The sequence below is a fragment of the Ceratotherium simum genome, chromosome 12 (genome assembly GCF_057802395.1).
Source record: "Ceratotherium simum simum isolate JZ-2026a chromosome 12, ASM5780239v1, whole genome shotgun sequence".
In the NCBI taxonomy this organism is placed as follows: Eukaryota; Metazoa; Chordata; class Mammalia; order Perissodactyla; family Rhinocerotidae; genus Ceratotherium; species Ceratotherium simum.
Genome location: NC_141911.1, coordinates 11,454,991 through 11,599,169, shown reverse-complemented (window position 1 = coordinate 11,599,169; position 144,179 = coordinate 11,454,991). Strand labels below are relative to the sequence as shown.

At 46.0% G+C, this 144,179-nt stretch overlaps 1 protein-coding gene across 4 annotated transcripts; it reads right to left on the bottom strand.

Moving 5' to 3' along the window:
• Positions 1-52,771: 52,771 nt before the first annotated feature.
• On the bottom strand, positions 52,772-128,720 carry BLK (BLK proto-oncogene, Src family tyrosine kinase). 4 transcript variants are annotated; one of them, XM_087437397.1, is made up of 13 exons: positions 128,561-128,720; positions 73,001-73,358; positions 70,656-70,707; positions 68,708-68,801; positions 67,584-67,682; positions 66,309-66,412; positions 61,889-62,035; positions 61,272-61,424; positions 59,823-60,002; positions 58,595-58,671; positions 55,601-55,751; positions 54,219-54,350; positions 52,772-53,472 (listed from the first exon to the last, which is right to left on the bottom strand). In XM_087437397.1, the coding sequence occupies exons 2-13, from the start codon at positions 73,148-73,150 to the stop codon at positions 53,267-53,269; spliced, it is 1,545 nt and encodes a 514-aa protein (XP_087293523.1). In that variant the 5' UTR covers positions 73,151-73,358; positions 128,561-128,720; the 3' UTR covers positions 52,772-53,266. The 4 variants fall into 4 exon arrangements, with proteins under 4 accessions (XP_087293523.1, XP_087293525.1, XP_087293522.1 ...); XM_087437399.1 differs by having other exon boundaries at positions 73,001-73,151; XM_087437396.1 differs by lacking the exon at positions 128,561-128,720 and adding an exon at positions 77,378-77,504.
• Positions 128,721-144,179: the final 15,459 nt, after the last annotated feature.

Below are 144,179 nucleotides of genomic sequence, written 5' to 3'. Positions count from 1 at the left end.
GAGAACAAGGGGGTACTGGGCTAGTCACAGGAGTGTGGGGGTCCAGACTGGCAGTGGTCTCAGCAGGGAAGCCCCCTCTCTTGAAATAGCACCAAGAGTCTTACTTTGAGGGAAGCAAAGCACCCAGGGACCAGGAGGAGTGACCAGAGCCTTGCACATATGTGTTGGGGGTGCATATCAGCTTTCCAAACCAGCAAGAGCTTTCTCTGTGGGCTTGAATGGGCCCAGGGGCTGACCAGGTGGGGATGCTGACCGTGGGTGCACTTTCAGGCATCGAAGAGACTCTGACAGTCCCCTTGTCTTATCCACTTTCTCTCTCCAAATAAGTCAAGTAAAAAAAAAAAAAAAACCACCCCCCCGCAAAAAACAAAAACAAAAACAAAACAACATAGTTTCAAATGTGCAAAATAAAGCAATAGATTTACATACTGTAAAGGGATTCTATTCTCTGAGATCTAAGAAAGATTATAAACTCTCCAATTACATCTTGTTCTCTATTTGTGCTGTTTTCCTGCAAAACTGAACGCCACCAGCCAGGTTAATTCAACACGTTTCAACTCAAAAGCCAAAGATTGGCCACTGACAGCTTCTTGTCTCAATTGAATTAAGTTCCTGAGACCTAATCCTTCTTATCACTAGTATCGGCACTTTTGTTCCTGTTTTCCATTTAGTTGATGACATAATGAAGAAAATATGCTAATATAAGACAAATAATTGTATTACTATGCACCGCTAAACAGACAAAGATGGCGACATGGCCAAAAGCAATCTGTTTGTAGCCGGGCAGCACCATCGTGAGAAAGTTCAAAAAGTTCTTTCAAGAAATGCCACACAAAGGTTCGAGATAGGCACAAAAAGGGGAGTTCCTGAGTGTCTAGGTATGAAAGCATAGGATATATTAGAGTTAAATATATAAAATTGAGGACCACCTAGCTTTAATTTACAAATTTATTTATGTAAAAATTTTCTTCTATTTCTTTTTGTGTGTGTGTGGCTTAAACAGTATAAATTCATTTCTTACAGGCTGGGAAGTCCAAGGTCAAGGTGCCAGCCAATTCAATTCCTGGTGAGAGCTCCCTTATGGCCGGCTGCCTTCTTGCTGTGTCCTCACAGGACAGAGGGAGAGCTCTATTTCTTTACTTAAAAAAATATGAGTAGAATATCCAAGGCTCTCCTCTGTGCAATTTGTGCAATTCATACTAAATGTCTTTATCCTATTGTAATCCAGGGGAAAGAGAAACAGAAGAAGGGATAGAAAGTGATATACAGAGAGATGGAAGGCGGAAAGGAGACCAGGTTACCATCAGCCAAGTGCTCTGTGGTGAAGGTGGAGGTCGAGGTCGTGGACGGGGCTCACCCTGACCCAGCACTGCTCCCGCCTCCCACGAGGTCTAGGGCAAATCATTTCTCACTGAGTGTATCTTCCCTCTCCGCCAAAGGACGGGGTTCCATGAGATCTCCAGCATAATCCTAGGGCTTGGCTGCGGTATGTGCTAAATAAAGTGTGTTTCCTGGTGGAACCTGAACTGGGGAGGCCCCTGACTCAGGGGCATCTGGCAGAGTGAAGGGCGGGGCTGAGGCATGGCCCCGACCATGAGGATAAGGGGAAGGTGACAAACTGAACTAACAGACCCACTCGAGAGCCTTCCCCTGCCTCGACTCCAGAATGCAGGAGCCTCCTGTAGGTGCCTGAGACAGGAGGTGGGGACACCGACTAGCCCAAGTCAATGACCAAGTTTTCTCCTTAGTCACCATGGTGAAGCCCCACAGGGCAGATGCCCCTCGTGCACACAGAACTTCCAGTTAGCCCTTTAGTGACACAGCCAAGAGGTCACCACTCGTTTGAGGAAAGTCTCCAACATCAAAGAGAGACCAAGACAAATAGATAAAAGGAAACCGAAGGTAACAAACAATGTGAGGAGCAGAAGAAAACTTTAAAAAAATTATAATATATTTTGGATGATGAGATGTTGCCTTAATGAAATAAGATTAGAAGTTATGAAAAAACAATCAGAAACAAGAATGATCTCTTGAAAATTAAAATATAGCAGGAAATAAAAGGATTTTATAGGAGAGTGTGAAGTGTTACCCAACTTTACCCAATAAAGTTGGGTAAATCTCTCCAAAAGTAGAACAAAACGATAAAGAAATAGAAAATAAGAGATAAAAGGCAAGACCTTTAGACTATCAATTTAGCATGTCTAACATCCAATTAATAGAAGTTCTAGAAAGAGGGAAGAGAAAAGATGGGAAAGGGTAGAAATTAGTCAAGAAATAATACATGAATTTTTCCCAGAATTAAAGGAGGTGAGTTTTCAGATTGACAGCCTATTGACTGATTGTCCAGAACAACGAATGAAAAGACACGTTAAGAAATATCACCATGAAATGTTTCAACAACAGGTAGAGAGAGAAGTTCCTTAGAGCTCCCAATGAAAAAACAAGACAAGTTTCCATACAAAGACTGCGGAATAGGGATGGTGTCTTGAGAAGTCTGACAGCTTCTATAAATTAGAAGACAAAGGAGCAATCCTTTTAAAATACTAAGAAAAAATAGTTTTTAACCTAGAATTCAATACCTTACCAAATAAAAAATGTATCCTTTTTGAGGAAGGTACTGAAGGAGGTGCTCCAGCAAGATAAAGCAGTAAATCAAGAAAGAGAGGACACAGGATCTAGGAGACAGGGTTATAGCAATATTTTTACTGTCAGAATAATCACTGATTATTATTTTACTCAAATATTATAATTATATTGGAAGGATGAGAGAGGAAAAAAGTACAAAGGGGAGCAATGTTAAGTTGCTAAGTTCTCATTTGCCATGTGAAGAAGCCATTAGATAATACCTAAAACGGATAATTAAAGACACAGCAGCATAAGCATATTATTCAGAAATAGAGAGGCAAATATCAGAAGCAGCACTAAGAGCTGACGGTGATTATCGCCTCTGGGGAGCAGAACCGGCCGGGGACTAGGATGGGAAGAGGGAAGGGGAGGCGGCCGCAGGAAACCAGTTTTGTTGTTGCTGTTAAACATTCTTTTATCACTAACTGATTTACAATGTAAAAACTCTGTGCACATATTACTTTGATAAAATTTTTTAAAAATTCTGAGACTCGATGAATCAAGTACACCTGTGAGCAATGAGCAGTCAAGCAACACAGCCCGAACCTCTTGGAGAGGTGTGGGCCGCCTTCCATTTCTGCCTAAGCCTCGGGTTTTTCTTGTAGCTGCAGGCCCGAGGCTTGGGAACAGTAGGTTCCACTTTTGCAGTGTCGCAGCCGTCTAGGAGCCTGAGGCAGGGCGAGGGAAACATTTTACCCCGCGCACTCGGCAGGGACAGAGGCGGGCTGCCTCTATTTGCCAGGCCCACTCGCTGCCGAGATCCCAGAGCACCCTCCGCGTCCTGGAGCCAGCGCCTGCCCTCGGAGCGCTCCCCGCGCCCCCTCCCTTGCCTCCCCTCCCCCCGCGGCGCCCTCCCCCGGCCCGCCCCTCCCCCGGCCGCGGCCTGTGGCCGCTGGAATCCCTGTCGCCCCGGGACTCAGCTGACAGCGGACAGACAATGGCATTTCCCATCAGCCTGGGTATCAGGAGCCGGCCTTATCCAGCGGTGTTTTTCTATTAGTCTAACACCCCATTGTCCACCCCTTATCGCTGAAATGTTGATGTCATGCCTGGCTTGCAAGTGGTTTCTGCATCTCGGCGCTCGGACAGCTTCGCTTTAATTGGGGGGGGGGGGAGGGGTGGAGGAGCCCCTTTATCAGAATTCTCACGAGAATTCACCCCTTTCCTCCTTCCAGTGGGGCGCCGAGGGCGCCACGGTGGGGTGGGTTCCCAGGCGCAATTCCTGGCCTTTCTCTCTGTCCCTGGGTCTCGACCCCGCCGGCCTCCGTCAGAGCTGAAATGCCGAGGAGGGTGGTGAGGACGCTGTGGGCCGCTTTTGTCCCTCCGGGCTTTGGGCTCTGGGCTTTTGGAGACCTGTGGTGTCCCTCTGGTGGCTCTGGGTCGGGAGGGGCCACGGCTCTTCCTTCTCTGAGTCTCCTGCAGCCCCTAAAGGCCCCACCAGTGCCTGTTGTTAGTGGGAGCTCGATAAATGGCTGCGGGATTCAACCAAAGGGCAGCCAGCTGGGAAGGTCCGGTCTGAGAGCACGTGGAAAACTCAAGACCGTCTTCATCTCTACCACATCTCCCCGACCCCCAACAATGCCACCCTGCCAGCTGTGCCAACTCCTCCGGAGAGTTTTAAAGATATGGTCTGTTCTCTCCCCTCCACGCCCGGTCCTTCTCAGATACTGTTTGTTCACAGTGGAGATCTGAGCACAGGAGACTGCGTGGGTGCCTGAGTGTGTGTTTGTGTGTGTGTGTGTGTGTTAGGGGGCACGGTTCTTGTAAAGCCCCTCAGAGAATCTCGTTGAGAGAGAAAGTGGTGCGCTCTGGGATGGGATGGGCCGCTCTGCAGTTTGCTTGGGTGAATTACTTACCCTTTCCTGGACTCAGCTTCCTCATCCCTTAAACAGGTACTGCAAGGTAGCTTCTGGAGGGATTGTCCTGAGGCTGGAATTGAAATAACTGAGGTGCTTAGCAGGATGCCTGGCCCCCAGTGTGCACTCAGTAAAGGGTGGCTGTTCTTAGGATAGCTATTTGTGGGCTTGGGCACAAAGCCTGGTTTGGGGAACTGGTGAGCAGGGCAGAGGAGAGGTGCTAGTGGGGGTCGAGGTCATTCTCCTGGGCCCCTCCTTGGAGAGCTGGGGCAGAGGAGGAGGTGGGCCCCTGTGGGCTAGGCCAGCCTGTGTTGGGCTACCAGAGGCGAAATGAGCCCATCGGGCCTCAAGTTCTTTCCTCAACTTTAAAAAGAAAATAAATGAATACTGTAAGCACGTGGAGACTTCTGTTCTCTATGGAGTCAAATTTGTATGTAATGGGTCTGTTTTGAAGTGCTCCTGAGGAAATTTAATTTGGAACACGGTTGGCTAGCTCCACTTGAAGGTAGTTTTTACCTGTGCAAAGTGGCCTCAACATGTTTTTTTTCTTTCTTTTTTCTTTGGTGAGGAAGATTAGCTCTGAGCTAACATCAGTTTCCAATCCTCCTCTTTTTGCTAAGGACGATTGGCCTTGGGCTAACATCCATGCCCATCTTCCTCTATTTTGTATGTGGGATGCCTGCCGCAGCATGGCTTGATAAGCAGTGCATAGGTGCATGCCCAGGATCCGAACCTGTGACCCCGGACTGGCCCAGTTGTGTAGTGGTTAAGTTCGCGTGGTCAACACGTTAATCTAACTTAACAAACACACGAACCCTGAAGGTCGGTAGTGCTCTCTGCAAGGCGAGTGGTTCAAGGCCTGCCTGATGACACACAGAAGGTAGTGGAGCTGTTGGGCCACTGAGAGTCCAGCCTCCTCACTAAGCTTCACAGAGGAGCCTCTTAACACAGCTGTTGAGACACTTTTCATCCATCCACCCCTTCCGCAGAGCTCCAGATGCTTCAGCTGATAACAAACCCAGTCCCTGAGGGTTAGGGGTCCATGTGGGAACAGCAGACCCTGTGAGGCACACTAGGAAGGACTGTCTGTACCTATGTCATACTGAGGAAGCTGGGCTCACACAGAGCTGGAAAGTCAACCAGGGTCTTTAGAGTCCACATCAGGCCTTTTTCCATGACATCAAGTGACAGCAGATAAAGCACTTGGCTTTGTCTCTTAAACACACATTCCTGGGACGAAAAGAGGCTTAGAAAACAGGGGCAGGGTCTGTCTACTTTGTCATTGTGTTCACTGGGCAATCCTCATTCATCGGGGGCTTGCCACCTTCTCATGTGCACTGCCATCCTTGCAGATCTTGGCCCAGAGACCAGGACTGAGGGCATCAGAAGTCCACGATAGGGGTGCACTTCCTTGGCCCCAATTCCAGACCACACGAGATCCACCTTCTCCTTCCTCATAGGACTCTTTTTTGGAAGTTTCAATAGCTGAAGACTGAGAGGGAGAAGGAGGCAGGAATCACGTGCCATGTGGATAGGAGATGGTTTTTTCAAGGGCAGCCTTAAGCAAAGTAAATCCTATTACCCTGAGGTATTTGAGGGGCTCCTATAGGGCTCAAATCTCTCCTCCACAGAGTGGGGAAAATTCCACCAATGAACCTTCCATCTGTCCCATTTTAAGGTGCAAATATTTCCAGGTGGGCCAACACACAAAGTCATGAACACCTTAGTGTGAATGAGTAACTCACATGCTCTCTTCTGAGAGTGCTACGAGCTGACTTTTTAGTGAGGGGAGAAGGGACCAGTAAGAAGAGGAAAGGGGATAGAAACAGAAGACGAACCATCTATTGACAGTTTCTCCAGACCTGTCACTTTTTTTCTTTTTTTGTGTGTGTGTGTGGGATGGGATATTCTTTCCTTTCAAGTTTCCTGCTTGGAACACGTGTTCCTTCAGTTCCCTTAGTAGAAGCAGCGTTTCCTGGGTGTCCGTTTGCTCAACCCCATGCACTTATGCTCCTTAAGCTTGGATGATTTTCAGGAAGTTAGAGGGTCTAGCTGGGTTTCTTGGAAAATTCTTACATACATTGAAGTGCCTCCTCCCTTCCCAGATAAACAGTTTAGTTTAGAGTTATCAGAGCTTTACAAATACTGCGTTAGCATACAATGCCCAGTTCATCTCTTTAAGCCAGACCCCTTTCTCCTTTCTCCCTTCTGCCTCTGCCTCTGTCCTTCACCTGTCACCTTTCTCTCCTCTCTCCCTCATGATCTGCAAGTTTGCATGTGAAATAGTGACTCACTCAAGAAGTCTGTGGCCTAGATGGGGAAATGTTACATTCTTCCTTGATCACACACCCACTCCCCAATTTTTATCTTTCATAGAACCTTCAATAGCACTTATGTGCTTTGTAATGATCATTTCTTCGTTTCTTGTCTCCACCTCTACATCCCTAGCAACAGAGCACAGGTCATTCTTGCTCCCACTGTGTCCCCACGTCTCAGCACGGGGCTGACACACAGAAGGTGCTCAGTAAATACGGGCTGAATGAATGAATGAGCTGCTGAAGAGTGGGGTGCTGTGCAAAGCCCAGTGACTCTGGGGAGGATGGACTGTGTCCTGAGTTCCTAAGGTTTTGTAGAGGAGCAGTGACAGTGTTTGAATTCAAGCAGGGAGGCCACTCTGGACCGAGGAAACATGGGTTTGCGAAGGCAAGGCGGCTGCTCAGTTTCTTTCCCACATCTCCTCCTCCTAGATCAGGAGCCAGAAGAGATGTGGGAGATCGTTAGGAACAGAGCAGGAAGCTGAAGTTCAGGAGAGAAAATGGTTTTCCAGGGTCATACACCGGGAGAGGGGCAGCGCCCAGTGGGACTGTGCCTGACTTCCACTCTGTGCTGTCTCTCGGGCGCGTAGCTGAGGCCTCGCTCAGCACCCAGCCTGGCTCCGTGGGGAAGCAGTGGGGAGAGTGTCACACTCCATGATGAGCAAGTCAGAAAGCCCACACGTCTGCACAACACCTGGGCCCTGGATGGACAGGCAGCACCCTCCTGTTTCTCAGGAGGGGACGTAGAGGGGGTAATGGTGTGTGCAGAGCCGTAAGCACCTCATGATGAAGATGACAGGACGCAGGCCTCCCGGTTCACTTCAGACACCCCAAGCCAGAGGAGGCCTGGGTACCAGGGGGCTACTGTCCAAGCTTTAGCCAAAGGGGGATAGAGCAGAGATCCCCTACCCCCAGGCCTGCCCTGGAGATGGGGGTCATAGAGAGAAACTGGACCATCCCCAAAGCTACTTTCAGGGAAAGAGAGGAAAAGGCCCTTTAACTGAGTGCCCACTTTGTACCAGACACTTAACCTGCAGCAGCTGGATTCTCTTAGCAAGCACCCATGGAGGAAGCCAGATTTCTAATAACCCACCTCCAGAGCTCCCATTTTTACTGCTGAGGAAAGGACACTTAGGATGGTTAGGGACTTGCTGGAGAAAGTGGGACTTGCCCTGGGCCTGAGCTCAGCGTCTGCTCCCCAGACAAAGGCCCCGCCAGTTTGGCAGCGTCGAGTCAGTCCGTCTTCGAGTCTCAGCGAGGCCTTCCCTTCTCCCCTCCCTGCTGGCACGTCCTCCGTGCTTCCTCACCATCTTCCTCGTGCTTCCTCATCCCTCCGCGCTCCTCCCTGGCTCCGCGGGTCTGCTGCCTGTGGCCGGCCTCCCCTTTATCTTGTCTCCCCGTTTCCACTGCTATCAGCCACTATCTGGCGCAATCCCACCCTGGCAAGGCAGGGCAGGAAGCTGGCCTGTGACTCTCCTCTCTTTACTCTCCATCCTCTTCCTTCTCCAGAGACAAAAGCAAAAACAGCCTGTTAACAGATCTGCCGTTTCCCTTGGCTCCGTGACTCCCATTTCCCACTCTCATTTTTTCACAGGCTCTGCTTCTCCACCTCAGGCTGTCCTCAGGAGCTGCTGCTGAGGCCCGATGGCCCAGGGCTGTCACTTCCTCCAGCTTGTCTGCCAGGAGGCCGGAGCTCACAGCCAATGCTGTCCCCTCCACAAAGCCTCCGGCTCCCTCTTATCCTCTCTGAGATCAGCCTGGCCTGAAATGGTCGTCTGGCTGTCTGCGCCAAGGATGGGGCGGGACAGTGCTCTGGCCTTCCTCATTAACGGGGTGGCTGTGGCTCTGATTATAGCGATGGGAGGGTTTTTTTGGTCAAAGAGCATCATGCATCCATTTATTATGTCACCATTCACTCAGACATTTACTGTGTGCTTCCTACGCTGCTGCTGGAGACCCAGAGATGAGCAAAACACGACCTCTGTCCTCAATAGCGTGTAATTTGTGGGGAGTCAGGAGGTCGCTGGACTGAGTTAAAGTGTTCTGTCTAAGGCGTGGTAGAAATTGCTAAGTGCAACAAGAGGGGTGAAGGCCGAGTGCTCTGAGAGTTTGGAGGAGGGAGAGATGGATGCTACAAGGAGAGCTGCGTTCATCGGTGCTTTCTCGGGGCCAGGCACTCTGCTAAGCACTTGCATAGTGGCCTTATTTCGTTCTCGTGACAAACTCATGGGGCAGGTGTGATTTTCATCCCCAATTCACAGACAAAAAGACTGAGGCTTAGGAAAGTTAAGTAGTGGCTAGTGAGTCCAACACCCACGTTCATAGCTAGAGCCCCATTTTCCTTGAAGGCCCCGTTCAAATGCCACCTTCAGATCATCTTCATCCCCGCCTCTCATGGCCCTTGGTCTATAGAGCCTGCCGGGTGGGAGAGGGAGCACTGGAGAAATCTCTGGATCCAGATACTTAATTACTTTGAGTCTCAATTTTTCTCATCTGCAAAAGGAGATGATAACAGTACCCATCTCCTAGGTTTGTTGAGGGTTTAAAGGAACAGTGCATATAGTATGCTTAGCACCACAACTGGCACAGAGTATGTACTCAATACACATTAGCCATGACTATTTTTGTCATTATTATTGCTACGAAAGGAAAGTTATCAAGGGGAGGTGCTTTGTAGGAGAGTGGTTTAGGAAGCGGATTGTCAGGGTTGATATAAATTTTGTATCTGTTTTCCAAGGACCGTGCAGCTATAGCCCTGGGCATTGCCATCTCAGGCTGAGAGGATCTGGAACTGGGCACAGCCTCGGAGTTTGTGTTCCCATTTTTCTCTCAAGTTTACCGAAGTCTCCCCAGTGCTCAAACAACCTGTTAATTTCAAAGTCATCGGGGTCCTTAAGAAGCCTGAGTCCCTTCTCTTGTGATTATTGAGCTTCATTTTTTCTTTTTTTTATTGTGGTAAAATATAGATAACATAAAATTTACCATTTTAATCATTTTTAAGTGTACAGTTCCATGGCATTAAGTACATTCACATTGTTGTGCGACCATCACCATTATTCATCTCCAGAACTTTTGCATCATCACAAACTGCAACTCTACCCATTAAACACTAACTCCCCAGTCCCCCTCCCCCAGCTCCTGGCAACCACCATTCTGTTTTCTGTCTCTATAAATTTGACAACTCTAGGGACCTCATATAAGTGGAATCATACAATATTTGTCCTTTTTTGACTGGCCTATTTTGTTTAGCATAATGTCCTCAGGTTCATCCATGTTGTAGCATGTGCCAGAATTTCCTTCCTTTTTAAGGCTGGATAATATTCCATTGTATGTATATGCCACATTTTGTTTATCCATTCATCTGTCAGTGGACATGTGGATTGTTTCCACCTTTCTGCTTTTGTGAACAATGCTGCTGTGAACATGGTCTACAAATATCTGTTCGAATCTCTGCTGTCAATTCTTTTGTGCTTGTACCTAGAAGAAGTGGAATTGCTGGGTCAAATGGTAATTTCATGTTTAATTTTTCGAGGAACTACCATACTGTTTTCCACAGCGGCTGCACCATTTTACATTCTACTAGCAACACACAAGAGTTTCAATTTCTCCACATCCTCTCCTACCACCTCAGGAAGCAGTTGATTCTTTATGGGGGCGGGGGGCGGTGTGCAAATCTGGTTGTTGGAAAGCTCTTTTTATCCCAAGTTCAAGTCCTCTTGTACCCTTTCCGGCTGGCCTGGCCTTGCCCTGGGAATTAGCCAGTCTGCGTGTGCTCCTTCTTCCCCGGGGTGTCCCTTCAGCAGCCCGGAGCAGCCACTGCCCAAGAGGTCAGTACACTGACACACGCCCTGTGCACGCCTGTGGGCTCCTGCCCTGCCCTGCAGGACACCAACCATGGGGTTTCCTGGCTGATTGCTCATGAGGCACCTCCTGCCCCTGAGTGGGCACAGACGCCAACAGACTAGGGGGACGCCACTCCCTTTCTCGAGGAGGGTGAGTTATTGGAGGGAACGCTGGCTCCCTGAGGAGTTAAATCATCCCTTGACTCAGACAAGAGCCCTTTGCCCCATGGGAGAGCATTACTCATCCCGGCACCCGCGGGACCAGGCTCTATGTCAGGGGAAAGTGCGGCTCCCATTCCCCTCTCTCAGAAACTCATAAATCATCCCTATTAGAATTTCAGCTCTTCAGATAGACATGGAACAGCTGGCAAAGCCGGGTCTCCTGAGTGCTTCAACAGTTTGTTCTGGGGAGTGTGAGGGGCTGCTTCAGAGAATCAGGGGACCCCAGACACCAGGAGCCTGCTTGGACTTCCCTCAAAGCGAGCCAACTCTCCCACTGCTGGTCCATGTGAGACGGAAGGACTTCAGGTCCGGTGTCCCCCAGGACTTGAATGGAGGGGGAACATTGAGAGCCCAAGTGTGGGCTGTGGCCACCATATTCTATTTCACCCTGCCCCTCGGCCAGCACTTGGCCAGGCCCAGGCTCAATATTTCTTGGACAAATGTTGTTGCAAAACTCTGCCCTTAAGTAAAGTGGTTCTCTCTGTTCCTCACCTTCCTCATCTGTAAAATGGACAATGAGACTGGACAATCTCTATGACTCCTTCCAGCTGTAACATTCTCTGACACTAACAATCCAAGAGCTCCACGTGGATTGGCCACAAGTCAAAATCAGCCAGTGCGGAGGTTTGTGTGGCTGTTTCAATTGGAGCCGTGGATTGGATTGACCAAGCTGGAACGTATAAACCATGAAGATAGCACCAGGTCCATGAACAATCGCTTTAAAGAATCAACCTGATATGTTTTCTTAGAAACGCACAGCTGGATTCACAGACAGATGAGCACCTTTTCCTGACAGTGCGAGGGAATGTTGTGCCTGTTTGGTGTGCCTATTTAGAGGCTCCTGAATTCCTGACATGAGCTGTAGCTTAGTGTTGATGCCATTGCTAGCTAGAAGATTGAAAACAATACCGCCCCCAGCACATCCCATGGATGTGTGGGGCAAGTTAGCTAGGTGGTTATAGCGGGGTATTTAGGAGCCCCAGATTATAGTCTTGAACATGGCTGTAGGCTGATCTCACCACAAATTCTGGTTGACTCATCCCCAAATGTGAGCTGTGGGCCCCTACATTTCCTAAGGGATTGAAATAGCACAAATCCATTCCTACCACTGGGTAAATAAGGTCTACCAATGGGTCTAGGAGCGTGAGCTGATGGAGAGGAAGAGTACTGGATTAGGAACCAGAATACGTGAGTGCTCAGCCCAGCAGTGCCATGAATCAGCGGGTGACTTGGCAAACAAGGTGGACAGAGAAGGTGTTCTTCTCTGCTGAGCCTCCCTCCATGAGGTATCACCCACCCCATCATATGCTTAGCCAATCATTGAACTGTGTCTCCTGATACAGTGATTGGTACACGAGGCAAATAGGACCATTTGCATCCTTTCCTGGGATTTGTATAGGCTATTGGGAGACAGAAGTTCTTATTGGGATTGCTAACCTGACGATAGAATTCTAGAGCTGTCGTTAATCCCCTTTCCGCTCTGTATGAAGAAAGTGTGCCAGCTGTAGGAGGCAGTGAGGCCAACACTCCAAAGAACGAGAGCTAAGAGACAGTGGAAGAGAGAGAGTGAGCAAGCTCTGATAACTTCCTTTGAGTCTCAGGATCCACGAGTGTCTGATGTCCCAAACATTTCACTTTGATTTAACCTGGTCTGAGCTGGGTTTTGATCACTTGTAACTACAGGAGTTGCAATACCAAAGGCCACTTCACCTCTAGGGCCTCCTCACTCTTTTTTTTTTTTTTTTTTGTAAGGAAGATTAGCCCTGAGCTAACATCTGTTGCCAATTCTCCTCTTTTTGCTGAGAAAGACTGGCCCTGGGCTAACATCCGTGCCCATCTTCCTCTACTTTATATGGGTTGCTGCCACAGTATGCAATGTGTTGGTCTGCTCCCGAGAACTAAACCTGCGAACCCTGGGCTGCCGAAGCGGAGCATGCACTTACCCGCTACACGACCGGGCCAGCCCCTCTCATCACTCATTTTATTCATTAAAATAAAGATATTGAAATGGGTGATCGCTAAAGCTCTCCCAGCTCTGTGATTCCACTTTTGCCTATGAGAAGTGAGAAAACATGGTCCAGCTGACTTAGAAACTTTACAATAATCAAAAAATAAAAAATTTTAAAAATAAAAAATAAAATAAGTAATAATTAAAAAAAAGAAAGCTTACAACAAAACCTAAAAGCCAGACTTTTTTTCCCCTGAAAATCTTGATATTCACTCCTCTGTGAAGAAGGATAAGGAGTTAACAATTGCTGAGTGTTTACTATCAGCCGGGAACTGTAGACGTGATTTCTCATTGACCTTTCACAATAGCTCTTTGAGGTAGGTGATAGCCCTCCATTTCACAGATGAGGAAACTGAGGCTCAGAGAGGTTAGGTAACTTCCCCAAGGCCACAGAGTTAGTGAGAGCCAGAGACAGGGTTTGAATCCAGATCTGTCTGATTCTGGCGTGCTGGCTTCTGTTCCCCATAGGGGACAAGGTTTTTAGTCACAAATAATCCCACCAGCATTTTTATGTTGGTAAGAAGTGGGCGCCCCACTGCGCTGGCCTGATGCTGGGGGCAGAAAGTTGGCCAGGCTGTCTGTCACTGAGTTCCCATTCAGCCGTTCTCCAAGGCTGTGCAGCTGTTGCTTTCCACACATGCTGTGTTTATTGATGTATGAAGCAATTCCTAAGCAACTGAGTCCTTCTTCCACTGGCTTTTGGAAATCCTGTTCCAATCTCTTGGCTGTCTGTTTCTAGCATGTCTTAAGATTCTGCCTGGACTCGAGCTTCAAACTTGGGTGGGATGTGGCAGAGGATGAAAACTCTGGGGAGAAGGGCAATGCCACCTCTGAGAGGTGTGCACTAGGCCTCCGGAGTGACCTTAAGCAGGGCAGGGAATGGCCTCAATCTTAAGGACAGTGATCATTCATGGAACCTCTGCTGCATACCAGGTACTTTGTGTAGCTTGACTAATCCTTACAATCATTCTGAGAGATGTTATTGCCCCCACTTTACAGGTGGAAAAATAGAGGCTCAAAGAAGCAAACTAACTTACTCTGCTGCTAAATGGTTCCAAAGTCCATGCTCATCCTGGCACACCACAGGTGCACTGGCATGGCCTGGAGATGCCTGGGGATTCCTGCATAGGTGAAGATCACCCCTGGCCCAAGGCACAGCCAGAGTCCAACAGCTGGAGCAGGCAAGCCAGGCCAGGGGTGGGGTCTGCAGCTTTGGTGGTGGGAGATCTGGAACACAGCCAAGGCCTCTCCTTTGATCACTGATCTCTCTTGTGCTTCATCATGACTTTAACAACTGTCGGTCATGTCAGCACACCTTAAACATGCTGGAAAAGCCACTACTTTTGGGAAATGTGTTCAGCAAGTAGTAGCCCTTCTCTTCCTCACAACCAAAGTGGTACAAAGCATGACTGTACAAGGTCCTTGAAATCTCAGAGCTCCCTCTGAGAGGTGGATCCAACCCTACCTCTGAGAAGTTGACCCTTGGGATGTGGAGGCTGAAAGACTAGTCATCTGATGCCCCTCGGCAGAGCCTCCTGTGGAGCTATCCAAGGTCCTGCAAGTGCTTTGACCTGTGCTCTGTGTAACCAACTGACCCTCCATCTTTCTACCTGTGTCCTTGGCCTTCTGGCCTCTCCTGACATTGGACCTCACCAAATCTTGCTTGTCTGACTTACAGTATCATCCCCTTTCACTTACTTTCGAGGTCCTGCTGACCTGAGCTCACTTGACCTGGTCCGTATTGGCCTTGAGTCCCAGCCTCCAAGCGGGTCCAGGGCTCACCCTTAACTACAATTATCCCTGCTGACCAACAGATGAGCTAACTGTCCAGCACTGCATGCCATTCTGTCCCCCAACTCCTCCCATAGCCACCTGTTTTTTTGGGTGGTTATTCCTTGGAATCTGGTCGACTTCCAAGTGACACCCAATTTATTTGATTTTGTCCATTCTTCTTTCTTGGCCCCATAACCAGCCATTTATGAAATGTTTCCTGGGGTTAGAGCAGTGGGGGTATTCTTATTCGATAAGGCCCATGACTTGAGGAGGCCTGTGGCTCTGTCCCATCATGTGGTCACATCTACTCTATGTATCTTGATAGAGCAAACTGATTTTTCTTTAAAGAGAATTGACTAGAAAATGAGCTTCCATTGAAAGGTGCCACCTTGCTTTCTCACGAGAACCAGAGATCCTGTGTTCTAGTTTTGGCATTGTGCCTGACCAGTTGTGTGAGCTTGGGCAAGTCATTTAAGCCATACACTCCTTCATACCTTCTTGTCATCCATTTGTTTTCTCACCAAATATTTATTGACCGTGTATCACGCATCATGCAGTAGGCTAGGTGCTGGGGATGCTACAAAGTGAAAGCTACAGTTTCTATCTTCAAGGCACTCACAGTCTAATCCGGGAGACAAATATGTATATGGTTAACATAAGACTAATGTGGTAAATTATTACAACGATAGGAATGAAGTGCCAAGGATGCACAGAGGCCAGATCTGCCCTTGCTGTTCCCTCTGCTTGGAAGGCTTTTCCCCCCAGACACTTGTATGATTCACATCCTCACTTCTGCAGTTCTTAGTTAATGTCATGTTATCAGAGAGGCCTTCCCTGACCATCCTATTTGAAATAGGAACTCCACCCCTAGCCTGGCACCTTCCTGTATCTCTCTTCTGCTTTATTTTTCTCCATAGCATTTATCATCCCCGGGAAGGGTTCTCTCATCTGTGAAGTGGAGGACTGAGCTAATGACCCCTGTAGTGGATTGAATGACGGCCCCAAAAAAGATATGTCCATGCCCTAGCCTCTGGAACCTGTGAATGTGACCTTATTTGGAAAAATGATCTTTGCAGATGTACTTAACTTAAGGATTGTGAGATGAGGTCATCCTAGATTACCTGAGTGGACCCAAAAGCTAATGACAAGTGTCCTTACAAAAGACAGAAGAAGAGAAGACATGGACACACAGAGGAGAAAGCCACGTGAACACAGAGGCAGAGACTGCAGTGATGCAGACACAAGCCGAGAGACACCTGGAGCCACCAGAAGCTGGAAGAGGCTACGAAGGATTCTCTCCTAGAGTCTTCAGAGGGAGCATGGCCCTGCAGACACCTTGATGTCAGACTTCTGGCCTCCGTAACTGTAAGAGAATAAGTTCCTGTTGTTTTAAGCCACCAGGTTTGTGATCATTTGTGATGAGAGCCACAGCACATGAATGCAATCTCTATATTGTCTCTATGGTCACCTTCAGGCCAAATGGGCTGAAACCTAAATAAGAGTTAGGGCTGGGAACGCCATCCAACAATGCTAACGTTTCCATTGATTCATCAGCTGTGTTCAGGGAGGTAGACACAACTTGGGAATGACATTGGTTGCTGTCCGTCACCCTGCATACGCCACACTGGGCATAGCAAGGAGTGGTCTCTTGCTGTTCCCAGGATGAAGAGAAAGATGCATGGTCATCTAGCCCCAATGGGGACACGAACACCCATCAGCCTTGCCCACAAAATAAAAAAAGGGATGTGTTTTAATTACACCATGGTTTATAATAGAAAAACAAATGAGAAAGAACCCAAATCCTGTAAGCAGATAGTTATATAAACCATATTGCATCCTTACTTTAGAAACCATCTGTAAAAGTGTCTGTTCTATTTCTAGTATATGAGAACAGCATATTAGCATATCTAGTATATTAGTATAGTATATTAGAAATATACTCTATTTCTAAATGTATCTGTGTAAGCATGCAAATCCACTGACAAAGGCCTCTAAGGACACGTGCTTAGCTGATGGCATTGGTTACGCTTCGGGACAGGGATTGAGCAACGTTCAAGGGGATTTTTCACTTCATCTACTTATTTGCATCTTTTTACAAAGACTTGAGCCATTAAAAAATTTCTTTTATTTAAGTAAAAAAAGATGAGAAGACAAGAGCTCAGCTGAGAGGGTGGAGTTGTGATCACTTGTGGCCTTGTAGCTGCTGGCAGTGAGGTGGGAGGTGGGATTTACTGTTCTCTGACGCTCCAGGCTCATAAATGTTGCTTCTACTATGAATTTGTCTGTTTGGTTCCTCGTCATTCTGACGGGGCCTTGATGTGAAACTAGAACCTAGTGTTCCAGGCGGAGAGGGCTGTCCTGGCAAACCAGGGGGAGCTTCCCCTTTATCGCCACTCTTGCAGGCAACGCAGGGAGCCGATCCCTGCAGCAGCCGGGAGGCAGGGCCTGCAGTGATGTTCCTCCACACTGTTTACGAGGAACAGCCAGTAATAGCCCCACCCCAGCCCACCCCACCTCCAAGGCCACCCAGATTCAGAGGGGAAGCAGCTCATCCCACCCTGCGGTGTTGGATGTGGACCCGCGGACTACAGCGGAGGTCCTCAGAGAGAATGGATGCTACTGGGCATGCGTTGTCTTTGTCCCCCTCCCCCACCCTGTGGATTTCCAGGGTTCAGGAAGGGAGGCAGCCCTTCACCTCTCCAAGAGACAGGGGGCTGAGGGCTTGGGTGGTCCCAAGAGCACAGGACACCTAGGACCAGGGAAGAGTATTGAGAAGGGAAAAAGGACTCAAGCTGTCACATGGGGGGAGAATTCTCAAATTGTATGTTTACTAATATCAATTAGTTATCATTTTTTGTGCAAAGGATAAAATGAACTGAGACTATAACAAGTCCAGGCTCTTTTGGGCTCCTTCAGTGAACGGATAAGTCTCATTTGTAACCAATGTATGTTGTTGATAAGCCAAATGATACAATGCTGAAAAATATCATGTTTCTCAGAAAATCCTCCAAGTTTTCCCCCACTTCCTACTTCTGTGCATTCGTAATTTTCCCAGCAAATGCAGCATCTTCAGAATGAAAGAATCAGGCCGGATTGTCATAGCCAAGAGGAGCCTAAGGAGACAGATGACTAAATGTAGTGTGGTATCTTGGATGGGATCCTGGAACAGAAAAAGGACATTATGTAAAAACTAAGGAAATTTGAATGAACTATGGACTTCAGGTAATAATAATGTACCAGTCTTGGTTCTGTAATTGTACCAAGTGTATCATATTAATGTCAGGTGTTAACAATAGAGGAAACAGCGGGGGGGGGGGAGGTATATGGGAGCTCTCTGTACTCTCTTTGCAACTTTTCTGCAAATCCAAATCTATTCTAAAATTTTAACTTATTTTTTTATTTAAAAACATCAGGCGTGGCCTGGTTTGATTGATGCCCACGCCAAATAAAGGTACAGGCAGTGGTGGGGTGAGTAGAATTCAAAACTGAGGAGATTTTGATGAGTTTATCTGAAGTAAGATTTGTGAGTGCTTTGCCATAAACATTCTCTCCCCATTGTCGCAGTTGAGCCTCACATCAACTATGCGAGAGATTATTGTTTCCACTTTACAGATGGAGAAACCAAGCTCAGAGAGGTCACGTGGTTTCCCACCACCCGCCCCACCCGTAATCTGGATGATTTCCTGAGCTTATCATGTCTCTTTGTGTATCACTGCCTTTGCCAAGCACGCTCTCCCTCTTCTTCTTTGCCTGGTAAATTGTCCAGTCTTTTCCGTCTTTTTAAAAGTTCCTCAGATTTCACCTCCTCTGAGATGTCTTCCTTGACATTCCCACATAATTAACCATCCCATACTTAAGGTTCCTTCTCTCCTAGGACTTCTCTGGCCCCACATTGGACCGTGAGCAACTCAAGGGCCAGGACTGTGTCTTTTTCGTCTTTGGATCCACAGCCTGGCCTGGCGCCTGGCACACAGTGGCTGGGGGATCTCTATCTCTTGAATTGACTTAAAGCTAATGTGAAACTGATATTAGTTTGCTCAGGCTGCCATAACAAAATACTATGGACTGAGCAGCTTAAATAATAGGAAAATTTGCTCACAGTTCTGGAGGCTACAAGTCTGAGATCAAGGTGGCAACAGGGTTGGTTTCTCCTGAGGCCTCTCTCCTTGGTTTGTAGACGGCCATCTTCTCCCTGTGCCCTCACATGGCCTTCCCTCTGTGTGTGTCTGTGTCCTAATCTCCTCTTCTTATAAGGACACCAGTAATATTGGATTAGTGCCCATCAAAATGACCTCATTTTAACTTAGTTACCTCTTTAAAGACCCTATCTCCAAACACAGTTGCATTCTGAGGTACTAGGGGTTAAGATTTCAATATAGGAATTTGTAGGGGACACAGTTCAGCCCATAACAAAGTCAGGGCAGGCTGTGGGTTTGGAGGGTGGTGAGGAACAACTCTAAGCATCCACCATTGAAAAGATGCTGTTGAAATGTGGGCAAAGGCCTGAACATTTCTAGGATGGGGTCACCAGGGCGTTTCTACTATTCCAGGACAGGGATGTAAGAGGGACTTGTGTTTGGAAAACGATGAGGTCAGAAGAAGAAGGAGCTACGGAAGAGCCTGGTTTTTATTTGTCACTACTAACGACTGCTTTAACCAGAGGAGGGATCCTGAAAGCCTGCGGTCAGTGCTGTGCCTTCTGGCCTTGACCCCCGCTATCTATGGCTGTGCTCATGGTCTCCCTCTCTTGCTTCTCTTTCTCTTTCACTGTTACTTTCGCCTGGTCCAGCCCACACAGAGTGCAACATCTTCAAGGCCTTGTGTTCAGGGGCAGGGGGAGGCCCCCGAATGGAATTTCAGACTAAACTTACACAGGCAAGCTACCTTCTCAAGGGCACGGAGATGTCTCAGCAGCAGCTGCAGATGCCTGGAAAGAGCCAGAAAATTCTAGTTGCTTGTTGTGCATTGAAGAGAATGGTCTTGACAAACAGTGCAGTCTGGGGGAAGGGCCGGAGAGCCCCATTCTCAGGGAATAGGGAATTGTGCCCTTCCCTGAGGGCACGATTGTCTAGGACCCTAGGAATGCACAAGGACATTTGCAGGACCAGGGGCAGCTGGCAACATTTTATAACTGCTGGTTTTGTGCCATCAACATTGCTACTTTGGGAATAAGGGTTTGTTTTGTCAGGCTGTGGCTATTTATCGAGCATGTGGCAAATACCATCTGCATGGTGCTTATTAGTCTATAAAGTTGACATCTCTCCATTTGATCTGCACAGTAAAGAGTGAGACAGATTTGACTGTCCATATCCCCATCTTGCAGGTGAAGAAACTGAGGCTCAGCAAGGTGGAATGACTTGTGCAGGATTGTTAAGCTGTTAGGTGGTAGAGTTTGCATCTGGAAACAAGCCCTCTGGCTTCTGGCTTCTGTGACTGTGCTCTTTGCTCGCATGAACTCATTTGATCCCCTCAACAACCCTGACAGGAGGGTCTGGTGCTTTTCATTTCTCAGGTGAAGGTGATGGTTGGGGGTTACATGAGTGCCCAAGATCACACAGCCAGTTGGTGGCAGAGTTGACTTCAATCAACTCTCCTGCCTTCTGATCTCGGGTACTTTTTCCTGCATCACACTACCATACCCGGGACAGGTGGGACCCAGCAGGTTTGGGACCAAGCTCTGCCCTCAGTGGGCTTACAGTGTGGCTGCCGGAGATGAATGGTGGCTGGAAGGTTGGGGCGTGCAGGAGGGAGTAGACACATTGGTTCGGGGACTGGGTTGTCCATCTCTGTCTAGGTGCCACGTCTCCTCGATGAACCAGGGACTGTGCTGGCAGCTGCTCTTGGGCCCACAAATGTAGGAGCATCTTGCCTTTCACCAACACTTTCCACTGGAGGTGACCATTCCAGGGAGGAGCCACGAGGTCATGGAAAAAGAACTTGGGCTCAGGAGTCAGATAGATCTGAGTTCAAATGCCGATGCTGCTATGGACGAGCTGCGTGACTTTGTGCATGTTAGTTAATTTCTCTGAGCCTCAGTTGTTCCACTTTTAAGATGAAGGCCATGATGCCTACTTTGTAGGACTGCTTTGGGGATGAAAATGAGATGAGGTGTATCAATTATCTGGCACTGTACCTGAAGGGTAGTAGATGCTTAGTAAATGGCAGCTAATATGATGATGATTAGCATTGTAGGGCTGAGCGCCTGATGTACAGTCCTGAGAAAATGTGTTGGCACCTGTGGCTCAGAACAAGATCTTGGGGTGATTTGTGTACCTCTCTGCACACCCATCCTTACTTGCCCACCGAGGGCAAAGGCTGTGCAAGCATTACAGTTACTAGCTCTGGAATCATGGGCAAGTTACATCACTTCTCTGTCTCCTTTTCCTCGTGTGCAAGATGGGAATAATGAAAGTGCCCTCCTCACAGGGTTGTGAGAATCAAGTGAGGCCATGTATGTAAAGATTTGACACAGAGCAAGCTTCCAATATACATACAGGCAATCATTGTCGTCATTATTATTTCATGTGCCAGCTCTCCAGTCTGTGCCTGGAGATCCATGTGGAAAGGTTTGGGGGGCTGGGTCTCGGTTCAGCAGGGAGAGCGCCATAACTGATCAGTGATGGGTGCTAAACATGGATTAGGAGCATAAAATCCATGAGTTTTCCCCTCCTGAAGTAGATGACCTCTAGGATCCTATTCATTTGAAGTGTGATTCTTTCCCACTTTGGGTCTCAGTTGTCTTCTCTATCGATGAGGGAGTTGGGCTGGCTGGTCTCTGAATTCCTTTTTAGCTCCATCATTCTCGGACCGCAGTGACTCTGTGTTTTGGCTGAGCCGAACATTACCCAGAATGCTCCTCTCCAGAAAGTTGGCTGCAGCCAGGGACAGGAAGGAAGTCAGCTCCGGCCTGGCCCCCCGCCTCCCGGGGTCCTCTGGGAAGCAGCCCCACAGCAGCGGGTCTGATTGTCAGCAGAGCGCCCTTCCAGCCTGCACACGCAAGCCTTGGGGTGAGCCTTGCCTCCGGCCCGGGGTCCCAGCCTGGTGGGGAGAAGTGGGTCCAGCATCTCTGCTGTGCCTTCCACCTCAGGAGCGGAGAGTCTGGTGGAACTCTGTTGGTCTCGGGGCGGGTTGTTGAGTCTACTGGAGTGTCCATGAAACAGGGCGCTCAGAGCTGTTCAGACCCAGGGAGCGATGGACCTTGACCGTCAAAAGGGCCTGTGAACAGCCTTCGTCATCTTCCCAGAGGAGAACACTGCGGACAATGAAGCATGGTCTGGAGAGAATGGACATCTGCTGAGCCTTCACCATGTCAGCACTGTGCAGTTTCTCAGAATACAAAGTGGAAGAAGACAACGAGTCTACTGTCTAAGAGACAGACAAGTTGCTTATCTTTTAGATTTTTTGAATGTCTATTTCCTCCAACTTGATTGTAAGCCACGAGAGAGCAAGGATTTCCTTCATCCTGTTCACCAACGTATTCCTCAGAACTGGCAGTGTGCCTCACACGTGGCAGACACTAAAAAATATTCATTAACAAAATGGAACAATTACAATACTACAGAGTAAGAATGGACATGTGATCAAGGTGTTAGGAGAGTGGTAGAGAAGGTAAAAGCTAGAAAAGTGACAATTGGACTGGGTTTTGAAGGATGAATAGGAGTTCACCAGGGAGTGAAGGTAACAAAGGGGTTTCTTTTTTCTCTTCAGTGAGATTCCAGGATAAACTTGCTATGGTTGATGGGAGGTGAAGGTGTGAGCTATAGAGAAATGAGAGTAAATGTCTTGAGGTTGCCACAACAGGGAAGGGAATTGACGAACATTAGTAGCATGCCCTGTATGTGCCCAGTACTGTGCCAGGCACTTAGTGAACGATATCTTATTCATTCCTTCTAACTGCCCCGTGAGATAGGCATTTGACAAATGTGAGTGCAGGCTCAGAGGGCTTCGGTGACTTGCTCTGGGTCCCAGAGCTCGTTGGGGCTGGAGGCTGGATAGACCCAGGGCTCTCCACCTCCAGATCTCCTGTTCTTTCCTGGGCAGGCTGGCCCTCCTTCAAGGCAGGGGACCTGATAGTGTTAACCATGGAGTAGATGAATGAAATGCCCCTCCAGAAATCGAGCCTTCTGGCCCCAAGGCCAGAGCTTAAAAATAAGCTCCAAGGCCTTTTTTTTTTTTTTTTGGTAAGGAAGATTGGCTCTGAGCTAACATCTGTTGCCAATACTCCTCTTTTTGCTGAGGAAGATTAGCCCTGGGCTAACATCCGTGCCCATCTTCCTCTATTTTATATGTGGAATGCCATCACAGCATGGTTTGATAAGCAGTGCTTACGTCCGCGCCAGGGATTCAAACCTGTGAACCCAGGGCCTCTGAAGTAGAACGCATGAACTTAACCACTACGCCACCGGTCCTGCCCCAAGGCTTTTTAATTGAAAAAAAATCTTTGAGCCTGTGGCCTTTCTGCTTCACTCTCTCCCAGTCCACTCCTGTGGCTCCACTATCCTCCCACCAGCCCAAGGTCTCAGGGACATCAGAAGCTCCAAGAGGAGACCTGAGAAGCTCCATCCATCAAGAACTTGAAAGGCCCCAGGGCAGGTTTGGGGGGTGGGAGAGAGGATGGGGGAGCCTAGTTGTTCCAGAAGGGAATCACAGCCTGGAGGTCCCTAGCCCCATTTCCCTGGAGGGGAGGGCCTAAATGTGGGGGTGGAAAGGGAGAGAGGGGCAGAGGAGGAGGGAAGATAAGCCCGCAGTCATTTGTCTTTTTAATTGGCTCAGATGCTCGGAGGAGAGCTGAGAGCTGCGTTGTTATCCCAGCTCTGGGGCTGGACTGGGTCCAGGCACTAGGCCTCGAGCTGGCGCAGTGTGGGGCTGCAAAGGGAGGCCCGATCTGCCCTTCACCCGGGAGACAGACAGGGTGGGAGGCAGCAACACGTGGTCAGAGGCGGCTTTTGCTTCTCCGGCATTTCAGACATTTAAAACAGTAACTTAGTGACTGAAATAGTCGTATTTTAAAGAATCTGTGGCATCTGAAGGCCCCTCCTAATTCATTCCTCTGCCTGTGGACGGAGCCTGTCAACCAGCTAGGCCCAAAGGTGTCTACAGGGAGAGAGAGTTTTGGAGTTGTTTGTCCGGAACTTAGAACTTTCCTTTCAGAACAATATAGACACTGTTAAGGTACCCGGGATAGTAATAGTATTCCCCCAGATTTGCCAGCTGATTTACTATCAGCAATGCCCTGTTACATTTCTTATCCTGTTTGGGTCTCTGAAACAATCTAGTGAGAAAGGCAGGACAGGTACCTTTCCCGTGTCACAGACAAGGAAACTGCAGCTCTGAGAGGGGAGGCGACATGTGTGAGGACACCCCGCATCGCAGCTGGGACTCACATCCAGGTCTTCTAATTACGCATCCCTGAGCTGGCTCCACAGGGCTGTCCACCCCGCAGAGGAGCTGGCTGCCTGATGTGGTGTGGTGGTCCCCAACAATGGTTGTGGGCACAGCTTCTGGGGGACAGATGGCTCAGTTCAATTTCCCACTTGGAGCCATTGTGGTGGGAGGAAGGATGCTCCCAATGCAGGGAGGGAAGGGGGTTCCTAGGGGCATGATTGGTCCAGAGAGAGAATGATGAGGGCAGGGAGGGGAGGGGGAAGAGGGGTGGTCCTAGTTAGTACTGGGGTATTCAGGCAGCCAAGAGAGCTGATTCAGCCAGGCCTGAGTAGATGTTTGTGGGCAGGGTCCTCGGGAAGCTGAAGGTGGCCTGTAATACCTGGTCCTCCAAGATCTTCCTTCAAGGAGACTCTGCCCCATCTCGGACTAAAACGTAGATCCATTGCCTCAATATGTTTAGACCCCAAGTGCCCAATTTAAATCTCTGAACCCAAAGCAAAAGAAGACACTTTTACTTTGTTTCCTTGAAGCTCCAGGCCCTCGTGAGGTGGGAGCTCAGCTTCAGAATCCTCCAAGTGGTGAGCGGGCAGCTTCTGGCCGGCTGGGAGGCCCGGCCTTTGTCCTCTGGTCCCAGGCTCGATTTGCCTGCCCTCACCCGAGCTGCTCCCTCTCCCTGGAGTTCCCCGAAGTTCCTCCTGCAAGCACAGCTCAAATGCCACCACCTGGATCGTGGCTTAACCTTTCGAAACTTCTCCTGACTTCTGAAGTTCCCTGACTAGTCAGCTGGCTTCCCACTCCTGCACCTGACCCTCCAGAGTCCCCAGGGAAAGGGGGGGCAGACGCCATCTCAGGAGGAGAGAGGATATGACCTGGGGGAGTGGCCTGGTCAAGCAGAGAGGAAGCAAATGCCCTCTGCTTCCAGGCTCCTGGAGGACTGAAGAAGGGAGAGAAGTGGGAGGAGGCGGGTGGTGAGAGTATGTGTCCCAGCCTCTTCTCACCGAGGCGACTCCGCTCCGGCTCCGGGAGGGGATGGCAAGTTAGGCGGGTTGAGTGGAATAGAGAAGTCATGAGGGTCTTTGCTCTGCCTCCCTGTGGTGCTGTGGGAGGGACCGCCTCTCGGGGTGACCCAGGATCCAGCGCAGGAAGCTACATCAGAGAAAAGCCAGCAGTGGGGATGGTTAGCTGGAGGGAGGCTCTGGGTTGGTTCTGTGTGGTATGGAAAGCCCCAGGGGTGGGGGGGCGGTTAGGGTTATTTGGGAGTCCTGCTGGGTGAGTCTGCCAGGGAGGTGGCCCAGCTGAGGCTGAGAGTGAAGTGACTCACAGGGTGGGGCACCTTGGCCAGACTGAACGGGAGTCAGACTCCTGGCCAGGGCTGAGGTGGGGCCACACCAGGTCCCCACCGAGCCCAAGAACTGACCTTAAGTTCGTCAGCCCCGGGCCAGCACAGGGGTTGGACCAGACTCGCTTGATCTCACCGTCATGGTCCCCAATCCAGGGCCAGAGCTGATTAGCGCAGAGCAATGTGGAGACAGAGGGCCTGGAGAATTCCAGCCCCCACTGCAGGTCCGAGGGCCCAGTGCTCTCTCCCAGACACAAGATACTTCCCCTTGCCTGTCCACGCTCCTCTCCTGTCCACCTGGCCCGCCCCAGGAGCTGACCTGCGTGGATGTGGCAGGGGGGCCTCCCGTGCCTTCAGGCTTCTGGCTGGCTTTGGTCTACGAGGGAGAGTTGCCCATGTCAGGAAAGTCGTTTGAGATAAATACTTGTGGAAGGGTGCGAGTGGGTGCTGAAGGGACTGCATTTCAGTCTGGGTTAAGTCCTGTTTGCCCTCAGATCCGTGCCTTTGCTCCCTCTGGACAGGCCCACCCCAGTTCCGGTTTCCTCTGGATCTTTCTGGTTCCTGGACTTCAGGAACACGGCCTCCTCCCCGTCCCCCTGGCCCCAGGGTGGCGTCTTCCTGCCGCTGCTCATCTCCAGGGGCCTCACTGACCTTTCTCCTCTTCTCAGCAATTCCGTTGTCTGAATAACCAATTCCTCAGTTTAAAATCCCGCTGCTGCAAATCTCAGAGCGGATTTCTTGTTGATGCACTTCCCGAGGGCAGTAAAATGCACCCCATTTTACAGATGACATTAACCAAAACTGAGGAGTTGAGTGGCTTGATCAAGGTTACACAACCAGTTGTGGAGAAGTTGGGATTTGACCCTGGATATGGTTGAGTCTGCAGCCCAAGTCCTTTTAGTACAACTGCTGGCAACAGTGTCACCATGACCACCTCATGCTCCAGTGGTTTACAAAGCACTTTGATATAGGCTGTTCCATTTGCTCCTCATCGACTCTTTAGGAGAGAGACTGGGCAGGGGTTAGCATTGTCACGCTCTACCCAGGAGGAGACTGAGGCTCAGAGATGCGGAGTGACCTTCCCTAGACAAGTGATTGTGCTAAGAAGATCAAACTCTACTTCCGGTACTGCATAGAAACACTCCATGCCTTCACTTTTTCCTGTCTTGCTTCCCGGAATGCTATCCCTGCCAGGTTCCAATCTCCAAATATACCTATCTTTTTTTTTTTTAATTATGGGAAAATATGTATAACATAAAATTTACCATTTTGACTTTTTTTGAATATACAATACAGTGGCATTAAGTACATTCTCAATGTTGTGCAACCATCACCACCAGCCATCCACAGAACTTTCCCATCATCCCAAACTGAAACTCTGCATCCATTAAACACTAACTCCCCCTCCCCTTCCCCCAGCTCCTGGCAACCTCCGTTCCACTTTCCGTCTCTATGAGGTTGACTGCTCTAGGGGCCTCATATAAATGGAATCATAAGGTATTTGTCCTTTTGTGACTGGCTTATTTCACTTAGCATAATGTCATCAGGGTTCATCTATGTTGTAGCATGTGTCAGAATTTCCTTCCTTTTAAGACTGAATCATATTCCATTGTATGGATAGACCACCTTTTGTTCATCCATTCATTTGTCCATAGTAACTTAGGTTGTTTTCACCTTTCTGAATCTACCTGCCTTTTAAGACCCAACTCAGATGTCACCTCCCCCATGAAACTGCACCGCACACAGTTGCTGAAGACATCCAGGAATGGAGGGTGAGCGTCACCTGGGAATCCACTTTGGGGAGGCAGCCCCTCTCTCATGCCAGCGTTCCCAGGTGGTTTAAACAGGATAGAGAGCAAAGGTCTGCATGTTTCCCTAAGCCTGTCCCAAACTGGGGCTTGGTGTTGTATTCCTGGTGCTGAAAGTCACTTGATGGAAATAACTGAATAAATCAGACCGAAAGGGTGGCCTTTTCTCCCAAGAAGGAAATGTCTGTGTCAAGTTCAAATCAGGTACCATACTGGGCTGGAAGCCACTGGAGGGCGGGCTGGGCCTCCTGCCCCCAGCTGGGGCCTCAGCTCAACCCGCAGACCTGAGGGAGTGAGGATGGCTGAGCTCAACTCTCCTGGCAGCTCCTGGTGGCTCAGGGTGGAGAATTGTAAAGCTGCTTTACTCTTCAGAGGGCGTCCATAATCCGTTACCTTAGATCCTCTCTATCCACTCCGGAAGGAGGTGGCAGGGGTTGGGGTCCTGAGAATGAGGCACCAACACAGGAAAGAAATGAAAGAAGGTGACAAGGAAAGGAGGAGAGGCAGGCACGGAGGCGAAAGCATCTGGAAGAGTCGGACGCTTTCTGAAGTTTTGGAGAAGCACGGTTCTAGATGCTTAAGAATTTTTTGTTTATTCTTTAAAAAAGAATTAAAAGAAATCACTTTTGGATTTAGATTACACATCACCGACCGCCTCTCGGTGCTGAGACTTCTGAGCTTCCCTTCTTCTCATGTCCCATGGTGAATGGAAGGAAATGGAGAACCACAGTGCTGGGGGCTGGAGGACCAGAGTCCCCAGGGAGGGGTGCACAGTCTGAGCACCGCACAAGAGCAATGCTGCAATTTTCCAGCAGGTGGCGGTAACGTGTCTTGGGGAAAGACAGCTTTTTCTAATTCACACAAAGGCCCCGTATGGGTTAGTGAGAGGCCTGGGATGGGGTGAAGTGCATGACTTAACATTACCTAATTTTCCTTTGCCATTGGACCGATGTGGACTATGACCCGCTGGTGGGTTAGAGACGACTCCACACAGGATCAGGAGAGGGAGGTTACAGCCGTTCTACTCTGGCCCACAGACAAGGAGTAGGATCAAGGAGTAGATGCAATGGGAAAACAAATTTTAATCCACACAGGAAGAGCTTTACAATAATCAAAGGTGTCAAAGATTTATGATAGTGAGATGCCCATCACCAGAAGTATTCAAGGTTGGGCAGATGATTCTTTCTGAGTGATATTGTAGAAGGTCCTCAAACACCAGATGAGGTTGGGTTAGATGGCCTTTCAGGATCTCTTCCAACCCAGAGAGCCTGTACAGTTATTTTACTACAAGGAAAATGATGACAAGGTCTTGAGCTCATTGAAGGAAGGAGTATGCCTTATTTGTCAATGACTCCTGTCCCTAGAACATGTAGGCTCGTATGAGAAACCCGTCAGTGGATAGAGTAGCCTTTGTCAATAATTGGGGGTCAGACACCGGAGGTCAGAGGTGGTGTTTGCTCAGTTGAGTAACTTATCAGGCCCTCTCTCACCTGTCTGATGGTTAATGAGGCCCCTTCCCACCTTCCTGCTGGTTATCTCCCCAGTATCTCTGCTGGTTACCCCATCTACCTTGCCATCTTGAAACTTTGGGCGTACATTCAAAAAGCCCCCACCTCCCAACACTGGTGCTCAGCCTCCACTGGACATCTATGGGAAGGGCAATGGTCCCCAAACTCTCTTTTGCTCTTCCTTTCTCTCTCAGGAGATGGAGCGAGGCAGGAGTGACATTGAGGCTTTGTAACAGTCTGGAGAGCTGGCCTAAGTCCCGCCGAGGACTCCAAGCGTCCTAAAAATACCAGTCCCCACCCCAGTGTCCTGCGCCAGCCCCCAGTCCAGAAATCCCTGACAGTAACCATATGGCAGCACCAAGTCCGTCAAAGCACCCTTGGCGAGTGTCAGCCGCAGTTGCTTATAATCTTCAGGGAGGTAAGGCGGTGCCAGAAGTGACCGGTTTCTTTATCCACATCACCCAGATATAAACAATATTGGGGATCATGACAGGGAGAGCCTGCTAGGCCCGTCTCCCTAAGCCATTTCTCCCTGAGTGAAGTTACTCTCAAGCTCAGGGCCCTAATGGCTCCCGGATTGCAGCTTATTACTCTTATCTGCTGGAGGCGAAAGTACCTCGGCGAGAGACATTTTTGGTGCCCTGTTCTGGATGTCTCGGTAATCCTCTCATTTATGTACGCAGACAAGGAGATCAAAGCCCCCCTGGGATGCATAAAACATGTCAGGGCTGGGAGTGGTACATCCATTACAGCTGACAAATGCTTTGTCCAGCTCATGGGCAGCCAGATAGCCACCCTGTGGGACAGGGGAGCTGCGAGGAGTGAGGCAGAGGAGGCAGCCTGGGTGCAGGGATGGGAGAGGGACCCGGAAAGGCAGGGGCTGAGGAGAACCAGAGCCGGGCCATGTCAGGGTGAATGTGGGGGCCAGGTCCCCCACCCTCCATCGGCACCCCCCAATCTTTGATATGGACAATTGATGTTTGCCCAGTCTTATCAAAAGTGCTGTGCAGAAAAGCAGGTTCAAGATGCCCCTCCAAGAACCCCGAGGCCTTTCCATGCGGACATTCCAGAATCAACAGGCATGGAATAGGAATGGGGAATCCTGAGAGAAGGGAGGGTAGAGAAAAGAAATAAAAGAGAAAAAAGCAAGAAAAGAAACTTAGTGCCATCAATATTCTCTTTTAAAATTCTCGACACTGGGGCCAGCCCCGGTGGCCTAGCGATTAAGTTCAGTGCGCCCCATTTTGTCAGCCCAGGGTTCGGTTCCCAGGCATGGACCTACACTGCTTTGATAGCAGCCACACTGTGCTGGTGGTCCACGTACTAAAAATAGAGGAAGATTGGAATGAATGTTAGCTCAGGGCGAATCTTTCTCTGCAAAAAAACTAATAATAACAATAATAATAATCGTGAGACTGTAGAGTTCACCTGTAACCCGGCCTGTCACCATCGGGGTTGCCGTTGTAGTCCAGTTCTTCCATTACAGGGCAAGAGTGTGCTCTCTGGAGTCCTGCCGAGGGGGAAAAGCCTTCTGGAAGTTTCCGCTGAAGTGAAAGCCGTCAGTTTCTCTCGGCTTTCTGGGGGGTCTCTCTACAAATGGGTGAGCAAAGTATCCACGTGGGGGCTTGAAACTCTCCTGGCCTGTGGGAGAAAGGCCACCGTTCATCTGCAAATAAGGAGAGGTCTTAGGTGAGAAAGTGTGTGTATGTATGTGTATGTGTGAGACAAAGACAGAGACAGAGACAGACAGGGACAGAGAGGAAGAGATCGGCACCCAGGTGTCCATACTTGCTCCTGTTCTCCCAGGACCAGTAGCCCAGAGGACATCGTTTGTAGGTTTAGGAGCCCACAATTCAAGCTGCTGGGCTGTACCGGGGCCTGCAAATATTATTTTGGTTCCATAACTTGTGTGCATTCCACGGGAGCCTCGTGTAACTGCACGGTCTCTGTTGGCTAACAAGACCTGGCTTCTTGGGGCCGGCCCCGTGGCTTAGCGGTTAAGTGCGCGCGCTCCGCTGTTGGCAGCCCGGGTTCGGATCCCGGGCGTGCACCGATGCACCGCTTCTCTGACCATGCTGTGGCCGCGTCCCACATACAGCAACTAGAAGGATGTGCAGCTATGACACGCAACTATCTACTGGGGCTTTGGGGGAGAAAAATAAATAAATAAATAAAATTAAAAATAAATAAATAAACAAAAGACCTGGCTTCATGCTGGAAGTCTCACTTGGAAGTGCGAGCGCGTGGAGACCCAGCTGTGGAATTGTCAGGTAGACCTGGCCTCTAGTTCTGAGAGGTGTTCTGCCCGGGCTATGAAGACGGCACAGGTGCTGAGAGGATAACTGGTTCTCACTATTGCTCTAGCTTTGCTCCTCTGCCCCTGGGTTCCTCTGTCCAGTGCAGGGCTCGTGGTTAGAAAGAGAAGTTCAATCAGTGAGTCCTCTGTCTTTTTCACGTGAAGCTGCGGGGATCTGCTGTCGCCCTTATACCTCCATCCTCCTCTGTAGACCTTGTCTCAACCTTAAAGCTAAACAAGTGGAGGCACAGGCAGCCCCTATCTGTGGATGGTTCACTCAGAGATAGTAACACACTTCCCTGTGGAAACACTGTAATACTTCCAATCCTCTAAAAGCCCCAAGTCTATGAATCTATTGTCTAAAATACCATATATTTGCAACAAAAAGTAAATGCTGTCGCAAACTTATAATTTAATAAACAAAATCACAAATTTGATAAAGCAATCATTTTCCTTCCCCGAATGCTAGTTCTTGGGGAGAGACAGGTTTGAGCAGAAGGTAGAGAGATAGCTGGAGACTTTTGCATTCTTCGGTGGGGGCGCTCCTGAGCGCCACTGAGTGCTGTACTGTGGAGACTGATGACATCGTTCTGTTTTTTAAAATTGCACTTAGCTTCCAACGTAACAGATTTTTCTCTCCTTAATACAGGTCCTTTGCTCTCTCTCATCAATTATGATTGGGGTCATTTAAGAAAGTCTCCCGCTATCCCAAAACAAAATGCAGAAAAGAACAAGAGAAAGAGAAGCAGGAAGGAGAGAGTTTTCTTCTGAGATAACCGGGTAAGAGCTAAGGGAGAGATGCAGGGGTTAAGACAGGACGTGTGTATATGGGAGCATATGTCTGATCCAGAGTGAACTGAGTTTTAGACAGAGAACCGCAGAACATTGTAAAGAGGTGAAGGCAGAGTGTATGTAATTCCTTCAAAAGAGAAATGGGAGATGGCCAGCCTGGAGATCTGGATCTCCCAGGTTTTTTTTGGGGGGGCGGGGGGGAGATGGTCCCAGAGCTAACATTTGTGCCAGTCTTCCTCTACTTTGTGTGTGGGATGCTGCCACAGCATGGCTTGAGGTGCGGTGTGTAGATCTGTGCCTGGGAGTCAAACCCACAAACTGGGCTGCTGACGTGGAGTGCATGATCTTAACCACTACACCACCAGGCCAGACCCACGGGTCTCCCAGTTTTTACTGCCTGCCGCCAGACGGCAGCAGTAGACCAGAACAGTTTTGTTGCTCTCTGGAGTGAGTCTCTAGGTGGGTGAGACCTTGTCAGGACCTGCGTGGTTTCCAGCTTTCACGAAGCTCCTCCATCTGACAGCTGAGACCACTTAATCGCCACCCTCACTCCCAGGTCTGAAACCAATCTTGATCTTAGTCGCCAGAGTTTTAAGGAGCTCTGGTTTTCATGCTTACCCTATGATCTTATCCCTGTATCACCAAAACTTTTGATTTTTGTCCTTGACACCAAGTTCTCACTTGTATCCCAATTCCCACTACCCCCTTTTACCTTTTACCCACTACTAACTCTTTTAAAAAATGCTTCCCTAGATTACTCTTGCTTCTCAGTCTCCTCTCTCCTGCCTGTCCCCAGGATTGGAGCCTTGTCACCCAGTCTCATGCCAGAGGCCTCATCCCTGGTGCAGAACTTCTTGATCATCACTGCTGACTCTGTAGAGAATGACATCCACCCTGGGATTTCCCACAGTTCGATTCTCTGATAAAAACTGCTTGCTTGGATGCTGCCTTTGCCCAAGATGGTAGGTGCTGTCTGAAGTCTCTTCCATCTCCTGTGCTGGGGTTGTCTCTTCAGCACCTGCTCTTTCTGACCTGTCCCTGTGCTATTGCAGTTAAATCTCTTGTGCCGGCAATATCTTGAGGTATGACAATTGCACACTTAGAACCTCCCTTGGTGCCACATTGTCTTTAGGATGAGGTCCACACTCCTTAAGATGGTAGATTCCATGATCTTTCCCCATCTTCTTCTCCCATCTCCCCTCTCCCCATTCCTTTGTGCACATCCTTTTCTTCTAGTCACAGAGAAACCTCTTTCCATCCCCTGTGTAGGCTCTTTTTGCTCATGTTTCTGAGTCCCTCATAAGCTTTTCCTTCTTTCTAGAACATCCTTCTCCCAAGATGAGCCCGGCTAGTTCCTCTACTTGATTTCAAAGCTCAGCTCAAGCAGCACGTCTAATGCGAAGCCCTCCCCGATGGCCTAACCTGAGGTAGGTGCCCTCTCCTGTGTGTCTCTAGCGCCCTATGCTTTCCTCTGTTCCAACTCCCATTCAATCATTTTGTGGAATCACACAAGCCCTCCTAAGCCGATTGCCCACAGCGTCCCCACACCGTGTGAGTTTCTGGTGGACAGGGACTGCGTCTCATGCATTTCTGTATTCCTTGTGCCTAGGCAACGCAGCCTTTACGAGTGAACATCAACTGTTTAATGAATCATGGGGTGAGTCAAAGGTATTTAATGATATACTTAAGCCTTTTCCTAAATGAATTGTGAGAAATTCTATTTCCACGGAATGACGGATATCAGTGGAAAAATCTAGAGAAATTTCTAGAGAAATGCTAGATTAAGCAAGGTAAAATAGATTTTTTTATTCAATCTTTTTCACATCTTTTAATATGCTAATATGTGTTACTATCCCAATGAGTCTGTGATTACATAGGGCTCTGGGGAACATCCTTTGAGAAACTTTGATAGAATTCCTTCATCAATTCTCACGAGGCACACTAACTGGAAAACAGCAGTGTGACCACTCTTGTGGGAATAAGTCATCACGGCCATAGTGACATATATTCTGCTTATATGTTTAATTAACCATGCATCCACTATACTTACTGTCCTCTTATGTGAATAATACTAGTTATTCATAATCTTTAAGATCTGTGGAAAACTGAATGAACTTCAAATGAGGCAACAGAATGTTGGGAGATAAGGTCACTTCATCATTTCTTTATATTTTCAACCAAGCCATTCCCTTAGTCAAGGACCCTCTTCCTTCTCGTTACCAGATTGAATTCATTTGCCTAATTTGTGAGTTTTGACATTATTTGGTCATATTTGGTGGCATAATTATTTCTCTGGGTTTTCATTGAGACTCAGCAATCACTAATTGACTGCCCTTCACCTCTTAGAAACACACTTGTCAGAGAGAGGCTTCGAAATGGCGGCTCCCACAGCCTGGGCTCCTTGGAGCCGTCCTCCTTTTGACTCACAGACTCTGAGAATTCCAAGACTTGGCAAGGGGACTTCCTGAGGGCATATAATCCATCTCTAGCCCCAGTAGAGGACTCATTAATCCTCATAACATTCTGTCTGGGCTGACAGTATGTAAGAGGTGGCTGAGTCCTATTCTTACCCACCTCCCCCCTGCCTCAGCCCCTTGTGGCATCCCCCACCTGCCTCTCAGAGCTCCCTCTCTCATTTCTCAGGGGAAAAGAATTGGGTGAGCGGGTGTGGGAGGTTTAAATCAGAGCAGAAAAGATGTGGAAGAATGTCCCATCAATCACAGAGCATTAAAAACAAGACCCAGGAGGATCAGAGAGACCTCTTCTTTGGCAGCCTTTAATAATATAGACATCGATTTCCTGGAACATTTATTCCTAGGGAAGATTGAAGGTCCCTTCCACATGGGGCATCACAACTGAGCTGGTTGACCTCCGCTCTCTGACAAGGACGGGGAAGGGAAGATGGTGGGTGGAGTGGGAAGTAGGAATAAGGACGAGCAGCGTTTCTACTATGGAAACTACATTCCACTACATTCATTCATTTGCCAAATATCTGCTGAGTGCCTGCCATGTCTGGACACTGCTTAAGGCCCAGGGGATATAGCAGTGAGCAATGTGGCCAGCTCTCTCCAAACATCTGTAGGGTTGTCCCAAATTCTGAAACGAAGATACCTTGTTTAGCAAATAATTTTTAGGGCTACTATTTGCCAAGTTAGGTACGAACTTTAATTTTCTTTCATTTTTTTATTGTGGTAAAATATACATAATAAAACATTTACCATCTTAACCATTGTTAAGTGTACAGTGCAGTGGCATTAAGTACATTCACATTGTTGTGCAACCATCACCACCATCCATCTCCAGAACTTTTCATCTCCTCAAACTGAAACTCTGTACCCTTTAAACACTAATTTCCCATTCCCCCTCGCCCCAGCCCCTGGAAACCCCTATTCTACTTTCTGTCTCTGTGAATTTGGCTACTATATGTGGACTCATACAGTATTTGTCCTTTTGTGACTGGATTATTTCACTTAGCATAATGTCCTCAAGGTTCATCTATGCTGTAGCATGTGTTAGAATTTCCTTCCTTTTTCAGGCTGAACAATATCACATTGTATGGATAGACCACATTTTGTTTATCTGTTCTTCCATTGATGAACACTTGTGTTGTTTCCACCTTTTGGCTATTGTGAGCAGTGCTGCTGTGAATCTGGGTACAGCTGACTTTAATTTTACTTTAATAGTGTAGGCATGCACCGTTTCCAGGAGGAGAGGGAGAGGAGGCAGCATCCCCAAATCACACCCGGCAAAGGTGCCTGATTACATAAGTGTCTGTTGGCTGCAGCCTTACTCCAGCAGATCTGAGAGGCAGGAAATAGAAAGTAAGAGACTCCACGGCAGATCCTGAACTCAACTCACATGGATCTCACAAGTTCAGGGGAAGAGGCAACCTAAGGAAGGAAATGTGAAGCAGAACATGAAATAACCTTGGGGCTCTCCACCTCCCCTGACAGTGGATGAGGCTGGATGAGCAGATAAAGGATGTGAGCCGACGAGCCGGTGTTAGACTTCCCTTAGAGACCACTCTGTGAGTGGACAGACAGGCTGCTGGAATGGAAACGACGGGTCTCACCTGGTTCCAGAATTCTTACAAACTACAGTCTGCAAACCTGCTAGACTCACGGTATGAATACTGGAAACACAGTCCTGCTTGTTGGTTGGGGATTTTCCAGGCCCTTGTTTTCCCATCCTAGTGTCTTTTGCCACCTCTTCTTTGCTGCTTCCTCTAAGACATGTGCAGAGGAAAAGAAATGAGAGAAAATGTAAATCTTTTAACAGAGATTCTCACGAACAGTCCTGACAAAGGAGAGCAGATCAAAATCAAAGGGTTTTAAGCATCTGAAGATTTCAATTTATTAATCAATCACTACGACACTATTTCCTGACTATCCAACCCTCACAAACAGGTGGAGGCTGGGGCAACGGGCCTGGGATCCTGGGTCTGGTCCAGAAAAGTTCGAGGTTGGGGGGCCAGGGCCAAGGCCATGGGAAGAACACTGGGAAAGCAGATGAGGTGATGGGAGAGATGAGAAGACAAAGCCTGGAGAAAGTCCTTGAGCAGAGGATCCAGAACAGAGATGGCCAGAGGAAGGCCGGCACAAGGAACTAAAAGTTTGTTCGTTTGACAATTGTTTGCTGAGCACTTACTGTATGCCAAGCCCTGTTCTAGGCCAGGGCCACAGCAGGGAATGAAACCCACTGCTCTCGTGGAGCTCACATGCAGGCGCTTTGCAAATGTTTAGAAAACGTGTGGCGATTTCTCGGAGTCAATATGGGTTCCCTCAGACCTAATGGGTCAGAATCTTTCCCTTCCTCTCTCTCTCTTTTTCTTCTCTTTCCTGTATTAATTAATTTATCAACTAATTGAGTATGGGATTGCTAAGTAGGAGAGCAGGGGGACGTTGTAGACGTGATGTCCCCCTTAATGTCACTGACTTCGTGAGGGAATTGGAGGGAGAGGCTAGGAATCCAGGCGGCGTTGTCCTTGGGGGCGGGGCGCTCTCCTAGGGGCTGTGCGTTGAGCCTCTTTGTGGCCGCCATGACTCTGATCTGGGTCAGCTGGGGCAGGGCTGATACCAGAGCTCAGGCGCTGGCAGGATTGTCCAGAAGGAAACCGGAGCGGCCCTCCCGCAAAAGACTGCTCACTGTTTGCGGTGAGAGACTTACACAAAATGGCTTGAAAAGGAAACAGGGCAGTATTTTACAGGGGGCAGAAAGGAATGGCTCAGATTTTTAGAATTACAAGAAGTTGGAAGATGTGCACAGAATAGAGGCTTAATCCACAGGACTAAGGAGGTGGGGAAAGTATTTAGAAAAAGCAGTGGAAAGAAAGGCAAGAATTTTGGTGTCAGAAAGACCCAAGTTGTGGTCCAATCACTGCTGATTCTTTGGCTAATTAGTCCTCAGTTTTCTCATGTATAAAATGGGACTAAGAATAGGCCCCATTTGGTAATTATGTAGTAGGCAGAATTCAGTAGTAGGATCAACCTGGCAGGCGCTGCCCACAGGAAGACTGAAGAGGGAAGTCGGGCATCTGGACCATGGGGACAACAGGAGGAGGAGTAACCAGCCGAGCGTGTGGAGGGCCTGGCACGCAGTAAGCGGTCCCCACACATCATTGATTAGTATTGAGTTAGGACTTGCATGGTGGAGCATGGCCTCAACTCCCGGGCTGCACGGTCTGGATGCCCGGACGGGCTGCCTTACCCCTTCTGTGGACTGGGAAGGGAGAAGGCAGGGGGGTCAGGCCGAGTGAGTCTGACCCCGGGCTAAGCTGGAGAAACACCTGGCTACTTGAGCCCCTGAAAACAATGCAAATAACTAGTAAGAACTTTGACTTTATGAAGCTGTTTCTCACTCCTCATCTCATTTATGTGAGATTGGCGGGGAAGACACTGCTATGAGCCCCACGTTGGGACCCGGACTCTGAGGCTCAGGGGGGTTGAGGGCCTGCTGCAAGTCCACGCAGCTCATGAGTGGAGATCTGCCCCGAGCCAGTGAACTGCGAGTCCCGCAGCCTTTATGAAGTAGAGAATTGTGAGTAGGCTGCCCAGCTCTGCAGGGGCCTTTCAGCTTCAAAGATCTGTAATTCCATCAAGACGTTCTCTTCACTGACAGGTGCCACAGACCAGACTGCCTCTGCGGCCTGTCCCAGAGACCTTAGCATCTTGGGAAATGACTTTTGGAGAGGGCAGAAGCATAATGGGAAGGTGCTGACCGGTACTGAGTGCTTCTGGTGCCCAGGCACTGCGCTGGGCACAATCCAATGCTCACAACAATTCTGGGCTAATTAGAGAGGAGGTATTATCATCCATTTGCAGAAGAGGAGACTGAGGTTCACAGTGGTCCCATGGAATTCAAAGGAGTATATGGGGGAATACCAGGAGTAAGTAAACCAGAGGGGCAGTATTTTGGGAAAGGAGGCCTCAGAGAACATCCATTAACCCACCATATGCACAAGGTGCATTGGGCACACCTGTGAGGCACTGCGTCCTTGGGTCAGGCCCTCCTATGCTGGGGTGCTGCCATCCTTGGCCAGGAGCCCCTACCTGCAGGCCTGTGGCTCCCAGCAGAGGGCGAGGTGCTTCCCGGCTCATCCAGATTTGCTGCGGATGCTGTCATGTCCTTCTCAGCCGTGTCCATCTCAGTGTTTACACCATCGTCTCTGAGATGAGAGCCTTGAGCCTCCAACACGGCCCCCCATCAGCAGGGAGCGAGGAGAGATCACGGATGCCTGACCAGCTGCTGGCCCCAGACTGACCCCCGTGACCCCACAGTTATCACAGGGAGACAGTCCTGCGGTGGGCCCAGGACCACCAACGATGCAGCCAAGACGAGGGCGGGGGTGGAGCAAAGAGGAAACTGGGGGAGGGTCCCTCAGGCCCCTGGACCAGTCCTGGCTCCACACGGGTGCTTAATAAATGCCCAGTGCTTGGATGGACAATAATCCAAACACTGGCTAACATCAACTGAGCACTTTACAAACATTACTCCACTTATCCTCACAACAGCCCTTGAGAGAGGGACTGTTATAGCAGACTCCTGTAGCAGAGGAAACTGAGGCACGCAGCAGAGAGAGGGCAAATACCTTACCTGGGGTCACTCCCCACCTGGGAGGTGACAGCACTGGGATTGTGATCAGGTGTGTCAGTTTCCAGAGCCCTCCAGAGCCCTCGCCTCACTCTACTGCCCCGGACAGAAGCCCACTCGAATTCCTGCCAAGCCTTTCCACCAGCATCTGGGGTCAGGAATCCTTGTGGGATGTAAGGAACTCAGAGAGACCCGGGAGGAGAGAACTGAGTGCTCTCAGTGTCAGTGGGTAGATTGCCCAGCACTGTTCCCACACCAGCCCCATCCGAAGGGAACACCGCCATCGACCCACAGCATGTGAGCATCAGGGCTTGGCCAGCCACGGGGGAAGGAGCTTGTCCAAGACCATGTGTCACCTCCCCTGGGTGGGGTGGAGGCAGTGTGGTTGTAGTATCTCTGGGTCTCAGCCATTGTTCCATAAGGCTGATCACAGTTGCAATGAAACTCAAGGGACAAATCATAGAATCCTTGAGCCAGAGAGGGGTATTTCCTCCAGCCCCCTGTCTCCACCCATTGTATTTTTAAAGATTTTTCCAAATACAATTAGGTTGAACCGTATGAAATTGCTAATATTCAATTATTTTTGACCAACAAAAATGGCGGTTTCATATGGTCCAACCTAACACTTGAGAGGGTCACAATGACCCAGTAGAATTTGCTGGAGAGCCCCTGGGTGGAACTCTGAGATCATACTTGACTCTAAGTCCTCTCTCACTCAGCTGACTGTTCCTGGCACAGTGTTCTCCAGGGCCATTTGTGTTGTGAGAAGCTGGGTGCCAGTCCTGCCAACCTCACCAACTACGGAATAGTTTAAAGGGTACTGGACTGGAAATCTAAAGCCACGGGACTTTGGGCAATTCATCCACCTTTCTTGAGCCTCAGTTTCTTCATCTGCGTCTTCTCACAGGGTTTTTATACCATTCAACAAAATGGTCCATGGGAAGTACCTAGCTCCAGGCCAGGCACTCAATTGGTGCTCATTAAGTGTGTGTTGGGTGAATCTGAGTCACCAAGAACAGTGTTTGGTTCAGAAAGGGTCTCCATAAAGATGCATGCCACAGAATGGACTCATGGGCATCAACCACCCCCACCCCAGCTCTAGTGCTGGGGTACACCCTGCAGGAGCTGAAGTCATTGCTGGCTACCATTTGTGTCCGCTTTGGCCTGTCTCTATCCATCTCCTTTGCCTGCTCCACCTCTTCTACCCGCCCTCCTGGGTGTGGTTTGCTAGAGGCCTCACAAATATGTTTGAGCCTGCTGGTGGGGGCTCCGGGTTATGGAGATTGCTGCCCTGAGCTCTAGTTGTATCCCTTTAAGACACACCCTCACAATCCACGCACCTCTCCCTGTAGACCGCCTTTTATAACATCCCCACACCACAGCACACACCCCATCCTTCCATGACATACCCACCCCATGGTACAAGCACCCCCACAACACACCCATCCCTCCATGACACCCCACTCCCCCATAGCCCACTCATCCCCATGACACACCCACTGCTCTTTGATTTTTTTTTTCTGGACCCCTGGGGAGGAGTCCCCAGCACTTTCAACTACCCTGGGAAAGGATCCAGGCAGAATGGAGCAGAGTCACCACAGGCCTCTGGGAGAACTAAGAAGTTGGTGACATTTCCCCAAATCAGCTCCTCTAAGTCTTGATCATCATCCCCAAGAGCTGCAGGATGTTGGACGAGGCTTTCAAGTGCCGGCCCTGCTCTCGGTATTCTCAATTACCCGAGGAGATGGAACTACTACAGTTTTCATGAGAGTAAACTGAGGCACAGGGAAATTACGTAATTTCCCAGAAACCACACAGAGGTCGGGCCCAGGCAAAAGAGATCAGGGGAACTCTGAGCCCCTCCAGCTCTGACAGTCTAAGGGTCCTTCCTATGCTGAGGCCCGAAAGAGCTTCCTCCACTCACAAATGGCATGAGGACCTGGGAGGGAGCTGTGGCTTCATAACCAAGAAGGGATGGAGCTAGAACAGGTGCCGAGTCTCTGAAGCTCCAGGTGGCTTCTCCAGAGACCACGGATTCCTGCTGCCTAAACTCAGGAAGGGATTTTGTCCAGAACTTTCCAAAGCTCCCCCAATCCCAGGCTCCCTCACACTTCTCTGAGGTGCCGTACAACAGGATCCTCCTCCCGTTCAGCCATGCCAACCCTTGTGAGTGGGGTAGAGGTGAGCCTGACTCACAGAAGCTCTGTGTTGGAACGTTGGAGGTTTCAAAAGTAAGGCTGTCCTGATACCTCCAGGGATATAATGTTACTCGAGGTTGGTGGATGGAATTACCAGCGAATTGCTTTCAAAGAGTAGAAGATTCATGGTGGGCACATTCTGTAGGTTTCTGGAGGTTCTTGGAAGCCTTGGCAAGTCGTCTGCCCCACCAGGGTCAAGTATTTCCTCTGCAGTCTTACTTACACTGGTTTTGCAAATCCTAGTTCCTCAAGAAGGGTGCCAAGGAGACTTCACCCGGGCTAGTCAGGATTATAGATAGAGTTGGAAGAAACCTAAAAGATCCTCTAACCTTTCCTCTTAATTTTACAAATGAGGAACCTGAGGCTCAGAGATTGACACAAATGGTGATGATGATGATGATGATGATGATGATACCCCAGTTCCTGACATCCACTTGCTTGACATCCAAGGACACGACTTATGTCGACACCTCCTTTACTCCCACAGGTATTTTTGCTATACCAATTTTACAGATGAGAAAAGTGAGGCTGGCAAGTGGCACAGCTGAGGTTGAGAGAGGCCTGCTGTACCATGAAGCCCTGCCAGGTCTTTGATCCCATGAAGTACACTTTCCACCCCACCCATTCCCTCAAAAAGCCAGGAGACACAAATTCTCAATTAGCAGGGCTCAAGTTTAATGACATTTATGTGAGCCACCCCCAGTGGAGAAGGTCCCTCACCCAGTGCCAAGGATAAGGCAGCAGAATGAGTCACTGCTGGGGTGAGGGGCACCTCGGAGACCTAGGGATGGAGCTGATGAGGTCCTCTGGGACCTCCTGCTTTCCATGGGCCGAAGTCCATGCAGTGGGCCAGGTCCAAATCCTAGTTCTACCCCATATTTGCTAGTGACCTTGGTCACTTAATATCTCTGAGTGCTTCCTTATCAGTGAAGTGGGCACTCCAGTACGTACCTGTTAGGATGGTATAAAGATTAAGAAGAAAAAAAGCAGGCCCACTACCTAGCACAGTGGCTGGCCCATAGTAGGCATGCAATGAATGCTTGGTGCCATCACTGTTATGACAGAAAGAGAGGGCCGTCTGAAGAATGTCACAGGATGTCACAGTAGTGGAGGGAGGAGATGCTGGTGGTCGGAAGTTATCCCCCCACCCCCACTCCATTAGCATGCTGGCCTGGGCTGAGGGGAGGGGGCTAGGTCACCGTTGACCAGCGTCAGCACCCACGGCTTGTGATGTGCGGTCCCCCCACCTCCCACCGGCCTCCCTCGGTGCAGGGATGATAAGACTGGTGATGGCACATTAAAGGCGTGGTGCAGGGCTGGGAGGCTGCTGATAACCTGGTGAGGGGTGCTATCGGAGAGGAAATGGGCTGGAACGGGGGGTGGTGAATGAGGCCCGCGTCAGGAGGGCGCTTAGAGCCCCAGGGCGGGACCCAACCCCGGGGGTCACGTCATCCATTCTCTGCCACCAGGCACAATTGCACCAAGCAATCCATCACTGACCCCTGCCTGGCTTGTTTTCCCTCCAAATGCATTAATGCATTCTCATTCTAAAAGATCCGAGCCATGTGGAGGGACAGCAAAAAAGGTGAGCGCCCTCCCTTATCCGCTTTTGCCCATTAGCCGCCTGCCCCCACCCCCAGAGGTCATGCAGGCTCTCTTTGGTGGGTATCATTCTGGTCCCTTTGCTGCACACTTACGTACATTTGAGTGTGTGTGTGTACATGTGTGTGTGTGTGTGTAGATTCATGCCATATGTGTTTCCCTGCACCTTCTCCCTGCTTGACATGTTTCCATGTCAGTACCTGTGGAAGTGCCTCATCCACTTTGAGGACAGAATAGTAGTCCATAAGACAAATGTGCCGCAATTTGCTTATATCTTCCCCATCGTTGTACCTTTAAGTTGTTTTCAATGTTTGCTGTTTGCTATGACAAACATGTTGCCGTGAAAGGTATTGTGCATATATCTTTGAGAACACGGGCATGTTTTAGTATAGGATAATTTTCTAGAAGTGCAATTGCTCCATCACTGATTATATGCATCCCAGATTTTGAGTGGTACTGCCAAAAATACTCCCCCAAAAAGGCTTTATCAAATTACACCACATCAACACTTGATGAGGGTAACCATTTTCCCACATCGTCACCAATATTTTCGAGTATTAGCAGTATTGCCATTTTGCCATTCTGATGACAAAAAATACCGTGATGCTATTTGATGTGCATTTTCCCATTGACTGCTGTGGGTGGGCGCCTTTCCCCATGTTTATTAGCTGTTCGAGTTCTGTTTCTGTGCAGTGCCCACATCTGATCATTTCTCTATTTGACTTCAGGGCATTTAGGGACAGGAAGGACTCCTAAGCTTTCTTTGCAGGAGTCCTTTGCCGTACAGGTGCCGCAAATATTTTCTCCCCGTCTGACACTTCCTCTTAACTTGTTCACGTGTCCTTCATGAGGTTCTCCTCTGCGGGATGAGCAGCTATCCTATCCTATGCTTCTGGATGTTTAACTCACATTTCTCCCAGGAAATCTGGTAAAAATATTGCCGGTTACTCTTTCATTGAATGCCTGTCGTGTGCCAGGCTTTCTGCAGGGGACTGGAGAGGCATCGTCTCGTCCACTCCAGGCAAGGCCTCTAGTTAGTGGATGTACTTGGCGAGTGAGGAATCAGGCTGGAGGAGTTGGCTGACTTGCAGGCCACTTGGCCAAGCAGTTCTTGAGCCCCCAGAGCCTTGGCCACTGTGCTCTTTACTTCCCAGTCTCAGCCCCCTTTTCCCAGGTGGCTCAAACCATCCTTGCCTAAGCCCTAATTGAGCGTGCTGCTTTGGGTTAATATGTTACTATCTATGGGATGTGGGCAAAGAGCAAAATAGTGACTTGTCCCCATCCATTCATGTTTGTGACAAATATCCATTGAGCACTTTCTATGTTCCAGGCCCTGTGCCAGCAGCTGAGGAGATGGTGGGAAAAAGACACAGCCCAGCTCAACAGAGGGGACAGTCTGGCCAAACCACTCCTTGCTTTGCTTTATCATTTTCTCACTCACTTAATAAATATCTGTGGATCACCCGGGATTCAGGAGGCATTGCACATTTCTCTTAATTTCAGGTGTGGTGCAAGGGGGTGGGTGGGCCTACTGTTTAATGCTAGGGGCTAGAAATGAGTAAGATGATGTCGCCAGACATCCCATGGGAGCCCTCGAGGTAAGAAAGAAACAACACAATCAAGGAATAATGCTAACAACGAAAAGCTTGCATGATTCTGTGATTCAGCCTCCTCCCGGGTGCCCTGTTTTGGTTGGTTATGTGTGCAGGCATGCCCGCCCATGCACGCACATGTGCACACTTGTACACACACGCCCCAACCCTCTCATCCGGCCTCCAGGGTGGAGAAGACGTATTCTATTTGCTCTTTGGAGAGCAGAGGGCACACAGCCCAGCCCCTGTCTGTGCAAAGCCACATTCTGGTGGTTCATGGGAAAAGGCCATTCAGTCCAGAGCAATGAGCAGGAGGCTAATTTTAACCAAGTACCCCAGAGTGACCTTGGCACAGAAGGAAAGGCTCCAGCAGAGACACCCCCAGACGGTACCCTAGCCCTTCCAGAAGACATCAGGCAGAGATTAGGGGACCCCCTTGCCCTCCTGCCTTCCCTTCCTCCCAGGCAATGCTGTCAGCCCACAGGCAGCAGTGCCCTTCACCTCATCAGTCCTCAGTAATCTGACTTCAGACCCCTTGGGACTGGCTCCCATCAGCCCCTGTCAGCCTCTGCTGCCTGCGGAGACCTGGAGGCCCAGGGGCAAAGCTGCTAATTGGAAATGGAGTCAGCTAGGGTGGGGTGGACAGGCCGGGCTCCCACACTGACTCCCAGGGGCCCCCAGAAGGTGCTGTCTGTGTGCCCGGGACCTCGACGGGGAGAAGGGACTGTGCGTGCATTGACCTCCTACTGTACGCACAACCCTGTACCCGAAGCTTTATGTACATTAATTCAGTGCATCCCTGGCTTCCCTTTGAGGTAGGTATGCTCAAGTCCATTTTAAAGGTGATGAAGCGGAGGCTCAGAGAGGTTAAATAATTTGCCAGAGATTCCACAGCCAGTAAGAGGCAGAGCCAAGAGGTGAAGTGAACACGATCTGATTCCTCCAAAGCCTGTTCTTCCACAACACAATCTGCACCTGGCAAGGGAGAGGCCAGAGGGCCGTGGGCAAAATCCCCCAGGAGTTTTGGGGCAGCTCCAGCTCCGCCTCCAGCTTGCCATGTGGCCGGGAGCCTCAAAGCCTTAGCTCCCCGCTCTCCCAGGGAACTCTCCCGGAGGAGGCTCTGCACGGAGGCCCACCTGGGCTTACGTGCCCGCTGTGTGAGCTCGGCAGATGACCTCGCCTCTCAGAGCCTCGGTTTTCTCATCTACAAAATGGGACTAGTAATGGAATCGACTGAGGGTTGCCGTGAGGGCCAAATGAGGTTGAGCGTGTGCAGTGTAAGCACAGCACACGGCACGTAATCCTTGATTGTGAGTGATGGTGATGTGAGTGACCCTCCTACGCGCGAGGACGCATTTAAGGGCTCTCTGGGAGTAGGTTCTTGTCTTACTCATCGCTGTTTCCTTTCAGGGTCAAGTGAGGACCTGAGAAGTCACAAAGTCCCTACAGGTGCCAGTTAGACATCTTCCCTGTGCCCCCACCATTCTGCCCACAAATTGTAACTGTTCCCCATCATCTCCTGGTCATTCCCCGATGGCTATTTTTAGGTCTTCGGCTGATGTCAGGCGGAGTTGTTACTCTGTGATTCATCAACAGCGCTCCTGACCTCACCCCCGGGGACTCTGGCCACCTCACCCCTCTAGGGACTGCTGTTACTGCCTCACGTACGAGGATCCCTGACGCCTGGCCGCCCCCATCAGCGCCAGATGTTTCTCTTCCTTGCTTCTTTTCCACCAGGCATTCACAACCCTTCCTGTCATCTTCTCGGAACGGTTTGCTTAACCTTATTAAAAGGATTGCCCCACGAGGGCCACTCAGCAGGCCCTGTGTGGGTTGTGTCCACCCTGTTCCTCACTTCTCAGGAGCATTTTTAATCTCACTGCCATTTGCTGGGTCCCTGAAGTGCTGGGCGCAGAGCCAGGAGCCAAGCATTCTCGTCCCGGCCCTTCCCCTCTCTAGTGATGTGATGGTGAGTGACTCGCTCAGCGGGGCTGCCTGCCTCCTGTCCAGAACGAAGAGAAATGAAGTGGCCGCACATCTGAGAGGCTGCTGGGGGGACCACCTGAGGCAACACAAAGCGAGGGAAACCCCTTTGTAAACTGTCGAATGCTGTGCCCTTGTGTGGCCCCATTCTTATGAGTAACTGTTTTCAAGGCTCTACACTCTGTTCTGTTAAATAAATAGCTATTCTGGCGTAGTGAAGGAATGGGGTTTTCCATGGAACCAACTATCTGATTTGGAGAGTTCTCAAATATAAGGATTTCTATTTTCAGAAAAATCTGGAGTAAGCCAACATCTGCCTACCAGGAAGCCCAGGTGAGTTGGAGTGGACAGAGGAAGGACCTAGCCAAGTGCCTGAGGGCTGGGCCCTTGTGTGTAGACCCTGTGCAGCTATGAGTCCTTATCTAGGCCTCGGTTTCCCATTTGTGAGAGGGAGAGGGTGGAGAGAGCATTGGACTAGATGGCTGATTTTCAAAACAATTTTAAAACCACACTCTGTTAAAATAACACTTGTGAGGCAGCTGAACCTGTGAAATTGATGAGAGAGAGGCTGCTGGGTTTGAAGTGGGTGGGGCCTTCTCCCCTCCCCCCCATCCCACTGTGACTTCCTGCTCCTGAGACGCCACCGGAGATCCCCAAGACTCCGAGGAGCACAGTTTGAAACATCTGGATTGGATTCTCTCTGGAAGAGTGGTTAAGAACGGTGAGTCCTCACTCCACCATTTACCAGCTGTGTGGCCCCTGTCTCCCTCTCTGTGCCCCAGTCTCCTCATCTGTAAAATGAGGATCACGGGACTACCTCTCTGGGTGGTTGCTGGCACTTGATACTCACTAAATGTTGACTGATGGTGCAGGTCCTATTCAGCTCTCTAAGATTCTAAACATGGTATCAGGGTTGGCTCTTTAATCCAGAAGAAATTACAAGCTTAGCTTGGCTGTGGGGTGCTGACAGCCTACGTCAAAGGCCCAGGTGACTATTGCTTTCTCTGATCTGCCTATGGGTCATGGTGGCTGCTCCCTTCTGCCCTCTCTCTTTGTCACCTCTGTGGCTGAGTGCCCCAAACTGGACACCGTTCTTTCCTGTGATGACTGAGATGCTGTGTGTCAAGCAAATCTTTGTGAGCATTTTAAGACTGAGGTCCAAGCATGTGCCCACCAGGACACACACCCACCTGGGGATGTCTTTTGAGATCCTGGGCAAGTTCCAGGAGACACTGAGCAGTGCCGGGGCAGGCTTACTCGGGGGAAACTGAAAGGCTTTTCCCCCAGACTAGAGTTCTGCCCTCGCCCCAGGGACCTCCATCCAGCTGGGACCTCTCAGCCAGGCCCGTGAAGCCCCCCTCACCCCCAGTGCCCAGTGGGAAACGGAGGAACTTCAGAGGCATCCTTCTGAAGAGGCTTGTCATGAACACGTACAGAAAAAAACCCTGGAAACTTAGAATCACCTGAGGGTATTTCAAAGAGGGCTGAGGTCCTGTGGGGCCCAAAGTTGAAAAAATTGGGGTTATTACTATTAAAATTACACTATCCACCTCACACTCATCAGGATGGTTACTATCGAAAACACAGGAGATATCAGGTGTTGGTGAGGATGTGGAGGAATTGGAACCCTTGTGCACTGTTGGTGGGAACACAAAATAGTGCAGTTGCTATGGAAAACAGTATGGCGGTTCCTTAAAAAATTAAAAATATAACTACTATATGGTTCAGCAATGGGTCTTGAAGAGATATTTGTACATCCATGTTCACAGCAGCATTATTCACAATAGCCAAAAGATGGAAACAACCCAAATGTCCATTGACAGATGAATGGGTAAACAAAACGTGATATATACAATAAATAATGAAATATTATTCAGCCTTAAAAAGGAAGGAAATTCTGACACATGCTACAACATGGATGAACCTTGAAAGTGTTATGCTAAGTGAAATAAGCCAGTCACAAAAGGATAAACAGTATATGATTCCACTTATATGAGGTCCCTAGAGTAGTCAGATTCATAGAGACAGAAAGGAGAATGGTGGTTGCCCTGGAGGCAGAGGGCACTGGGGAATTGTCTAATGGGGACAGAGTTTCAGTTTGGGAAAATGAAAAAGTTCTGGAGATGGATGGTGGTGATGGTTGTACAACAACGTGAATGTGCTTGATGCTACTGAACAGTACGCTTAAAAAGTGCCTAAGATAGTAAATTTTATGTTACGTGTATTTTACCACAATTAAAAAAAAAAATAACAACATGAAGCCTGGGGAAATCTGAGTACTCCTTCTAAAGTACCTAAAGGATCATGTGGCAAAACCTTTTATAAAATAAATCACTAAGGACAGTTTTGCCTTTGTGTAAATCTGGATTTTTCTATGTGAGTTTGCTTAAAGCTAGTCAGTGGTATTCCAGCTTAGCTCTGATCGCCCTTATTTGTAGATGGGAAGTTTATTCACACCAAGTGTTCTTGTTTTTGAAACAAGAATACACTGACGCCTACCATGTGCCTAGCACTGGGCAGGTATAGTGGAAGATATAGGAGAAGAAATAATTGTTACGTTTAGGTGTTACTATCTGTTACGGGTTGAATTGTGTCTCCCCCAAATTCTTCTGTTTTTGACGAGGAAATTGAGGCTCAGAGGACTTGAGTTACTTACCCAAGGTCACACAGCTGGAAAGTGCTGGGGAAACCTGGGTCCTCGACTTCAAACCCCACGTGCTCTTTTCAAGGTTCTGCCCCGAGGGAGGGTGGGAGGAGTATGAAGGCAGATAAAGAAAACTCACAGCCACGAACAGAGAACAAACGCCAAGGGGACAACTAGAAGCCCAAGCAGGAGAGAGCATAGAGGACAGGGGAACCCCGGTTAAGGGCACTGGGGCTGTGGACCACCATCTTCGAAGGCCTTTCTTTGGGGGCTGTAATAACAGTAATAAGAGCTGACACTTCTGAGCATTCACCATGACAGGCACTGTGAGAAACGCCTCACATGTACTCTTTCATCTAAACCTTGAAATGAGCCTATAATATAGGTGTCATTAGTATGCCCATTTGACAGATGAAGAAACTGAGGCTCAGAGAAGTCACACTTCAGGGCAGAGGAAGTGCTTAAATTTGAACCCAGGTCTATCTGACTCCAAAGATCTTGCTGTTACTCATTTTACAATAACACTGCAAATGTGTCCTGTCTCTGGGGAGGGAGAGTGAAGGGACGGCACAATCTCCATCACAGGCAAGAAGGCGACTGGGGTCCAAGGCTGGGTGCAGCCTCACCAGAGCTCTGGGTGAGGGAGCAGCAATCATATGCTCCAGGCCTGGACCCCCTTCCCAGTATCCTCACACGTGCAGATTCGTTGGGAGAATACGGCCTCCACAGCCCTGAATAATCTCCCCTCCCAATCGGAAGACAAAGACCCAGAGCAGGAAATGCTGCTTTTGCCTGTTGGTACTCTCTCTCTCTCCCCCTGTCTCTGTTTCTCTCTGTCTCTGTATATCTGTCTGTCTCTCTCTCTTGCTGTATCTCTCTCTCTCCACACCCTCGCACACTTCACTTTCTGGCTGGGAATGGAAAGCTCTCGTCCCTTATAAACTTGTTTCCTAACAGAAAAGCACCAGGACACTGCGGCTCAGTTCCCGGCACCGCTAAAGCAAGTGCGCCTCCTAGTGGAGAAAAGCCTCACTGGTCCCTCAAGGTTCGTCTCCAGCCTCACCTTCCCCAGGAAACCTCCAGGGGGAACCCGAGGTGGAGGAGGGAATGCTCCTGCCTCGCCTGACAATGTTCCTCCGAGAATGCCCAGTCTTGTGGGTTTCTTTTTAGTTTCCCCAGTTGTGACTTGCGTATTAAAACTGAGAAGAGCTACAGGCGTGAGCTGGTCCTGCAATTCCAGGACCTGGGCATCAGACTACCCCCCCCCCCCAGGTGACTTGCAGCCATGCCTCCTGGGAAGGGTACTGCCGAACCCCACACAGCCTCGCCCAGCGGCTCCCAGTTCCGGCTGGGGACATTTAAAATGTACTGACGGCCAGGACGCCTGCAATCCTGGCACTGGTATTTTAAATGTGCCCTCCCCCTATGTCGTCCTCCCTCTTCCATCCCGCCATGATTCGAACGTGCATCCAGGATTGAGAGCCGTGGATTTAAGCTGGAAATCACTTAGGGTGCTTAGAAAAGATGAAGTTTCCAGACCTTGTCTTAGACCCGCTGGATCAGAATCTCAGAGGGAGAGGTCTAGAAACTTGTGTTTTAAAACAAGGAACTTAGGTGATTTTCATGAATAGTGAGGTTGTCAGAGCACTGGGTGACCCCTTCGTCTTTAGGGGAAGTCAGTGGGGTCCAGGGAGGTGATGAGCCAGCCCAGGCCTTGCAGATCATGGACAGCCAGGGCCCAAGTCCTGGAAACCACATCAGATCAGAGGGGCCGTGGGAGGTGGGAAGTGGTGCCCAGGCCCAGGGGTCAGGGTGTTAAGCTGGAAGGAGAGACCTATTCTTCACCCTACTGATGCGAACTCCCTCCCCAGCCCTACCTCCAGAGGCACCCTTAGGTCCTCTCAGGGCCCTTCTCTGTGGGCCCCATGGGCTCAGGTCTGTCTCTGCCCGGTGCGCCACTCTGGCAGGGGTTGCCAGCTTAGTGCTCACCCCTGATTCTGGGCCAGGCAGCTCCACTTCCCAGAGATTTCTTTCTTCCAGCACCTGGACTGACAGGAGACCTGAGGAGAATGGGGGGACTGGGTGGAGGCACTAAGGCCCTGGGGCTAGGGTTGGGGGAGGCCGAGCTACATTTTTTTCCCGAGAGACTCAGCGGTCACCTCCCCCAAAGAGCCCTGGTTCCTGGGGGAGGTCAGAGGCAATTCTCTGGAGCCTTCACTGTGCCGAGGACGGGGTTCCCTGCCCCAGGGGCCCTCCACCCCCTGCATGCTGGACCACGGGGTGAGGGGGAGATCTGTCCAAGCCCCAATCTGACCACATCACCCCCACCCCGCCCCAGGCTCCACCTGGGAACTGCCCAGCGAGTCTGCCAGACCTCCGCCTGCAGACACCCCCTGCTCCTGAGAGGGCTCTGCTCCCTCACACAGCACTTATGGCGAGAGGCTGGGGGCAAGGAGCCAGCTCAGATCCCGGGTCCAGTACCAGCCAGCTAAGAGCCTCTGGGCAAGCCTGGTGGTATGGAATCTTCGGGTTCTTTTTTTTTTTTTTTTTTTTGTGGAAAAGAGCGTAGGCGTAATAATAAAGGGAATGGCTCCCTCCCTCCCTCCCATGGCTGTCTGAGAGCCTGTAGTACTGAATGTACTCTGGAAATAGCAAGTGCTGTACAGACCTGTGTCCTTCTCTGCTGGTCACCTCTGTTCCCCTGCAGAGGCTGCCCCTCTGTGAGGTCTCCCAGCCCAGCACCTCGCCCCCTTTGCTGCCACAGTCCAGCAGCTCTGCTTGGGTCCACACCCCCATCCCGATACTTATGAGCAGCGTGACCTTGGGAACACCACACAAGCTCTCTGTGCCTTGGTTTCTTCCTCTGTGCATGGGGTGGTAATATTCTGACCTCCTGGGGTTGTCACAGGATCAGAGGAGTCAAAACATGGCAAGTTGGTGGCCAGAGGTTCAGAGAGAGAGAAGGAGGGATGACGAGGTGGAGCACAGGGGACTTTTAGGGCACTGAAGCTACTCTGTATGACACTGTAATGGTGGAGACATGTCATTACACATTTGTCCAAACCCATAGGATGTACAACACAAAGAGCGAATCCCACTGTAAACTATGGACTTCAGTTAACAGCAATGTGTCAATACTGGCTCATCAATTGTAACAAATGTCCACACTATTGCAAGATGTTAATAACAGGGGATATTGGGGGGCAGGGGTGAGGGGTAAATGGGGATTCTCTGTACCTTCTGCTTATTTTTCTGTAAACCAAACTGCTCAAAAATTTAAAATCTATTATAAACAAAACAAAAAACATGACAAATGGGGAGCCTCCGTGAACAGTGGGGAGCCTCGAATGTTCCTTGGTGTTACCATGCCATCGTCATCCGCTCATTATTCATGTGCCTGGTCCCCGGGACTCGGAGCCCAGGGCGCTTGTCCACCTCGCCTGTGCGCGCACCCAGCAAGCGCCGTTCCCGCGGTCAGTTCCGGCGCTTTGCTGAGCAGACGGTACCCGATCACCAGAGTCAGATCCGGGGAGGCCAAGGATTTCTGAGGTGAGGGCGCCACCTGCTGGTCCTGCTCGAGCCTCCCCTAAAGGGCAGCGACAGTGGGGTCTGCGCGGTTGTCCTGGGGTTGGGGGCTCAGTTTCCATCCGAAACCCAGTACCATCCGCGAGTCCCCAGAAGCGCCTCTCCGGCAGCCAGGTACGTCAGGTGTGCGATGTCCAGGCTTGTCACCAGTAACGACACGGAAAAGGTCAGAGCTCGTGACTTTATTACGGAAAAGTCCCAAAGTGCTGGAGCGCAGTCTGGGTCAGGGCCCCGCCCAGAGCCGAAGCGCGTGGACGCTTCTCCGAGCGGACGGTTTGGAGGACCCAGTCCTGCTGCGGGGGTCGCGGACGGGGGCCGCACCGGGGCGCGGTCCGCGCAGGTGGGCGCAGCGGGCCTCCCGGTCACCTGCGGCTGACCTCTCGCTTTTGGTGCCAGCACAGGGGAGCCTTAAGAGTATCTCTTATTCTGAACACTCTGCACATCTTAACGGGGGTTAACTAGTGTAATCCTCATGAGCAACATACGAGGTAAGTACTATGATGTTTCTTCGCCATTGTACACATGAGGAAGCGCAGGCACAGAAAGGCTAAGGAACTCGCCCAAGGGCACACAGTAGAGAGGGGTGGGACTGCGATTGGATCGGCTCCGGAGTCCGTGCTGTGACCCACCGGCCAGGCCGCCTCTACCCCTACTTTCATCTGAGAAACGGGCGTCCCAATCCCTCCCTGCCTCTGCAGCCCGTGTGGGGCTGGAACAACAGCCGCGAGGTGCACGCGCCTCGTGGGTTCCGCGGTCGGGCCGCAGGTGGGAGGCGTCCCCGGGCCGGAGCGCGCCCCCCAGCGGGCTAGGGCTGCGGCTCGTACTGGCGCTCGGTGGCCGTGTAGAAGTCCTCGAGCACCGACTGCAGGAACTCGAAGGTGGGCCGCTCGTCGGGCCGGCTGCGCCAGCACTCGGCGATGACGCCGCGGTACAGCTCGGGCGGGCACGAGTCGGGCCGCGGCATGCGGTAGCCGCGCTCCAGGCTGCGCACGACCTCGGGGTTGCTCATCCCTGGGGCGGAGGGGACGCAGAGCGCGGCTGAGGGGCCAGGGCCTTGAGGCACGGACCACGGCTCCTCCCTTGCGGGTCCCCTGACCGCCCGCCCGCTGGCGCCACCGTCAAACATCCCTCTACTTCCTTTTCACTGCTTGGCGATCGGCTGGAAATGAGGCTGCAGATTTCCGCCTTAGCGCGGGGCAGTTCCTCCGGGGATGGGGCCCTATCTCGCCTACCTGGGACTGCCCGGCACACGGCGAAGCCCATCCCTCACCGGGCAGTGCTCCGTGAAAAGGCACCAGCTCCCTAGGAGAGATCCCTCAGGGGCAGACTGCTCAGCTGCCGGAGCCCTTGACGCGGGGCTGGGGATGGGGCCAGAGGGGGATTTTACCATCACATGGGCTTTCCGGAATACACCCAAGGTGTAAGGCCAAGAGAGGGACAGCCTGTCCTCAGCAGAGAACAAATCAGTTGGGAGTAAACTTGAGTTCAGACCTGGACCTTTACTTAATTCCAGGTTTGGGGGCTCACTGACCTCTGCTGGATGAAGGGGACACAACCCTGCTGCCAAGAGCAATGCTGAGGAAAGGGGCAGAAACCCCGCCCCCAGAGTGGCATGCCTGGCTCTCTGTCCTTACCGTGGGGACTGCATTCTGACATGTCTGTGGGCAGCCCGGGCACCAAGGATGGGTATTCTGCCATCACAGCTGTCTCAGGACAGCAGGGAGCCCCGCATGTCACTGTAGGACGAAGCCGCCTACCTGGGTAGGGTACGCGCCCGTAAGTGACGATTTCCATCAGGAGGATTCCGAAGGACCACACGTCCGCTTTGATGGTGAACACCCCAAAATGGATGGCCTCCGGGGCAGTCCACTTGATGGGGAACTTGGCACCTGAGAGAAGAGCCGCAAGCAGCTTTGTGAGGCCATGACTGACCGCCCCGGCACCCCCACTCCCTGCTCTTCCTGCTCCCCCTGTGCCCCCGCCCTCCCTTGCAGAGCTTGGCATGCTGTACATGACAGAGATGCGTCCAGGGAGTCACTACGACCCACCAGGACACATGGCCAGGCATGCGCAGACTCTGGGGGTCCGCAGCACGGAAGGACAGTATGGACAGATACCACCCTGTCACCCTCTTTGGGGCTTTGCTGTGGGCCTGCGTGGGCAACCAGCATGTGTTTCCATCTGGGGTGGAAGGGTCCTTTGCCACCTCACAGGGGCCTGCTTTAATAACAGGAGCCCACAGCTTGGGCAGTCACTCTAACTGGTCCCTGCTTCAGTTAACCCTTTCCTGCAGAAAGGAAATGATGACGCATGACTTATGTACCTGCTAGGGTCACAGTGAGGAAGGAATTCAAATCCTGCTGCCCCGTAGAAGCCCTGAGGATGGCTGCAGCCCTGGCCGGCATTCAGAGGGACCGACAGCTCAGCTCTTGATTACCTCCCACCTTGCCCTGCTACCTTGGTCTCCCAGCCAGCCTGACGTTCCCTCAGGGAACGAGCCACATGGATCCTTCTCCTGTATCAATGGATTAATGTGCTCAGCTAATATCGCTTGCTAGCTTTCTCGATAAATGTATATGACCACTTCCACTTCTCTTGTGAAGAGGATTTGCACCTCAGTCATACTAACAAAGTAAAGTATAGTGCTTGTGGAAACCCTAATTCAGGTAGAAGGTTGTGTTGCTCATGCTTTAGAGCAATGTTTTCCAGGGTTTGTTCTGTGAAACTCTAAGTCTGTGGGAGGCTAATAGAAGATAACTGGAAAAATTATTTGGGGCTCAGATTAGTGTGGAGACCCCAGGTGAAGCAAATGTACACTTTTCTTTACTGCAGGACTTCTCAGTGCCTTTAGATACTGGTGTGCATTGGGAATCTCCAAGGGGGGCTGGATGGACTAGGCAGGATCTCCACACCTACTTCATCACAGAGCCATTCCTCCTGAGGCACTAGTGCTCTGCGGAGCACATTTAGGGAAATGCTGATCGAGCTGGGGGTAAGGCAGAATTGTGGAAACCGCACAGCTCTCCAATCTCTTCACACAGGGCTCTCCTCTGTTGTGACAAAGGGAAGTCCAAGGGGGTTTGGGGAGTTGGGGAAGGTAAGGCCCAAGGTCTCCCTTGTGGCTGGGGGCTCTGCTCACCCTCTTGGGCAGTGTACTCATTGTCGATGATCCGGGCCAAGCCAAAGTCTGCGATCTTGCAGCACAACGTCTCAGACACCAGGATGTTGGCTGCCCTCAGGTCGCGGTGGATTGAATTCATTCGCTCGATGTACGCCATTCCTTCGGCAATCTGAGGGAACAGGCCACACAGTGAAGGACAGAGTGGACACCTCCATGAAAGGGTCCAGCCCACCCAGTGTCCCCTGCACAGACCCTGTGGGGGAGAGGAAGGACCCTGCCCACTCTCGCCACCAGCCTGTGAACCCAGCCTCATCCTCCCACAGCCTGTGAGGGGAAGGGACGCTTGGGCATTGGGTTTTGTTTCTTGTGGTAGATGCACAGGGGCTGGTGGTGGTGCTGGAGGAGCAGGTTCTTGGGTGGAGCAGAGAGAGGCTTCAACTGCTCCTCAGCTGAAAGCCATAACCCCATAATGTCCTCTACAAGCCCAGAAAGGCGGAGACACGGTCATCAGAGCCGGGGGCTACCTGTACCCCTCAGCCACCTCCGCTCTCCTCCCAGTGTTCCAGAGGAGGAAGACAGCAAATGAAGGCAGGAGAAAAGGAAGTCTCTTGAGAGGGAAGGAAAGGCTTTCATCTCCTTGGCAAGTTGGAAGCCTGTTCCTGGAGCAGGGAGCCCTGGATTTACATCGCTGACCCCCGGCACGTTGCTTAAGCTCCCTGAGGGGTCACTGTCCTGACCAGGAGCAGGAGGGAAGGGGTCTCCAGGACATGGAGTTGAGGGGGGCATTAGATGAGACATGTGGCTGAGGGCCTAACCTAGCAGCGCCCCGTGGAGGGCACTCAGGGAACGTGCGCAGAATCCCCATGGAACAGAGCCGGTAGAAGAAGATGGGACTTCGTTTCTGTCCCTAGTCACCAGCAGTGGGCCAGCAATAGCTGTTTTGGCTGCTCTTGTGCCTTTTAGCTGAGGAAACTAACCCAGGCTTTCTTTACTGCACTCCCAATTGATGGATGAAGAAACTGAGGCCGAGAATAGAAAGCCAATTTACCTCCTCAGACCTGCTATGGCAAGAAGCCGGCACTGGAATCGATCCCACTTCTGCTTACGTTTCCATTTGCACTGGCGAATTCATGAATCCATTCACTTATTCCTTCATTTATTTATTCCTTCGCTAAACCATTCCATCAATATACATTTATTGGTCTGGTACTGTGAGGACCATACAGCTGAATACTAAATATCTTACATCTAGACAGCATTTAGCTGTACTCATCAGTTAAGAAATATATATTAAGCAGGACTAGAAATACAGGGAAAAAAGAAAAAGGTTGAGTAGGACCCAGATCTGCTTTCCAGGAGAAGACCCTGCCATGCACACTACTAACGAGAACACACGAGCCGAGTGCTCGCGAGCACTTTCCCGTCCAGTGGAAACTTAACAGAAATGACATTTGTCTTGGGTCAGGGAGGTTGGTTAAGATTCTGCCAGGAGAGAGGAGAGTCAAAGGCAGAGGGGACAGCTGGGGCGAAGGCTCCTAGGTGTGCAGGACATTGGGGAGCTGCTGTGTGGCTGCAAAGTAGGGCACATGGGGCTGTGGTTGGAGGGGAGCTTTGCACTTCATCCTGTAGAGCAGGAAAAGGGGCGCCCAGAAGGGCGTTAAGAGTGTCTGTGTGTGTGTGTGTGTGTGCACGCGCACGCCCATGTGAGCATGGCGAGCTGTTAGCATGACCAGAATGTGGTCTAGAAGCTGTTCACCTGGGAGGTTCTGATTTGCTGGTTTCCTAATCCTCAGATTCTTGACCACACCTAGATATAAACTCAGGTGGTTTTTCACATCCTTTGCTCCTGGGTGACCCAAGATTTCCCAAGAGATTGAATAAGAGAGTGAGAGAAGGAAAAGAAAGAAAGCGAAAAAAGGAGCAGGCAGGCTTATCACTGTTATGTGGTTTGAAACCGGTGACAGCGTTAATTTTCCAAGACCTTCTCACCAGCCTGCTCAAACCCATCCGTGCTCACCTCAGTGGAAAAAAGGCGTCAGTGACCTGAGTTCCTGTACTGATACTAATAGCAGATAAGGCCAGAGGAGGTGGGGAGGGGGCGGCGAGGGTGGGGGAGGTTTCCTCTCTGTCGGCGGATGTATGTGTGTGTTCATGTGTCTCGCAGGCTGACCACAGACCAGAGCTTTTCTGCTGAGAGTTCCAGTTTTAACAGACACACACTTGGGGCCACCAGATGTGTTTTCCTGCCAGTTAGAACCCTCAGCTAAAATCCCTGGGGAGGAAAGACGCCTCCTCTCCATTTTGCTCTTCTCCTCAAGAAGTTTGAGTCGTGAGTCACCCGCTACAGAAGGCATTTGTGGGCACCATCTCAGGAAGAAATGAGGTCACAACAAGACACTGGCCTACCATGTTAAATGGAATTTGAGTGAACTCTCTGGGTTTCCCAGCCCATCCTGTCTCCCTCACTTCCTTTGTAGTAGAACCCACCTCATGCCATCATGGCTTGGCCCAGAATAAAGACTACATTTCCCAGGCTCCCTTGCAGCTAGGTGTGGCCAGGTGACAGGAAGGTGGGGGGTGGATGTAAGAGCAAGTGTAGTGGGTGACTTCAGGGACGAGTCTCTAAAGGGAGGAAGGTGGGCTTTTGTCTCCCCTTGCTTCTTTCTGTTGGCTGAGAGGAGGACACAACGGTAAAGCATGAGGAGCCATCTTGGGCAATAAGATGACATGCTTAGATACCCACCCGGCAGGTGGAATAAACCTGGGTCCCTGTGACCTCCAGGGGCAGACCCACCTACCCTCCCCAGAATGCCCACCTCTGGATGTTTACACATTGAAGCCATTACTACTTTGGGTTTTCTGTTCTTCACAGCCCAGCCTAAATCTAACGGATACAACCTCTAAATAGTTGACTTTGTTAAGCTGCAGGGCATGGAGGAGAGGGCCTGGGGGCCTGGGCCTGTAGGAGGGCATTGGTACTCTCAGGCCCCGTGCACTTGGTAGCTCACAAACCTGGGCCGACATGTCAATCAGTCTCGGGAGGGACAATCTGCTACCTTCATCTGTCTTCAAGAAATCCAGCAAGCATCCTAAGGAAAGAAAAGTTGCAACTGCACTTGTGCGAAGTGACCCAGCCCTGGCTGCTCCCCACTTGGGGGCAAGAAGGAGGTGGCACTTTCTTGTGCACAGAGAAGAACTCCACCCCCAGCTGCAGAGCGCCTCCTGCTTTCAGAAATTCCCATCTCACTCCTCATAGCACCCAAGGAGGCAGCTGATGTGCTCCCGGCTGCTCAGAGGAAGTAGATTTCCGTCAGGGTCAGTGTCACACAGCCAGGGACCCAGGAGCAAGACCTGTTCCTCTAAGTTGAGTGCTGGTCCCAGCACGACATTCCAAATTGTCTTCTTGCCCCCTTCACCCTTTGTTGACAGAGATTCTGCCTCTGAGGACCAAGAGTGCAAGAAAGTACCAGAATGGAGAAACCCGTCCACTGGGGTTTGTGCAGGGGACAAATGCAGCTCATTCGTGGCATCTAAGAGCTGGGAGGGATGCTCACCTGACGTGCGGCTAAGAGGTGAGCAGGGGAGCCACTGTACCCTCCGCTCAAGGTGGGGCCCACTTCATAACGATTTTTAAGGGACTAAATTAACTGGCAACATTAGGATCCTACAGGAAGCAGGGTCACAGGAGGAGTGAGAAGGAGGTCAAAGGCTGAGGCCCAACCCCAGGCCCACTGCCCCACAAGAGCTTGGCCACACCGTGGACCTCCGAGGCCATCCTGCCCAACCTCTCTTTTCATCCCTGTTGTAAATATTCATACGGTTGCAAAAGGTCCTATGGCCAGTGAGTGGGAGAACTGGGACTGGAACCCGTCCCTGGACGCCCAGCCCACTGCTCTTTCGACTTTGTAAAGCTCTGTCCTCCCCAGTGGCCATCAAACAGTGCCAGACACAGAGGATACACTCCAAAAATGTTGAAGTGGTCCCGAACTGAGGACACAGCTATACAGGAACCATTTACCCGTCTTGTTTCTCACCATCCTTCCCTCCTGCCCCCCATGCACATGGAACACACCAGATCTGCAGGACGCCGACTAATGGATCCAGCCCATGGCTCAGTGACCCCCTGCCAGGCAAACCCACGGAAGCAGATCGGCTTCAGCCTGCCCGGCCCCCTAAACCTGGAGCCCTGCCCCCACCCCTCCCTTTCCGTCTGAGGGACCAGCCCAGTGCAGGGCACCACCTCTGGCCATGTACTCGGTCACGATGTAGATGGGCTCCTTGGTGACCACAGCGTACAGACGGACCAGCCTCTCATGCTGCAGAGTTTTCATCAGGTTGGCCTCGCCCAGGAAGGCCTCCGGAGACATGGTTCCCTCCTTCAAGGTCTTGATGGCCACCTTCACGTTGTTTTTGTAATAACCTGAGCCCGGGGTTGGGGGGAGAAAGTGAAGAAGCCACTGAGAAGACCCAGAGGTTGTGGGAGGTGATCCTTTAACCACAATCTATGTAAGCTTCCAGGAGCCATCCCTGTCCTACAGGCGGGCCCAGGAAGTGGCCCCGGGCTGGAATGTACAGCTCCTGGGGGGATGGACATGCTGGCTTATCTTGCAGGATGATGGCCCATCTCAGCCTCCCTGCTGGACTGGAGCCTCAGGCAGCTGATGAACTCAACCCACCTTGGGGGGGGGGGCATTTCACCTCCTTGCCCCTACACCTGGGGTCTGGGTTGCATTCTTTTGTCCTTCCTGTAGCCTGCCTCCCATCCCTACATGAGTCTCTCCTGCCACATGGTAGCTTCATTGTGGAAACAAACATCACAGCCCATGGTAAAATTGTAGAGGGGGTAGAGGTGCTTGGGGGCCTCCTTCCTCCCTTGCCGTGCCCTGTGGTGTTCCTCTCCCACTCCTTATGGTACCTGCACCTCCACACTCTCCCCTCCCTCCATTAGGTCCCCCATCCATACTGAAAAGTAAAAGACAAGCAGTAACTCAGACTCTCCCTTCTCAGGGGAGCTGAGCAGGGACCCAGGCGGAGCTCCTGCCAGAGATGCCTCAGGCATCAGCCCTGGGCACTGGAGGATTCAGGAGGCAGCAGGATCCTACCATGAAATCATGCCCCAGAAACATGGACCATTCCAGGGATAAAACAAAGCACCATCTTTTATATTCTGATGGTGCCATGGTAAGCAGGGGAGTAGTCATCAGCTGCGATTGAAAGGCGAGGACACAGGGAAGTTAAGTGACTTGGCCAGAGTCACACAGCTGCAACTGGTGGCCTTGGTCTATTATCAGACTCCTGGAGCTCCTGGGTCACCGCTCACCATGTTTAACATACTGTTTCCATCTGGTGAGCCAAAGCTAAGAGGAGTTAGCAAGATGCTCAAGATCACACACGAGTCAGCAGCAAGGCCAGCACGGGGCAGTGAGGAACGAAGGAGAGAACCGACTAAAGGTTGGGAGAGCTGGATTCTGTTCCTTTCCATCACCAGGATGTCATAACAACTGAGGGCAAGTCACTTCAATGTTCTGTGCCTCCATTACCTCGTCTGTAAAATGGGGATCATAGCCTCTGTCCCTTCTTCCTCACAAGCCTTTATGGGGAAGCTTGATGCACTGTGCAAATCCCCAGCCTTCTGCGCTTCAGGACTCAGGGCAGGGAGAGAGGGGCTCCGGGCATGCCACATACTTACCCATCCAGACGTCACCAAACTGCCCAGACCCAAGTTTCCTGACCAGCTTGAGAGACTGCCGGGGGATTTCCCATTCATCCTGGGCCCAGGGGTTCTGAGCAGCCAGGCTCACGCAGGGCTGGGTCAGCCTCTGGCATAAACCATCCCCTTTCTCTGCATTAGGGAAGAAGCGATGGGGCTGGAGGTTATCAGAGCAGCTATAGTCGCATCTCTCCCTTGGGAGCTGTAACATTCCCAGCTGTGTCCCCCTCCCTTTCTTGCCAGGCCCACTCCCACCCCCAAGTGTACATGTGTGAGTGTGCACACACACTACACACACACACTCAGCTCTTTGCATTTGTTTTGCATAAAACAAGTCATGCTATCGTTGACCTGCTCTCTCTAAGACTGAAAATACTTGTTACTCTCCAAGTGGTTGCATGCTGAGCCAGTGGAGGGGATTAGGGACACAGACTTTGAATCATTACGTTGATGGTTGTCAACTCCTTAGGTCCAGCCTTGGGACAATCCCCCAAGATGGCAGCAATGGTTCATGCAACCTTGAAATCTTCATCATAGAGAGATACAAGGGCTCCTCTGGCACAAGTCCCCGCCCCCATTAAACACCCCCCTCTTACTAGAATAGTGCTGCACCAACGCCTGGAGAGTGGGGAAGGTGATTCGGGGGGAGATGTAATAGCCTCCTTCATCCAGGGAGCGGATCTTATAGTGTTTGATCACCTCCCCCTGGGTGGTCACATCCTTCACAGACAGGGAGAAGGCACCTAGAGTGTTAATAAAGACACATGCAGAAGAAGTGAGGCATAAAGAGGGAAAATCAGGATTGGGATTTGGGCTTCATTTCAATGCCTTGGAAAAAACTTCCCCAAAGTCTGCTCTCCATTTTGACCGCTTCTGTCATGTTACCTTCTCCTCCATCTCAACCTCACCCCTTCTGGAAGCCTTCCTTATCAGCTCCATCTGGCTCTGTCCTTGATGTTCCTCCCAAATCTCCCAAAGCTCAGCCAGGGAATCACAGAACTCTGGAGCAGCCTGGACGTTCTCTTAGCAATTGCGCTGTGCTCCCACTTGGAAACCTGGTCACTCTATTCATTCATTCTGGCAGAAAAGACTGACCCTATCCCCACGATCAAGAGCAAATCCCAAACCTCAAGCACTCAGGTCCCTGGAGGAAAACATGATGAGACATTTCCCAGGGGTTCTGTTCAAATTCATCTATGTTAATATTTGTCTGCAGACAAGGGGTAGCAGTTGCTAAGGGTTAAGAGCAATTTAGGAGACAAGAGTTTCCAGCTGAGAAACTTCTTTCTATAAACTTGATGTTTTTTTATAAAATGCCTCTGTCCAGCTCTCTGGGTACCATGCCCCACTCGTTATTTGGAATATGAGGAGGCTGAAGCCCGGAATGGAGACGTCGCTTGCCCCACGTGACTCTGCTGGTTAGCGGCAGGCCTGGGGGCTCCTGGGGCCTCCCTGAGGGCGTGCCTACCGCGAGCAGTACCACGCTCCCCCGCCAGGTGTCAGGCTCGGATACCTCTTTTTTCGGGTGTGGACACTTGATTTTCCGCTGTGCTGTTTGTCTTCAGGCATCTTTCCTCTCCTGTCAGAGCCTCACCCCATCTCAAACCCCTTCTCTCCTCCCATCTCACTTAGCCATTGCGCCTCTCTCATTACCCACTTGCAAAAGGATGGCGAGAGGCCGTGCGCCCAGCTGGCGCGCCTTCCGCTGCCACAGTCCACCCCACGCCCCCCGGCCCCAGCTGCAAACAGTCCCCCCTGCCTCGCCCCGCGTAGCTGCAACTGTGTGCCCCGGTATCTAAGGAACCGGAGAGTGGCTCTAGGGAATTCATTCATCCTCGCACCACTGTAGTGAGGAATAAGGCTTTTCACCCCATTTCTTCGCCCCTCGCTCTTTGTAGGGTGCCTAGCGATAAGCCAAGGAGACCTCTCTCTCCTTCACGCAGTGCTGCTGCGGAAGCTCGAGATTTAGGGTCCCTCACTTGCCTGGGCTCAATCCAGGGCCTATCGTTGATATCTTTTTACAATTTGGTATTCTTCTTAAAGGGGACCTGCAGATCCTATCAGCTTCGGGTTCACAAAACCTGGATCTCCTACCCTGCTGGACACGCAGGGCGGGGCTCCCAGAGACTGAGATTTCCTAACACCGGAAGGACTAGGAAACTAGTCCGTCCTCACACAGATACCCATAAACTGAGGCTTAGAGGCTAAGGGACGTCCTGGAGGCCACACGGGCTAAGCTGGCTCCCCCTGCTTGAGGGCAGCTTTCCTTCCCTGTCTGGGGAGGACAGGCCCTGTCTGGAAGCCACAGCCTCCAGATGCAGACAGAGGGGTCTGGCTCTGGAGTTGGGAGGAGCATGTAAGCAGGTGTGTGTGCACGTGTATACAGATGTGTGAGGGCTGATGATGCTTGGACCGCCCTGCAGCCCCAGCTCTGTCTGGCCAGTTCCCAGCTTGGCTAGCTTCCCAGGGTGGGCAAGGACAGGAGGAGACACCCCCGCCCTTAGAGAACCCCTTTCTCTTCCACACTGAGGACTGGGGTCCCTTTCCCTCCAGAGGGCATCTTAGCAGTAGGCAATGATTAAAACATCATTTCCAGAGTGAAATGACATGATATCTGGGATTTGCATCAAAATGATAGGATGAGTGGGGATGGATGTATATGAAACAAGATTGGCTGAGTTGATCATTGTTGAAGCCGGGTGTTGGGTACAAGGGGTTCCACTATACTATTCTCTCTACTTCAGTATGTACTTGAAATGTTCTACAACAACAACACAAAACATTTATGTCATCAGTGATTCCCATATTGTTTCTTGGACACAGGTAATCTGCTGTTAAAATGGAATAATGGCAATGTCCTAATATGTATGTATGTGTATATATATATATGATTTAATGCAACCATTGATGCATTTCAGGAAATTCTGCACAGAGCACCCCAACTTACCGGCACCCCTCTTCCTCCCCAGCCTGGCCCTGCCCCTTTGAGGGCCCATGAGGCCAAGGGTCTTCCCTGAGCCCCACAGGGTATTATAAGCAGCTCTCTGTCCAGCTTCTGTTGCTCTGGGGCTTCCACTTGCTGTGGTTCTCCAGCCGTGAATGGAGCTAAGGGACAAGCCCGGAGGGGTGCTCTGACCAGGCAAAACCTGTCCATTCTCACTGCCTCAACCCCAGGGAACCAAAGTCACGGTCCAGCCACTCTGTCTCCTTTTCCCCCTCTGATGTTGCTGTCACCACCTCCTCTCCAGTTAAAAATTGGCCATAAGGATGCACCAGGTCCCTATGTGCAATGTCCTGATAAACAAAGGCTTTCTCCATACTGCTTGGGAAATTCCCCTCCATCACCCCAGGGCCAGCCTGACACACTTTAGGGCTTGTGAAGATATTCGGAGCCTCATAGATGATATGGGCTCTGACATTTTTCACTGCTGGCCTCATGTGAGCCACTTCCTCCCTCAGGGGCTCAGTTTCCTCATCATTCAAATGGGGGTATTGGCCCATGTCAAAGATGGAAGACTAGTGGCAAATGTGTATCAGGAAGTGTATATAATAAGGTTATAGCAGTTCAAACAACACCACGTCCACCAAGATTAGAATGGAGAAATAGCTTACGGATAGCTTCAGAATGTTCATATACTGGATTCTCTATAGCAATGAAATGGAACAGACTATTGCCATACTCAACAACATGAGTGAATCTGGCATGAGCTGAATTGTGTCCCCCCCCCCAAATTCCTATGTTGAAGTCCTAACCCCCAGTACATCAGAATGTGACTATATTTGGAGATAGGGGCTTTAAAGAGGTGATTACCTTAAAGTGAGGTCATTGGGGTGGGCCCTAATCCAGTCTGACTGGTGTCCTTATAAGAAGAGAAGATTAGGACACAGACACACTTGTGTGTGTCTACAAGCCAAGGAGAGAGGCCTTAGAAGAAGCCAACCTTGCTGACACCTTGATCTCCGACTTCCAGCCCCCAAAATGTAAGAAAATACATTTCTGTTGTTTAAGCCCCCTAGTCTGTGGCATTTTGTTACAGCAGGCCTAGCAAACTAATACAGAATCTCACTGACAATGCTGAGTGAAAGGAGCAACACACATAAAAATAAAAATAATATGCTTCTATTTGTATAAAGCTGAAAAACAGACAAAACATGATGGTAAAACTATAAAGAAAAGCAAGGAAGGATTTCCGTGAAGTCAGGATAGCCGTGACCTCTCTGGGGATGGGGAGGTTGAATCAGAAATGGGCACAGGTGGAGGAATGAGAGGGGCTCTGGACATTCTGGAATGTTCTGTCTTGTGGTTGCACAGGTTTTTACTTATTATTACTCTATATTTATAATTATACAATTTTTATATGTGTTTTAGGTTTTATAACACAAAGAACTTTAAGAAGGAAAGAAGGATAGAAAACTAAATGTACCAGAGAAAACCTAGTGGCCTGAGGGTGGCGGCAGAAATGTTTTGCTGGGTCAGTGGGTTTGAATCCATGAGTCCCTCCAGTTCTCCACACCACCACCCCTTCTTTTGTATCCAGCCACAGGCCATCCCCCAAACTTCTGTTACCCTCCAGGCTCCTGTAAGTGTCTGAGGTCACAGGCTCTGGCTGAGATTATCTCTAAGGATTCTTTCAGCTCCCAGATCCTTTGATTCCAAAATGAGGCTCTGGTTACACCCCCTCTTCCCACCCCCCAGCCTCAGTGCTCCTGCTGACCGGAGAGGATGCACGGCCAGCCCGGGAAGGGAGCAGCTTTCCAACGGCCTCTCCTACCTGTGCCCGGGCGCATTGCCAGCCTGGGCCATGGGAGAACTGTTCATGTGTACAGCCTCAAACCCAACAACTGGGCACTAGCTGGGCTGTCCAGGCAGGGCCTGAATTGAGAGGGAGGCCTGGGCCCGGACCTGCCAGGTTCTCCTGGCTGGCATTCCCCTCCCACTCTGCTCCCAGCAGCAAGGCCTCAGGAGGGGGCTTCCCTGACTGCAGGAGGAAGGGAGGGCGGGCCGCCCACGCTTACCTTTGCTGGTTTCACTCTCTCTAATCAGAAAGGAGCCCACCTTATTGATTGGAGCCAGAAGCTGCCTCTCGGCATCTTTCCGGCTAATTGATCTAAAGAACCACCTGGAAAAGGGCAAAGGCAGGCAAACCTCAGAGAGTGGCCAGGATCCTCAGAATATTCTCACCCAAATCTCCCTCCTGAGCTATACCTCCCACCCAAGAAATAAAATATCGTGTTCCTGTGCCCAACTCAACCCCGAGCTAAGACTCCTCATGTCCTGATACATGAACTGCCCCTCACCCCCTATGCCCCCTTATTCCCACTTCCCATCAGCGGATGGACTTAATGTTTTCTTGCAATGAAATGAGAACATTATTTGGGTGCCTTTGTTAATTTTGCTCCGGGAAAATGCACCCAACCAGCTTCCCTCAAAGCACACCCTCCTTGGGGTCAAGTCTCTGAATTAGACAAACTGCTGAGACCCTCAGGGCACGGATTCCCACCATGTTCCCCTTGATCCTGGACTGGTCATTGTGGAAGTGCCGCATGGTCCACGTGCTGTTCTGGGGAAAGGCACAGGAGTGTTGGACAAGGAACCCTCCTAAGGGCAACCACCACAGGATGAGGAACACGAGGTGAGGTCACTAACTCTGTTCCAGCACTTTGCCTCTGAGTTCGACAGACTCTGAGCTCTTTCAGGGGAGGAGCCACGTCTTACTAGGTTTACATCTTCCCTAGTCTTTGGATAGAGCTGGGCTCTGGGTACTGTTTGCTTAATGCACACTGTGAGTGAGTTAATGACTGAGGCCCTGGCTGGCTGAGGCAGACCTTCCTGGTGCTGTGTGGGAGTGGGTTATGAGGATGCTGCTCTCCTGTAAGCCAATTCTGAATGAGACCACCATCCTGTGAGTCCCGGCAAGGTCCGAGCCCCTGAGTCCTGCCCACTGGGGGCATCGGAGGAGTGGTAGCAGATCACGGTGCCTCGCTGTTAACTTGCAAGGCCATGGGACACTGGGGACATTTCTATCCTCGTAAGCCAGGAAAGGGATGGTTCTCAGTTCACAGATGGGAAGAGTGAGGTGAGCACAGAGGAGTGACCCCCAGAGTTGTCTGGACCGGCAGATAAGCCTTTCCCCCTAGTTCCAGTTCCCTGCGCCTTCCCTGCTCCCTCCGTGCTGGGTTCACCCACGCTCGCTTTTTAGCCACTTTCTGGCTCCACCCTGCACAGCAGCCCACAGAGCACAAGCAGCAAGCGCGCCTCTGCTTTGAGGGCTCTTCAATTTGTCCACCTACTTTTCCACTTCCACGGTCTCTACTCGGGCCACAAAGTTGCTGGGCACGTAGCCTTCTCTTCCTGTGATGAGAGACTTGGCCAACCACCAGTCTCCAGCTCTAAGGTGGAGAAGGGAAGAATAAAAACGGGATAGTGGCTCCTATGGGCCTCACTCTGGGGCACTCACAGCCCTCTGCAACATGATCTCGTCCCTGGGAGACAGAGGACTCATGGAGGTGGGCTGGCAGATGAGAGGGAGCTTGTGCGAGGTGCCCAGTGACGTGGGGGCTATCTGGGTTATGTCTAAGTCACCGAGCATCTGACAGGCCCAGGATGCTCCTGGTGCAGGGGAGAAAGGGAGATGACGCAGCCTCTGGGGTAAGAGTTGGCCAGACAGCCTGACCAACCCAAGTGGGCTGCTGTCTTCTAGTGAGTAGCCTTCCTCTTGATTAATGGGACTTGTTTAGAATTCAGTGACTGAGTACGGACTGGACAGGAAAGTCAAAAACAGGAGGAGGGCTGCTGATGAAAGGAGGCACCAGGCAGCCCACGGGGTCAAAAGGTCAGGGCTTTCCTGCTTTTGGTGCAAGGCCACTGCAGAACTTCGAGAACAAAAGCAGGCCCTGAGAGCTCCACAGGACGAGCCTGACGTTTGAGAGAGAGCAGACTTCAGAGGAGTTTCTGACAAGGAACACTGGAAATAAACGAAAACTGATTTCATGAGGAGAATCCTGTGTAAGATCTTTTCTGGCAAGGGAGACAAACGTGGACACAACTGACCTCAACACAAGCTGTGACGGTGCAGCAAGGCAAGTGATGTGGGTGCAGGAGGGTGGCACGGAGGAGGGGACATTAGAGGTGGGTTTTGAAGGAAGAGTAGGATTTTGACAGCGGAGCAGGAGGTAGTAGATGGAACCACCCCCAAAAGACTTTGGAAAGGTAGGTGGAAGGAAGGCGATTGGGTCAAGTTTAAGAAAATGCTGAGTGACTTATTGGGGGGGCAGGGGAATGGAGAAGATATTCTGGAGGCAGCCGTGGAGGATGTGGTGGGGTGGGGTGAGGTAGGGAGATGGATGGGTGGGAGTTCTGCTGTGATAGGGAGCTGCAGAGACCTCTGACCTTGGACAGGATTCTGGAAACTTACTCCTTCAAGATCTGCAGCTTCTCTCCCTTTAGCATCTGTAGGTCCCGGTCGTTCCCTGCGGTGTAGTCATACAGGGCCACCACGAAATGCTCCTCTAGAGTGAACAAGGAAGAGATGGCCACCCCTTGGCCCACTAGAGTGATGGTAGGGGCTGGGATAAGTCTGTGCTACGAGCCACCTTCGGGTACCAAGAGGGTCAGGAAGAGGCAAGGATGGAGGGGAAGCCGTGGTGAGCCTTCTCGGTCACTGATGCAGAAGAGGAAATTCCTGTCTGGTTGACTGATTTCCCGACCTTCCTGCCAAGAACTAGGACAGGCTGCCCCTCAGGGCCCATCTTGTCTTCACTTCTGGACCCCACGTGGAACCCCTAAGGCCTGGACAGGGCTATTGTGTAAGGGAATCGACAGCCTGAGGATCTAGGGAGACTGGCTTCATGGATCTGATGGCTGCAGACTCAAGTTTGGGAACTGATGTTGGCTGATCCCTCATCACCTCGGAGGCACAGGGGCTTCCCCTCTCCTCCTCTTCCCCACCTGCACCTTCCTGGCTCTATTCCAAAGGGGGTAGAGGTCTTGAAACACAGCAGCTGTAACTTTGACCTATAACCATGCCCAGGGCCCCGTCACAGTGCTTCTGGCTGGCAGTACCCCTGACTTCCTGGTGGTCCCTGGAACAGAGGTGGGGAGAGGGCTCCCTAGCTTGGCATGTTGTCTTTCAAATGACCACTGCTAGTGATGAGGGCTTTTCTGCACAGCTCTGGGGAGCCAAGACTCACCTGGACAAAATCACCTAGAGACCACTTAGCTTCCCCGAGGCTAGATGATGCAGTCACTAATGCATGTCATGACCTTGGGCTGGTCACCTCCCCTTGGCGGGAGGAGGGGGTTAGAATAGATGACAGCAGCCCCCTTCATTTGGTTCTGGCGCCAAAGGCAGTTTATTTCCTTCCCCTGGGCTTTCTTCCTGGAAATGTGACCCCCCTGGCAGGAAGTGAAGGGCCTCCCCTGACGGTAATTAATAGTGATCCCCTAGCAGGATAAGAAACACCAGGTGAGGTCACTAACCCGGTTTCAGCACTTTGCTCCTGAGTTTGACAGACTCTGAGCTCTTTCGGGGGAGAAGCCACATCTCACTCATTTTACATCTTCCCCAGTCCTTGGATGGAGCTGGGCTCTGGGTACCATTTGCTCAGTGGATACTGAAGGAGTGAATTAATGACTCAATCCCTGGCTGGCCGAGGCAGACCTTCCTGGTGCTGTGTGGGGTTATGAGGATGCTGGGGGTGCTGCTATTCTGTAAGTCAATTCTGAACAAGGCCACCATCCTGTGAGCACCCCCTGAGGTCAGCCCCTGACCCAGGTAGGCCAAGGTCATTCATAATGTCACCTCCACAGTCCTGCTCATCAGAGTGGAAGTGGAGACTGGAGGTGAGAGAGGGTGGCGTGGGTGGTTAGAAGTCGGCAGGCGGCTTTTGAAAGTGGGCTGGGAAAGAGGGAAACAAGATGGTGCTTCTACAGGGAACAGACTGAGGGCTGGAGGGAAGACGCAGAGCAACCAGCCCTGCACTTTGAGGTTGGCCGTTAGGATCTTTGAAAGCCTGGATTCATGATGCTGTTTGTGTTTACTGTAACTCTTGTCTTTTCGTGCTCATTCATCGTTTGTAAAGTCCTTTTATTCTAAAATCCCACCCAGGATCAGGGACACTAAGGGAACTGGTGCTTGGTTCCTGGAGAGGCCCCCGAGGGCAGGAGAAGCCTGGGAGCTGGGCCACACGCCTAGTGGCTCCTCATTCAGCCTCTCCCAGCCTTCTCCTCTCTGGCCCTAGGGGGCCTGCACCTCATCTTCCCCAGGGAGCTGCTCCTGACTGAGTCCCTGTTCTAAATGCACAAAGCCGAGGCCTGGGGGAGAGGGCCGTGGAGCCTCAGTTTCTAAAGCAACCCCTTCTTACCTTGGTCTGGGTGCATGTCGGGGGGTGCAGGAGCCAGGTGGTTAAACACGACCTGGAGCAGAAACACACGCACTGTGTTAGTTCAACACCCCAAAGCTTGGGCAGGGCCTGGGGGTGGGTGGGCTGCTGTGCCTGTCAGCTGGATGGTCCGTGGGGAGCTGCTCTGTTGGCACAGGTAAATTCTACATATGCTGCCGCAACTTGCCAGGTACCAGTGCCACCTCGCACAACCCCGGGACCACCTGCCGTCTTTGCCCTGGCCACACACACAGTTGGAGGAGGGCTATGTGGGGATGCCCCAACTTTTACAGCCTACAGCTGTAAAAGGCAGCTGTGGAGTGGGGGGAAAGCCAGATCACTCGGCTTAAAATCCTGGCTCTGCTATTAAAGGATGAAGTTGCGAAAGAGTATTTGTTCTCAAGAAAAATTATTTAAAAAGTGTATTTCCCTAAAACTCAGCAAATATATTCCTAGGTGTACACCCTCTAGAGAAACCTTTGCATATGTGTATTGGGAAACATGTACAAGAATGCTCCCAGCAAAAAACGTAATAAGATAAAAATTGTCAAAGCATGGAAATCACCCTTATGACCAATTACAGAAGAGTAGACAAATTGTGGCACAGGCAATGAAATCCTACACGACCATGGGGGCTAATGAGCTATAGCTACATGCATTGATGTGGATAAAGCTCACAAATGGAAGGTAAATCTGAACCCCAATCTCAGAAGAAAACATGGTGTTGGATTCATCTGATTTCAAGTTCACAATAGCAAAATTAAACTAAATAGTGTTTAGGAATATATGCATATGTGATGGTACAAAAAAACCAAATTAAGGAATGATAAACACATTCAGGGTAGTGGGGCCTGGGGTGAGGGGGCTGGACTGGGGGACAGTAGAGGGCTGCAGTGGAACCGTTCTCTCCTCTTCTGAAGATGGGAGGAGCTGTGCTAGGTGCTCATTTTATTTTCTTCTTTCAACTTCACAGATGTCTTATAAATATTCTTTTTTTTTGTATTCCATATTTATTGAACACAATTTTGAAGTAGCATTTTGCAAAATGGTATGTATGGTGTGGTTCCATTGAAAATATAAACACATAATGTAAATAACACACAGAAAAAGGGTCTGGAGACAGGAGCTCTGAAGTACTAACTCGGGTATCATTGGGTAGTGGGGTAATGAGTACTTATAATTTTTTTCTGTAATTAATATATGTTATGTGACTTTTTTAAAGTTAAAAACATTCCAGGCTCTACTACTTATAGCATATAATTGAGGAAATTGCTCAGTCTAAATCCGAGTTTGCCTGTTCAATCACTCATTCATTCAACAAGCATTTTATTGTTATGTGTCACACCCCGCACTAATTTGGGATATAGATAGATAAGATGCCTGGTTTATCTAAGACATGGGATTAGCAATCCCCACCCCCCATCAGGTCACTGTTAAAATAAAGCGATGACCAGTTGGATGTGCCGGTGGAGGTAGAGAGAGCAAGAGAGGGGGTCCAGGCATGACTCCCAACTGTCCAAAACCAAAAGGAGGTAGGTGACTTGGCAGGGGGACATGAGCAGTCATCTAGAAATGCATCTTTGGGAATGCAGCAGCTGTCAAAGGGTGCTAAATGCTTTGTAAACAAACCAGAAGTACGTGACAGGCTCCAGGAAGAGTTGAGGGCCTGCTGGGGACCTGGGGGGGGGGGCGGGGGAGACACACAAGCGCCTCCAGTCCTGGGATTCCTTTCCCAGGAGAGTAAGCTCCTTGGAATGCCAGCAGCAATGCCACGAAGGGGACAGTGACCTCCAGGAGCTTCTGGGTAGGGGTGGGGGCAGCAGATGTTGCTAAATGCCCCAGATCCTTCCGCACCACACCCTCTCCTCACGCTGACCTTTTTCATTTCCTTTTCTCTTCAAGGCTGCCCTTGCGAAATGAAAACTGGCTGAGAATTATTGGGGGCTCACCACGCCTGGTCTTGTGCTAAAGGCAATATGTTATTGTGTGGCATACTTGTATATACATTGCATATTGTTACATCCCTAACAGAAAGGCACTTTTGCTGTACCCATTTTACAGATGCAGAAACTGAGGCATAGGGGAGTTAAGTAAGCTACTTCAAAGCACACAACCTAATAGATTTAAACTCCAGCAATCTGGCTGCTAAACGTTGAACTACACTGCCACTCCAATGTGAGTTAGGGTGGCCCTGTTTGTCAGAGCCCTGAATTATCTTGAGATGGTGCTGGGGCTGGCAGGAAACAAGCAGCAGCCCCCAGGGAGCCACACATGCTCGGTGCTTTCCCTCCTGCCCGTCCCTCTCCAGCTGGGAACAGATCACTCACCAGGGGTGGCAGTGGCGGGGGATCTTTGCTCTGGGCGCTGACCTTCACAGGGCTCCATCGGCCCTTCTCCTTCTCCTTCTCCTTCTCCTTCTCCTTCTCCCTCTCTTTCTCCTTCTCCTTCTCCTGCTTTTTGCTGCTCACCATTCCCATCCTGTCGGAGAGCACACAGCAGATTGGCGATGTGAGTAGGTCTTCAGAGCCTCTGTGCAGAAGAGCTCCCCCAACCCCTTCCAGGTGGCCAATCAGAAAGTGGGGTGGAAGTGGGGGCGGTGAAGGTCCAAGTCAGAACACAAGGCAGAAGGGGGCTGGGTGAGCGGAGCTTGCATCCATCTTTTTTCCCAGAGCAGGAAGAAGTTGCCTAGGGAGGAGAAATGACTGGATTTAGGACACAGAGATGATCTGGCCTAAGGAAACCACCAGAAACTGGTGGGGTGGATCCCAGTCCCCTGGGGACAGGAGCCTTGGCGGCGAGGCCACATGGGGTTCTAGAAAGAGTCTGACCGACATGTCTGGATTTTAGTCTTCCTTTAGCCACTGGCTGCGTCACTTGGGAAAGGCACGTTTGCCTTCTCCGCCTGTTAGAACATGTCTGGGGTTCTTTCCAGCTCCGATTTTCAGGTGAGATGCTTTAAATTTAGGGCATGCTGATGGTACAGGCCTCTAAGGCAAGCTGCAGCGTCTCAGGAACATCAGGGAATCTTTTTTAGAGGTAAGAGAAACGTGGTCAAGATTTTTTTGGGGTAAAGAATCTTGGGGTGACAAACGTGGAAAAGACCATAGAGACCAGGGCCGCCATCACCACCACATCACCACCACCCTTGTTCCAGGGGCAGCTACGTAGAGAGGGCTTACTCTTGACCAGCACCTTCACAAACCCTATCTCGTATCATCCTTTCAACTCTTAAGTAAGCATAAGTGGGTATCATTACTGTCCAGGACTGAGGTTTGAAACATTAAATGGCTGGCTCGTGGTCAAACAATTAACCAATGCAAAGACAACTCTGGACCCCTGGCTGACCCCAGACCACCCCACGCCACCTCACAGCTGGCCCAACCCCGAGAGGCAGACATGGAGAGAGGAAAGGGCCTTGAGTTCCCGTGCCTGCCTGAAGGGCCGAGGGGTTGCTGGAGAGTTCCTGATTGCCTTTGGAAGTACGCACAGTATTTCATCGATTCTAAGATGCATCTTTTTTCACATTTCAATATCTCTGAAACTGGGATGTGTCTTATATGTGACGATGATTCATGAAGTAATTAGCAGCATCATTTTTTTCTCTTTTAGTGATACATAAAATAAAAGCTAGCCTTCCAAGCAGGGTGTCTTAGATTCAGTGATACGCGGTAATGCTTTTCTTCCAGAGAGGTGAAAGCATACGCCTCATATTATTTCTCCTCAAACTCACCTTGAAAAGACTATAATAATTTTGAATATAGGACAGAGAGCCATAGTAACAAACAATCCACAAGTATTTTTTTTTGTCTGTCCTGCATACAGAACATGTAATACTTTACATTTGTAAAGAAGAATACTTTTTGTATTTAAGTAGTTTCTTCCTATCAGTTCGGATCAACTTTAGCATCAAATGAAATACAATGCCAAAGTTACAGGCCAACATTCCAGTTTTCAGAGATTTTTGGGTATCAGAATTTTGGATAAGGGATTACGGGTTTGTATTAGGAAGTGCTACTGAATTTTATCAGGTGCCTATTTAGTATCTACGAATATAATAATTTTTCTCCTTTAATTTGTTGATGTAATGACTTGTGTTGATAATTTTCTGCTATGGGAACATCCATGCATTCTGGAATAAAAGCTATTTGGTTACAGTGCATTAGTCTTTTTGATACATGGATGGATCCTATTTGTTAATATTTTATTTAGAATGAGAATCTATAATCCTAAGTGGAATTCGTCTATGAGATGTTAGCATTAAGATGATGCTGGCGTCATAACACACACTGGGGAGCTCTCTATCTTTTTTCCTATGGTCTTGGATAGTTTAATAACATTGGGACTATCTGTTCTTTAAAGACTAGATAGAACTCAGCGGTAAGTAATCTGTTCCCGGGGCCCTTTTAAATAGTAGATCTTTAAATACATTTCCAATTTCTTCTACGGGAATTGGTCTGTCCCCATTTTTCCTCCTCCTTGCACCATTTTGATGATTTATATGATTTACAGGAGATATTTGATTTACTCTACATTTTCCAATTTGTTGCTATAAAGTTTTACATTGTATTGTCTTGTAATTATTTTAATCTCTTCTCTTTCTTGATTATACTTCTTTCTTGTTCCTAATATAAATTGTGTACTATCAATATAATTACAATTTTAATTGGATAAAATTATCTGAGTAAAGTTTTAACTCATCTTTAAAATTATGAAAAATAAGACTGTAATCAAAACAGCATGAAATTGGAATAGGACTAGACACGTAATCAGTGGAGCAGAATAATAGGCATGCAAATAGATTCCAGTATATATGGGAGCTGCGTATATGAAAAAGGTGGCATTTTAATTCAGTGGAGAACTGATGGTTTATTTTAATAAATGATGTTGGGAAAATGGCTATCTACCCAGAAGAAAATATTTTTCCCAGAAAAATTAGAACTCTACCTTACACCATATTAAAAAATAAATTCTAAGTGTATTGAAGAAAAATATTTAAAAAAATTAATTGGAAAAGAATTAAAGAGACTATACAAATGACTCAGAGTTTGAAGATAACAATTAACAAAGATACAATAGCCGGAAGCTGAGAGGCCAAAAAGACAAATTCATAAACATTAAAGGTATTACAAAGAAACCATCATAAAGTCAATAGATAAAGCAATAGACTGGGGAAAAGATTTGTGAAGCATACGGCAAATAAATGCCTATTTATAATATACACAGAGGTCATGAAAATTGACAAGAAGTATGGGCCTAGTATACAATCCACTCAATAGAAAAATGAGTAATAAATAGGCAATTCATCCAACATAAATCCAAATAGCTAAGTAAATGTGAAAAATGTTAAAATTACTTACCAATTGGAAAATGCAAATTAAGATAACAATAAAACATCACATTTCATCAATAAGCTTGAGAGAAAAATGAAAGGAATGATAGACGAATTGTTGATAGCAAAACAAGGGAAAATTGTGTTTTCACACTCTTGGTATAAAAGTATTTATTATAGTTATTATTTCATCTGTTCTTCCCCACTCCATTTCTAAGATGAAACCTCTAGGAGGGCTGGGTTCTTGTTGAATCCAAATTGCTAAAACAGTGCCTGGCACGGAGTACGTGCTTAATAAATATTTATTGAACAAATAAAATATGAAATATGACCGGCCTTTTAGAAAGCAATCTTTCAAGTTCTGTTAAAAATTACACATAACTTTTGATTTACAATCCCACTTCTGGGAATCTCACGGAGTAATAAAACATCATTATACAGGAATATATGAGATACAAAAATGTTTATGGCAGCAATAGTTGCAGCAGCAAAAAAAAAAACAAAACGAAACTTTGTAACTGCTCATCTATTGGGGAATTGTTGAATAAAGCTGCAATCTGCAAGTCTCTACGATACGCAACTGTTAAAAAGAATGTACTAGATCTTTACCAGTGAGGCTAAGAGGCATTTCTACAACGTGCCATTATGTGAGAAAAGCAAGATGCGAAGAAGAGCATGCGGTCATCCCATATTTGGAAACCAAAGAACGAGAAAAGAAACCCCTGCTTGGCACGCGCATGTGCTTTTACATGGGGAGAGGTTTGGGAGGATGGACACCAAGCTGTTTACTTTGGTTATTGGTGGGGGAAGTAGAAAGGAGAGGTGAAAGGCCGGCAAAAAGCACAAATTAAAAAATTTGTGTGGGGGGATGAGTAGGTTAATGCAAAGCAGTGCCCCAAAAAGACATTTCCTAAAATGTTAATATTGTTTATCTCAGGTGATAAGACTTCATATGACTTTTACTTTCTTTCTTATAATTTTATATATTCCTTGAATTCTTTAATAGTAAGCATATATTATTGGATCAAGCAGAAAAATAGAAAGAGAATGTGAATGACTTGCCCAGCAATAGAGAGGGCATAAGGCCTGGAGCCAGGGCCAACTCAAGTTCTGGAGAATGGCCACTGAACCTCAGGCCTTTCCTGACCTCTCCCTGGCTCAGCAAAGAGTCAGCAGGTAGCAGCTTCTAGAATTTTCCAGACTTGAACTCCTGCTTCTGTGCCTGCCCAAATGACCAGCCCTATCTGTTCAGCCATATTGCCACCAATTGTAAACTTCCTGGGCAAACATTTATGTCAGCTTAAACAACGTAATCGAACATTTCAATAACTTGACAGAAAGTAAAATTCCTAAAATTAAATCACCCGCTACTTACACTTCTTTGTCCTCCGACTCCTTAGCAGTGTACGTATATACAGATGATTTCCCATGGGTGTTATAAAAACATAGGTTCTCTATGGGTCCCTCCGCCCCAAAGGCTCTGACTGGAGAATAGTTACTCTGGAGGCCATGTGACAACCCGGGCTGTGTCTGGTGCTCGAGGTGCCACCTGCTGTGATATTTTAGCAGTTTCAGGCTGGGTGGAGCCGGAAAATGCAGAAGTCCATGCAAAAGCAAAGTGCAGCACGTGCAGGTCCCAGGTGGCTCCAGGTGGCTCTGCTGCGTGAAGAAGACACTGGCCTCCTTTCCAGCGGGGAAGGGTGGATGGGAGAAGGGTGTGAGTTTGAGTGAGTTTGTGTGTGTGTGTGAAAGAGAGAGAAAGAGCAAGCACATGCACCATATACGTATGCTTGTGTGTATCTGTGTGTGTGTGTGTGTGTGTGTGTCAGTAGTGAGGGGGGCTAGCAAGAGGAGGAGAACGTGGGGGAGGGGACTTCTGTTTGTTTATTTGGAATGGATTAGATCCCCACACAGAGTTTAACCAGAGCAGGGAGGTCAATGTTTGCCCAGGGGAGATGCTCAAAGCCTGAAACAGCCTCAGCCTGACAGGGGATGTGGTGGAGGCAGCAACTAAAAATAGAGAAACTAGAAAGCCTTTATTTACAGTTGCCTAGCATTTCACAGGTTGAAAAGCACTTGACATATGTGATTTATTTGATATTCCTGATAGCATCGTTAGGTTGGTTACAATTATCCTCATCTTACAGCTGAAGATAGAGTGGCGAGGTGGCTTGCTAAGGTCACACTGACGGCGGCAGAGATAGGAGCTGGAGGGTGTTTTCTGTCCCAATCCTGCCCCGTACTCAGTGCCCAAAGCAGGTGCACGGGTGGCCCACCTGGGGCTCCATCCCCCTCGGCCCACAGTTCAGCTTCAGGCTCAGATACCCTGTCCTCCTTGGTCAGGGCTGCTGCCACCTGCCTCCAAAGCACTCGTGTCCAGAGGAGAAGCCTCCTGGGGAGCTGCTGGAGAGAGGTCTGGGGGCTGGGGGCCACTCTGGAATTTCAGGCAGAGACCTGGACAGCCTTCTCCCTCCTCCCTGGTCCAGCGGAGTGAGTGGGTGGTTCAAAGAACCGAGACTCAAAAGCAGGCTACTTATTGGCTGTGTGAACTTGGGCAAATCCCTTAATCTCTCTGAGTCTCGGTTTCGTTACTTATAAAATGGGGAGGTGTGAAACCGTCCCTTGTTTCACACATAAAGCCTTCCTGAAAAAGCATACTCAAAGGTGAATGCTGAAAAAATGGTCAAACAATTAACTTTCCTATTTTGGGGGGAGGGGGCCGTTCTGTTTCTGCAGAATTCAACCATGTTATGAAATTCTCAACTCCACCCTGCCTATTTGGTAAATCTTCACAAGGTATTTTCAGCCTTTTGCAGATGTCTTTTAATTATGCACTTATCCATGGCTATGGGCGTAATTCCAGTGACTATTTGTGTAAAACTAGGGAAAAATGCACCAAAATATTAGAACAATTGTGCAAACACTACAACCCAGATGAAACGATCATCCTGCCAAGACTGAGCTGCTGGCGTGCTGGTGACAGTCCACCGTGATGGTCAGAAATGTTCGTTCACCAGCTGACGTGCTCAAGTCCAAATTCAACATATGGAAAATGTTTTGGGATATTGACACATAATGAGCAAATATGTAGGCTTTATAGAGGTCAAGGACTAACGGCCTATACATAATCCACATGGTTGTCATGTGAACCAAACAAGATGAGTGTGAGAAAGAAATGAGAACACACAGAGCACTAAATATATATTAGCTAGAGAATGACTGGGGCGTTCGGGTGACATCTTCCCTCTCCAGAGCTTCATGATGCCCAAGGTGGCCCTGGGATCCACTGGGATTTCCTACCTTTCCTTTGGGGCTGAGGGCCTGGTGTTGGGAGCCAGGGTGTTTGGTGGTGGTGGTGGGTGGGGAGACAAAGGCCATCGTGGATGGTGGGCTGCTGTGGCCCAGAGAAGTGTTGATGGCTCTGAGTCCCTCCACTTGCACTGGCTGCTCCAGGAGCCCAAGCATGTCATTTTAGAGACAGAGGGATGATTTGGTTGAAAAAAATCTCACGCATGATGTCAACCCTGGAATGCATGTGGTTTCACGACAGAAAAATCAGTTTACTGTTTTAAATAGCAGGTACTATCATGTGTTAAGTGATTCTCATGTGCTAGACACTGGGGCGGACCCCTACAGACACTGTCCTGTTCGAGAGAGGCCACATAGCACAGTAGACAAGAATGCTGAGGTCTGATTCCTAGTTTCAGTATTTTCTCCCCATGTGTCCTTGGGTAAGTTGCTTAACATTTCTGTCTCTTAGTCTCAGGATAATAATAGTTTCTATCCCGAAGTGTTGTAAGGATTAAATTAGTTATTACATGCCATTAGCACATCTTGGAACAGTGCCTGGCCCATGGTAAGTGTTTAATAAATATTTCACTATTGTTCCACATATACAAATAATCAATAATAGTAATTTCTTTAGTAACTGTGTGAGATAGGCATTATTGCCTTCTTTCTACAGATGAAACAGACTTGAGACAGGAAGCAACTCTCCAAGTCAAGCGGCTAGTAAGCTGTCAGGCTGGCCTTCCATCCAGTTCTCACTGGCTCCTGTCTGTGACCTGGAAACCTTGCTGTGTTATCTGCTGAAAGCTTTACTTTTCTAACTTGACCTGCCAGACATGGGTGGACAGCAACAAGGTGGAACATGTGAGCCTATCCACACCGCCAGGGCTCATCCTGGGTGTTGGCTGCCATGATGAGATGCCAGCTTCCCATCGGTGAGTTCCCTCTTCCCTCACAGAGCGTTTGCCAACATCCAGGCATTCTAAGTCCTGCGCCCTACGAATCCACTAATGCGATGCCCATTTCCTAGATGAGTAAAGTATAGTGATGGGCTTATGACTGTGAATTAAAGAGGCCAAAGAATTTGAATTGAAATCCCATTTTTAGAGTATCAACTTCAGGATAACTCACTTGAATGAGGCTACCTCACCTTTGCCTCTGTATTGATTTCTCCGCCTGTGAGTATGAAACAGTCACAGCATTGGCTGTGCTCATTCAGTCACTGTCAAGCATGGACCGTGTCAGGCATAGCAGAGATACAGAGATGAAACACGGAAGGAGTCTGCCCTCATGGTAAGACAAAGAACTGAGACGTATTCCCAAATCACGACAATTCAGGGTAGGCAGGATTACATATAGAAGAGAGGTTCTGTGAGCTCAGCAAGAAGAAATCACTTCCACCTGGGAGAAAACACTAGCTGGATCTTAAAGGATGGTTCAGATATAATTTTTTAGATTAAAACTATTTTTAATGAAAAATTTCAAAATATAAAAAATAAAGAGTGTAATGAACACCCATATATTCATCACCCAGATTCAACAATTATCTTTAAAAATTATTTTCTTGATTGAAGTATTTTAAGACAAATCATTTTATAAATAAAGGCTTGAAATTGAAATAAAATGAGATAAATACCTTGAAACATGCCATGCCACCTCCACATGTTTGTATGTGTCTCTAAAACATGGAGACATTTTCTCACAGAACCACAATGTCATTATCACACCTAACAAAACTAGTGATAATTCCATGGTATTACCTGACATCCAGTCCATAATCAGATTTCCCCAATTGTCTCAAAAATGGCTTCTTGCTCGTGGTTTGTCCTATTCAGGATTCAAACAAGCTTCACACATTACATAGGATTGTTATGTCTCTTAAGTCTCCCTTACTGGAGGTGCCCCCGCCCCCCACTTAAGTTTGTTTCATGCCATCGATTTGTGAAAACCAGGGTGGTCCTATAGAATGTTCTGCATTCTGCATTTTGCTTCCTTGTGATGGCTCATAATGTGTTCCTCTCTCTCCCTATTTCTTGCACATAGAGTTAATTCTATAGGCTCCATTAGATTCAGGTTCATCTTTTTTCTGGTAGGGGTGCCTTATGGGGGTGACATGTGCTGCATGTCACATACTATCAGGAGGCTCACTCTGTCTGGCTGCACCACTCTAGTGATGCTAAGATAGATCTAGATTGAGGTGATGTTGGTCTGATCCCTCTGTTGAGAAGCTCCTCATCAACATTTCAACGAATGGTCCATTCGGGGGTTACTAAATACTGATGCTCTAATTCCGTCATTGCTCCCACATTCGTTAGCTGGGAGTTGAGAGTGTACAGGATGAGAATGAGAGAACACTACAAAAAATGCGGTGCATAATTCCCCCAGGGTTGGGTAAGTGTTTGGATATAGAGGAATAGTTTTTTCCCAAAGACATAGAGACAGGAACCTTGTTCAGAAAACCGAGTTTTTCCATTGGCTGCGTTGTAGAGCATATGATAAAATTATTCAAGAAACCACAGTTAACCCCTTGTGGGATACTTTTAAATACCAGTAGAATATTTGCCCAGTACTAACATAGGACATGACGTAGAGTTGTAACTCCTGGCTGAGTGTGTAAGGGCCACTGTGCACCTGCGGGCCACCCCCCTCCACCCCACCCCATCAAGGGGCGAGTAGCAGTGACGACTTGTGACTTGTGTGTGCCTTTGGGCAAAGTGGCTGCCAGTTTAGGCACAGTGAGGAGGAGACACACATGTAGCTTTTTCAACTTTGTAAAGTGAAAATATATCCGCAGTGGAAATTAACTCCCCGCAATGGTAAAGTTGATGGAAAAGATTTTCAGGTGGTCAAAAGTGTGAGGGGCTGAGCAAAACTTCAGGAAGGAAGACAGCATTCTGGTGAAGCTGTGTTAAGTGAAAAATAGACAGATGTTCACTGAGTCACCTACATTTGATTCTGCTGACATAGAGAAGCTTGAAATCTGTTAGGCAATTATGCAGAAAAGTGGCACCGTGTTGATATTTAAATTCTTACGATAATTACAGCCTGCGAGTAAAATTCATTTATTTGGAGACATCATGTAACTATATATGTATAAGTTAAAAAAAACCCACAACAGTGATAATTAAAACATGCTACTGAAACGTATTTTGTACTGGTGGGTCTATGGACCTTAGTCTACTTTTCAGTTTCTAAATTTTTTCTGCATTGTTTTCATTTTTAAAAGTTGAAGAAAAAGTTAAGTTGTGAGTTCACTACTTCCTAATGGGGTCAGTTACAATTCCTTAGCACAATAATTCTCAAACCTCAGTTTGCCTTATAACCAGCTAGGAGTCTGTAGACTCCTGAGGCCCAGCCCAACAGTTCTGACGTATAGGTCCAGGGTGGGGCCCCAGGACCTGTATTTGTAACAAGTACCCCCGATGATGCTGATGTGACAGGTTCATCAACCCCACTTCATGAAGTGCCTTTCTCTTATACGGCTGCGCTTCTGAAGTATAACTTGTGAAAAGGATTAAAAGACAGTCCTGCAGACCTTGGGTATTTCTTCATATGAGCCCCTCATAAATAATGCTTCAGTTTTCCTGCCAGGGGTCCTCTTGTCTTTAAATGAGATGAATTTTTTCTGTCCTCCATACACATGTTCTTTACATATTAATATAATTCTGCATAGTTTTTTGACATGGGGGAAATAACTTCTCTTTCTATTGTAGCAACTAGCGTCTCTCTGATACTTGTGGTTCACAAAGCATTTTCACACACTGCCTCTCAGGAGCCTCAGACGACCCTGTGAACTAAACAGTGTCGTCATCAAGACCCTCGTCCTCAAACAGGAGACTGAGGACAGACAGGTGAAGGAGCTGCAGCAAGGAACAGGGATTTGAGGCCTGTCTCTGACCTCAGAGCCTTGTTCTCTCACACCCGGGCTCACAGCTATCTTCCCAGATAGGCATCTGCTCGCCGCTTGAATTTCTTTAAAAAGACACTATCCCTCATTCAGCCTTTTTGAGCCACTTCTCCAATGTTTATTAAGCACAACTCAGAGATGGAATTTGTAAACAAAGGGAAGCTGGTGAGGAGAAGCACCTCTGCCAGGTTTGGGGCGGGGGTACTATTTGGACTGAAAAAGCTGCCTCTATTATCTGCTTTCAAACACAAAGTTGTAAAAGGTTAAAGACAGAAAAAGAAAAAAAGGTCTTAGGTACCTGACATTTTTCAGTTAATTGTAATTATTGGGTGGATCTAGGGACATAGATGTCCAGCTAGAGACACAGAGATTTAAGATTAACTTAGAAAACTTTGTTGTAGGATTTGCCTATCACATGAAACCATGAACACTCATGATTACCATCGCAGTGCCTAGTACTCCTTCCTGCTCAAGGCCCGACGATACTATGCTATGTGCTCTACATAGAGGATACCTAGCCCTGACAGCAGACACACTCCTTCCCATTTTACAGATGATGAAACTGAGGCTCAGGGAGGATTAAGGACTTGCTCAAGACCATACAGTGAGTCACAGACTTGGTATTTGAAAACCGATTCTATCTGGCTCCAAAGTCTGGCTGATTTCACTCTGTGCTAAAGATGTGAGGTAATGAAAATAAAATCCTTGTGATGACATCTGTGACGAACGTGAAACTAATTAGAAAATTATGTGTAAGTGATAAATAAGTAAAAGTGGATTATAGTAGGATTTTAGAACAGAATGAGGGTCTTGGAGATTTTCAAGTGATTCATTTATTTATAATTGCAATTCTCATTCTGGACCAGTTTTGTTATCCAGGGCCAGGCAAGCTTGTCTGAGTGAGCCACCTTACTGAGCAGTGTGGAATAATAGATTAATCTCACATTGAGGAAGGTCTGTGGTATGAGCTTTAGGGTTCTACCTTTAACCTCTCGTAGTCAATATTTTATCAGCAATTTGTATGCAGACATAACAATCTTGCTCATTAGAATTTGAGAAGATATAAAATGAGAGGAAAAACTAATAGAGCCAGAATTAAAAGAAAAAAAATCCCTCAGGAATGATTGCTCAAAACTAATAAGTGGAATTAAAATAAGAGTAGAAAGCATGCAATTTAGGCTCAAAAAATCACCCAGTGAGGCCCCACAGCAGAGAGGTCTGCCTCAATAGTAGTGTGTGAGGGACAACACTGTGGGTGTGATGTTGACAGCACTTCTTGACTTTGGGAACTCACAGAAATGTGTTGAATTTTGGCTTTGCTGCTTAAGCTGTTTGACAAAGATAATGTGATCTATCCACTCCAAGCCTCTGTTTCCTCATCTGTGTAATGGAAATAGAATGCTTACCTTGCAAAATTGTTATAAGAAATAACGACAGTGTATATAAGAGGCTGGCATATAGTTTGTGTTTCATAAAAGTAGTAATTTTTGTCTGGAAAAGACTTAGAAGTGCCAGTAGGTAATAAGTTAACAAATCTGGGAACAGCCACCATCACGACCATTGTGGTCATTCATAGCAGTGAACATGATTATTGGTGGCAGGCACTACAATTAGCATTACGTACCTTGTTTTACTTTTTTAGAAAGCCAGTCTTGTTGTTACCTTCTTACCTATTTCTCACACTTTTGGAAGAGCCCACACTTCTCACACAAAATGCACAGTCTGTCCTTCCATTCAGGGAAGGGGCCTGTGAGGAAACAGTTCTGCACAACTGCAGAGGAAATCTATATCAGCTGTCAACACGGAACAGTGCAGTCCTTTATCCATAAATACAAACAGTCAATCAAGTGTCAGAAGAATCAGAAGAAAATGAGCAACATGAAAAAGAGGATTAAAAATAAACAGAATAATTCAGGAGGAAGCAGAGATACAGTGCAGAAAATAACTTTTTTTTTTTTTTTTAGCTGAGGAAGATCAGCCTTGAGCTAACATGCTGCCACTTTTCCTCTTTTTGCATGTGATCTGCCACCACAGCATGGCCACTGACAGGCAAGTGGTGTAGGTCCATGCCCAGGGGAACTGAACCTGGGCCACCGAAGTGGAGTGCACTGAACTTAACCATTAGGCCACCAGGGCTGGCCCAGAAAATAACTTTTAAGAAAACCTCTAATTAGTGTCCTCAGAGAGATTCTACAAGATATTATATAAATTTAAAAGGAATAGGTTGATGTGAAAAAAGAGAAATCAGAAAAAAAAGGAGTTCTTTTATGGGGAAGGGGGACGGAGGAGGGCAAAAGGGGTGACAGGGCACATGTGTACTGTGACAGATGGTAGTTAGTCTTTGAGTGGTGAACATGATGTAGTCTACACAAAAATCAAAATATGATGTACACCTGAAATTTATATAATGTTATAAACCAATGTCACCTGAATAAAAATAAAGAAAGAAAAGAAAAAAAGGAGTCTTGTAAATTAAAACTGTGATTGAAAAATAATAAGATGGATATGGCTGAAGTTCAAGTTCATGATCTGGAATATAAAGTCAAGAAATAGCCTAGGAAATAAGATAAAAGACTAAAATACAATATCAGGAACAGGCGAGAATGTCTGCTCTCACCACTCCTACTCAATATCATACTGGAAGTCTTAGCTAATGCAAAAAGACAAGAAAAGGAAACAAAAGGTATACAGATTGGGAAGGAAGAAATAAAACTGTCTTTGTTCACAGATAACGTGATTGTCTATGTAGAAAATCCCAGAGAATCAACAAAAAAAAAACCCTCCTGTAACTATAAATGATTATAGCAGGGTTGCAGGATAAAAGGTTAATGTACAAAACTCAATTGCTTTCGTATATACCAGCAATAAACAATTGGAATTTAAACTTAAAACACAATACCATTTACATTAGTAGCAAACAAATGAAATACTAAGGTATAAATTGCACAAAATATGTACAAGATTTATATGAGGAAAACTGCAAAACTCTGATGAAAGAAATCAAAGAAGAACTAAATAAATGGAGAGATATGTCATGTACATTGACAGGAAAGCTCAACATTATTATGTCAGTTCTTCCCAACTTGATCTACAGATTCGATGCAGTCTCAATCAAAATTCCAGCAAGCTATTTTGTAGATATTGAGAAACTTATCCTAAAGTTTATTTAGAGAAGCAAAAGACCCAGGATAGCCCTGGGTCTCCACAAAATTGAAGGAGAAGCACAAAATCAGACGACTGACAGCACTTGACTTTAAGACTTACTCTAAAGCTACAGTAATCAAGACATTGTGGTTTTGGTGCAAGAATAGATAAACAGATCAAAATATAGTTAATTGATCTTCGACAAATGAGTGAAGGCAATTCAGTGAAGAAAGTATAGTCTCTTCAACAAACAGTGCTGGAACAACTGGATATCTACATGCCAAAAACAATAATAATAATAATCTATACACAGACTGTACACCTTTCACAAAAATTAACTAAAAATGAATCATAGACTTAAATGTAAAACACAAAACTATAAAACTCCTAGAAGATAATATAGGAGAAAATCTATTTTCCCTTGAGTTTGGTGATGACTTTTTTTCTGGTTAAAATTAACGGTTTTATTTCCATCTTTCATGCTAGCAGAGGAGTCCAAAACAGACTGATGTACATGGATATAGTTTGAATGTGACAAAAACAAAAAAAAGATTTGAACTATGTACACCAAAGAAGGAAAAGGGATTCTTTCATATCAACTTTTTCCCATTTTGCAATTTCTGAATAAGTAGAAACTAAACACACATTTCCCCCAGTTTAATTTAGGATGAAATAATACAACTTTCTTGATCAACCACTTTAGTTGTCTTTAAGCATAAAACTTAAGAGACTTTGAAATGGGAGTCAACGTATATTTTAGTCAATTGGATGAATGGTCTCTTTGGCTCCTGAAGTCTGAATGTCATTGAAATGTAACAAAATTTTTAAGTCTTTCCTTGAAGCTCAGAAGGAACTTAATGGCAATGATGTCCGTTCTACACATCACACTGATGAAAGTTGAGATAATTCTGTCCTCCTTGACACCAAGTAGGAAACTATTATTTTTATCCAAGCTAACAGGAAGTGAACCAAACGGTTAAAAAGTCAGAATAAAGGGGCTGGCCCCGTGGCTTGGCAGTTAAGTGCGCGCGCTCCGCTACTGGTGGGGTTCAGATCCCAGGTGTGCACCAATGCACCACTTGTCCAGCCATGCTGAGGCGGCGTCCCACGTACAGCAACTGGAAGGATGTGCAAGTATGACATACAACTATCTACTGGGGCTTTGGGGAGAAAAAGGGGGGGAAAAAGGGAGGAGGATTGGCATGGAGGTTAGCTCAGGGCTGATCTTCCTCACACACACACAAAAAAAGAGTCAGAACGAAGAACACAATTGCTGTTTTTCCACATAGAAGAGGGATACTCCTTCAGTCCCATTTAAAGTAAATTCTGTGCCGAATCCCTGCACCTTCAGAAGGAGAAACTGAAGGCCAGTTATTTCTAGGAAAGCCAGAGGTGGCTGCTTTTCTCACTTTGAAGATGATTCACACGAAAAACTTGTTGGTTTGGCCTGAAGCCCTCTGAGGAGGCACTGACTTTTTAGATACAGTACCAATAGCACAATCCATGAAAGAAAAAATTGGTAAGTTGGACTTCATTAAAATGAACAATTTCTGTTCTATGAAGGACACTGTTAGAGAAAGGAATGACAAGCCATTCTGGAAGAAAATATTTGCAAAACATATTTGATAAAGAACTGGTATTCAAAGTAGACAAAGAACTCTGAAAATTCAACAATAAGAAAACAACCCAATTTAAAAATGGGCAAAAGATCTGAACAGATGCCTCACCAAAAAAGATATGCAGATGACACAAAAGCATGTGAAAGGAGCTCAACATCATATGTTCTTAGGGAACTGCAAATTAAAACAACAATGAGATACCACTCTACACCTATTAGAATGGCTAAAATCCAGAACACTCACAACACTAAATCCTGGCGAGGATGTGGGGCGAGAGGAATGCTCATTCATTGCTGGTGGGAATGCAGAATGATACAGCCATTTTGGAAGACAGTTTGGCAGTTTCTTAGAAAGCTAAACATACTCTTACCATATGATCCAGCAATCACACTCCTTGGTATTTACTCAGAGGAATTAAAAATGTATGTCCACACAAAAACCTGCACATGCATGTTTATAACAGCTTTATTCATAATCGCCCAAACCTGGAAGCAACAAAGATGTCATTCAGTAGGTAAATGGATAAACAAACTGTGGTCCATCCAGACAATAGAATACTCAGCACTAAAACGAAATGAGCTCCCAAGCCATGAAAAGACATGGAGGAATCTTAAATATATAATACTAAGTGAAAGAAGCCAATCTGAAAGGCTACGTACTGCATGATTCCAACTGTATGACTTTCTTGAAAAGGCAAAACTATGGAGACTGTAAAAACATCAGCAGTTGCCAGAGGTTCAGAAGCGGGAGGGAGGGATGAATAGGTGGAGCACAGAGGATTTTTAGGGCAGTGAAACTATTCTGTATGATAATCTAATGGTGGATACATGTTATACATTTGTCAAAACCCATAGAATGTACAACACCAGGAGTGAACCATAATGCAAACTATAGACTTTAGGTAATAATAGTGTATCAATATTGGCTCATCAATTGTAACAAATGTATCACACTAATGCAGGATGTTAATAATACTGGAAAATGGGAGAGTAAGGGAGGTATATGAGAACTCTCTGTACTTTTCATCATCTTTCTGTAAACCTAAATCTGCTCTAAAAAAAAATAAAATCTATTAATTAAAAAAACTAACATATGATCAATTCATATAAGAGAAATTAACAGATGATCATTAGGAAAATAGCACTAAGAGTTCCATCCATACAATGAGAGTACCAGAAAAAGAGAATAAGGACCATAGAAAAAATAAATAATATTATAAATAATAAAAGAAATTTCTAAGAATTAAAAAAATAAGTCTTAAAATGGAAATAGCCCTCTAATACCTAAACAGATTTTTTAAAAATATAAACATATTTAATAAAATTTCAGCGCTCCAAGAATACATAGGAAACCCTAAAATTTTTTATACAAAAAAATGTTTTCTTACAAGGGAATGTTCATCAGATTATCATTAGATTTGATGCTAGAAATGGAACCATATTTTTAAAGTTCCTAGTGGGAAGTATTCCAAACCTAGAATTTCACAGCTAGTAAAACGATCAATCCAGTTTGAGGGGAAGGACAGTTTTGAATATACAAGAATTCAGAAAATTCACCAAGAATACATTGTATACCTTTTAAAAGATTTCAGCCTCCATTCTTGAATATTTAACTCTACAGGAATTGCCCTCCCCACTAAAACAACTAGAAAATTGGACAGAAAACCATTTCTAGATATTGGACAACAGGCAGCATTGGACTATGATCCCTGGGAAAAGGGAAACAAATCAGGTGAGCCTGGGTCCTACAATTGCCCAATTACTGCCAGAAAACAGTTCCCAAGCTAGAGAGAACTCAATGGTTCCCCTGAGTTGAGGGAACAGAGATTAGAGTATGAAGAGGCCATGGTGGCTAGAATTTGCAGGGCAGATGCTGAAGAAGAGGGAGCTGCTCACAGAGAGAGAGCACAGTCGACAGATTGCAGAGGGGTACCCTCAAGTCTTTGACCTCTCCTTGAATATCAATTTGTGCACACATAAAACCGTCAGAAAGAACTACTAGGAAACAGTAGTCTTATCAATTCTCAGAGCTTACACAGGGCTGGAAATAGTTCAAATTCCCACCATCCAGAGTAGGGAGACTTTGTATTGCACAGAGCATTGGATAAAGTCATTTGAAAAGTCTTGCCTTAGTAGTGCGGCTAAATTAGCCCTAAAATAAAGTTGGCTCTGGACAGGCCCTAATAGAGCTTAAAAGCAAACCTTGAAATGATCAGATTGATCTACGAGTACCTCAATAATGTGCTATAGGGAAGCCTAACACTCTTTAAAGAAACACGACAATACTCAGCACTCACTGTAAAATTCACCATGTCTAGCATCCAATAAAAATTACTAGGCATGCAAAGAAACAGAAAAACAGAACTCTCAACCGGGAGAAAAGTGAATTTATAGGAACAGAACTAGAAATTACAGAAATTATGTAATTAGTAGACAAGAACCTTAAGACAGCTATTACAAATCATATAAATAGGCCCAAGTATATCACTGAAAACATTAAAACAATGAGGAGAAAAAAGAAAGATAAAAAGACCTGAATGGGCCTTCTAGAGATGAAGAATACAGGATGTAAAATTAAAAAAAAAAAACACCTCTAGATGGGATTAATAGTACATCAGACACTGTAGAGGAAAGGCCAGTGAGCTTGTAGACACAGCAATAGAAACTACCCAAAGTGAAGCAGAGAGAGAAACAAAACTGGGAAAAAGGGACACAGCATTGGTGACCTGTGAGACAATACTAAGTGGTCAAAAAACGTGTAATTGAACTATCAGAAAGGGGGTGGAAGAGGAAAAAAATATTTGAAGACATGAAAGATAGAAATTCCAAATTTGGGGCCGGCCCCGTGGCTTAGCGGTTAAGTGCACGCGCTCCGCTATTGGCGGCCTGGGTTCGGATTCCGGGAGCGCACAGACGCACTGCTTCTCTGGCCATGCTGAGGCCGCGTCCCACATACAGCAACTAGAAGGATGTGCAACGATGACATACAACTATCTACTTGGGCTTTGGGGGGAAAAAAAGGAGGAGGGTTGGCAATAGATGTTAGCTCAGAGCAGGTCTTCCTCAGCAAAAAGAGGAGGATTAGCATGGATGTTAGTTCAGGGCCGATCTTCCTCACAAAAAAAAAATAAAAAAATAAAATATTAAAAAAAAAAGAAATTCCAAATTTGATGAAAACTATAAATCTAAAGATTCATGAAAGTCAATCAACCTCATGTATGAAGAGAACCACATCAAGTTACATCATAGTCAAATTGCTGAAAACTAGTGATAAAGAAAAAAATCTTAAAAGCTGTTAAAAAAGATACATTATATTTCTAAAAAAATCATAGGAAAAAATCTTTATGACCTTGGCTTAGGCAAATAATCTCTTAGACTATAAAAGAAAAATTGATAAATTAGACTTTTTCAAAATTAAAAAGTTCTGCACGTTAAAAGACACTATTAAGGAAATGACTAGGTAAACCACAGATTGGGAAAAAATATTTTAAAAACATATATCTGATATGAGACTATATAAACAACTTTTAACTCAATAAAAGAAGCTAAGAATTTAATTTAACAAATACTTGAACAAAGAAGATATATGAGCAGCAAACAAGCACACATAAAGGTGCTCAATATCGTCAATGGTCAGGGAAAAGGCAACTGAATCACCGTGAGATACCTCTCCACACCCACTAGAAAGGCTAAAATTAAAAGACTGGTCATACCAAACGTTGGCAAGACTATGGGGAAACTGCAGCTCTCATACAATGTTGATGGTGAGCTGAAATGGAACAGAAACTTTGGGAAACAATTGGGAGCTTCTCATCCTGTGACCTGGAGATTTCATGTCTAGTTATTTATCAAAGAGAAATGAGAACGTACGGCCGCAAAAAGACACACATGTGTGTATATATTCATAGCAGCTTTATTCATCTTAGCTCGCAACTGGAAACAACCAAAACATCTATTAACTGATGAACGGTTAAAAAAAACTGTGATTGTAACAGACTACTGATACCTACAACAACATGGGTGACTGTCAAGAGCATTGTGCTAAGAGAAAGGAGCATGAAGAACACATACTGCATGATTCCACAGACATGAAATTCTGAATAAGGCAAAACTATAGTAACAGAAAGCAGGTCAGTGGTTCCCAGGGGCTGGGGGACGGGGTGAGGGGATTGAAGAGAAAGGAGATGTATCTAAAACGAAACTATTTATTAAGCTTGTAAAGGTAACAAAAAGGAGATTTAAAAACGAAAACAATTGCTGGCTTCTAGAAGAGAGCCTCAGCAGGTGGCAGCGGAGAGAAACTTTTATTTTTCAGTTTAGACCCTTTGGGGCTGTCCACGTTTTTACAAACAATATTCATAGATAACTTTTTAAATTAAACTTTTTTTTTTTTTTTGGTGAGGAAAATGGTCCCTGAGCTAACATCTGTGCCAATCTTCCTCTACTTTGTATATGGGATGCCACCACAGCATGGCTTGATGAGTGGTGTGTAGGTCCATGCCTGGGATCTGAACCCACAAACCCCGGGCTGCCAACACGGAGCATGTGAACTTCGCCACTACACCACTGGGCCAGCCCCTTAATTAATTTTTGATTGAGGTAACATTGGTTTATAACATTATATAAATTTCAGGTCTACATCATTATATTTTGATTTCTGTGTAGACCACATCATGTTCACCACCCAAAGTCTAGTTTCCATCTGTCACGGTACACGTGTGCCCCTGTATTCCTTTTGCACCCCCCTTCCCCTTTAGTAATCACCAATCTATCCTCTGTGTCTATGTGTTTGTTTGTTGTTGTTGTTTTTATCTTCTACATATGAGTGAAATCATATGGTATTTGTCTTTCTCCCTCTGACTTATTTCACTTAGCATAATACCCTCAAGGGCCATCCATATTGTCTCAAATGGCAAGATTTCATCTTTTTTTAATGGTTGAATAGTATTCCATTGTATGCACATATACCACATCTTCTTATATAATAATGAAATCTAACTCAGTAAATGAATGTGTAGATAAACAAATTAGTAAAAGAATAAAAGAGATCTGAACTGACAAAGAAAAATTCTGGAATATATTATTATTCGTGAAAGAGTAAATTGCAGAATGCTTTGTATAATATGATCCATGTTGTGTAAAAGAAAAAAAAGGAGTGTATAAATATATTTGCAAATCAAAAGAAAATGTCTGGAAGCAATTTGTATAAATGAACCTGCTAACAGGCCCGCTTCTGGAGAATGAAATTCGCAAGCAAAGGGATCGGAGGACTTGACATTTTTGTTTTCCATACTTCTGTTTGGTTTGGATTAAACCACGCAATAAGCTTAAATACGTAATACCCTTAAATACTGTTTTTAAATGTGAAGTTAAAAAAAAGAAAATAGGCAATTACCTAAAAAAATACGGGAACGTGTGCCCCTGAGCAACGTTAGACAGGATGAATGAGGCGACAGAATTCTATCCTTTATATGTTCAGGCCGTGCTTGTAGGACTCCGCCTCCTCTTACAAAACACACTAAATATACTCTCCTCTTTACACAAGTAATTTGCTTTTGTTACAGGAAATTCAGAAAGTAGAGAGGAATATAAAAATTACCTACAACACCATCATCCAGAGGTAACCACTGTTGATATTCTGGTATGTAATTTTCCATTGCCAGTTTTTAAAAAAGCAAAACTGGGATCATTATCTACATCCTGTTTTGTGACCTGCTTTTAAAAGAGTGTGGCACGGCCCTCTTTTCCTGTCGTTACCTGTTTGCCTGTAGCATCGTATGCAAGGCTGCAGGGCATCTTATCGGAAGGTTGTACCATACTGATTTATCTACTCCTTTTGTGACACACCCAAGCTCTTCTTATTTTTTTAGTATCAGAAATAATGCTGCCAAGATGTCCTTTGCTCACGTACTTTATCCTTGTTCATGTCCCCCATTAATCTAGAAGTGGAATTGCTAGGCCCGAGAGCATAGCATGTTTAAGTCTTCTGATACATTTTGCCGCATTGACCTTGAGGCATTTCACATGGCAGTATATGAGTACGTATTTCCCTGCACTTTCTCTAATAAAGGTCATTATTCTTTTTATATTTACTAAGTTAATTTATTTTAAAAGTTATCTTTTACTTTTTAACCTAATTTTTTGTTAAGCAAGTAATACACGCACATTGAAAATCAGAAAATTCAGATCTACGCAAAGAAGATAATAAAAATCACTTGCAATCCCACCACGTATGGAGAATCACTATGAACACTTTGGTGATGAATTTCCAGAGTTTTTATATCTGCATATACACTTAAAAAACGGGGCGAAACTGTTATACAGTGTCATAACGTGGTTATTCCAGTAAACAGTACAGTGTAAACTATATAAAAGTTAATACAATTTTGGAACCAATATTATTAACTGCATGCCATTGTACAGACTTAACATTAATTTATTTAACCACTATTGGTCAAATATGTTATTTTTAACCTTGACTATTATAAATAAACCTGTAATAAACCTCCTTGTAAAATATGTCTTTGGTCGTTGGTCCAATATTTTTAAAGCTATATTTTTATAAGTGGAATTTCTAAGTCAAAGAAGATGCACATTTTTAAGGATCTTGATCTCTGAAGCTAAATTGATTTCTACAAATGTCATACTGATTTACATTCTCACAGTGATGAAGACAGCCCATTTCCCTGGTCCTTTGTCAACGGCTTTTATCAAGTTTAAAAAAAATCTTTGTTAATCTGCTAAACAAAAAGTGATAAACAACATAGTTTTAATTTCATTTTCTATTAATATTTATCATGTTTTTATCAACCACTTATGTTTCTCATGTGATGAATTGGTGGTCCATATCCTCTGCTCGTTTTTACATTGAGGTGTTTATCATTTTCTTAATGACACATAGGACCTCTTTATATGATAAATATGTTTAATTTATACATTGATTTGTCATATATATAATAAATACTTTTCCCAATTTGTCGTTTGCTTACTAATTCTGTTTATGATATTTATTGTGCACAAAAGGTTATCATCTTTATCTAGTCAATTTATTAATCTTTCTTACCAATCTTTGCCTTGGTGTTCACACTTAGAAATATCTTCCCCACACCAAGATTATAGAAATATGCAAGTAGTTTAATTTTTTTCACTATTAATCATGAATATATGTATAAAAAGCACAGAAACTAATTAACAGCACTCATATCAAACAGATATTACTATTTCGTCACACTTACTCAGTTCTTTTTCTTCCTTCTTCTCTCCCTTTTTATGTCACAGAAAAAACTAAATCTTGATCATCCTCTTCTCCTCTCTTTGTTTCCCAAAGTAGTCATTATCTTGAAGTTAGCGGGTGTTATTATCATGTATGAGTTTGTACATTTATGGCATAGGTACAAACAGCCACAAGAAATATGTACTCTTGCTTTGCATATTTTGCAAAAATGTCTTCATAGTGCATGAACCCTTTTTGCAGCTTGCTTTTTTGTTTTTAACCTGAAATTGCGTTTTTGAGATTTTTTCATTTTGCTACATAGATCTCTAGTTCTTCTATTTTTCGTTTTATCCTATTCCATTAAGCGAATAAACCTCATTTTATTTATCCATTTATTCATTTTTTACTTAGGAGCAGTTGTCTTCACTTTTTCACGATGACAAACTGCACTGCGATGAGCACATGTCCCTTGTGGCTACATGTGAGAATTTCTCTGAACAATGTAGCTTTAATTCCCTTTGTGGACCTACAGGGCAGTAGCACGAGCTCCTTTAGCTCTACTACGAATTCCCCAAATGGTCCAAAGTACCAATTTATACTCCCACCACAATACCTAAGAGTTCTCATTTTCCCCATATTCTCGCCAAACCTGGCGTTATCAGACATTACTTTCTAATAATTGGATGAGTGATAAATGGAATCTTTTTGTTTTATTTTTCCTTTATTACTTTTGAGATGTTTATTGGTTGTATGGGTTTTTCCTTCTGTATATGGCCTATTCATATCCTTTAACCATTTAGAAAAATGCAGTTTTTTAAAAAAAAGTACTCATTTCTAATACCAATTAAAAATACAGTTGCCTAGGAATATATCTAACAAAAATGTGCACGGGCTGGCCCTGTGGCATACTGGTTAAGTTCTCGTGCTCTGCTTCAGTGGCCCGGGGATTGCAGGTTCGGATCCTCAGCATGGACATGCGCATGGCTCATTAAGCCATGCTGTGGCAGGCGTCCCACGTAAAATAGAGGAAGACGGGCACAGATGTTAGCTCAGGGCCAATCTTCCTCAGCACAAAGAGGAGGATTGGCCACAGATGTTAGCTCAGGGCTGGTCTTCCTTGACAAAAAAAAAAAAAAGTGCAAACTTGTATGAAGATATGCACTTTATTGAAAGACACAGAAGAAGTACCTACACAAAAGGAGAGCTATACATTGATCATGATTAGGAAGACTCATGTCTTAAAGATGTATATTCTCCTCACATCATTCAAAAACTGAATGTACTTTCAATCAATATTCCAACGGGTATTTTTGAGGAACTTTACAAGCTTGTTCTAAAATTTTATGGATGAGCAAAGGCTGAAGAACAGAAAAAATATCCCTGAAGAAAAAGAATAAGAAAGAGAAGAGACTCCTATGAGATACCAACATTTACTAAAAGCTATAGCAATTAAAAGTGGAGTTGGCACAGGAATATACACATAAAACAGGGGAACAGGATAGAGGGACCCAAACAGACATTCACACATGGGAAATGGAACATTCTAGAAGAGACCCTATAGATCACCAGGGAAATGATGAGCCATTCAACATATGATGCTGGGACAACTGGTGTTCCATATGGAAAAAACACGAAACTATACCCTTACCTCACAATCACTCTCAATTATCCAATCCAAATTGATTACAGACATAAATGTCAAAGGCAAAATTCAAAACTTTTTTTCAGAAAGTATAAAATATCTCCGGAATAAAGAGAAATATTTATTGAATTGACAATAGAATATTATACAATAAAATTTTTTTAAAAACTCAACCTTCTCACTGATTTGAAATGCCTCCCTTATCACATACTAATTTCCACATACTCCTGGGCCTATTTCTGGACTCTCTATTTGTTCTTGCCTAGAACCACATATACTAATTACTCCAGTTTAATAACACAGTTTAATTTCTTCTTTTCAAGACTTTCTTTATTCTTTCTCACTCATTTTTCTAATATAATTTAAGAATAATTTTGACGAGTTAAAAATAACTATGTTAATTTTTATTGGTATTGCATTTAAATCCATATATTATTTTTGGAAAATTAGTTTGGTAATGTTATTATTGGAAAAAGAAAGCTATTGGGTTTTGTATATTTGAGTTATTTTATTAGTTCTAATAGTTTTTCAGTTACTTGTCTTAGATTTCCCAGGAAGACAAATGTATCATCTGTTATGCCTTTTCCTTAAATACGTAGAAGTTTTACTAATTTTTCTTGTTATATTATACTGGCTAAAATTTCTAAAACTAAGTCAAATAATATCAATGTTAGTAGGCATGTCTGACTTATTATGAATTTGGCTGTTGGCTTTTGTTAGATATTTGGAAAGTTTCCTTTTTCCTAGGTTACAAGAAGCTTTTACAAGTATGCTGTTGAATTCTGTTGAATATCTTTTCAGGAGAGTCAACAATTACATTCTGCTTTGACTTTCTGATGAGACAAATTGCACTAATATTTTTCTTAATTTGAATTCTTTTATGGTGGAATAAACCCTACTTAGTTACAATATGTTAAATAGCATGTTTCACTCAAATTGGTTTTTTTAAAAAAAATTTTTGCTCCTATATCAATAAGCCAAATTTATCTGTAGTTTTGTGTGTGACAACTTATTTTTTTGTGTGTGTGAGGAAGATCAGCCCTGAGCTAACATCCCTACCAATCCTCCTCTTTTTGCTGAGGAAGACTGGCCCTGGGCTAACATCTGTGCCCATCTTCCTCCACTTTATAGGGGACGCCGCCACAGCACCGACGCACCTGGGATCCGAATCCCAGGCCACCAGCAGTGGAGCGGGCGCATTTAACCGCTACGCCATGGGGCCGGCCCCTGTGACAACTTATTTTTAATAAAACTCAAAACTTTGTATGAAAATAATATGTGTACATTATAGAAAAAATTTTAAGTATAGGAAGTTATAAACAAGAAAATTTCCCATAATCCCAACACCCAGAGGCAACCTCTGTTAATATTTTGGTGTATTTCTTCTTAGTCTTTTGGCGGGGGGTGTGGGGAGGGTGGGGATTGAAAAAATTTTTACAAAGCTGAAATCAGTACGGAGCCTGGTTTAAAATGGTTTTTGGAATGAATTTAAATCCTGACTTTATGATTTATGAACTGCACCACATTTGTCAACTTCCTTGATCTCTTGAAGTCTCAATTTCCCAGTCAGTAAAATAATAATAACTGCCTCATGGGGTTGTTGAGAGAATTAGGGAGTATAAGTAAAGTCCTTGGCATGGTGCCCAGCACAAACAGCCTCTAAATACATATTAGCTATTATTACGCCATGTACACACTTTTGTATTCCTCTTATCACTTAATACTACATCATAGGCCTTTTTCATATCATTCAGACTTATAATAAACATAATTGAAAAATTTTCCCCTACTATGTGCATACACACACACATATAGCTTTATCTGATATTTGTGTATAAATTGCTGCCTACATTTCAGACTTTTCCCCCCTTTGTTTAGGCTCTCAGAAGGAAAGTTGCTTTGGACCACTATCCTGGAACTGTTTCAGGACTCCTGATCCACGCTGTCAAGTTGCTTTCCAGAAAGGCTGACAGAGTGGGTCCCAGCAGCCGCGTGTGCCAGCGAGCCCCACCTGACTGCAGCGTGGTGCTCCTGCACCCGGGGCAGTCCAGAACCGTCTCACCCCTCCCCGTGAGGAACTCCTTCTCCCCACAACAAACACCTTTGAGCACAGACTCAGGGCCAGGCTGTGGGGTGACTGCTGGGCACACAGTGGGGAACAGGACAGACCGGGTTCCTGCCGTGGAGCTCGCATGCCAGTGAAGGTGAAGCTGGAGGAGAGCAAATAAGCAAAGTAAATGGCCAATGGCTTCCAAAAGAGGTGAGTGCTGTGAAGAAAGCAGAGGATGGTGTGAGAGAACTACCACAGAGGCACTGGGTTATTCGGATGACGAGGAGAGAGCCCCCCGCCCCGGGGTTGAGATTTCTAAACCGGGTCTGAATGAGAAGGAGGCAGCTCTGCAGGTCTGGAAGGGCAGGGGGAATGGCAGGACGGAAGGCCCTAAGGAGGGTGTGCACTTGGCACATTCTAGGAGTGGGAGGGTCGGCGTGCTTGGAGCAGAGCGGGCAGGGAGGTGGGAGGAGGTGAGAGCAAAGACAGAGGGCAGGCGAAAGAGCTGGGCTTTTTTTCAACATGCTGTGTTAACCCATTGGGTGGTTTTAAGCGGGGCTAACTTACCTTTTAAAAAGGTTACTGCAGCTGCTGTGTGGAGAGGATTGTGGGGCACGAGCCCGGAAGCAGGGTCACTAGGTAGGAGACCACTGCAGGAGGCGTGGGGAGAGGTAGTGGGCCGAGGCTATCGTCAGTGGAAATGGGGGAAGTGGATGGCAACGGTGAGATGCCGACGACAAGGTGATGATGACCTTCAGATGTGGGAGGGTCTGTCTGTGGAGGGGAAAGTGATACCCCTCAATGCTCCTGAAGAGTTAGACTCTTCTGCCTGCACTCTCTGTCCCCTGCTATGGGGTGTCTGCATTCAGAATTAGAACCTAGTATTCAGCAGGGATTTGACAGGTCAGTTTTTGAAAATTGAATGTGCTGAAGAAGCACACATGAAAGTGGATGTTAGATCTGGGAAGCCAAGCTCTGCCAGGAGCACCCACCATCTGGAGCCTTAACTGGAGCCTGAATTTGAAAGTTACTCTGCTCCTTGTTTAGGATAAAGGGCCCCTAATGCCTGTGTGAAGTCAAAGGGCTGCTCATGGGGGGCTGCCAGAGCCCTGGCAACTAGGAGAACTGGGTGCTGGACCTGATTCAACCATCAACCGGCTATGGACCCTGCACATTCCCTCAACCTCTCTCAGCCTCAGTTTCCCCTTCTGTAAAGTGAGCTCTGAGAGGCTGCCATCCTTGGCACTCACTGATAATCAGACATCCGGGGACACCCGGCTCCCACATCTTTCTGGTGACTCCTCCTGGAGCTCCCCCCACCTCTGTGGGCACAGGGCTGGGCTGCTCTCGATGCTGCTGCTGCAGGGAAAAAGTACTTCTCTGGCTTTCCAGAAGTCATTCTCAGCTCTGAGAGGAGGCCCTTGACTCAGGGTCCAATTCTGCAGTTCTGGGGACTAGGACCCCACCATGTAACAGGGCCAAGAGCTCTGACGGCAGAACCACGCTGCACCAGCGGCAGGCAGGGTCTCAGGGCAGCCTGCTCAGCTAGGGAAGGAGAGTGGTCTTCAGGAGCTGGGAGGCTATCTCCTGCTCGCACAGGGGCTGCTCACTCCCACACACCCAGGAAAGGCTCTCTCTCAAATATGACTCAGAAAGCAGGCGAGGCACACAGGAGCAAAGCATCACCTGCAGCGACAGGAGGCTCTTAGAAGCCTGGAGGCATCTGGAGGGTCCAGATGTGCTTGGAGGCTGGGAGGTCCATGACACTCACGTGGGAAAGAGCCAGAGAAAGGGGTTGGTAGAGCTCAGAGAACCAGCTGACATCACTACTGATACCGCCACTTGGATTTCTAGAAAGTGGCTCACACTTCAAATGGCCAGAATGAGCCCCCAGTCTCCCCCAAACCTGCTGGTCTCAAGGCTTTCCTCATCTCTGTAAGTGGTAACTCCGTCTTCTAGTTGGTCAAGCTCTTTCTCCTACATCCCACAAACAAACCATCACTAAGTTCTGTCGACTCTACCTTCAACATACACCCAGAATTGGACCGCTTCTCCCTGCCTCACTGCTGCAATCCCAGTCAAAGCTGCGATATTGGAGTAGCCTCATAACTGATCTCCCTGCTCCTTTCCCTGCCTCCCACCAGCCTATTTCCAACAACGCAGCCAATTGTGATCCTGGAAAATGTAGGTCAGACCATGTCACTTCTCTACCCAGAACCCTCCAACAGCCCCCATCCCACTCTGTGTAAAATCCAAAGTCCTGAAGGGAAGTTCCTCAAAAAATTAAACATAGAATTGCCATATGATCCAGCAAATTCAGTTGTGGGTATACACCCAAAAGACCTGAAGGCAGAGACTTGAACGGATACTTGTACACCAACGTTCACAACAGCATTATTCACAATACCCAAAAGGTGGAGACAACCCAAGTGTCCATCGATGGATGAAACAATTAACAAAATGTGGTATATATATTCAATAGAACAGTATTCAGCCTTAGAAAGGAAGAACATTCTGACGCGTGCTACAACAGGGATGACCCTTGAAGGCATTATGCTAAGTGAAAGAAGTTAGACACAAAAGGACAAATACCGTATGATCCCACTTATATGAAATACCCAGAGTAGTCAAATTCATAGAAAGTAGAAAGGGGGTTGCCAGGGGCTGGTGGGAGGGAGAATGGGGAGTTATTGTTTAATGGTGTGTTCATTTGCTAGGGCTGCCATAATAAAATACCACAGACTGTTTAAACAAAAAAAATTTATTTTCTCACATTTCTGGAGGCGAGAAGTACAAGATCAAGTTATCAGAAGAGTTGGTTTCTTCTGAGGCCTCTCTCTTTGGCTTGTAGATGGCTGTCTTCCTTTGGTCTCTTCACATGGCCTTCCCTCTGTGTATGTCTGTGTCCTAATCTCCTCTTCTTATAAGGGCACAGTCAGATTGAATTATAAAATAGTGAGTTCATTTGAGCTTAATTACCTCTCGAAAGGCTCTTTCTCCAAATACTGTCACAATCTAAGGTACTACGGGTTAGGACATCAACAACAGGGTGGAGGGCACAACTCAGCCCATAACTAACGAGTACAGAGTTTCAGTTTGGGAAGCTGAAAAAGTTCTGGGGATGGCTGGTGGTGAGGTTGCACAATAACGTGAATGTACTTAATGCCACTGAACTGTACACTTAAAATGGTAAATTTTATTTTATACATTTTACCACAATAAGAAAAAAGTCCAAAGTCCTTTCAATGTCCTACAAGGTCCCATGATCCTCACCCTTCTCTCCTCTCTCCTCGTCTCCTCTCTCTCTCCCTCTTGCCCACTCTGCTCCCAGCACACCAGCTTCCTTACTGGCTTTAAACAGGCAAACACACGCCCACCTCAGGGCATTTGCTTGTTCTTCTGCCTAGAACATTCTTCCCCAGATACTGCTGGCTCCTTCACCTCCTTCAGGCCTCTGCTCGAGTGTCACCTGATTACCAGAGGGACCTTCCCTGACCTTTGAAAATAACACAACCCCAGCCCACCCGCATCCCAGGCACTTCACTTGGATTTATTTTACTCCACAGTCCTGATCACCACCTGACACTGTTTATTTACTAATTTGTGTACTATGTCTCCCCCACTGGAAGGTAAGCCCCATGAGGATAGGCCTTTATTTTGTCCATGGATGTCACTCTAGTGCCTTTAGTAAAAGTACACAAATATTTTTGAATGAATGAATGGATGGCTCCTCTTCTAATATGGCGTCCATCCTAATCTCTGTTGTGGCAATTGAATGTGTCATCAAATTTGCTCCTTGCAACAGCTCTGTGAGGTTTTGGAGGGGAGGGTACTGAGCTTCAGGCTTATCCAATGATGTGTCGGGATACAGATCTCATCCCCTCATTTCAGTCCATTGCCTTTTTCGCTTCACCTCATGGCCCAGAACAAGTGTTATCACTTTTCCCAGGATAGCAGGAATAGCAGGGATTTTAAATCACAACGAATGCATTTAAGTCATAGCTCTGCCTCTTCTTAGCTGAACTCCACTCTTCTCAGCTGGGAGCCACCGTGAGGCGCTCACGGCATCTTACGTGTGCAGCACTGTACAGAAGTTATAAACCAGGTGCTGATGTAGCTGCTTCATTAAACGCGCACCCCATACTTTCACTTTCAATAGACTCCCCTCCAAAATTGTCAGAGAGAAGAGAGAAAAAATGTCTCCCTTTGGGCATACCTGTAGGTCGGTTCATAGCCACTTCTCCTCCCCGCAAAGGAGACCTAGTGTGCACTCCTGAAGGCCCAGCAGGATGGAGCACTTCTCCCTGTCACTTCTGCAGAACAGGCCCGAGGTGCCCAAACCCTGTTCCAGCCCTAGGACGGCTTCCAATGAGCCGATTAGCCTCCTGAGGTTACAGAGTGTTTGTATAAAATCTGCAAGTCTGAGAAATCTAGACCACATCCGTCTTTATTCCCACCTGCTTCTTTTTTCTTTCTTTCTTTCTCTCTTCTTTCTTTCTCTCTTCCTTCCTTCCTTCCTTCCTTCCTTCCTTTCTTTCTTTCTTTCTTTTCTCTCTTTCTCTCTCTCTCTTTCTTTCCTTCTTTCCTTCTCTCTTTCTCTCTCTCTCTTTCTTTCTCTCTCTCTCTTTCCTTCCTTCCTTCTTTCTTTTCTTTCCTTCTTTCTTTCTCTCTCTCTTTCTTTCTTTCGTCTTTCTATCTCTCTCTCTTTCTTTCTGTTTCTCTCTCTCTCCCTCCCTCCCTCCTTCCTTCCTTCTTTTCTTTTCTCTCTCTCTCTCTCCTCCCTCTCTCCCTCTCTCTCTCTCTCTCTCTCTCTCCTTCTTTCCTCTCTTCCTTCCTTTGTTCCTTCTCTCTCTTCCTCCTTCTACAGTTAGTGAGTATGCTAAATACTTGTCATTTCCTTTCTTTCCCACAGCTGATTCTAGTTCTTGGGAAAATGGGAGAAGATGGAGAATGTACAACACCTACTAGATTATCTTTCCCTCAATAGACATAAGTGTTTCTCGAGTAGATCAGGAATTTTCCTTGGGAAGTGAGAGCAACAGAGCCACAGCAGCCGTTCTTCTGAACTGCTCTCTGTTGCACCACAGGGGAGGTGAGGTCTGGAACCACACAGGTATGAGCACCTCATTGTGCTGTGTGGTCTGAGGTCATCCACTGCAGTGTTTGTCAACATTCTTTTTCTTTGTTACTATGACCATCGGTAAGAAATATACTGTACATCTGCAGGGTAGAACACCCAGGTGCGCACACACACACACATCCCCCTTGCCATGAAATGTTTCTTACCCTTACCTCAAGTAATGCACTTGAATATTTTCAATTCTATTCTATTTCTTTATTTAGAAAAAAATTTAATTCAGAAAATATACATAACATAAAATTTAACATCTTAATTTTTAAATGTACAGTTCAGTAATGGTAAGTATATTCACATTGTTGTGAAACCAATCTCCAGAACTTTTTTGTCTTGCAAAATTGAAACTCTGTACCCATTAAAGGACCATTCCTAATGTCCCCTCCGCCAGCCACCGGCAACCACCATTCTACTTTCTGTCCCTATGAGTTTGACTACTCTAGATACTTCATAAAAGTGGAATCATTCAGAATTTGTCTTTTTGTAACCGGCTTATTTTACTTAGCATAATGTCATCAAGGTTCATCCATATTGTGGCATGTGTTTGAATTTCCTTCCTTTTTAAGGCTGAATAATATTCCATTATATGTATATGCAACAATTTATCCATTGTTTATTCATTCAACCATGGCTATTGTGAATAATGCTACTATGAAAATAGGTATGCAACTATCTCTTTGAGACCCTGCTTTCAACTCTTCTGGGTATATACCCGAAGTGGAATTGCTGAGTCATATGGTAATTCTATGTTTAAGTTTTTATTTATTTATTTATTTATTTATTTATTTATTTATTTATTTATTTATTTTTTATTGATGTTTTAATGGTTTCTAACATTGTGAAATTTTTGGGTTGTACATTTTTGTTTGTCCATCACCATATATATGACTCCCTTCACCCCTTGTGCCCACCCCCCACCCCCACTGCTGCTGGTAACCACAGTCCAGTTTTCTCTCTCCATGTGTTGGTTTATATTCCACATATGAGTGAGATCATACAGTGTTTGTCTTTCTCTTTCTGACTTATTTCACTTAACATAATATGCTCCAGGCCCATCCATGTTGTTGCAAATGGGACGATTTTGTCTTTTTTTAAGGCTGAGTAGTATTCCATTGTATATATATACCACATTTTCCTAATCCAATCGTCAGTCGAGGGACACTTAGGTTGCTTCCACTTCTTGGCTATGGTGAATAATGCTGCAATGAACATAGGGGTGCATAAGCCTCTTTGGATTGTTGATTTCAGGTTCGTTGAATAGATTCCCAGTAGAGGGATGGCTGGATCATAGGGCATCTCTATTTTTAATTCTTTGAGGAATCTCCATACCGTTTTCCATAGAGGCTGCACCAATTTGCATTCCCACCAGCTGTGTATGAGGGTTCCTGTTTCTCCACATCCTCTCCAACATTTGTTGTTTTTTGTCTTGGTGATTATAGCCATTCTAACGGGCGTGAGGTGGTATCTTAGTGTTGTTTTGATTTGCATTTCCCTGATGATTAGTGACGTTGAGCATCTTTTCATGTGCCTATTGGCCATCTGTATATCTTCCTTGGAGAAGTGTCTCTTCATTTCCTCTGCCCATTTTTTGATCGGGTTGTTTGTTTTTTTGTTGTTCAGTTGTGTGAGTTCTTTATATATTATGGAGATCAACCCCTTGTCAGATGTATGTTTTGCAAATATTCTCTCCCAGCTGGTTGGTTGTCTGTTCATCTTGATTCTGGTTTCATTAGTCTTATAAAAGCTCTTTAATCTGATAAAGTCCCACTTGTTCATTTTTTCTTTAGTTTCCCTAGTCTGGGTAGGCACGTCATCCGAAAAGATTCCTTTAAAACCAGTGTCAGGGCCGGCCCTGTGGCTTGGTGGTTAAGTGCGCGCGCTGCAATGCTGGTGGCCCGGGTTCAGATCCCGGGTGCGCATTGAGGCACCACTTCTCCGTCCATCCTGAGGCCGAGTCCCACATACAGCAACTAGAAGGATGTGCAGCTATGACATACAACTGTCTACTGGGGCTTTGGGGGGAAAAAATAAAATAAATAAAATCTTTAAAAAAAAAAAAAAAACCAGTGTCAAATAGTGTGTTGCCTATATTTTCTTCTATGAGTTTTACAGTTTCAGGTCTCACCTTCAGGTCTTTGATCCATTTTGAGTTAATTTTTGTGAATGGCGATAGCACATGGTCCACTTTCATTCTTTTGCATGTGGCTGTCCAGTTTTCCCAACACCATTTATTGAAGAGACTTTCCTTTCTCCATTGTATGTTCTTAGCACCTTTGTCGAAAATTAGCTGTCCGTATATGTGTGGTTTTATTTCTGGGCTTTCAATTCTGTTCCATTGATCTGTGTGTCTGTTTTTGTACCAGTACCATGCTGTTTTGATTAATATTGCTTTGTAGTATGTTTTGAAGTCAGGGATTGTGATGCCTCCTGCTTTGTTCTTTTTTCTTAGGATTGCTTTAGCTATTCGGGGTCTTTTGTTGCCCCATATAAATTTTAGTATTCTTTTTTCTATTTCTGTGAAGAATGTCGTTGGGATTCTGATTGGGATTGCATTGAATCTGTAGATTGCTTTAGGTAATATAGACATTTTAACTATGTTTATTCTTCCAATCCACGTGCATGGGATATCTTTCCATTTCTTTATGTCATCATGGATTTCTTTCAATAATGTCTTGTAGTTCTCATTGTATAGGTCCTTCACCTCCTTGGTAAGATTTATTCCTAGGTATTTTATTCTTTTTGATGCAATTGTAAATGGTATTATCTTTTTGAGCTCTCTTTCTGTTAGTTCATTATTATCATACAGAAATGCAACTGATTTTTGTAGATTGATTTTGTACCCTGCAACTTTGCTGTAGTTGTTGATTGTTTCTAATAGTTTTCCAACAGATTCTTTAGGGTTTTCTATATATACAATCATGTCATCTGCAAATAGTGAGAGTTTCACTTCTTCGTTACCTATTTGGATTCCTTTTATTCCTTTCTCTTGCCTAATTGCTCTGGCCAAAACCTCCAGTACTATGTTGAACAGGAGTGGTGAGAGTGGGCAGCCCTGCCTCGTTCCTGTTCTCAGAGGAATGGCTTTCAGTCTTTCCCTGTTGAGTATGATGTTGGCTGTGGGTTTGTCATATATGGCCTTTATTATGTTGAGGTATTTTCCTTCTATTCCCATTTTATAGAGAGTTTTTATCATAAATGGATGTTGTATCTTGTCAAATGCCTTCTCTGCGTCTATTGAGATGATCATGTGGTTTTTATTCTTTGTTTTGTTGATGTGATGTATCACGTTGATTGATTTGCGGATGTTGAACCATCCCTGCGTCCCTGGTATAAATCCCACTTGATCATGGTGTATGATCTTTTTAATGTATTGTTGTATTCGGTTTGCCAATATTTTGTTGATTTTTGCATCAATGTTCATCAGCGATATTGGCCTGTAATTTTCTTTCTTTGTACTGTTTTTGTCTGGTTTTGGTATCAGGGTGATGTTGGCCTCGTAGAATGATTTAGGAAGTGTTCCATCTTCCTCTATTTTTTGGAATAGTTTGAGAAGGATGGGTATTAAATCTTCTTTGAATGTTTGGTAAAATTCACTGGAGAAGCCATCTGGTCCTGGACTTTTATTTTTTGGGAGGTTTTTGATTACTATTTCAATCTCTTTACTTGTTATTGGTCTATTCAGATTCTCCATTTCTTCTTGGTTCAATTTTGGGAGGTTGTATAAGTCTAAGAATTTATCCATTTCTTCTAGATTGTCCCATTTTTTGGCATATAATTTCTCATAGTATTCTCTTATAATCCTCTGTATTTCCGTGGTATCCGTTGTAATTTCTCCTCTTTCATTTCTAATTTTATTTACTTGAGCCTTTTCTCTTTTTTTCTTAGTAAGCCTGGCTAAGGGTTTGTCGATTTTGTTTATCTTCTCGAAGAACCAACTCTTTGTTTCATTAATCCTTTCTACTGTTTTTTTGGTCTCAATTTCATTTATTTCTGCTCTGATTTTTATTATTTCTCTCCTTCTGCTGGCTTTGGGCTTTGTTTGTTCTTCTTTTTCTAGTTCTGTTAGGTGTAATTTAAGGTTGCCTATTAGGGCTTTTTCTTGTTTGTTAAGGTGGGCTTGTATCGCTATGAGTTTCCCTCTCAGGACTGCATTTGCTGCATTCCATATGGTTTGATATGGCATATTATCATTTTCGTTTGTTTCCAGATAGTTTTTGATTTCTCCTTTAATTTCATCAATGATCCATTGGTTGTTCAGTAGCATGTTGTTTAAGTTTTTGAGGAACTGCCGTACTGTTTTCCATAGTGGCTGCACCATTTTACATTCCTACCAGCAGTGCACAAGTGTTCCAATTTCACCACATCTTTGCGAATACTTGTTATGTTCCTTTTTTTTTTTTGATAGTAGCCATCCTAATGGGTGTGAGGTGATATCTTGCTGTGATTTTGATTTGCATTTCCCCAATGATTAGTGATGTTGAGCATCTTTTCATGTGCTTGTTGGACATTTGCATGTCTTCTTTGGAGAAACGTCTATTCAAGTCCTTTGCCCATTTTTTTTTTTTTTTGTGAGGAAGATCAGCCCTGAGCTAACATCCATGCCAATCCTCCTCTTTTTGCTGAGGAAGACCGGCCCTGAGCTAACATCTATTGCCAATCCTCCTCCTTTTTCTCCCCAAAGCCCCAGTAGATAGTTGTATGTCATAGCTGCACATCCCTCTAGTTCCTGTATGTGGGACACTGCCTCAGCATGGCGGGACAAGCGGTGCATTGGTGCGCACCTGAGATCCGAACCCCAGGCTGCCAGTAGCGGAGCGTGCGCATTTAACCACTAAGCCACAGGGCCGGCCCCCTTTGCCCATTTTTCAATTGGGTTATTTATTCTTTAGTTGTTGAGTTGCAGGAGTTCTTTATATATTCCAGATATTAATCCCTTATCAGATATATGATTTGCAAATATTTTCTCCCATTCTGCAGGCTGTCTTTTCAGCTTGTGACAAACCACTAAATTGATTTTATGAACCACTAAAGGGCCATGATTCCCCACTTGAAACCACTGCTCTGAAGAAAACAGAGGTGAATGAAGCAACTCATGGAGTTTATGCCCCACCAGGCACACACCTCATGCAACACAACTGTGTAAGATACAAGGTAGAAAGGAGTACAAACAGCTAAAATGGTGCATCTAAGGAAAATGTATATTTTAAATGCTTATACTGATGTTAGAAAAGACAAAGACCCGAAAATTAATGAGGTAAGTGACCAGCTTAAGCAGTCAGAAAAAGAATAAAGTCAAAGAAAACGGAAGGGAGGAGAAAATAAGTGCACAGATTAGGGCAACAGAAAACAAGCAAAGAGGGGAAGTAATGTTATAAGAAATATGGGAGTTAAGGGGGCACAGGGGAGAACCAAAAGGCACCAGGTGCCTACTTGTCCCAGGTACTCGCCAGGCTGTGGGGACTCAGGGTGAAGCCACTGACATGCTCTCCAGCCTCGTGGCACTGTTTCAGCTCCCATTTAATCCTCACAACCTCCTGGGAGGCAGGCATTGGTGATCCCACTGTACAAATAAGAAAAAAATGGAGATGACAGAGCAAGGTTTGTCTGAGGCCCCTCAGCTGGCTGTGGAGTCAGGCAGGCCTGCAAACCCAGGCCCATCCTTCTCATTCCTCTGCCATGGCACCTCCACTGCCAGCCCAGGGGGTGATCTTTCCCTCAAGGCACTTACTGGCAAAACAGGGTGAAACCCTGAAGACACGTGCGTGCGTAAGGACCGTGGGTGTTTGTGGTGACCGCTGGGCCCATATTGGGGAATAGGGGAAGGATTCCCAGAAGAGACACTGGATCAAGGAGCCAGTGGGAGGAATCGAGAGGAGGCCAAGGCCGCATGTGCACTAACCCTGGAATGGGGACATGGCCAGGAACAGGCAGGGCCGAGGTGAGGTGGGTGGGTCCCAGTTCCTGTGCTGGTGAGCGTATTGGCTGGTTGTGTTAGGAACGATCTGGGACTGTAGCTGCTTCCTGGGCTCCCCACATGATGCAGCAAGTCTGAGGTGGGGCCAGGAATCTGTTTTTTAAAGCCTCCCCTCCCCCTGGGTGATTCTGATGCACAGCCAGGGTTGGAACCAATGCCCCCGTAACCCTGGGGGTGGTCCTGCTACACAGGCACATTCACCAGCGAACCAGCCTGGAGACAGTGACCGGCCCAGGGGCTGCTATAGCTCAGAGGTGGGGATGGTGGAGGGTTGCAGGGGTTGGGTGGGCAGAGAAGGCCCACAAAGGCAGGGCGGCCAGGAGCACCTCTGCACAGGCTCACTTGCCCCCCCCACCCCCCCATTATTTCTCCCCTACCTCCTACCACTCGAGCTCAGTGTTCAGGAGGGGCCCTCACTCTGCTCTTATAAGGCTTGGGAGAACTGGGTGGCCTGTTGGGCCTCAGAAACCCTGAGGGAGGCCATTGCGGGGCTCTCGCCTACAGCACCCAGACACCCTTGTTCCCACGTTTAGTTCTGCCATGACGATGGCTTCAGAGTGGGACTGAGACATGAATGCATCATTCACAAAGGGACAACTGGGTTTTCTCAAATTTAGGTGAGCAGTGTTGGGAGCATCCTGTGGACAGACTGTGGCCCTATTATTTTAGTTGTGTTTTTCAGCTGAGCTGGAATGACCATTGACTCAGCAATTGGCAGCACATGGTCCAGGTGATTGGGGCAGAGAAATTGTCTAGACTCCATTCAGGTAAAATCTCAGGATTTTCCTTAAAATTCCTGAACTCCTGAAACAAAAATTTCCGTTGTACGAGAGGGGAGGATCCCAGATATCTCAGCAGATCTGGTGTCATTACAGGTTTTATCAGGTTCAATATAATAAAATACTGTAGCCATTGTGACCTGTAAAAAATTCCAAATATTTCCCTCACAAGAGACAGGCCAATCAATGAGTTAAATACCCTCCAAGGCGTAGACTTCTCCAAGTTAACGGTAAAGTATGAAATGTAGCTGGGCTGGGTACTGGGCTGCTGTGGTCACCCCAGTCTTTTTCATACAGAGTCTCCATAGACACCAAAGTCTGCCAGCCGTCCTCGTTTAAATAACGTGGAATTTAATAAATGCTCCCAACTGGTTCTGAGCACATCCTACCTCTTTCTGACTGTTCTGAAGACACTTTAGCACTTTGTAATGCCTTAAGGGCCTCTTTGGATCACTCAGTATCAATTTAGTAGCCTGTGGTGCATCTCGGGCAGGTCACCTCTTTGCTCTGTCTCGAGGGCTTTGGATGGATGATCTCCGCGTGGCCCCCAGCCCTAACATTCGGTGGGCCCATGATTCCACTGCAGATTTATGGAGGCACAGAGGAACAGCAGTGTCTAGGTGGTAACCTGAGCTCGGCTCAAAGCCGCCAAGAATGGGGACAGAACAGGGAGATGGTCCAGGCCCTGCATTCTCATGGCCCAAAGGAGCCCATGGCGGTTACACAGAGATCCCGTTAGGAACGATTCTCTAGTTTCTCTTCCCCTCTCAGCTCCCTCTCTGCCTCCATCACGGTCCATGAATCACCAGTCCTCATTTCTGCTGCCCTCAGCCCGGTTCCCCTGCCTTTGTCATCCCCACCTCCCAGCCTATTGACACTCTCTTTCAGATTCAGGGTCCCAATTCCTGAGCCTGCCACACAGTGTCATCAGCAGCCCCAGCTAGGCCCAGCGTGTGGACACACCCTGGGACCCAGGCACCTCTGCTGACGTTCACCACCAGGGGCCAATCCAGGCTGTGGGCGTGGAGGTGAGGGATCGAGTAAATTGTGATAAAACGTGAAAATAAATATTCTATCAAGTGCAAAAAATTTTGAGATAATCTCCCTTCAGCCTTTATCAATTAATTAATAATTAATTAATAATTAATTTTTAAGAAAACAATCATACTATGTTGCCCAGAAAAGCTTGAAAGTGAATAATCTGGACTCATCTATAAGATGAAGCAAAGGCAAAAAAGCCAAAAATGCTTTGATTAAGCAAGTTCCTGAATGATTTAATATTAAATAAGATGAAATATTATAAAGTACTTAGAGTAGTGCTTTAACACATAGTAAGCACTCAATAAATGTCAGTAGTTATTATTAAAGCCTAGCACAATAATATAGTATAGTAGTGACCCCAAACCATCAAGAAATAAGTATATTTATTTACTGAGAAGCCTGTGTGATTTGGGGCAAGACTTTTAAATCTCTCTGAACCTCAGTTGCTTTATCTATAAAGTGGGGCTAGGAATATATTTCCTGCTTGCCTTAAAGGATCAAATGATATCATTTCAGTAATTTGTAAACTATAGAGTGCCATATAAAAATCTCTGTCGAGACCAAAATTATAAAATCTAAAAGTTTAGAACCATCGGTCTTCCAGACTATCCACATCCCTGTTGAATAACTGACATGTTGTCAGCTGATTTCAGAGTGGTGTGTGGAATGAGGATTTTTACATGCTAACAAGGATATTGATTAGACCACATTAATAAGGTCTGGAAAAGAGCTAAAGAAACAGTCAAGATGATTTTCTTGGGTGTCATTCCCTGGGTCTGATTGAAGAACTAGTCTTCATTCAAGACATAGTCAGGCTTTATCAACTCCGGGAGCCTTTCTGGCACCCTGTATCCATTAAATCACCCCCTCCTCTGTGCCCGCAGCACCAATCACAGTATACTGGGGCTTTTGTGTAATGTCTGCTTTCTAAATTAGACTCCTTGTGAGTGCCTCAAGGAAAGGGGCTATTTTTTTTCATCTTTACATCTTCAAGGCCCATCTCAGCACTGGGAACATACTAGATATGAAGTAAATTTTTCTTTTCTTTTGAGTAAATGAATCAATCAATCAATCAGGAAAAACCCAAACATAAGAAATGCCTACTTATCTGCCTCCCTCCAATACCCCACTGCCAAAAATTAAAAACAGTTTAACTTACCAGGACAATGGTAGAAAGATATTATTTATTCCAAAGCCAGTGTTATTCTATATACTGATTTTTGATCATTAGCCAATACTTTGGGGCCAACAAGGTACATTGATCCAATGTTTAATGTTGTATTACATCTAAGATGCCCAAGATAAAATTACAATTTACTCTCTTTTATTGCATGATTATTTTCCATATTTCAGGAAGTCTTTCCTCTTTAAGGGCTGCCAATTTTCAGTAATAATAAGTGGTTAACTTAGCAGAGATTCCTAGAGGAAGCAAGGAGACGTGAAATTGAATTATAGCCCATCTTCATCGCCTCCAGGTATACACCTGAGTTTAAGGAGATTCAGGACAGGATTACTAAGAAAGAAAGGAAAGCAAAAACATTTAGGAAGCCAAAGTCACTTACTGGTGCCAAATAGTTTATTGTTAATAAAAACATCTATTCGAAAAGGCCCAGTGATATTCAGGAAATCGTGGGCTGATGTCTCCCACCCGTTGGGTTGAATTGTCAGATTTGGTCTCTTGAATTTCAAAGTTTCTTTGGCTCCTTAAGCCTTGAGTGACAACATTTCAGTTTGATAAACACGGCTTACCTCCTATGGTTAATGTTTGCAGCAGGAAAGAACAATTAACCAACCACAAATATTTCTGTGTCAGCCTGACTCCCTGGAGGGAAATGCAAGGCTTTAAACAAATGCCAAAACATTTCCTTTAGTTAAGAACCATGGATGACCATAATCATGGCAGAATCTCTTACTTTAACACATTAGCAATTAGCTTTGTGTAAAGAAGTAAAAATAGAGGCAACTTTCTTAACCATAAGACGCTTTAACATAATGGGTATTCGCACACAGACTTGGGGCAGTGAAACAGACTTGGGTTCAAATCCAGGATTCCCCACATGCCAGCTGTGTGCCCTTAGAAGTACTTCAGAGCCTCAGTTTCCTCATCATTAAAATGGGGATAATACGTTCCCCACCCCATGACTGGACCTCTATATGTAGACACAGGTCTTTAGGATTCTTTCATTTAAATCTCAGACTCCCAAAAGGTGGGGAGCACAGGGGAGAGAGACAAAGAGAGACAAAGAGAGAGAGAGAGATCAGTTGCTTTTTAAAAGCATTTTGGGGGTCACAGCCTCCTTTGGGAATCTGGTGAAACTACAGATACTCTCCCCAGAAAATACACTTATGCACATACCCGTCAAATTTTGTGCCCAGTTTCAGGACCTTCCGCCCAAAACCCCCACAACAATTCCTGGACCTCTGATTAAGGACCTTCGTTTAGACTACAGGACAAAGGAGGCCAAAGCCTTAGATTTTGTTTCCTTATGAGTCATTTCATTTCACAGAGAGGAAAGTCTGTTCTCTGGCCAAAGACCGCATCAGTGGTCAACCCTGGCCAGCAAATACAGCTGCTGACAATAAGGGAGCTGGATAAGAGGATGCAAATCTCAAGCCACTGTCACCATGACTTAAAATGCAATTTGAAGTCCACCCTGCTCCACCCCCAAAATGAGCAGTTTGTTTCCCTATGTAATTGTCATTCTTTGGAGGGAGTAGGAAAGAATAGCCTTCAGCTGCATGACGTACTTCCGAATGGCTTTGCAAGCTACACGTTCTTTTGTTTTTAATCATAGTCCTCTATAACGTTAAAAAAAAAAAAAAAAAAAAGGAAGCAAACTAAATGTCCAGTTGAAATGGGTAAATAGAGTTAACGCAATGAAATATTATGCAGCCTCAAAAATGATCATTGGGAAGACATGTAGCCGTGGGAAAGATGCTTATGTTATGAAGAAAAAGAAAGAAAGAAAGAAAGGAAGGAAGGAAGGAAGCAAGCAAGCAGAAGTGCTATGTCCCTTATGATTTGAGTGATGAAAAAATGCATCCTAGGAAGCAAGACAAGTAGCTCTTGGGTAGAAACGTGAGGTTTGTGGAGTTATTGATGGCTTCTGTCTGTTTTCAATTTTTTTTGGTATTACATAATTTTTACAGTTTTAAAGAAAGGAGATAAATGATGCAGCTATACAAAACTAGCCTGTTCTTCCGAATGGCTGGGGCCCTCTTCCACTTCTAGGCAGCCAGCTCTTTCTGTGATTTCCCTCCTGAGCAGGCTGAGAAGGCAGGCGGGCACGGCAGCCCCAGTCAGAGCTCGCACAGACCCAGATGAGCACAGAACCCAAGCATGCGGCTGAAAGAGGAGTGAGAGCACATCCATCACTCCCAGCATTCGCCCTGGTTCCCAGCAGGCACTGCATCTGAGTCTGGGCTGATGGGGAGACTAGTTCCTACAAGCAGCATGAGGAATTTCATGTCTAAATCTATGTGAGCCTCCGATTTTTAGATTCACACCACCCACACATAGGCTGATCCGCAGAGTCAGAAGTAAATGACTTGTCAAAGGCGACAGACCTGTTCCTGGTTAGATGGCATTGGAGTTCCTCTCCTGCCGAGCCTGGGGCCTGTCTGGGCTTCCTGCTCCCATTTGCTGATGCTGGAGACACGGGGTCCTCACAGGGTCCCCAAGGGTGCTGGGAGGTTAGCCACTCTCACAACAGCCACTGAGAGAAAATTATCGAAAAGCTTCCTACAGTGCAACCTGCCAGAGGGGCAGCAGCTTCAGCAATCAGGAGACCACTTGACCTTCTTAAGGGTCATGGTCAGTGCGCTAGTCATTAGTACAGAGCTTGCTAAGTAAAAGCAGCGCCCGCTGCAGCACAGCTCAGACCTCAAGGCCTGGCTCGCTGCCCACAGGCCAAGCTCCTAACTGTCTCCTCTCGTCTGCGCCTGATCTGGGATACAAGCGGTAAGAGCAGCAATCAGCACACTCTGCTCTCGGGGTAGTTCCTTCCCAGTGCAGGGCAGGGTTCCCCTGAGCCCCATGAAACCCCTCCTCCTGAAGCTCCTCCATCAAGGCTCTTCTGGCCCCTGATAAATGAGTGGCTCCCTCATCTGATAGCTCCAAAGCGTGTGGCAGGACCTCAGTGACAAATCCATCACAGGCAGATTCGGATGAGAAGGATGGCTGTACATGTGTAATTGAACGGCGACTCGTTTCTGAGCCCTCAGGGCCTAGTGAGAGTCTGGCTGACTGCAGGTCACAATAAGTAACAACTGACGACTGACAATTACAAGACGATAAGGCAGGGGGAATTCCGGGAGAGGTCTGATCCCGAAGGGTAGACAGACGTAGGGAGCAATGGAGGAAAGGAAGTTGCAGCAAGGAGGCTTGAGCTGATGGGCAGACAGGGATGATGCTCACCAAGAAAGGGAAAAAGGAAGCTGGCGTGTACCAACCCAGCCCACAGGACAAGAGAGACATTCTCTGGAGGGCCTTTTCTTCAGGCAAGCTTGTGCCAGACGCCTCCTAGCAGAATAGGAGCTTGCTCAGGCAGATGTTTCCCAGACGCTGTGTGAGAACCACCCCGAGCTCCCCTGTCCTTGGCTCTCCATTTCTGCTCAGTTGCTGTGCATCGTTCTGCAAGCTGCAATTTCACAGCCTGTGTTTAGCCCTCACCTGGATGTGGGTGATAAGGTTCTCTTGCCTTACTGTACTGCCCAGGTCGGTGCTCTGCACGCAGTGGACAGTTGATAGTCTGACTAACGGAGAGTTAAGAGCAGTGATTTTGGAGTCACACAGACTTGTGTCAGCATCTGGGCTCTGGCCTTCCTGCCCGGGCCCTTGGAGGGTTCCTGATGATGTCACAGGGCTCTTGTGGGGATTAAGTGAGCTCATGTGCACAAAGCACCGGGCACATTTCTTGGCACTCAGGGACTGGCAGCTCTTCCACATTTGACCAGAATGCATTACATGCCAAGCAGACCCATCAAAGGGTTGACTGGAAAGAATGCTCAGAGGCCATTTAGTCCACACCCTCGTTTGGCAGAGTTGGAACCTAAAGCCCAAAGAGAAGAAGTCACTGAGCCAAGACGGCAAGGCCAGTGCCCAGCTGTAGAAACACAGTCTTAGGAACAGAACTAGCTTGGCACACACTGGCACTCTTGGGCACTCTCTTCCCAGCTCTCTTGGTTTCAGGCTCCTCCTCCTGTCCTAATTTGAGGTTATTGTCCTGTCTTGCTAAAGCCACCTGCACCCCCATGTGTGGTTGATCTTTGGCACCCTCTCAGCTTTATCTCCTCATGGGCCCTTGTATCCCACAAACCCTCAAGTCCGCCCACTGGAATTCTCTGATTAGCCACTCATATATTGCAAGCGTTTGCTGGCCTCCTGAGCTGGACCTTTTATCTCCACTGGGGTCACTAGGCTCCTGTCCCTTTAAAGTTCCTTTAGAGCACTGACTTCCCTTCCTCTGACAGCTCTCAGCAGCTGGGATGGGGGTGTCTTCACTTCCAATCAGAGCAACCTACCCTCCCCAGGGGTAGAGGCCCCCATTCCCCCACAGGATCCATCAGTGCCCACCTGCATTTTGACATTCTCCTGGTGGTCCAAGATCCACCAGATCTAGGCTTATTCCCAGAGGCAGGGTCTGTTGCAGGTAGGAAAGTAGAACATTCTGCTTTCTTCTTTCAAAATCCCACTGTCCATCCTTCCCTCAACACGAACTAGTTGGCAAGCTGTCCTTCTTCCTTAATCCTGCCTCAAATCCCTTCCCCCTTCAGTCTTCCCATTCCATGGCTGTTCACAGCTCCCTAACCTTGTCAACATAGTTCATAAACAAAGTTCCCATTTATGCTGGAAAAAATATCAAAGCCACAAGCCCCGTGTTGCTTACACATGGCTCTGTCAGCAGGTGGAGCAGACACATGTTTTTTGAGATATTAAAGCATGTTCTTTCTTCTATTGGTTTATGACTTTACTCCTTACCCACATTCAAGCCATTGCCAGAGGGGAGCAGAAAGTAGAAATAAGAGAATTTTCTTGGCTTAGACCAGACGATGTGGACCGACTGAGAGAAATGCTGTGAGTCAGTCTGGGCAGATGGCAGCTCAAGTGGTCTCACCGAGACCCCCCAGCCCAGTGGCCCAGAGGGAGTGGCACGATGATTCTCACATCGGTGATGTGGCTCAGAAGTCCTGAGAAAAGGCTTGACCCGGGTCAGAGGCTGGAATGAGACATCCTAGCAGCAGATTGATAATGAAGACCAGATGGGCCACCCCCAAAGTCTTGAGCCCCACAAGCCCCCCCAGAACTTGGACCCAACCCTGGAGACGGAGGGAGAGCTCTGAGCTCACTGGGGTTATTTTCCACCACCCAGCAGAAGTTAAGATGTTCAGACTAGATGTTGTATTTTTGCACCAAGTGTGGACTGAGATTCATACTCACCCCACACGGACCTACTGTCTCATGACTTCCCTGAGCCCCCAGATGTTCTTCCAGAGATAGGAACACCTTCGTAATAAACGTGCTCAACCCACTCTACCTTCTGTGAAGCTGGTGTCATTGTCAACAATTTCAAAGATTCCCCTTAGCCTCATTGTTCTTGCAAACAGCACATTCTTTTTTTGGTGGTGGTGGGGAATGATAAATGAGCCAAATACATATTCCTGAGTGTCCCCAGGCTGTGTGACCTTGGGAAGGTAAAAGGGAGTAAAGCAAGGAGACAAATTCAGCACTGCGCAGTCCTCCCCTCAGGTCTGTGGGACGTGGGAGAGCTGTCTTAGAGAGGCCCCCTGTGGTGTGGCCAGACAGACAGAAGTGAGGAGCGAAGATCTCCGGCCGAAGGCCAAGCTAGTTGTGGTAAGGCTCTCTGCTCTCTGGGTGTGCGAATGGGGCCTGGCAATACAAACGGGCTGTGTAAGTGGGGAACTGGGATAGAGAGCCATGTCCACCTGGCAGGCAGCCCAAAGCCCTTTCCGCTCTAGCTCCCTGCTGGGCCCAGTGGAAGAAGACACTAGACCTGGTGGTGCCTGGGCTGGGGTGGCGAGGAACGGCCATGAAGGCTCACGGATGCTGAGACTTTAGGACTGGACCTTCGGGATACACAGGAGCTCTCTTCGGGGAGATAGACATTTCAGGCATAGAGGAGGGTTCGGCAAAAGCTCTGAGATGCGATGGGCACCAGGGAGTCCTTGGAGACAGGATCGCTGGGCCCAGCGTGCCTGGAGAAGGACACCAGGAGAGAGCTGGGAAAGGAGACCCAGCCTGCCTGGTCTCCAGAGGCCTGGGCTTTGTTCTCAGGCACTGAGGAGTCAACAGAAATCTTACCCTGGGGGGTGACAGGGCCACAGCTGAGCTTTAGAAAGACCTTGCCAGCCACGTGTAGGATGGATTGGAGTGGGAGAAGCTGAAGGCAGAGAGATGAGCTCCGAGGAAGTGGCAATTGTCTAGTCCACAGGTAGGGAGGACCCGAAAGAAAGTGATGGGGATCTGGGGACACATTTGAGAGAGGAAGGGACAGATGTTATTCCAGCGTTGCCCTCACTCAGGGACACCTGTGAGTGTTAAAATTGTCCTCCGGCCTTTGCTAAGACTCCTGCTTCCCCCACTTCAAGTTTCTTCTGCAGGGAACAAGCCTTCTCCTGGAGATGCGGGGGGATGATAGTCGCCCTTAGCAGGGGGTGAAAGACTGGCAGGGGTCCCCAGGGTTTCAGACCCGCCCCTTCCATGTGGAGGCAGGAAAGTAACGCCAAGTCCCGGGAGAGCGGCAGACCTGGCACCTCCTTCATCTCCCTCATCCACTGCTCTGCAGTCCCTCCTCTGACTCCGTCCCCCACCCACGGTGTCCCCGTGGGGAACACGCCAGGCTGGGCTCTGGGCCGAGGCGAGTAGGAGATGGATGCTCTCTGCCTCCTCAATACCTGCTCAAAGTGGAAGACAGAGATTTTTTGCCATTTCATGACAGAAAACTTAGTACGACAGAAAGTATGAAGAATGAGAAGAACTTTGAGGAGGATGGTGCTCCAGTGACTAGATTTCTACAAAATAGGTGAGGCCTGGAAATCTCTTTATGGGGCAGAATTTATTCATTCACTTTTGTTGCAATGGCATTTGCTGTGATGGGTGGTTTTGTTGTTCTTGATAAATATATGTGTGTCTGAGCATGTGTGTGTGTCTGTGTATCCATGTGTATGTATGAACCTGTGTGTTTGTGCATGTGTGTTTCTATGTGTGCTTGTGTGTCTGTGTCTGTGTCTGTGTATGAGCACACGCTGTATCAATAACCCCCTTGTCTGCAGAGATGTCCTCTTTTTTATCTTTCTAGTTATAAAACCCTTAAAACAGAGTCCAAAATGGACCCCTCACCCCAACACCGCATGCCAGAGACTGCCAGGATACCCAAGGCTCACACTGCAAGTGCTCCCTTCTCAGGCTGAATCTCACAGGCTGGGAGATAAGGGCACACTGCTCAGTCACTCAGGCCGACCTCAAACACGGATCACCACGTTGGAAACAGTTTTTGAGCACATGTTCAGTGGAGATTGGCTAGCAGTCACTCCCACCGGCAATGAACTAAAAGTATTTAACCATGAAGATTCATAAAAGATCTTAAGTATAAACTTTACTACATTACAGTAGGCCCCCCTTATTCACGGTTTCACTTTCTGTGGTTTCAGCTAACCACGGTCAACCACGGTTCGAAAATATTAAAGGGAAAATTCCAGAAATAAACAATTCATAAATTTTAAATTGCGCATCATTCTGAGCAGCATGATGAAATCTTGCACTGTCCCTCTCTGTCCTGCCTGGGATGCTGCGTGACAATCCTGTGTCATTCCCCTCACTTCATCTCATCAGGTAGGCGCTGCATCACCTCACATCATCACAAGAAGAAGGGTGAGTACAGCACAATAAGATATTTTGAGAGAGAGAGAGACCACATTCGCATAACTTTTATTACAGTATATTGTTATAATTGTTCTATTTTATTACTAGTTATTGTTGTTAATCTCTTACTGTGCCTAATTTATAAATTAAGCTTTATCGTAGGTATGTATGTATAGGAAAAAACATAGTATACATAGGGTTCAGTACTATCCTCAGTTCCAGGCATCCACTGGGGTCTTGAAATGTATGCCCTGTGGATAAGGGGTACTATTGTATACATATGGACAAAACCAGCTTTTTAAGGCCCATATTTCTCCCACATTCTTTTTTATGCCTTTTTCTTCACTCAAGTGTCAACAAGCTTTTCAATCAATAGAAAAAAAAAAGATCAGACGTGGAGATGTCCATTTTCTTACATATAGGGAGAGGGGGATAGGGAGAGGGGCGGCGTGCACATCCCAAGAGAGAGGCTTTACATGTAGGCAGCAATCAGGGGAACCTGGTTTTACAACAGAAGGCTCTAAGCCGCTGAGATGAATACTGCAAAGTCATTTTGCATGGATGCAATGAATGTTGCATTGACCCACTGCAATCCACGCTCACCCTCATCAAGAGGCCTTGTGGAGAGAGGTTTTAAACCCTTTTTTCTATGCCACAGAGGAGTGTGACCTTATTATGCAAACAAATGAGATCCTCCTGAAGGCCAGGGCCCCAGGTGCGAGGGAGACATCAGTAACAGGGCCTGTTCTCTCACCTCCGAGCTAGGAGCCTCTCTGGGGGTGCTATTTTCACTTCCTATTTGCTAGTCCTCAGAGGATGCTTGTCTTGGTGACAACGTGGAGCAAAGGAGCTTGGGAAGATTCATTTGACCAAGAGGGGAAGGTGGGAGCTGGCCCCTGTCACCAGCAGCCCAGGCAGCAAGCAGCTTCAGCTGAGGTGAGGCCCCAGCAGAAATATGGATGCAGTCCCCCTTCCCTCCTCTGCACCTGTGATAGGGCCACCGGACCCGGTTGTCAAGAGAGACATGAGCAGGTGTCTCCGCACCAATCACAGTCTCAGACAGTTGCCAACAAGAACCCTCTGTACTTCACTGAGCCCTGGCCCACTCGAGGAAACATCTCTGCCTCATACCTCTAGCTGACACAAGTGACACACCTCCCAGGTGAGCGCTGCCCTGCATGGTTCTCGGAACAGGAAGAGAATCCTACGTTGATCCAAGAGAATATGGAAAAACCACCTTCTCCCCTTGGGAGTAAACCAGAAGCCAATCCTTCCAGTGCCAGCAGCCCCAAACCTTCCCGATTTGATGAAATCTGATAAAAACCATAAATGTTCTTTGCAGAAGAGTTCCCCATGTCCACAAAAGCTTGCAGGCAGGTTCAGAGAGCTCATAGGCTCCGTGAAACTCATCAGGGGTCCATGGTCTCCAAGAATTAGGTCACCAGCTGCAGCAACTGGTACAGGGACACGGCAGCTGTAGGAAGGTTTCCATCCAGGGCCGTGCACCCCCCAATCTTTCCCTGCCACCGAGCACACAGCAGGACCACCTGGGTATCTGGGCCTCTTCTGCCAGCCTCAGGACTCAGGAAAGCCCAGGAGGCAGGTTCTTCTCCACTTGTCCTGGCTCAGCAAAATCAAACGCAGAGAGGATGCTGATCCGCAGTTTGGCACTGAGATATTCTGCCTCTTAGCGGTGTACCAGGGCCTGCTCGTGCCAATTTGTAAGAGCCAATTGTTAAATTTCAGGGAATTTTTTGAGCCATTTGTTAAGCACATCATTATTCCAAATTTAACCACAAAAAATTAAAATTATCTAAAATTAAATTATATAAAATATAATTAAATGAATTATATTAAAAACAAAGGTAATAAACACTAAAATCTTATCACTTCCTTCTTATTTTACTACGTTTTACTCTTAGCTCTGCTCCTGAGGTTGCTCACGTCAATTCTATCTGTATGGTGGAAACACTGTATAATGGTGTGCTGCAGCACATCTCTTCCCAGCTTCATATTCAGTCATGTTGGCAGCTTGGAGTGTTTACACCACAGGATTAGGCAAGTGCTACAAATCTGGGGTGATTCGTTTGTTGATTTTCCAGACTTAACACAGTGATGGAAAAAATGTTAATGTAGATTAAGCTTAAAAACATATCCTGTTTGTAGCTGTGAATAGCACCAAAAAAATTGATGACATTTTTTTTTGAGTGATTAGAAACTATTATTCAATTCAGCAAAGAAGTCAGTCACATCACTGACTAATGGTGCAGTTCCAAGACGTCTTTGTTGTCTCACTTTGGTCTTACTTCTTAACACAAATGAAAAGATCAACGAATGTTCATGCCAACACTACACTCTTGCATCAATTGCACCCTTGCTTAACTACAGATACAGGAGTTTGGCAAAAGTCAACAAAAGCATTCTATGGAGAATCAACTGGCTATATGGTATTCATAATAAAGGATATCTTATATTTTGTTACTATTCGTAAACTATGTATTACATATCCTTTATACCAGTAAAAGGTATAATAAATTTATGTATGGCTACACGTGTGCATTTGTTTCCCCGGAAAGCTGGTTGTGAAACGGTTAACAGCACACCACTGCTCTCATCTAGAAGATACTATCTATCTTAACCTAACACTTCCCCACTGCACTGACAGGGGCCCGGGAGTCTCTCAGACAGACTGACAGATACTGCAAACCGGAAAAGTTTCCTTTTCCATGTTAACATGTAGGAAAAGGAGAGTTCAGCCTTTCCCATAAGGCCACCCAAATAAAATCATGAAATTTGTTTATTACTTTTGATCCCATCTTCAAATGAAATTTTTTTAACAAAATGAATTTATTTTATTAAAAACATTGTGTTGTACTATAGACATTGCAGGAATGAAAGGAATCTTTGCATGAAATAATTATATATAATCTTTGTAACAATACAAGGTGGAAGATCTGTAAAAATAGTTGAAATTTAGGCTATTTGTGTAACTATAATAGACTCACAGCTGAATATGTCACCATAAATTGGCCCCCTTGGTAAAAAAATATAATAGGGTTTTCTGTTTTGTACACAGAAAGGGAACTAATTCTTATTGAGTGCCCACACCATGCATCAAGCTCTTTCAAATATTCTGTCCTGTTCTTGTTTATTTATTCATTTCCTGGTGTTTCTAAATAGATTTGAGTCCACTTGTAAAAATAAATACAAAACAATAGGAGAGAAAAATAGATGAAGAAATCAGACGAAAGGGTAAGTTAGGGCCACAAAGCAAATTTGAGGGCACAGCTGGTACACAGAAGTACAGACCATGAGATCCAATTGCTAATGGTTAGAGGCAGCTTTGGCTTTAGGGGTCCCGGAGTCCAAAGCAGAGTGGGAAATTATCAGTTTTAAGAGTCAGTGTCCTTAGGACATCCGTTGCTCCAGAGAAGCATGGATTTTCCAGGTCTGGAATCTGAGAGTAATTCTCTCTCAGCTCCTCCTAGGGTGGTTCTGAGTGGGATGGTGAGCGCAGGCTCAATGGCGTAGCAGCAACAATGCCACAGTGAGTTTCCCACCTAGGTCCTTACAGCAGCCTTCAGCACGAGCCCAGGACGGCGTGCCCTCGCCAAGAGAGTGTCGGAGCCTGATTCAGGGGTGCGATTCCTGGACACTCCAGCACTGAGATCCAGACACAGCTCTCAGACTGACTAGCTTGATACAGGTGAACACCCAAAATGTCTAGATTCATGTTTCTCAATCTTATTAAACTCATTTCCTCTTTTGAGAATCATAACAAAACCACGCTCTCCCTCCCTTTTCGAGATTTCAAAATAAGTACTGTGCATTAAAAAAAGTCAAAGAAGTTACAATGTGAAATGTGCCTTTTCAAGTTGCAAGGACTCCTCTGGTGATTCTTACATGGAGACCTGAGTAGAATCCAGATGGAAATATTGTGTACTCTTCAGTTTCAACTCACCTAGAATTAGGGCTTTGGGGTTTAATTTTTATAACCCTGCGATGTGCTATTATCAACAAATAAAGAAATAAGACTTGAGGTAGGTAAGGATGTCAGTACAAAGTGAGGTCAAACTATTGTTATTTCATGAAGACATTTGGTGACTTGTCCAAGGTCGCACGGCCAGGAAGCAGCAGGCCTGAACCTTGAACTCAGGCCCTCTGGTCCACAAGGCCCGGCGTCCAGCCTCTACGCTACAGAACCGTTCAGCCACGGCTGCTTTGTTTTACTCCTATGCCCAACCTCTTTCCACTTCCTCATATCTACAACACACTGAGAGATAAAATTAAATTATTCTTACTAAATATTGGACTTGGTGATTTCAAATGTTTTGGGGTTGGCAGATCCTTTAGGAATCTGCTGAAAGCCATAAATGCTCTTTGCAGAAGAGTGTGCATGTCCACAAAAGCTTGCATACAAGCTCCAGGAGCTCATAGGCCCCATGAAACTCATCAGGGGTCCATGGTCCCAGAGGTCAGAACTCCTGACTTAATCCATTAAGCTCAGATCATCTCATACCCTTGTAGACACTCCACGAACATACACGAACATTCCCTGCACTTGAGCGACCCTGAGAGGGAGGGCCTCCTTAGATTTTGCACCCCTGGTGCCTCACTTGCCTCACCCTGGTCCTGGCCCAGCAGCCAGGTATCAAGATGTGCAGAGAGGCTAGCAGAGAGCTGTGATGACGAGGCACCCGAGAGAATCTTCTTCCACCAGGTGGTTTTGGAAGCTTCAGCCCTCTGGTGAAGGAGCACCCATGAGCCACACAGTGGCCTGTGGGGATCAGGGGTCACCCAGGAGCAGCAGGGACCATGGCAGAGCCTCTTCTACACCTCAGTCTCCGTGCTCTCATCATCTTGTTCAATTTAGTTCTCATATCCGTGCTTGGAGCTGTGTGCGACTGTTCCCATTTCACAGAGAGCTCGGTCATCTGCTCACACTCCCCCAGCTGGCAAGTGGCAGAGCCAGGTCTAGCACAAACTGGCTGGCCCCAAGGCCCACTGTCCTCTGGCCCACACTGCCTTGTAGGGAGCAAAACATGCCAGAGACCTAGTGACACCGGTCTCCTTCTGCAAGGACCCTCGTTAAAACCCTCATGTGGCGATGGCATCAGAGCTCATTGTGGCTAAGGGTGATCCCTAAATCTTACACGTTTTTCCTCCTTCAAGCTTTCTTCCTCATGTCTTAATCTTCACTTGCATTCAAGAATTTGTCCTCGTTTCTTTCACTCAAGAGCCATTTCACGGGGTACCCACCCTGTGCCAGGCACTGTTCTGGGTGCTGGGACCCAGAGGGGAAGGGATGGAGGGCCTGGTCCCTGTCCTGGAGGAGCTCAGGCCCAGAAGGGCAGCAGACCTGCAAACAAATAGCTTTAAGCACGTGCTGGAGGTTCACGGGGACACAGGGGGTGATTTGGGCACTGGTGACTGAAGAGAAGACATTGGCATGGGTCCTGAGAATTAGAACAAGTGGGACTTACCTAGATGAGACAGCGGGGAGGGGATCCTGGGCAGAGGGACTAGCAGGAGCCTGGCCTGGTGCTTTCCAGAAGCAGTGCGTGGCTGCTGTAGTCAAAGCATTCAGGTTGGCAGTGGGGGAAGCAGGAGATGTGACAGGAAGGTACTTTAGGCCCAGTGGTAATTGCAGCTCTTTAGTTTTGATCTTCATCTAAGTGGTGTGATTTTCATCTAAGTGCTGTCTTCCTATGGCTTCATAATTCTTTCTTCTTTCTCACCTGCTTCTGAAGCATTTCTCTAATCTAGCTGAGACATCATCTTTGAGCAAGGGCACACCTGCTCTGCGGGGCCTGTGGGGGGTGTGGGGGGGGATGGTGGGGGCATATCAAGCTTCTCCACACAGCTGGACCTTACAAGCAAGGATGCTGGCCCCTGGTGGCCTCCTCTGGCTGCTGCAGATTCTAGGGCAGTAGAGTGGGCTCCCAGGCCAGGTTGTCACTCAAGCAGGAGTTGGCTCTTCGAGTCCCACTCTGCATCCCTCGGGACACAGCTTCACTCGCAGGAAAGTGTTTTCCAGCACACCTCACAGCTGCTTGACTGGCCACAGATTCTGTGGGGATGGTTGAGCCCCGAGGATGGCAGAATCCATCCAGTATTCCACACAGTGTCTGGCCTTCACTTGCCTCCATTCTCGGCCTTCTGCTTCCTTACCAGGGAGGGGTCATGTTTGGGTAGCTGGGCATGTGCTTGGAGCCCCGAGAGCCTGAATCAGCACAGTGAGCTCTGCCGGGCAGACAGAGGGTGGGGGACTTAGTCCTAAACACTCTGACACAGAGTGAGGGCTCAGAAAGCATGTGCTGAATGAAAAATTAGATGAATGATGAGAAATACCATGAGGAGAGGGAGATAAAGAGCTTTCCAGGAATAAGGTGGGGGTTGGGAAAGAGAATGGTAAAAAATGCAAAAGGCCTGGTATGTTCCAGAATGTTCAAGAGACAGTGGGGACCACTGGGCCATGGATGCCAGCTTTCCCAAGCATGTTCAGATTTTGACCATTTCTGCCTTCAGGCAGGATGAAGATAAATTGTTTTTATCATTTTATTTTGGGCTAATTTTAGGTTTACAATAAAATTACAAAGACACTATAGAAACTTTCCATATGCCCTTCCCTCACCTTCTCCTAATATTAACATCTTACCTAACATGCTACATTTGCCAGAACTAAGAAATCACATTGGTACAATGATATTAATTAAACTCCAGACTTTATTTAGATTTCGTCTACTTTTACCAATGACTTTTTTTTCCAGGATCCAGTCCAATCCAGGATGTGAATTCTGGACTTAGTTGTCGTGTCTCCTTACTCTCCTCTGATGTGTCATCGTTTCCCCATCTTTCCTCGCTTTTCATGACCCTGACAATTTTTAAGGTCTAATATTCAGTAGACTGTCCCTGAATTTGGGTTTGTCTGATGTTTTCTCATGACTCGACTGGCATTGCGGGTTACTCTGTTAACCTGATCACCTGCTGCTGGTGGAGTCTGTCAGGATTCTCCAATATGGAGTTACCGTTTCTCCCTTCCCATACTCTGGTCTACATCCAGTCCTCACTCAAAGTGAGGGGAATCAAGCTCCCGTCCTGAAGGGGGGAGTATCTACATGTATCATGCAGAATTCTTGTCTATAACTATGGAGCACGACAATAACAATTCTTTGGTTCCTTGGTAATGTGGATAGTTGAGGGTGGAAGCAATGGACAATTAGAAAATGACTAGAAAAGTTGTCAAAACCCTAGAATTTAAAAAATTTTCTCAACATATATTATCAGTTATTCTTTCCTTTTCGAAGTTGGCCAAAATAGAGCTCTTAGGCAAAAGATCATCATTAAATCTATTCCGTCACCCTACCCATGGTATCTGAAAAATGGAAAACTTGATTCAAAAACAAACAAAATAAAACAAAAGCAACACCCAATCATTGACCTTGAGTCAGACACTCTGCATACATCACTGCCAGCCCCTGTCAGCTCTGCATCGTAAATGTCAATACTGTCACTTTTAGGGAAGCTGAGTAACATGATTGGTGCCCACAGCTGCCACGTGTGTGCCCACCCATCTCTCCACCCCACAGCCTTCTCCTGTCTTTTCTCTGTGGCACATCCACTGCCTTTTCCAGCTTAGAAAGCCCAAGAAGCAGAGTCTACCCAGATGAATTTTTATAAATGAAAAATCTCTCTAAAATAGAAACAAACAAACAATGGGGCAGTCTATTCATAGCTGTGGCTCAGATCACATTAATGTCTTCTCTCTCTGTCTATAGCCTCCACAGTGATGTTCCTGCCCGCTCTCCCAGCTACAGGCCTCAGAGCACTGTTTGCACAGTTGAAGGAAATGAGACGATCAGGAAGGCAGAAGATGTAGAGTCTTACCTTGGCGATGCTCAGTGGCTTTTCACCATAGTTCTTCAAATCCCAGCGCCCTTGTGGTGACGCAGCCTTCTAGCTATAACCTGATGTAATCCCAAAGGAAAAGCCCATCCTAGTCGTCTCAATCAGTTCACGGAGCTCGTGGCTTCCTGCAGGCAGCAAGCACCAGGCGGAGATGGCAGGTTCCCCGGTCTGTGGTCAGAGCCTCACCAGCCGCCCCCAAGGAGCCCCGCCCCTCCACCCGGGTGCTTCAGAAAGCTTCCAAGGGCTCACTGGGCCCAGTGGGCACCACTGTCCCAGAAAAGCCCATGAGAAAGGGCCACAGGCAGCTGGTCTTTCTCCTGCCCCAGGCCACATTGGTCATAACGCCCCTCCGCCCCCAGAAAGTTTTCTCGTGGGCTTTTGGTTTGACAACACAGGTGGTGTTTTTCCTGTACCGAGCCTCGCAGAGTCAAGCTAACTCTACAGGGTATTTCGCCCTGGCTGGCCACATTTGTCTGCAAGACAAGAAAGAGCTTGGGCTCTGCTGCCTGTGCCATTCGTGGGAGCCAGGGCAGCCATTCTCTCAGCCGTATTGGTTTTGCTTCATCTTCCAAAAAGTGCTGATAACACCTAGCCCATAAGATCCTATGAGCACAAATGATAGAATGGGTGTGAGTGACAGGCACAGAATTGGCTCTCAATAAGTAAATGCTAATTCCCTGTTTCTTTTTTATAGCACTCTAGCCAGTTGTTGATTCTGATCTCAGGGCCTCTTCAATTGTGCTGCTTCACTTGGCTATGAAAACTCAGAGGAGCAGAGAATGATGGAGGAGGTGGGGAAGGGACCCTAACATCTAGAGTGGTGAGATGTTGTCCTGTACTACACCAGCTGAGGGACCAACAGGACCAAGAAGGTTGCTGAGATGACCTCGGGAGACTTGTTTGTCCATCCAGACATGGTGAGCCATTGCTCGCCTGCTTTCTGACACATGGACCAAAGGGAGCCAATGGGGGGGCTCTTCTCCTGCCTCTATGTCTGGAAACCTTGAGGCGGATAGAATTCAGATAGGCCTGCTTCTACTCCTGGCCTGGCATCACAATCCAGAATCTCAGTTTCCTCATGCAGTTTCTTTCCTTGGATTTTAGGACTAAGACAATACCTCGCTGTTAGTTCCTGGTAGGAAAGAGCTTTCTGACAGATGTGCACAGCAACAACAGCAGCAACATAGAGTTCTTAGGATCTAAGTCTCCCTGGAAACTATCTGCTTCATTTCCCCAAAAGGTTTTTATGAGAATAAGTGGATTAATGCATAAAAAGTATCTATTACAGTATTTAGCACATAGTAAACTTCAAATAACTGGTAGCTGATGTGAATATGTCTAAACTAAGTCTCAAATCTTATCTTTAAAACTGCTTTGTCTTCTTCTATCCTGGGTAGCAAAGGGCCCAGAAGAGTGTTCAGAACCAGCCATGCTCAGTGAATCATACCTATTATGAATTGATTATTATATTCACCTCCTGGCACCTGAGAGTTAAACCTAAGCATTAAACACAAGTTGAAAAAATCCCAAACTCCTTAAACTTATGATTTCAAAAGTTACTGATTTGAGATAAGATTATTGTCTTGTTATTTCAATTCAACTAACACAACAAACTTTTGTGAGTGTTTGCTCTGTGGTAAGCACGCACTAGAGGCTGAGGGTAAAGACAGAAATAGACATGACCCTCCTCTGATGGTCATGGGAAGGGGGTCTGCTAGACTGACAATTATAATGGGGTATGGGATATGGTAAGTGCAGCCACAGAAGCCTCAACAAGGCACAATATTAGACCAGAGGCAGGAGGAATAACTCCATCAGGGATTATTGGGGGGAGTTACCAGGGAGAAGGCCTCGAATGTGATTTGTGACTAAGAATCCTACAGACTCTTCGAGGCAGATATCTAGATGGAGGCTTTTACTGAACAAGGATCCAATGATGCTGTTTGACTTATGTCTAATGTTTTTATCAGTGGGGACTAAATAAGTGACCTTTGGACAACTTTTATATACTTGGACCTAAGGATATAGAGAATATAGTGGGGAGCAGGAAATCCACTTTGCTAAGGAGAAAATCCATTTTCCTCTGACTCTGGCTCATTTATTCAAGCTTGGAGTGAGAGGGGATGTGAGAGTTTGCAGGGAGGGGAGGTTCAAGGTAAGCTGGCCTTTGTGTGGTCTGGAAAAACATCTTCACCTTTCTGTCCACCTCCAAAAGACAGGCATTGAAAAAGAAAAACAACAAAAATGGACTCCAGCAGTCACTCAGAAAAGAACAAGGAAATGACCTTGCTCTTGGGTTTCAGATGTCTGAGCAGAAGTGAAAGTTAATTTCAGCCATTTTCACCTTCAGAGAGTCATAGAATCCATGAGAAAGGCAGACGGGAGGTGGGGGCAGGACCCAGGGGAGAAGATCAGAAGCAGTGAGATGTGTTAGGTGAGGCTAGGGGTCTCCTTTTTAAACACTTTTGTTAGAGAACCTCAGAGAGCGCTCTCAGGGCTGCACTGAGACCAGACCCCAGCTTTGAAACGCCCAGTTCAATGTTCAGCCTCACTGGCTCCCCTATTTATTTTTGCACAATTTGAGGTGACTTATGCAAAATTTGGAGCTCTCTTTCATTGTGTCTACATCAGCCTCCTGACACCAGTAACTTTCTGATCAAAATCAAAAGCTATGGGCAAAAGAATGTTTAAGTGGAAGAAACATTAAAATAATCCAGTCCAAAATTCACTTCAGGAATGGTGGTATGAGAAAATGGGAAATTTCCCTCTGAAGAAAAGTATAAAATTAGACAAAGTTGTCAAAACCAACCATTTCAGGGGACTCGAAAAATGACCAAAGGCAGACAATAAACTAAATGTTTAATCTTGAAAAACTGCTGCTGCATCAGAATGGCCATTCTGGTCTTCTTACTTGGAGGTGCTACGTCCTCTCCTCCCCTATCCTGTAGCTTGGGTGATAAGAATCACAGCTTTACCAGTGGGAATGTGGGGCTTGGTTTGAGGGCTGTTAGTGAAAACCAGCAGCTTTATCAGCTGGAGTGACAGACTTGGTCTGGGATGGAGAAATGAAAATCTGCAGTTTTATGGGTTAAAGGTCATGGAATCAGTTCTAGACAGAAAGTGAAAAACTACAGCTTTACCGGCTTGAGGTTATAACCTCTGTTCAGAGTGGGCAGAAGATTACCCAGAAATGTAATGGGAGAAATCCTGGAAGTAAGAAAGCCAAGAAAGGCCTGAGACAGTAAACTTCCCATACATCCCTGACTGAGTGCTAAAATACGCATGCGTCAGGGAGACCTGAGAGAGTACAGCAAAAAGTGAAAGCCAGGGTAGACCTGACGACTGGCTGTAGATTTGAATTTGTTCCTCCAACCATGCAGCTTGGGCAGCAGAAGGTGGAAAGTTTACAGGTTCAAAATGTCTCAGCATAACCTCTGTCCAAATAATTGCCTGACCATTAAACAATGCAGAAACGGGATACCCTTAGAGAATCAGACTAAAAAACAAAGTGAAATACTAAAAATACAAATTGCACAGTGATATCAATGGCTGCACACCATGGAGGTGACCGGCTTTGTGATTCAATGTCCAATTTTCAACTAGAAATTACTGGATATGCAAAGAAAAGGAAACTAACCACACAAAACAAGTTAATAGACTCTGACTGCAAATGGGCCCAGATGTTGCATTTAGCGAAGACTTCAAAGCAGCTGTTATAGTTATGTTCAAGGAATTAAAGGAAAATATGCTCAAAGAATTAAAGGAATTTATGTTAACAACAAGTCAACAAAAAGAGAATCTCAACAGAGAAATGGAAATTATAAAAAAGAATCAAATGGCATTTCTAGAGCTGAAAACTACAAGAAGTAAGATTGAAAATTCACTAGATAGGTTCAATAGCAGATCTGAGATGGCAGAAGAAAGATGTGAATTTGAAGATAGAACAATAAAAGTTATCAAATCCAAAGAAAGAGATCCAAAAGAGTTAAGAAAAATGAACAGAGCCTGAGAGCCTGCCGGACAATGTAAAGTGTTCAAATATAAATGTTATAGAAGTCCCAAAGAAGAGGAAAGAGAGAAAGGCACAGAAAAATTATTCGAAGAAAAAATAGTTGAAAATTCCCTAATGTTAGTAAATAACATTAACTTAAAGAGTCAATACTATGGTCTGAATATTTGTGTCCCCCCAAAATTCATATATTGAAACCTAATACCCAATGCAATAGTATTAGGAGGTGGAACCTTCGGGAAATGATTAGGTCACAAGAACGGAGGCTCATGTAAGTTGAATAGAAACAAATTACCTCAGTTTTATTTATCTGAAAAAGAAAGAGAATTAGTACCCTTATAAAACAGGCCTGAGAGAGCTCCCTCCTCCCTCTCGCCATGTGAGGTTTCAGTGAAAAGACAGCCATCTATGAAGCGGGTCCTCACCAGACACCAAATCTGCTGGCTCCTTGATCCTGGACTTCTCAGCCTTCAGAACAGTGGGAAATAAATTCCTGTTGTTTATAAGCCACTTACTCTATGGTATTTTGTTATAACAGCCCAAATGGAGTAGGACAGTCAAGAAACTGAATGAACCCAACATAGCATAAACACAAAGAGAACCACACCTAGACATCATGGTCAAAATACTGAAAACCAAAGAAAAGAAATAACCTTGCAGGCAGCAAGAGAAAAAATGATGAATCACATTTACAGTAACAATACAATCAATGGTTGACTTCTTATCAAAAACAATGGTGGCTGGAAGGCAGCAGAATGACATATTTAAAGTGCTAGGGGAAAAAAAAAGGAAATGTCACCTAAGAATTCTCTATCTAATAAAACTATTCTTAAAAAATGAAGGTGAAATAAATACTTTTTCAGATAAAGAGAATTTATTTCTATCTGATTTAAGCTACAGGAAAAACTAGAGGAAGTCCTTCTGGCTGAAAGAAAATGATACCAGATGGTAACCAGTTCACAAAAAGGAATGAAAAGCACTGAGAATGGCAAGCACATAGGTACATTAAAAAAGAAAAAAAATATATATATATATAAAATACAAATATATATTATCTTTTATTTTCTTAACTTTTTAAAAAGACATATGATTGTTCAAAGCAGAAATTATAACATCATACTGTGAGTTTATAACACACATAAATATATATGACAAAAATAGCACAGAGGAGGGGGCATAAGAAATGGAGCTATACTAATAATGCAAAGTTTTTTTTTCACCAAAAATCAATATTAATTTAAAGCAGATTGTGATAAATTGAAAATGCATATTGTAATCCCTAGAGCAGACACTAAGGAAAACACTTCAAAGAACCTTAGTAAAAAGCAAAGAAGAGAAGTGATCTCAGCAAGATAGCACACTAGGAGTCCCTCCCACAAAAAACAACACCAGTAATGAATAAAGAATTACAAACAGATGAAAATAGCACTGGGAGGGCTGTGTAATACAATGAAGAACTTGCAGCAACTCAATGGAGCATGAAAACCGAGGATGGCTGAAGAGAAAAGCACAGGAAGTATCTTACCTGGATCACCCCATCCCTCAACCTGACACAGCTCGCTGCCAAGAGGAATTTCCTCAATATGACCTCCCCACATTTCCCATGGGGCAAAAGGAGATCAAGAAGTACCCCAGCAGCATTTGCCACTGCTGTGGACATCCAAAATTTTCACCACTGAAGACTCCCACAGTATTTGCTGATGCTGACCTCAGCTGGCAGAGCTACCTGGAGTCTATGATGCTGTGTCCCCCAAAAGAAGAAGCCACTGCTATGCCCCCCACTTCCCACCCCAGGGAACCATTGATGTGCTCCCTACCCTGAGAAGGAACTGCCACTACATCCCCCCAGGGCCAGGGCTACCATGCCTCTACACTTGCCTCCCCTACACTCAATTGCATGGATGTCCCGGACTCTAGCTCAGCAGCTGCTCTGTGCACACTCACACCTCAGACACTGGCACCACCACTACAGGAAGCATTCCTGTACACCAGACCCTGGAACTACAATTGCTCTGCACATGCCTGTGCATCAGACTTGGCCCTGTGACCACTCCACTGCACCTCAGACACTGGTGCCACCAGTGTTGTGAGCATGCCTTCATGCCACACCCAGAACCAAGAGGGATCTTCTTGGCCTTGACATCCCCCTGTGGGGAATAAAGAGAACAGAAGGATCCAGCAGTCTTCACCAACAGGGACACCAACAGCCCTCACCATCACTGTGAACACCCACAGCCTTAGATGTCAAGGACCTCTGCAGTCTTTGCTGATGCTAACCTTAGCTGATGGAGCTGCACAGATATTATGCCACTGTGCCCTCCTCAGAGCTGGAGCTGAAACTACGCCCCCTAGAGCTGGAGCAACAGCACTTCACCCAGCCTGTACCCTAGAATCCATAGGCGAAGCTCTTTTCCCATCCAAAGCCAGTTTGTAAAGTCTGGAAGAGGTCACTGCTTCATCAAATCAACACAACACAAGACATCAACATAAGGCTATGTGAAAAACAAAACATCAAGGAAACATGACACCACCAAAGGAATACAAAAATTTTCCGATAATTGACCCCCAAAGAAGTGGAGATCTAAGAGTTGCCAGACAAAGAATTCAAAATATTATTTCAAATTCAAATTATTCTTTGAATTATTCAAATTCAAATTATTTCAAAGAATCTTAGAAAGCTACAAGAGAACACAGAGAGATAACTCAGCAAAATCAGGAAAACAATACATGAACAAAATAAGAAGTTTAACAAAGAGATAGAAATCATTAAAAAGAACCAAACAACTGAATAATGCAATTAATAAAATAAAAAATGCAATAGAGAACTTCAACAGCAGAATTGATCAAGCAGAAGAAAGAATCTACAAACTCAAAGACTTGATAATTTGAAATTATCCAGTTAGAAGAGAAAAAGGAAAAAAACAATGAAGAAAGCTTACAGGATTTATGGGATAGCATCAAACGAATCAATATAGGCATTATGGAGTTTCTGGAAGAAGGAGAGAGAAAGAGAGAGGGAGACGGAGAGAGAGGGAGAAAAAGAACTTATTTAAGGAAATAATGGGTGAAAACTTCCCAAATGTTGGGAGGAAAAAGGACATCCAAATTCATGAAGCTCAAATATCCCTAAACAGGATCAACATAAAAAAGTCTACGTCAAGACATATCATAATTAAATTGTCAAAAGTCAGGGATAAAGAGAATTTTGAAAGCAGAAAGAGAAAAGAAATTCATCATATATAGGGCATCCCCGTAAGACTATCAGTGGATTTCTCAGCAGAAACCTTACATCCAGGAGAGAGTGGGATAACATTCTTAAGATACTGAAAGAAAAATCTTCCAACCAAAAATACTATAACCAGCAAAATTATTCATTAAAAGTGAAGGAGAGAGAAAGTTTTTCCCAGACAAATAAAAACTGATGAGAGAGTCCATCACCACTAGATGTACCTTACAAGAATGCTTAAGGGAGTTCTTCAGATTGAAACAAAACAATGCTAAACAGCAACACAAAAGTACCTGAAAGCATAAATCTTACTAGTGAAGGTAAATATACAGTCATACACAGTTAATGTAACACTATATTGGTGGTGCATAAATTACTTTTAACCCTAATATAAAAGTTAAAACATAAAAATTTATGAATGAATACACAATATAAAAAGAAGGAAACTCTGACTGCAAAAACACAAATTTTGTGTGTGTGTGGGGGGAGTAAAAGTGTAGTGTTTTTGTATTCAGTTGAAGTTAAGTTGTTATCAACTTAAAATAGAGGGTTATAACCACAAAACATTTTATGCAAGCCTCAAGCTAACCACAAAGAAAAAACCTATAATAGACCCACAAAAAATAAAGAGAAAAGAATCAAAGCAAATCACTACAAAAAATCATCAAATAACAAAGGGAGACAGTAAGACAAGAGAGGAACAAAACAACTGTAAAACAGACAAAAAATAACCAACAAAATGGCAATAGTAAGTCCTCACCAATAATTACCTTAAATGTAAATGGATTGAACTCACCAACTAAAGGGCATAGTGTGGCTGAATGGACAAAGAAACAAAATCCAATGATATGCTGTCTACAAGAGACTCATACTGGATTTAAATACACACATCGGCTGAAAGTGAAGGAGTACGAAAAGATATTTCATGCAAATGGTAATCAAAAGAAAGCGAGAGTGGCTATACTTATATCAGACAAAATAGACCTTAAGTATAAAACTCTCTAGAGACAAAGAAAGATCTTATATAATGATAAAAGGGTCAATTCCACAGGAAGATATAACAATTATAAATATATATACATCGAACATCAGAGCACTTAAATATATAAAACAAATATTGACAGATCTGAAGGCAGAAATTGACAGCAATACGAACATAATAGTAAGGGACTTCAATACTCCACTGACAATAATGGATAGAACATCCTGACAGAAAATCAATAAAGAAACAGCTGATTTGAACAACACTATAGACCAAATGGATCTAACAGATATATACAGAACTTTCCACCCAATAGCTTCTCAAGAACACACAGAACATTTTCCATGATAGATTACATGTTAGGTCACAAAACAAGTCTTAAAAAACTTAAGAAGTTCGAAATCATTCCAAGTATCTTTTCTGACCACAATGGAATGAAATTAGAAATCAGTAACAGTAAGAAAACTGGAAAATTCACAAATAAGTAAAAACTAAGCAACATACACTTGAACAACATCGGGTGAAAGAGGAAACCAAAAAAGAATTTAAAAATTATCTCAAGACAAATGAAAATGAAAACGCAACATACCAAAACCTATGGGATACAACAAAAGCAGTATTAATAGGCAAGTTTATAGTGATAAATGTCTACATTAAAAAAGAAGAAAGATCTCAAACAAGTTTACACCTCAAGGAAATAGAAAAATAAAAGTAAACTAAACTCAAAGTTAGCAGAAGGAAGGAAATAATAAAGATAAGAGCAGAAATAAATCAAATAGAGAATTAAAAAACAACAGAAAAAAATCAACAGAATTAAGAGTTGGCTTTTTGAAATAACATACAAAATTAACAAACTCTTAGCTATATTAAGAAAAAAAGAAGACTCACATAAATAAAACCAGAAATGAAAGAGAAGACATTACAAAGGATGCCTCAGAAACAAAAAAAAAGATGATGAGACTATAATGAACAATTATATGCCAACAAGCTGGATAACCTACCAAGCAATGGATAAATTCCTAGAAACATACAACTTACCAAAACTGAATCAAGAAGAAAGAGAAAGCATGGACAGACTAGTAATAAATACAGAAATTGAATTAGTAATCTGCCAAGAAAGAAAAGCCCAGGACCAGATGGCTTCACAGGTGATTCTACCAAACATTCAAAGAAAAATTAATACTAATACTTCCTAAACTCTTCAAGAAAGTAGAAGAGAGAATACTTCCAAACTGATTTTATGAGGCCAGCAGTACCCTGATATCAAAACCAGACAAAACACTACAAGAAAAGAAACTACAGACCAATATTCCTGATGAACATAGATGTAAAAATCCTCAATAAAATACTAGCCAACTGAATTCAATAGCACCCTAAAAGGATCATACAACATGAGCAAGTGAGACTCATTCCCAGGATACAAGAATGGTTCAACATACGCAAATTAATCAATGTGATACAACACATTGACAAAATGAAAGAAAAAAACCACATGATCACCTCAATAGACACAGAAAAAGCATTTGACAAAGTTCAAACATCCATTCATGATTAAAGCTCTCAACAAAATAGGTATAGAAGAGACTTACCTCAACGCAAGAAACGCCATATATGAAAAGCTCACAGGTAACATAATCAATGGGGAAAACCTGAAAGCTTTCCCTCTAAGATCTGGTACAAGGTAAGGCTGCCCACCTTCACCCCTTCTTTTCAACATACTGCTGGAAGTCCTAGCCAGAGCAAGTAGCAAGAAAATGATATAAAGGCATCAAAATTGGAAAGGAAGTAGAATTATCTTTGTTTGCAGATGACATGACCGTATCCATAGAAAACCCCAAAGACTCCACAAAAAACTCTATGTTAGGGCTAATACTCAAATCCAGTAAAGTTGCAGGATATAAAATCAACATACAAAAATCAATCACATTTCAATACACAAACAATAAACTAACCAAAAAGGAACTTAAGAAAACAACCCCATTCACAATAGCAAAAAAAGGAATAAAATACATAGGAATAAACTTGACCAAAGAGGTGAAATATTTGTACACTGAAAATTATAAAACAGTAATGAACAAAATTAAAGAAGACAGATAAATGGAAAGACATCCTGTTATTCATGGATTGGAAAAATTATTAAAATGTCCTTACTACCCAAATTGATCTACAGATTCAATGCAAGCTCTATCAAAATTCCAGTGGCATACTTTACAGAAATAGAAAAAACAATCCTAAAATTAATATGGAACCACAAAAGACCTCAAATAGCAAAAGCAATCTTGCGAAAGAAGAACAAAGCAGAGACATACTTCCTGATTTCAAAATATATTACAAAACTACAGGAATCAAAACAGTACAATACTGGCATAAAAACAGGCATATAGAACAATGGAATAGAATAGAGAGACCAGAAATAAATCCATGCATCTACGGTCAGCTGATCTTCAACAAGAGTGTCAAGAACACACACAGGAAAGGATAGTCTCTTCAAAAAATAGAGTTGGGGGGCCAGCCCAGTGGCGCAAGCATTTAAGTGCGCTCACTCCTCTGTGGTGGCCCAGGGTTCGCAGGTTGGGATCCCGGATGCACACTGATGCACAGCTTGTGAAGCCATGCTGTGGCGGTGTCCCATATAAAGCGGAGGAAGTTAGCTCAGGGCCAGTCTTCCTCAGCAAAAAGAGAAGGATTGGCAGATGTTAGCTCATGGCTGATCTTCCTCACAAAAAAAACAAATAGAGTTGGGAAAACTAGATATTCACATGCAGAAGAATGAAATTGAACCTTTATCTCATACCGTATACAACAATCAACTTAAAATGGATTAAAGACTTAAACGTGAAGACCAGAAACCATAAAACTACTAGAAGAAAGCATAGGGGACAAGCTTCTTGACATTGATCTGGGCAATGAATTTTTGGATATGACATCAAAAGCACAGGCAACAAAAGCAAAAATAGACAAACGGGATTGCATCAAACGCAAAAGCTTCTGTACAGCAAAGGAAAAAATCAGTGGAGTAAAAAGGCAACCTATAGAATGTGAGAAAATATTTGCAAACCATATGTCTGATAAGGGTTAATATCCAAATATATAAGGAACTCATACAACTCAATAGCAAAAAAAAACCCCAAGAAATCAGAAAACTGATTAAAAAATGGGCAAAAGACATGAATAGACATTTCTCAAAAGAAGACATACAAATGGCCAACAGGTATATGAAAAGGTGCTCAACTTCAGGAATCATCAGGAAAATGCAAATCAAAACAACAATGAAATATCACTTTACATCTCTTAAAATGGCTATTATCAGAAAGACTAAAGATAACAAGTCTTGGCAAGAACGTGGAGAAAAGAGGGTCTTTGTACACTGATGGTAAGAATGTAAATTGGTAAAGCCATTATGGAAAATGGTATGGAAGTTCCTCAAAAAATAAAACTATATAATAATCCCCCCTCTGGGTGTATATCCAAAGGAAATGAAATCAGTATCTCGAAGTGATATCTGCACTCCCATGTTTATTTCAGCACTATTCACAATAGCCAAGATATGGAAACAACTTATGTGTTTTTCAAAGAGAAGAATGAATAATGAAAAGAAAATGTATATATATATATACATTTATACATATATATATATACAAACACATATATACACACACAGAATAGAATACTATTCAGCCTTAAAAAGAAGAAAGTCCTGCCATTTGTGACAACATGGATGAAACCGGATGATATTACATTAAGTGAAATAAGCCAGATGCAGAAAAACAAATACTGCATGATCTAATTTACATGTGGAATCTACAATATTCAAACTCATAGGAACAAAGAGTAGAACGGTGGTACCAGGGGCTGGGGGAGGGGGAAATGGGGAAATAGTGGTCAAGAGGTACACAGTGTCTGTTATGCAAAATGAATAAGTTCTGAGGAACTGGTGTACGGCAATGTGACTATAGTTGACAATATTGTATTGTGTATTTGAATTTTGCTAAGAGGGTATATCTTGGGTGTTCTCACCACAAAAAAAGGAGAAAAAAGGAAATGGTAAGGGTATGAAATGATGGAAACGTTGATTGGCTTGGTGGTGGTGAATATTTCACAATGTATACACGCATCAAGTCATCAGTTGTACACCTTAAATCTACACAGTTTTTGGTAGTCAATTATACCTAAATAATGTTGAAGAAAGAAGTAAAGAGGAATTAAAATGGTATACCAAAAATATTTTTAATACAAAAGAAGGCAATAAAGGAGGAACTGAAGAACAAAAAAGAGATAAGACAAGTAGAAAAAAAATAGTAACATGGTAGATCTAAAGCCAAGCATATAAATGATTACATTAAATATAGATAGATTAAACACTCCAAACAAAACACAAAGATTGAAAAAAAAAAACAAGATCCAACCTTGTGCTGGCTGCAAAAGGTGCACTTTAAATTCAGATTGACATTAAAGCTAGACCAACAAATAGGTTGAAAGTAAAAGATAGAAAAAATATATCTGATGCATACAATATAAATATAACAAACTAAAGTGCCTATATTAATATCAAACAAAATAAACTTTAAGATAGGAAATATGACTGAGAAGAGAGGGTGATTTCATAGTAACAAAAGTGTCAATAAAGCTAGAAGACCTAAAAAATTATAAATGTCTATGCACATAAAAAGTAACCCTGAAACATATGAAGCAAAAACTGACAGAATTAAAAGGTGAAATTTATAATCCAACAATTATAGTTGAAGATTTTGATACTCCTCTCTCATGAATTGATAGAACATGTAGAAAGAAAATCAGTAGGGATAAAGAACTGAAGAATGTTACCAACTAACTTGATTTAACTGACTTATATAAACACTCCACCCAGCAACATCAGAATACCCATTCTTGAAGTCTGCATGGAACATTCATCAGGATAGACCCTATGCTAGGCCATAAAACAAGTCTCAATGACTGTGAAAGGAATAAAATCATATCAAGTATATTCTCCAACCACAATGGATATTACATTAGAAATCAATAATAGAAATAAATCTTGCAAATCTCCAAATATGTAGAAATTAAACAACACACCTCTAAATAACCTCAAAGAAGAGAAATTAGGAAATATCTTGACCTAAATCAAAATGAAAAAAAGCACATCAAATTTTATGGTAGCAGCAAAAGTACTACTTAGAGGGAAATTTATAGCTTTAAATGCTAAGATTAGAAAAGAATAGAAAAAATATCTAAAATCAGTGAAAAAGAAGAGCAAAGCAAATCCAATGTAAGTAGAAGGAAAGAAATAATAAAGATCAGAATAGGAATCAATGAAATAGAAAGCAAGCAAACAAATAAAAAGAGATAATCAATGAAACCAAAAGGTTTTGATAAACTTTTAGCTAGATTAATCAATACAGTAAAGACTCCACTGTCAATAAAGAAAAGAGAAGACCCCATTTTCATCACAGAATCTCCTGAAGGTTCAGAAATTAGAAATGAAGGTAAAGGTGTGCTAAAAACAAAATGATTGATGGAAGATTACTCAGGAAGCAGTCAGACTCCACCCCCTCACTTTTTCTCCCTTACTCAGCACATCTGGGCATTTGCTCCTCCCTACCCCAGCAGAAGACTGGAGGTTTGTTCTCTGTTGAGGTTACAACAGAGGGACTCTGAAGTGGGACACACCAGGCACAACTGAGGACACAGCTACCATACTGAGATCAGAGGGAATAAGTGAAAATTTGCCTACTGAAGGTTGAGCACCACCAACCCCAGCCTTCTTCCCCACTATGCATCCAAAACACAGGCATCCAGCCTTATGCCTTCAAGCAGGAGAGTGGGGAAAGTCTTCTCTGGGGACTCAGACCAGCCCAGCGTCTAAAGAAGCTAACACTAATTGTTTCCATGGAAACAGCCCAAGCCACATCACCCTACAGTGAGAACAGTTGACAATCCCCACCCATGGCCTCAGAGTTTCCAAACAGTTTTTTGAGTCCACAACTCTAAAAAAGGAGTGACCAGTCAAGAATAAGTAAGTATTTTTAAAAAGCATCTGATATGTCAGACCAAGACAAAACAAACAGGAGAAAAAAAAAAAAAAACAACTTGGAGGGAACAGTCTATGCAGGGAAAGGACAATTTCAAAAAGAATATTATTGATATTTTTAGAGAGTTAGATAATATTGAACCATGAAATAAGAAAAACAGGATGCTTAAAAAAGAAAAAATGTTCATATTCTTAAAAAGAAAATTCTTAGGGATTAACAGAAAAATGGAAAAGTTGAAAGATAAAGCTAAATAAATCTCAAAGAAATAAAGAAGAAAGAAGATAGAAACAGAAGAGAAAAGAAAGGAAAATTAAAGAACCGTTACAGAAAGTCCAACTTTTAAACAACAAAAATATTCCACAAAGATAGAAAAGAGAAAGAAAGAAATGATCAAAGAACTAGTTAAAGAAAATTTCTTCGAGTTGAAAGATATAAGTTTCCAGATTGAAAAGTTCCCTTGAATGTTCAGCACAATGGATATAAATCAGCCTATACCAAGGCATTGCATCATAGAATTTCAGAACAATGAAGTAAGAGAATATCCACAAGCTTCCAGAAAGAAAAACAGGGAACAGAGGACCAATAACCAAAATAGCTTTGAACTACTCAAAGTAACTCAAACTACTCAAACTACTGGAAGCCGGAAAATAATGAAACAATGTCTTGAAAATTCTAAAGGAAAGTTATCTCCAACTTAGAATTCTGTCTTAAACCAAACTATTAATTGGGAGTGAGAGTAGAATAAAGACATTTTTGGGCATGCGAGGTCTCAAAACATTGGTTCCATGTCCCCTTTCTTAAGAGGAGACTCGATGACGTGCTTCACCAAAATTAAAAAATAAACCTAGGAAGAAAAAACGTGGGATCCAGGAAACAGAACTGCCAATATTAGAGGGGTGAAAGAGATTCCCAAGAAGATAGAGGAGAGAGATCTCAAGAAAACAGCTGTGAAGCAGGCCTAGGAAGCAACGCATTCATTTCTGGAGCAGAGACCTCCGGGGGGATTTCTTCAATAAGGTGATATTACCATATTGTCTGATGTATTGGACTATATTGAGAAGAGATTTACACAACTAAAGACAACTAGTTTGAGGGGTTGAATTAGTGATAAACACATAGATAATTAAGCAAATAAAAAATCAAGTCAATTATATCCAGGGAAAACTTAATATTGTGTTTGAAAAAAATAAGCATAGTACACTATATGGCTCAGCTGTAAGTAGAGTTTATATATTCATAGTACAAATATTGAATACTTACCTAATAAAAATTATTATATAGCTATACTGGAAAGACAGGGAGATAAGAAGGATGTGTTGGAGAGACTGAAAAAGAGCTAAACTTTTAGTAAG

What these genes read in the sequence shown, in the direction of transcription:
- BLK (XM_087437397.1), bottom strand. Translation starts at nt 73,150, where the DNA reads ATGGGAATGGTGAGCAGCAAAAAGCAGGAGAAGGAGAAGGAGAAAGAG. An exon ending in AGAGAGTGAAACCAGCAAAG is followed by an intron (nt 62,036 to 66,308) that starts GTAAGCGTGGGC and finishes TTAACACTCTAG; the next exon opens with GTGCCTTCTCCCTGTCTGTG. An exon ending in GACCGAGTACATGGCCAGAG is followed by an intron (nt 58,672 to 59,822) that starts GTGGTGCCCTGC and finishes TTCTTTCCTTAG; the next exon opens with GATGCTTGCTGGATTTCTTG.